This window comes from Gouania willdenowi, chromosome 10 (genome assembly GCF_900634775.1).
Source record: "Gouania willdenowi chromosome 10, fGouWil2.1, whole genome shotgun sequence".
NCBI classification, from domain to species: domain Eukaryota; kingdom Metazoa; phylum Chordata; class Actinopteri; order Blenniiformes; family Gobiesocidae; genus Gouania; species Gouania willdenowi.
The window spans coordinates 8,043,518-8,167,406 of NC_041053.1; the positions used below are offsets into that span (position 1 = coordinate 8,043,518).

Here is a 123,889-nt window from a genome sequence, read left to right on the forward strand (position 1 = left end):
GTGTCTAGGGGTGGGAACCTCTGGGTACCTCACGATACGATACGCAATACAAAGCTCACGATAATGATTATCTCACGATATGACGATACTGTGATTATCGATATATTGGTCAGAAATCAACACCAGTACAGTATATAGTATAGTGCAATATTCCAGTAAACAATATATTGGTTCCTTCAACAGTGACAAAATTTCTGTGAAGACGTACCTGCACATTTTAATGAATAATTGCGGAAAAATAACGCGATATATGTGCCGAGACAACTTTTTAGAGCATCTCCATAAATAAACGTCTGGACGTTTTTTTGGTCTGTATTGAATAAAGTTGGGACGATATATTGTGTGCCAATTTATCATAATGTTAAAACGTCCAAAGATTCACCGTCGATTGTACGAATAAATGTGCGATATTATAAAATCATTGTGTGCCAATTTATCATAATGTTAAAACGTCCAAAGATTCACCGTCGATTGTACGAATAAATGTGCGATATTATAAAATCATTGTGGTGCGTGATTGTCCATTTTCTTTCCCAAATATTGTGTGGTATTGTTATTGTGAGCCCATTATCAGCTAACGTATCGTATCATGAAGTCTGTCTGCCGTCCCACACCTAGTATTGAGCAGTTATTTTATACAGTAACATTTTAGCACTTCTCTTTATTTATCCAGGAAAGTGTCATTGAGATTAAGAATTTCTTTTTTGAGTGAGTCCTGGAAGCAATTAGGTTTAAGGGACTTGCTCAAATCTCCCACAGTGGAGTCGAACTGGCAACCTTCCAGTTACTAAGGGATGTTGCTAAACGACTATTTTCCATTGATGTGGAAATACCAGCCTGTCATTGCCCGATCTTGTTAGATCTCTGAAGCTAAGCAGGTCTGGACCTGGTTAGTAGTTGGATGGGAGACCACTGAGAATTCCAGGTGTCACAGTGGGGGACAGTCACTCCAGTGGTATCTGTCATTGTGTCCTTGGGCAAGGCACTTCACCCACATTGCCTAGTATGAATGTGGTGTGTTGTTGGTGGTTGAAGGGGCCGATGGCACTTTGAGTGTCTATGATAAAGCAGTATATAAAATCCAATGCATTATTATTATCAGTATTATTATTGTTGTTGTTGTTATCATGATGTTTCCTTATCAACTAGTCTATTACAGAGTTTTTCCAATTCACTTTAAGGACAGAATAATCTACAAGGTCTTTGGAAATGTTATAGGCCTGACACTTCACGGTGTGTCACTGACCTGTTGTCCACCTTTGTTGGCTTTGTGTGTTGATGCAGATTATTCTGACTGTCAGTACCAAAAACATGAGTAAAAGCTCCTTTGGACAATGGGAGGACTGTGGTTGCATCCAAATAGTCCCTCCTATCTCCTTCCCTATCCACTTTTCCTTAACTTAGTTGATGACATTTATGGTGTTAGGAGACTTCCTAAAGGAGTTAGGGAAAGGCAATCACATTGTTTTGAGAATCAGATGCACCACTAGGTAACGTAATAATCCGACAGCGGTGTGGTGAAAAAACTATACATTTCTGGAAATGGACTACTAAAACCACATTTATAACACTTTCCCAGGTGCCTCTAAATGCTGATATAATCTTAAATATGACATGGTTTTAATGTAAATCAAAGGAAAAGAGGCTTCGAAGAACAAAAGTGAAACTAAAAGAATGTCACAATGAGAGTCGTTGCTCACACTCGGCTTCCACTCAGAAATCAACATTTATCCAAAATAAGTATGATGATGTATGAAACTATAACCTTGATGCAAGATATAGGCCTACATGACATTGTAGGCATACAAATATACAACCACACAAAGCATACCTAGATGAATGAAATATGTTTAATAAAACATAATGTGGCTAAAAATGTCTGATTTCTTTTTCTTCAACGAGTCTTATGTTTTCAGCTATTGTGAGTTACCATGAACGCTCAGATGAGCGGGTCCCTTTAAATGTTGTCGCCGCAAGGAATTGTGGGGCAGCATTATCTGGTCTCCTTTGGTAAAGGATGCATCAGTGTTTCTTAGGCTAAAGGGGGTTATAAAGGAAGCATTGAGCCTCCTTTCCTAATCATGGCCTCCACTTAAACAATTCCGGGGGTAATGGAACAGTGGATAGGAAAGGAATTAGGAGGGACTATTTGGATGAACCTGTGTCTTTATCTGGATTCAACAGTTCTCCTTTCTCAGATTGACAGTCTCCTCTGTTTGCAGGGATGGGGTTTTGCTGCCTGAGCTACTGAGATCAGGAGTTACGTGCTCGCTGTCCCCTCCTCCGTGTAGCGCTGTCCGTAAGAGTAGGGTGCTTCTCTTTCTCTGTTTCTTTTTCCAGCATGTCCCTCGTCACCGCTCTCCCTTTGCTTCGTCTCAAAGAAGCACTGTCATGCCGTTACACACACAAAAACCAAACTACTTCCTCTGCAACCAAACGTCATGCGTTGCCACAGTATTTTTCATTGGTTGATTGTATTTCCACTTAGAGATCATGATTGCGCAACGTGTGAAAAAATGTAAATGCACTTATAATGCGTCTTGTTTTTTGATTTTTAACTGCGGTTGGCGTGGTCCTTTGCAGCTAGTCAACAAGTAACAGTCAAATGCACTTTCATGTTATGATTACTGACTTTATTTATTTATATATTTGCCTAAATATCCATTTGTGATCATTAATGGCTGTATATTTTTTTGTGCATGTGTAAGTGAACCAACTTGTAGAATTTGGTAAAAATTTGTAAAAAAAAAAAAGAATTTTTTTATCTTAAGTATTAGATATTCTCAAAGTGATGCAAATTAGTCACCAGTCACACACAGTCTGAGTGTTCTGATTGTAAAGTATTGCTGAGGCTTTATAGTTGTTACTGTGAGCTCTTGGTACTTATCCCGACAGCCTTCACCTGCACACTCAAGCTAACAATGTGTCATCTGCACATTGGATAATATAAGGCTGTTCTTCACCTTCTCTCCCTCTTTCTGTAAACTGTGATTGGGTACTGATTAGGTAAGTTCCCAAAGGAATAGTAGTTAAATCAGCAACACAATTTTACACAGATTTACATTTTTGTGTTTTAAAACTGCTCCACCAACAGATCTTCTGCCTCTATGTTTGAGAATATTTGAAAAAGAACAAGAGAATTATCTATCCACTATTTACAGCATCACATACAGTACATGTGTGCATACTGCATAGATGTCTTTAGTACTTTGTTTTTCTTTATGCATCTTCCTCCTGGAAGTGCTAATACAAATGAATATACATCTATATTCAGGAAGTATTGCCCTTAAAAAAAGGTAGACATTATATCTATCCATGCCCAGTGTAATGCATGTGTACTACTGTATATCTCTGCAGACAAAAACTGTCCTAACTGTCTCAGAAGACACAAGACTTATTTCCAACTAAAATGTTTAAGCTTCACCGACTGAACTGATATAACTTGTTAAAGTACATTGCTTAGTACAAATTAAAGAGCAACTAACCCCCATGCTTTCTGCTGACCTGCCATTAGGGGGCAAATTTAAAAAATACCTTGATTATGGGCATTACTACTGTAGCACGAAAGCCTGGTATATGCTTCAGCATCAGGGCGTACGCCGTCAACGTGACCCAGAGGTTGGCCAACTGTAGTTCTGCTTGAGTGAACACATCGCTATGCGAATGACTGCCATGCCGGTAGGGGGTTGTGGCTGTGTGTTAAATTGTTTATCTTCCGGTTACAGAAAACAATGTTTTGTGTTTTTTAAGCATCTTAAAATGTAATTTATTTCTGGACGACTAGTCAGGATTTTTGGGAGGCGCACATCAGGTTACGAGGAGGGGGTTCTACGTCTATGTAATACAATTTGATCCGTAACCATATATCAGGCTTAAGACGCTATGCTGCTCACAAACATTCCCTGCTCGACTCCCGCCATGAGCCTCAGAACACCACGGCCTCACACCACACATAAAGACACAGCAGCAGCAAGAAGTACATGCACGTTTGTGCACACGCAAAGACAGACAGGGATACACACACTGAGTCTGTACATACACACATGGCTTGATGAACCCTCTGATTAGACCAGAATCTGCTCTTTATAGAAGCACAGAGTCACAAACATCACTGCTGCAGCGGGCTGCTTCACACGTAACGTTAGACTTCCTCATTATGGCCATCAGTCAAAGCTTACTGAGGGCTGTGATTGGAGGAAATCCTCCTCCCTCCACTCAGCTTTTATAGGAGGGGTGGGGCCAACAGTGAAATTTGATGACACAGGGAAATCCAAAGAATCCGTTTCAGCAAACAGCAAAATTAAATTGTAATAGTCGGCGTTCAACCCTTAGTTGCCAGTAACTGACATTTTACAACTAAATATGCAAAATTTAAATACTTTTACTAAACTGTTGGGCTATAATCAATCAACAGCACTACTTAATACCCAAATACATATGTACTCATCAGAAAAAAGTGGGTTTGGGGTTTAGTTACTTTTTAACTAATGTGAGGAACTTGTGCGTATATCTGTATGCTATCTGTATAATCTAATACTTTAATAATTATTTAATGAGTTATGTAAATTTTTGTGTACTCGTATTCCTCCCCCCTGCAGACAACACCCCACTGCGCTCCAGCCTGGTGGCAGAGGCAAACCTGGTGGAGCTGTTCAGGGAGGAACCGGAGGAGGTCTTGGGCCTTCGCATCGTAGGAGGCAAAGATACACCACTGGGCAACATAGTCATCCAGGAGATAGTACGGGAATCGCTGGCAGCCCGTGACGGCAGACTGGCCCCTGGGGACCACATCTTAGAGGTAAAATAGCTTCACTAAACACTACCTGTAATATGTCATGTTTCCTGTGCCTAATCAGCACAGGCTCTCATTGTCATCATTGTGGAATTGCGTGACACCGTTTCCCTCACTGTCTCTTTGCACAAACATCAATCCCATTATAGTGTAAACACAGCACTTTTCAGCTGGGAACAGGAAGAAGATATTCAGGAAAAACACGTTTGAGCTCGATGGTAATAAGGCGGGGTTAATATTACCAGGTACAAACACAACATACCTGTAGGAACACTTTTACATGCTGACTGTCAGTCACTCTGTGATAACCAGTTGTTTGAAACCTCAATGTGTAAACTGACGTCATTTTTGCGGACTTCCGGTGTAGCGCAGAAACTCCCAGACTGTATGACCTCCCCCGTATAAAACACACAATAATCATATAGAAGAGGTAATATTTTGGCATGAAAGTGGGAAATAATAAAACGACCAAAGGAAAATCACAACAAATCCTAAGAAATGACAAAATATCAACAGAAAATGACAATACAGATAACTGCGTGTGGAACCATCCAAGCTCACATTATTGCCAAAATACCTACAAATGAATTCATACGTTTGCGGTACGGTGAGTGCTCAATGCAAGTGTAGCACAGTACATCCAATGAAAATCTATGCCTTTTGTATAGGATGTCATTGGCCACGGTTACATGATTTTTTTTTTCATTTGGAATTAGTTATTATGAGTTTAATTATTTGGAATTAGAGTGTTCTGCTTCGTGTTTACATGGAAATAGTAATTCCAAATTGAGGTTCACATGGAAAACGGGTTTATTCTGCTTTATTCAATTCCTCTTTAGGTCTGGAGGTTGGGAAGGGTTCTGTTTGGACAGGGGGAGAATGTGACGTATCACGTCTATTGGGAAAAACACACAACAAACCTTTTCTTTTCGGCAACAACATAGAAGACCACATGAGAAGTGTTTTCACTTTTATTTTTTTTATAGTTTTGAAGCAGCAGCTTTACAATAACACACGGTTTCACTTTTGTTCGTGGAGCAGAAGAGAGAGAGAGCAGCGGAGAAGGCAGATAGAAGTCAGTACTTTGGTCAATCAAAGCCAGTAGTTAATGCAACAGCTGTTCTACCTCCACTATACAGGACGATTAGTGAAAAGAACTTTATGATGATCCATGCGTCATTAGTGAAGCTCTGTTGCCTCATGCCCTGATGAAGCCTGTTCTGTTTGCCGATGTACATGTGTGTGAAGTAAGTCTGTGTCCGTGTTTGTATCCAAGTGTGCAACAATTATTATGATGGTACTGATTTAAAAAGGAAAAAACAACAGCAAATCCCCCTATGTTGCTGAAAACGGAGCATAGGGGGCGCCATTGCTACGTAGGGGAGAAAAATTACAACGTTGGGGCCCCTCCGCTCAACAGCACTGGCGAGGACCCTGCATAGTGTATATGCAAATTATATGAAAAGTATGTTGTAGTGTTTATATGACAGACATTTTGCAGAACATTGTAGTTGACCTGTGTGGGGTGTTAGACCCTGTACCTGCTTATACATTCACAGTGAATTGGCTGATTTCATAATGGTATTGAACTAAACAATAAAATTATGTGAGAGTGTAAAATGATTTGAGTTTTTTTGGTCTGCTTTTCTATATTAAACATAACATTTATAAAAGGATTCCACTGAAGAAATTAGTCACATTTTATCTTCTGAATTACAGGTTATTTTAATGGAAATTGGTGTATTAACATTATTCTGGACACTTGATATTTACATTTACCTACAAATCTTGTTCTGTATGAAGAGATTCAATTTACATATATACATTCATCTAGGGCTGGGCGACATATGCAGATTCAAGATATATCAAGTTTTTTTTTGGCGATATAGAAAAATACAATATTGCCTGTATCAATATATTTTTAGTTTATAGCTTATTTTGTATTAAAATACTCATTTTAGGAGTTACTGCTTTTGTTACTTCTCAGAACAACATGAAAACACAGTTAGATGGATTTCTGAGTGCGTTCTAACCCAGACATAACTCTAAACAATCCACACTACAGATCTCACTCACACGTGCTGTCCCTTAGAGGAGAAAAAGCCAAAAGTGTTGCATATTGTGCAGCTGTTTAATAAATGAGCCTGTGTGGCATTTTGCATCAGCAACTTTAACCTAGAATTTAATTTCTTTTAAGACTTTATTGAGGAAAAAAAACAAGTTTTATATCGTACCGTATATCACCATTTAGAGAAAAAATATTGAGATATGAGTTTTGTTTGTTATTGCCCAGCCCACTAAATCCGTCGCATGCTTCAGATGTTTTTTTATTATGCTGAAAATTCATTAGCACCGTTAACATTTCTTAGTAAAAAGGAAGTGCTTGCTTGTTCACCTGTTGATCATGGCTGTCTAACCTGTGGTGTTGTTTCCAGGTGAATGACATCAGTTTGGCGTCCGTTCCTCATGCCCGTGCCATCGCCGTTCTACAGCAGCCAGCGCTGCTCAGGCTCACAGTAATGCAGGAGAAAGGCTTCAAAATAAGAGACCAACGTGCCGACCCTCACCCCTCCACCTCCTCCACTCCCCAGCACCCCACTCACGGAACCCATGGCAACGCCGATAACAACCCTGGTACGGTCCTGCAGGTGACACTGATGAAGAGTCAACGCTCCGAGCCGCTCGGCATCAAACTAATCCGCAAGTCAGAAGAGAGCGGTGTTTTTATCCTAGACCTGTTGTCCGGTGGTTTGGCAGCCCGAGATGGAAAACTTAGAAACAACGACAAAGTGCTCGCTATCAATGGGCATGACCTGCGGCACGGGACGCCAGAGAGCGCTGCACAGATCATACAGGTACGCTTTTAGGGCCCGTACTACTACAGACCAATCACAATCACAGATAAACTGGAGAGCAATTTATGTCACAATTGATGAATAATTCTTTAAACATATAAAGAAAAGAAAATCAATAATTCAAATTAAAAACAACACTGTTGCTGCAGAATAAGCAGCAGGGAATGAATGCAGAAATTGATGAGGTTAATTAAATTAGTGAGATTATATATTGATGCTCTGATGAGTTTCACTTTCACTTTTACCTTGTTTGTGGCTCTGATGGTGCATTTATACAGCTCAGCCTACATCATAAGGTGGAATATATTTGTATTTTATATTAACCTACAGGACTGAGGCTCTCTGCATCACCACAGAATACATTAATTATTTAATTAATTTATGAGTCTGGTTTTATCAACTGACTAATGTAGGTCAGTCCATCAGACAAAAATCTATATGTTTCCTATAGGATGTCATTGGTAAATAAAGGATAAATATTATCTCCTGTCAGCGTCACATCAGATCCACACAGTGACATGTTCACATAATGATCCTCCTTTAATTGGGCAGGTCATTTTCTAAGAGAACTGATTGGTCAGGAGGCGGGGCTTTAAATGGTAAATGGACTTTTATATAGCGCTTTATCACCACACTGAAGCAGTCTCAAAGCGCTTTACATATCAGCTCATTCACCCATTCACTCACACATTCATACACCAGTGGGACAGGACTGCCATGCAAGGCGCTAGTCGACCACTGGGAGCAACTTAGGGTTCAGTGTCTTGCCCAAGGACACTTCGACACATAGTCAGGTACTGGGATCGAACCCCCAACCTCTCGATCAGAAGACGACCCACTACCACCTGAGCCACGGTCGCCGCTTTAGTACTCGCTCAGATCCTAGACAGAACAAAACCAGTTCCTGATCAGGTTAGTCATTCAGCCTAAGTTACCATGGTGGTTTAGCTTTGTAAGACTTTAGCCAGCTTTGTAGGAGAGCACACTGATTAAATCTCGGAAGTTAGTGCGATGAGAGGAAATCTAGCTTTGTAGTACAGGCCCCAAATGTTAGGATTTTATCTGAATGTGTTTTGTCAAAAATGCACCTATAAAAAAATATTAAGACTTTTGCATCAGAGATTTGCTGATTCCAAAATACATGAGTCAGTGATGGTTTAGTGACAGATTTTTGACATCTTCAAGACTTTGTTTTTAGTGTGTGTGTGTTGTTTTTTTTTCAGGGCAGTGAGGTGCGTGTGAACTTTGTGGTGATGAGGCCTACGGAGGCCCAGGAGGACAGAGGAAGCAGCAAAGAGGGTCAACACAGTCGAGGAAGCAGGAGGCTTCCAGAGCCGCAGTACTTCAGGCGCCGCACCACCTACATGAAGGTAAACAAACATCTGTCCACATTCAGTACAGGCCTTTGCAGCTGTTATCCTTTTACACCATGAGCATCAGTATTGGTCAGTGTGATTCTGTTTACACAGTGTAATTGTGCTGCTGTACCACACAGACACACAGACCCCCCCCCCCTCCAGTGAGGGTGAGAAGCTCTGAGAGCAGACACCTGCATCAGGGGCAAAGATGAAAGCCGGCCTCCCTCTGTCCTGATCAAAAGGCCAGGGTGCTGCGTGCTCTTCCATTGCAGGGACAAGGACTTGTTGTTGTTTGGTTATTTCTTTGGGAGGTAGAGGATCAAAGCTGGTGACAGTTAGCTTTCTCCTGCAGAGTTGAGCCTTTACGTCATGCTGGGGGGGAGGGTCTTCCTGCTGTGGAGAGGAAGAATCCCAACATCCCCCGAGACTCTGATAGTTTATAGACTCTACAGAGCAACAAGGAGGCTGTGGAAGTCGTCATTGTCCACACATCTTCATTGTCCACTACGAGAGTCTGAGTGTTGATCCTCACACTCCACAGCTCCATCTGACGTTTCACATTTGTTTCTACCAATAGTTTAGTGAAAAGCAAGAGGAAACGCTTCAGCTCAGAGTGTCTGACTGAGAAAAACATGAACCACAACTTTAGGGCAGGGAGATATGGACCAAAACCCATATCTCTATATTTTTCTCAAAATGGTGATATACAATATAATTCTCGATCATTTTAATGCAAATAAAGTCTCACCAGATTGACAATTCATTATTAAATTTGTTGATGCGTAATGCCACACAGTGCTTTAGGATTGAAAATTAAATTAAAAAAAAACATGTGCATGTATCCCAAACATGGGTAACTAGTGGCCCCAAAAGTACATAAATAAAATGACAGCAAAAAATACACAGAATTACTACAAAAACACAAATTAACAGAGAAATACACAAAAGAATGACAGAAATATTTAATAGAGCAACAATAATACACACAAAAAAAAACATTAAAACATGCAAATAAACAAAAGAACAACACAAAGAGAAGAGAAAAAATGCACAGTTGGGCAACAAAAAAATCCAAGAACATACATACATACATAACAAAAAATACACAAAACGACTCAGAACGAAATCCAAAATTACAACAAAAAAAAACCTAACAGAAGAAGAAAAAAAATACACAATGGAACTGGAACATTTATTAACAAACAGCTGCACAATATGCACTTTTTCTCCTATAAGGGACAGCATGTGTGAGTGAGTTCTGTAGTGTGGCTTGTTTAGGGGAAGGTCTAGGTTAGGACACACTCAGAAATTCATTTAACTGAGCTTTTAATGTTGTTCTGAGAAGTAGCGAAAGCAGCGACTCCTAAAACGAGTATTTTAATACAAAAGAAGTTATAAAATAAGAATGTATTGATATAGGCAATTTTCTATTTTGCCAAAATAAAAAAAAACTTGATTTACAGTCCCCTCCAAAAGTATTGGACCACCAAGGTTGTTGTCTTTGTTTTTGTTGTGTACTGAAGACATTTGGGTTTCAGATCAAAACATGAATATGAGACAAAAGTACAGAATTCCAGCTTTTATTTTATGGTATTTACAGCGAGATGTGTTTAACATCTCACGACAGAGCACCTTTTGTTTGAACCCAAATACTTTTCAAGTGGTAATGATGTTGGTTATCGTTATCATAATTGATTTGTAATTGAACATGAATAATTGAAGACGTTGTAATTGTAATTGACCCCAACCCTGGATTCTGATTATTGCTTTACATGTCTTTGTGCACACAGGATCCTCCTGGTGGCTTTTCCAGTCAGGAGAAAACTGTAAGCCTGAAGAAGGAGCCTCGACTCTCTCTGGGAATCACTATTGCTGGAGGAAGGGACTGTCGCAGCCGCCTGCCTGTTTACATCACCAGCGTACAGCCGGTGGGCGTCCTGCACCGGGACGGCACCATCAAAAAAGGTGCACAAAAAAATTTGAATTCTAATGATTCCAGACAAAATCTAGATGTTTTTGTTCAAATGAAACTTTGATGGATGGACAACAGACGGGCTTTTGTGTGCACATAGAACGAGTGAAGAGATGAATAGAATACATTTAAACCATGATAGAAAGCAAGGTTTTACTTGGACTTCTAACCATCTGCAGCCTGGCTTCATTTCTATGGACATGTGCGTTCTGTTTTGCGCTCTGTTCTCAGGGGACATCCTGCTCAGTATCAATGGTGTTGATCTGACTCAGCTGACCTACAGCGAGGCTGTGTCGGTGCTAAAGGCTCAGACAGCTCAGTCCCAGGTGTTCCTGCGAGTCATTCAAACCATCTCTGAGGAGTCTGAGGACGACATTGATGCTACAAATAAGGATGAGCTGGACTCCATGGATGAACTACGAGACGAGGCGTTCAACTGGACGCCACTCTGGACTCGCTGGCTGGGATTGCCCAGGTACATAGTCCTGTGTGAGCACCAGGGTTGAGGTCAATTACAATTACATCTTCACTTATCCATGTTTAATTACAACTCAGTTATGGTTACGGTGAACGGCATTTTTTCCAAATACAATTAAAATTACAAATATTATTTTTCCCCTGAAATTCAAATACAGTTCAATTTAATTAACCATAATGACTGAACCTGAAATAAATAACCCCATAAAACGTTTTTCTCATGATATTCCATATTTTTTCATTTTTTTGCCTTACCTCTGAAATTTTTCAAATTTTTCATGCCTCACTGGATTTTCACCCCAGTTTAAGTGTGCTCATGATATTTACCTAGTTTTAATGTTCTTGACTTATCTCGGAAAAAATTCCAGAATTTTTCAATTTTTATGTCTTACTATAACTAAAAAAATAAAAATCAAATCAAAATTCTTTCCTTTTCGTGCCAGTTTTTAAATAGAAAGTCAGTTATCTGAACTCAATCACAAATTAACTATGATTACAACAGCAACATATTTTTTCAAATACAATTCCGTCGTAATTATAATTAATCATCAATTACGCGATTACAATTATAACTGACCCCAACCCCGGTGAGCACCAAACTGTTCCTTCACGGTGTTATTTTTTAAGTGCTCATTGAAGAACTGGTGCTTTCAGCCACATGCACTGGTGCCGGGACATCGTCCTGCAGAAGACAAACAGCGAGAGCTGGGGCTTCAGCATCGTGGGGGGGTACGAGGAGAGCCGTGGCCAGCAGCCGTTCTTCATCAAAACCATTGTTCCTGGAACACCTGCTCACTTCGATGGTCGCCTCAAGTGAGTTCCACAACCAACATCTGCATCCAGCTGTAGCGTCAGTCAGCCTCTGAGGTATAATGGCCCGTGTGTGTCCCCAGGTGTGGTGATGAGATCGTTGCAGTTAACGGGGCCACAACTGTGGGCATGAACAACTCGTCTCTGATCCCCATGTTGAAGCTGCAGAAGAACAAAGTCACGCTGACTGTCGTGTCGTGGCCCGGGAGTCTCGTATAGCTCCCATATCATCTTAGTTGGATCTCCCTTTTTCAGTTCTCTCACACACTTTGCACTTTGAGCAGCATTCTCCACTGAGTCACTGATCCATAACCTGTTCTTTCTGTCTCATTGTTTCACTGTGTGTGTGTGTGTGTGTGTGTGTGTGTGTGTGTGTGTGTGTGTGTGTGTGTGTGTGTGTGTGTGTGTGTGTGTGTGTGTGTGTGTGTGTGTGTGTGTGTGTGTGTGTGTGTGTGTGTGTGTGTGTGTGTGTGTGTGTGTGGCACCACTGTAGTCAAAGCAGGTAGTCATTGTGTACCTGTGCAGTGCACTCACTGTGTATGGCAATCACTCAAGTATTTAAAGAGAAACCAGAGAGGTGGTTCTTTTTGAATCATTTCGTAGTCCTCTTATTAATATGTATTTACCGCTTCAATATTGTATCATTTCATTGCTTCATTGTACATAAACACAATAGATCAGGTATTATTAATGGCTGCTCACTGTAGATTGACGCTAAAGATGAAAAATCCTATTTGTTGCTGATACACAATGAATACGCTACTGTATCTGTGAGACGCTTTGGCATTGAAGGTGCACAATGCAACATTAAAGCAGGACAAATGAACAGGTGATGTCACAGTGTGGGTAAAATAGGACCTGTTTGAATCAGACCAGTTGAACTGCCAAGTTCTGAGCTTGTGATGTAACAGCCCCAGTAAAGATGACCAGACAAGTACCAATTAGAAGTGCTGTTACTTCATTTATGAAGCATCTCATCGTTAAGTGTTTGCTGTTATTTAGCAAAGAGCTAAAGGGCTTTTATTGTTGTTTAATTTAGACTTAAATACATGAATGTGAAGATGATTTGTGACCCAAATGTTTCCCATTTCCTGCTTCAACAATACTCTAGGTTCAGAGAATGTGTGTCTGTCTCCAGGACCTGCTAAACCTTATAGTTTTTGCTTTTAGCAAAGCAATTAAAAGCATTGTCTTGTAGCGTGATTGCATTTATTCTGAAATGTCGTGCGTGTAGATAGTGAAGGATTGACATGAATGTGTACATTGCCAGTCTACAATCACGTTTCCTTTAATCGCTTTCTCTGATTGTTAATAGAAATTGTTCAGCTAAGTGTCTGACACATTCCCAGTGGCCTTGTCTGCATTAAATGATATGACTATGGCTGTGATGTGTGTGTGTGTGTAAACCTGATTGCCTGCATCTTCAATAAAATCCCATGAAATCTTTGTATAACCTTCCAGTATGTTGTGATATGTTTGTATAATAAACCCTCACTCAATATTAATAGTGCTAAACAAACCCCCAAATTAAAAATGTAACAGCAGCTGGTCAGACATGAAAACCTTGTCATTTAACAATGCTTTACAAAGGCGTGCAGGTTATGTGAAACCATATTAATAGTGTGAACAGTCTTAGTCAGTGTGACCTCTTGTGGACACAATGAATGTAACATGTACAGTATATACATAGCACTGCTGTGCACCATCAAATTATTTGAGAACCCAGAACATTTCATCTGATTACATCGGCCTAATCTATGACGTCATAGTACACACATGCACTCAAATGTGTAAATCAGTATAAAAATGGAAAAAGTAACACAATTTAGACTCTGACCCTGAACAACAAGCACTAATGTGAGCGACGCTATAGTTGCTCTGCTCCAAGTCTCCAATCAGAGGATAAAGGTTGTAGGAGCTGCATAATATACATCAGAGTTCACTTAAAAACATGAACCCACACTAGATTATCAGTGTGGCACAACCCCAGCTCTGCTCACATAGGTTTTGATGTTCATTTATTTTAGAATGATCATGGTTAGGATGCACACTTGTGTAGCCATTATCTTTCTAAAGATGCTAACATTTGCAAATAAAAAGAAAACTTTTCTGGTTTGAGGAAACCACATTTTGAAACTCAAGAAATGTTCATATTTTAAATGAACTAAATTAGTTCATCTAAAATATGAACATTTAAGGGTGCATGTCAAACTCCAGGCCTGAGGGCCAAACCCGACCCTTTAGAGCATTTATATTCATCCCGCACGTTACCAACTAAGTCAGTTGTAGATATCTCAGCCAGACCAAATACATTAATTCAATTAAATTCCACAACATTTGACAGGGCTCAGTTTTTTCCACGCTTACGTCAGAAGATGGCAAAATGTTGAAAAAACTAAGTTTTTCCAAAATCCTACAATTTTCCTCAACGGACATTTCCTTCAATAAATATTTATCAAAAATGAGGAAAATTTTAGTTCAAGTTCGAAAGAAATTATATCTGTTATTTATTACTTGGATATTGTCACTATCTTAAGTACTTAATAATTAGTGGAAGTGCAAACTAAGGCACAATGATGATGCAAATTGAAATTTTTTTAATGAAATAATTAAAATCCACTTGAGAATGTCCATATTTGTCTGCTAAACTAAAATTAGTCTGACAGCCCTGCTTTAGGGTGTTTTCATAAAATACATGTTTTTAAGGGTTAATGTGCTTTAAATGTCTTACTTCAAATAAAACTCCCTCCCCGTCAGACATTTTCCTTTTTTTTTTTTACCAAGGACAGACTGGCTGTAAAAACAATCAAACAAAGGGCCATAAAAAGGCCAGCCCTCGGTGGTAAGAACACAATCGTTACTGTGCTAACTATGGTGCGTAGCATTAAGAAAGAGCAGCAGGTTATTGTAACAAGCACTCAGTTTTACAAATGTGTTGACTAATTGTAGGCCGTCTTGTTAAAGTTAACAATTCAACACCTTGTTAAACATGACACAGCGGAGGGTCACTGGTAATCAGTTTTCACTGGGATGACAAGCCATTTGTCATGTGTGACATTGCATTTCAGGGAAAAAAAAAAGCCATAGCTTAGTCAAAATCATCAGTTTAATTCTCCCTCTCTGAGGGGATTTGGGTCTTCATGTGGGACATTTACAAGAATTGTAACAGGGTAAATACTGGGAGTATTGAAAGTCTCTGTGGTACAGGAGAGCTTGACCTGTACTTCTCTGTGGTTCTCAAACTACTCCAGAGGCACTCGAATACGATGCCACAAAACGGTGAGCAGAGACACTGAAACAAAGAGACCATCTGTTCAAGTCATCAGGACCATCAGATACGTGGGCTTCCTAATACATCAGGAATATACTAGATCTCCAAACACAGCATGGTGGAATGGATTACACAAAATAATAAAATAAAAACAGCAATGAGGAAATATAATCTGAGGGAAAATGAGGAAGTGCTGAGTTCAAATTATAATTCGTCTACAGCTTTAAAAGATAAGTTGCTGAGCGTCATCCTCATTGGCAACAGACCCACAGTCACGCTGCTGTCGCTGCATGGATATTCAGGAAGTGTCCCGTATTACGCCGTTTCAGGGCTCAAGTGCAATTTTCAGTTCTAACTCTGGCATCAGGTACATTTTGACAATATGGCTTACAATGTCATCAGATCCATACAAACTACAAAGGTACATAAACATCTTTCATTAGTAAAAAACTATGCTTCCAGCAATAAGTTGGCAAAAAACAACTAAGTAAATCTATGTAAACAATGGTATAGGACTGTACAGCTCATTCTGACACCTTATTTACACGTCAAGTTCTTCTATCAGCATGTTTCTCAGGGGAAAGAGGAAATAAGTGAAGGAACACGGGGTGAGGACGCAGAACAAACAGCAATGAACAAAGTTGCTGAATTACCCAAAAGCCTTCCTCCTCCTCCTCCTCATCTCCAACATGACATTTTGTCTTTGAAAAACATACATACATAAGGCAAGGACAGCAAGAGAGGGGGGAGGAGTTACTGACACAGCGAACTGCATACAGGTTGGTTGTTCTTTGGGGAAAATGCACTTTGAGGGTTTTTCCAACGTGTAACGATACAAAAACATAGGCGTAACAAACGGAGGACACCACTAGTTCTGTTTGGGAGAAATGTGCAAAATCTGCTCTAAAGCAAAGTGACAGTGTTCAAAGTCTAACGTCAAAGGTACTGGGACACGTACAGGTGCTGCAGAACCTTCTTCCAACATACTGTGTTATTATATACAAGGCACTAAAGATCAGACTCAAGGGCCACACGTCCAGTCTGCTCACGTGCTCCTCAGTCGGGCCGGAAAATAGGATATTTACGTAAGAATTCTATAAGAATCACCTGCAGAGACAGAATAAACAAGATCAGTGTCCACCAGGGCTGGGGTCAATTACATTCATGTTCAATTACAACTCAATTATGAGTACAGTGACAGGACTTTTTACCAATTACAATTAAATTGTGATTATTATTTCACCCCCTGAAAGTCAATTACAATTACATTCTCAATTACTAAAGTTCAATTAATGACATTTACTCAGCCTTTAATAGATAAACGTAACTTTCCTCTTGTGTTAGCTTTCTGTTAGCATCTCTAATGATAACAAGTCAGTTTTTCTTAAATCAGCTGTAAAATACACAAAAAAATCTAATTAGTTTCATATCTATTGGTTACTTTGTTAGGCTTCCTAATCAATGAAAAATATTGGTATTAATATTTTTGGTGTGGACGTCTGAGCCTTTTTTCTGTCAGTATAATCCTAGATACCCCAATTATGCAATTATAATGTCCACGCACTGGGGAAACTAACTGTATAAAACCTTTATGTCTTCTTAGTCTAATTTCAAGATGCAAAGGTAGAAACTGATAATGTAAAAGTTGTGGTTTTGCTTCCTGGAGAAGGTACTGGTAGACATCACTGCACCGCTACCAGCAAACTCATTATTTTGCATTTCACATTAAAGCAAGCGCCTCAATATACCCAACCTGGAGAAAAAAACAGGTAATGTCATGCTTAAAATCATTTAACTGCGGTTTGACAATTGTCTTTAAACATAAACCTAAGAAGGTTTTAGTGACTTCATTCAAAACCTGACTAAATATGAACACTAGAAAAGTCAAGTGGGGAAAACCAATGTACAGTAGTGTTTATGTGATTAATGGAGTTGATGTTATAACTACTAAAAATGTGTTTAGACACTTTAGATACATGTAAAGAAAAACATGTTATATCCAGTGCACAAAACTCTTATTTTCTGTTTAGCTTTATTCCAAAACCTTTAAAATACCACAAGTACCAGAACAACAGGATTCATTTAGAACAGGGCTGTCCAATTTGCGATTGGTTTTGGCCCGTTGCCCATATTTTAAAATGTTTTTTGGGGTTTTTTTTGGGCCATGTTTTGCTCTCTATAGTACTCTACATAGTACTCTATATACTCTCTATTTTAAACTTAATGTGTGTAATACAGTACAGTGATTTATGAGAAATAAATCTAAAGCTAGAGCGTAGAGTATCTTTATTGATCCAGCAGTGGGTAAATCTAAAGCTAATGTCAAACTACATTATTTTTCTTGACTTTTAAAGTATTAAAATATAGTGTTTTGATTGTATAGACAGGGTATGTTGTGTCCCAATTTATTGAACTTATATTACACTAAATGTCTTTGAAGACATTCAGATGTTTGATCATTTTATGCCAAGAAACACAATAAAGAAAAGTGTTAGTTAGTGTAGTTTAGTTTAGTTTTGGCCCTTCCATGAAAATAATTGGGCACCCCAGATTTAAAGTAATAAGTTACAAATTGAGACCATATAGTGTTTTGGTCATGTTGTAAGGAAAATATTGTGAATGATGTGTTTTTAAGTGTGTTTTTTAAGTCAAAGGAAGACACTGCATAGTCTAATAACCAGCTAGTTAGGATCAGGTAATGAGCAGACGTTAAAATGAGAGCCAAACTTACGTATTCCATCATGTTACTGCTTTCACATTTTCTTTTGCTGAGTTTCCAGTGCAGCCCCAGCTGTGGAGAAACACCCGACACAATAAGTGAACCTCTTCCTCTCCGCCCCTCAAACACACAATGAAACGCGCACACAAATGCTAATCTGTGTGTGTGTGTGTGTGTGTGTGTGTGTGTGTGTGTGTGTGTGTGTGTGTGTGTGTGTGTGTGTACAGGACTGTCTGGACTGTCTAGGGTCAAACTATGGCCAGACACCCTGAAGTGTTTCCTTTATGCGTGTGCAGAGCGACTAGCAGTAATTTGTTGCTGTGAGACAAAACAAAAATAAAGCAGCTCCTTTTTTTTCTGCTGACCTCATGTTAATCTGGGACCATGTGCACCAGCTCTGACTTGCATTGTTTTTTAAGTGTTACCCATCATGTCAGACTAGACTTTGACACAGATACATACATACACACTGGTGTGGCTTTTACCTTGTGATACAATCGATTATTCTCCCACTCTAACAACTTCTGGATGGAGCGTCTCGTCTATGGAAAAAAAACACATGAACAATACTTGAAACTAGGGCTGGACGATATGGACCAAAACTCATTTCTCAATATTTTTTCTCAAAATGACGATGTACGACATAAATCTAGATCAATTTAGTGAAAGCAGAAACTCCTAAAACAAGTATTTTAATACAAAATAAGCCATATATATATATTGTATTTTTTTATATCACCAAAATGGAAACCGTAAATCTCGATATATCGCCCAGCTCAAATTAAAACAGTGGAATATACTGAGGTTATTTAACAGGCATCAGTGCTGGATTTATGGACTGAACTCCCAATTAAGCAGCTTGTAATCTCCACGTTCTTGCCAGTAACCCTGAATGGTAACACCACCTTTAAGCTGTTATTATCCTTCACACTCAGGCAGTTTTGGGGTCAATTACATTATTCAGTTACACAATTACAATTTCAACTATCCATGTTCAATTGCAACTCAATAACGATTACAGTGACCAGCATTTTTGCCAATTACAATTAAATTACATATGTATTTTGTATTTTCAGAAAGTCAATTACAATTACATTCGCAATTTCTAAAGTTCAATAACAATTAGTCACAATTACTGAGAATGAAATAAATAACCTAATAAAACTTAACCTTCCTCTTTGTGTTAGCATCTCTTATGATAACAGGTCCTACATCAGCTGTAAAATACATTAAAAACAAAAATCTATCATCTGATTTATTTCCCATCTATTGGTTACCTTGTTAGGCTTCCTAATCAATGAAAATATAGGTTTTAATATTTTTGTTTTGGGTTCCTAAACATTTTTTGTGTCGGTATACCCCACGATTTCAATTTCTTAATTGGTAAAATGTGGGAAAGCTTGATGTGATATTGCATTCAATTATAATTATATTCATAATTAGAGTTTTTTATAGAATTTTCACGGCAATTACGATTACAGTCAATTATCTAAACTCATTACAATTTAATTACAATTATGACAGCAATAGATTTTTAAAATTACAATTACAAAAAGAAGCCATAGTCATCAACATCCCCCACCAGATTGGTTGTCATTATAACTCACAACCTTTTCCTAAATGTCCTAAATCTAAGAACTATACTATAGATAAGAAAATATTATCAGATCAGAATATAAAATTAATATCTTAAATGGTTTGTAAGAAAAGCTGTCCCCTTTGAAGTTACCTCGAACAGAGTAAAAAAACGGATTAAGGGCAATAAAAAAATAATTGCGTGCTTCTTATTTTCAAACTCCATCAAGGAATTGAGACCCTGAAGCCACACACCAAATTTGGTTATCATATCTTAAACAAAAACCCCTTTAACTGAATGGACAGATGCATGGAGTTCAAACCTATATCCCCCTTCCGCTTTGTGGCGAGGGATAATTACAATTACGCCATATTTGTAATTAATTATCAGTTGCACAATTACAATTATAATTGACGCCAACAGTGCAGTCAGATGAGTGTAGCTGAATTGCTCCGACAGTCCCTGAGTAATGACAGACTTACTCTCTTGTTGAGGCAGATAACAGGCCAGAGGCTGCAGCCCACGGTGCAGCAGCAGCACAGGCAGCCGCACAGCAACCACTTCACATTCACAGGCAGGTTCTTCTTCAGACATGCGTTCACCCTGCTGATGCTGGTTTTAAACTCCTCTGGCGCTACCTACAAAATGGAAGGTACAAAAAAATACAGGGGAAAAAAGCCAACTTCTGTCCTTGGAATATAATGAGAAATGATGTTTGGAAGTGAGCACAAAATATTTCAGAGATTATTTGGTGGTTGTGACTTGAAAAGAATCCTAATTGCTCCAAAGAAACATGAACGTAAAGATCAAAGCGCCTCAGAGAACCAACAGGTAGATGTTTGCAGATGTCCTAGGATGAGCCTGCTGAATACTATGCCTCCCAACTTGGTAACCCAGTTTCAGACTGTTCAAGGCAAGGGGGGGGACTCAGAGGAGAGATAAGCTCAGCGCCTGTGGCAGCGTCGACCAAACAACTTGAATGGATGCTCATTCCTCGGCGAGTCTGTACACCATAAAACAGGGGTCGTAATCTTTTATGACAGGATGCAAAAGTCCCTTTGCAAACAGCCAAAGACCTCAGAATAAAGCCCAGCAGGGCCTGATCTGCACCCTTCAATCATCATAATTGTGACCTCATCCATCACATGTCACTGTGGGTCACAATACTAGAGGTACTTTTATTGCCCCACACTTCCCTCGGCCTGCTCTTACCCCTGCAGCCTTTTTGTGTTTCTGCGTCCGACCCAGGAAGCTTTCTTTTCTTGTCTACGGCCGAGTCTCATTTCATTATTTCGTCACCTGGAGCTGGATCATCCACAACACTGGGGTCCCACTCCCCACCACCCCAGCCCATAGACGGCTTATTCATTTACAGAGCTGGGCAGCAGCACATTCAGGCTCTTTTCTCTGCTGTGTGCTGTCTTACTTATAATGCATCTCCATCAGATCCAAAGCGCCCAGGGAACATTGAATGGGCTGGTTTAGGGAAGTTGGGGCCGTTAAAGCCAAAAAGGACAAAGGAATCACTGCCGCTTTAATAGCTTAATTCTTCCCACTTGGATTTGAACAGAGAGCAGCATATAAGACTGAAGTGCGAGACCACTGGAAAGTAACTGTACCTTTCCCGTGAGAACAGATGGAAATTCTGTGTCGAATCGATTGCTCAGCCCAAACCTAAAAAAAAAATAATGAAGTTTGGTTAAAAAATGAAATACAGAAAACATGATACAGAAGGTCTTAATGCAACTATCTGGAGAGTAAATGCATGTTTTAGTGGATCTACTGGGGAAAGAAAGGCCATTGAAACTGACAGACCTGCATCATTTCTGTTCATCTCTGGATCATGATCTTAATAGAGCTGCAAATAACCATTTTTTTGTAGTCGACTGATTAATCAATTTTCTTTCGATTAGTTGACTATTATTTTCCTATTTTGAAGCACATATTTTGGACTGCTTTTTTAGCGCACCTGCTTAAATCCTTCCACCAGTGAACGGTCCCAGTTGTAGTGTGACAGGAATTAAAACAACAAATATTAGACTTTACACCATCAGGATTTTTGGGCTGATCACCGATCATATGAATTCAGGTTGGTTTTTTAGGTAACGACGGAATTCCTTCGGTACTACCTGATACAGATTTATGGAAAATCAAATGGTAGGGAGTGGAAGAGTTGAACTATTTCCATAACATTTGTTGTTTGTGTGTTCGTGTGTGTGTACGTGTGTGTGGCCCTGCGAATTAATGCCCTAATCACTCGACCAGTGTGCGGAGTGAGAGAGCGTGTGTGACCACAGGTCCATTATAAGCTGTATGCTGTTTTTAGTAATTGGCAAAATAAATGTCCATATCATACTCAATGACTGATGTGAAGCAACTACAAGATATTTGGAGATGAAGCTGCAGAGGCAGACCACAATGGAACTATGTCAAGCCTCCATCAGCATTAGCATTAGCATTAGGAACAAAGATATATTTTTACTGACTATGCCATCGCAAAACCTGCTGTTGCTTATAGTTCATATTCACAGGTGCACAGCGGGGGTGGCGCGCACACACATACGCTTCTGTGTCCACCATCACTCTGAAACAGACAGAAGTCTGAGTATGAAAGTGAAAGTAAACGGGAGGCCTCGCTCTGCTTTAGGACTCATGCACGTACACGGTGCTCAGCTTTTAGCCGTTTGCTCTTAGGTTTTCACCTTTGTGAGTGAAAAAAAGCCGTGTCACGTACTCTTCGGTGTAAATGAGAGGATAAAAAAATGCAATGGCAGCATCTACAGAAAGTTTCATCACAACAATGACGTCATTGATCGGATCGGTGAATTAAGACGTTACAGCCGATCACACTAATTGCATAAAATGCAAAATATCGGCAGATCCGATATAGCTGATTAGATCAGTATAAAGCTTAACAAATATATTTCTGTAGTTATTGTTAAAATATCATTGAAATCATTAATAAAATAAATATCACAAACTTATGTTTTGAGCCTTGAACAAAGTAGTAGTAGTAAACAGAGTGTAAATTAGACTGCACGATAATGGCCAAAATGATAATCCCAATCATTTTGATCAATATTGTAACCACGATTATAATAATTATTTATCATGTTAGAGGGGGAAAAAAATCTGTTTTTATAACACTACTTTTAAACAAACAATATGTGTACAGGTCACAGTGCAAAATAAAGCTTTAAATAAGAATTATACTGTATAATGTTCCCAAGAATTTAAAATGTACCAAAAGCTGACAAAATTAACTACACTATTACAGTGCAGAGGCCATATCAAATTGTAAATATACGATCAGGTTAATTTAATCATGGCAACCAAAATCGTGATCACTATTAAAATTTGAGTAATTGTGTAGCCCTAGTGTAATTAAGTAAATTTTAAAAGCTGGAGCGAACCTGCAGGTTGTGGAGGTAATGAGGTTTAAACCAATCACAGTATTCCTTTTACTAAAATCAAGTCCGTAAAATAAAATAATAAATACAATACATCACACCCGCTCCAGAGAACACATCACCCCCATCCTCCAACAGCTCCCCATTCAATACAAGCTCCTCTTTCTTTCTCACCTACATGTCCCTCCATAACTTAACCCTGCCATACCTCACCGAGATCCTGCAACAACCCCTTTTTTGTTTTATTCCCCATGCAAAGCGTCTTTGAGTGTCCAAATTTCAATTACACTATACAGTTTTTAAGGTACTGTGAGGTGTTACTTAAAGATGATCTCCAGAGCTTATGAGAAACGTCTTGATGTCCCGCCCCTGCCAATATACCAGGAGCCACGCCTCTACTTTTCTGCACACGCATCGCGAAACATAACAAGGTCACATCGGGTTGCATTGATATAGGTTTATGGGTCATCGTTATTCTTTTGGCGATAGATATTTCTGAGGTAAGAGCCAAAATCATTGTTACCTGTTTGCTGTTGTGATGAGCCGCCTTGTTTCCGTGCACAGTTCCGTATTCACTTTGACAGTATCCGCTGCAGAAAGTCAACACCTATTGGCTGGGCGATCACGACACTTTTTTACATTTGTATAGGGGTCTATAGGACGAAGGCGGGACTTATATACATTAATGTATATGAATGGCCACCGGCAGTAGACCATAGTAAAAGACTCGTTAGGTAATTTTTCACATTTTAAAAGAATGACAGATTTCTCAGAAACTCCGGATGTCAGCTTTAAAGAGATAAATCAAGCAGCTGACTGATGTTGAAGTGATGATCAATAATCAGCAATAATTGAAAATCAAATCGATAACTGTTAATAATCGAGAATCGTTTTGTAATTAAATTAAATCGGGAAAATGGACCGATTACCAACCCCTACCGGCCAATCGACCACTATCGGCCAATGGTAAAAGTTGCGGATACTGTGTCCAAAGTAGGGCTAGGCAATATATCACGATTCAAGATACTGTATATCATTTTGGCGATATAGAAAATGAAAATATCGCCTATATCGTGATATAGCTATAACTTTTTAATTTGTCTTTATACAAATGACATCATACCCGTTTCCTGCCTTATTTTTTACTTTTTTTTCTGATTTATATTTCTTTGTTTTAATCACTGTTTTTGCTATTGTTGTTGTTTTAACTTGTAAAGTGTCTGAGTGTTTTGAAAAGCGCTTTTAAATAAAATGTATTATTACCATTATATACAAGTATTTAATATTATTCATGGAGTACAGTCAGTGTTAACTTTTCAGAGATAAATATTTTATAGCTTCTTTTGTATTAAAATACATGTTTTAGGAGTTGCTGCTTTCTCAGAACAGCATGAAAAGCTCAGATTGATTTCTGAGTGCGTCACTCCTAACCCAGACCTTACCCTAACTACGGAACTCACTCCCACGTGCTGTCCCTTAGAGGAAAACAGGCCAATATTGTGTGGCTGTTTGCTAATAAATGTGTCGTGGGAAATTTAACTCAGAATTGCCTTTCTAGTAAGACTGAGTTAAAGATATGGAGATTTATATCATATATAACCATTTAACAAAAATATTGAGATATGTGTTTTGGTTCATATCGCCTAGCCCTGGTCCGAAGTGAAAAAGTTGTATCAGTAGACCTCTAATTCAGTCACCTGTTTTACGCTGTAATGTAAATGTGTGATATTGTCCTAATGGCATACACAATACATGGTGGACGCGCTTCTAGGAACATCAAGAGGTCCCGCGTTTTGAAGCTTTTTAAGATTTCAAGCCTTTGGGGCGCCTCCAACGCAGCGGACGCTAGAGTTGGGATTGTTGAACTTTTACGGCATATTGCGGCATGTCGACCAATCAGGAGCCTTACCCAACCGTGACAAATTCCGAATAATGAAGAAAAAAAAAAAACACTAACCGGAGACAGATAGACAGACGCTCTTCTGCTGGTATAGAGCACCTATAGTTGGTGTCCTGGTAGGAGAAACGGCGCTGAGGCACGAATAAAGCCAAGCCACTCTCTCGCGAGAATGTAGAGCTGATGAACGGGAGTCGGATGCGGCGTGTTCAGCAAGGAACTCTAAACTTTATTCTGCATTCACCACACTTCTCTATAGCGCTCTAACATCACAGTGCACACACAGAGTCACACCAAAATACATCCGACCGGAAACACCACCTTCTCAACACAATAATTAATATTCCCCACCACTTCACAGTCACTGGGTGAATTATGAACGTAACTGATCGCCACAATATCATCCATTGTATGAACACCACTGGCAACAGAGAAGCCCCTCCCCTTTTTTTTGGTTTTCCAGGATTGATCTTTGCACCACACTTGTGGTTCCCTTATACTTACTGATTTACACAACACTTCCATTACTTTATATTCTTCTTTAGTTATTGTTAATCCTTATCATGTAATAAATATTATTATTGATTTCACTATGTTTTTTTGGGTCATTTCTTATCTCTGTCCTCCATGTGTATACCTCCACAGTAGTCTGTAGAGGGATTTACACGAGCAACATTTCTTGATGTATATATGTAAAGGGTAATGTATCTATGTTTTAGTGTGTGTGTGTATTCATTGCACCTATCTGAAGTCCAATGAGTAAATAAGTAGGTCATCCAAAACTATTGACCGGTAGTGTAATATAATTATCCATAAGTGCAGGGTTATAACGACATTTCTGACCTTCATAACAAACTAAACCATTAGAAAAAAGGTAGAAAATTGAGCAAGTTATTGTTATATAAAAAGCACATGCACCACTACTATAATATATTATGGGTGAGCAAGCTGACCGGGACAAGATGGCCGCCAGTGCGGACGTGCGACCCCATTGGTCGACAGCACGGACGAGAACCATGAGTACAGTTTTGACAGTTTTGTTGGTATTCTTCATTTCTTAAGTTCTGAATATGTCACACTCAAACTTGTTCTCTTTATTTTTTATACTTCACCTTAAAATTACTTAATTACTTTTATTTGTTAACAATTAGATTTTTGGTCTTGCAACTTTACATGAATTTTCAAAATATAAAGTTTAGGAAAACTGCAGGCCATTTAGAGATGATCAAAGCACAAAGATGACCATGTGGTTAACAGAATAACAGGTATTAAAATAGTTCAATTGAACATTCAGCAAGCATCTGTGACATGTAGGAATCTAAAGTACAGCCTAAATTAAGACAGTGATTCTCAACTGGTGGGTCGCGGACAGCTTGTAAAAAAAAAAAAAAAAAAAACAATATATAATGTAAATATATAATATACAATTTATATTTTTCAAAAAAAATAAATCTAAATTTATATTATGACTAAATGATAAATTGCAATTGCACTCTGCACCAACAGGTGCAGCGGTCCTGCACTGGCTGTCACCCTGTCCCACGCCGCCTCGGGTACCCTGCATTTTCCTTTATCTTAACATAAGCCTAGCGTATAAGAAAGAACAATTTATGTATAATGGCCATGGCTACGGGTACGTTAAATGTAACCGTAGACTGCCACACTATGGATACGCTGCGCCCCTCATTGGTCAGTTTAGGTCATGTGACAAGTTCACCACGTGACTTAAAAGTTCCATCATTTGTATTTTAGGTCTAATTTATTTTTGGCTAATCCGCTAACCCATTTATTTTAGCCCCAACCCTTCCCCCAACTCTATCCCTAACCCTAAAATGTTTATTTTTGTCAGAAATGTATTTTTAAAGGTGGAATTTGCCATGTTAAATATGTTAAAATGAAAAAAAAAATTCGGCTTCGAAGAGATTCTGGACCACTATCCGGCGTCTCAGGAGGGGGAAGCAGTGCACCGTCAACACTATGTATGGTGCGGATGGTGCGCTGCTGACCTCGACTCGAGACGTTGTGGATCGGTGGGGGGAATACTTCGAAGACCTCCTCAATCCCACCGACACGCCTTCCAATCAGGAAGCAGGGCCCAGGGACCCGAGAGTGGGATCTCCTATCTCTGGGGCTGAAGTTGCCGAGGTGGTTAAAAAGCTCCTCGGTGGCAGGGCTCCGGGGGTGGATGAGATCCGCCCAGAGTTCCTCAAGGCCCTGGATGTTGTGGGGCTGTCATGGCTGACACGACTCTGCAACATCGCGTGGACATCGGGGGCAGTGCCTCTGGATTGGCAGACCGGGGTGGTGGTCCCCCTTTTTAAGAAGGGGAACCGGAGGGTGTGTTCCAATTATAGAGGGATCACACTCCTCAGCCTCCCCGGTAAGGTCTATTCAGGGGTACTGGAGAGGAGGGTCCACCGGATAGTTGAACCTCGGATTCAGGAGGAGCAATGTGGTTTTCGTCCTGGCCGTGGAACTGTGGACCAGCTCTATACCCTCAGCAGGGTCCTTGAGGGGTCATGGGAATTTGCCCAACCAGTCCACATGTGTTTTGTGGACCTGGAAAAGGCATTTGACCGTGTCCCTCGGGGATTCCTGTGGGGGGTCCTCCGGGAATATGGGGTATCGAAACTCCTGATAGGAGCTGTTCGTTCCCTGTATGACCGGAGTCTGGTCCGCATTGCCGGCAGTAAGTCAATATCGTTTCCGGTGAGGGTTGGACTCCGCCAGGGCTGCCCTTTGTCACCGATTCTGTTCATAACTTTTATGGACAGAATTTCTAGGCGCAGTCAGGGCGTTGAGGGGGTCCGGTTCGGGGGCCTCAGTATTGCATCACTGCTTTTTGCAGATGATGTAGTCCTGCTGGCTCCAACATACCGTGAACTTCAACTCTCACTGGATCGGTTCGCAGCCGAGTGTGAAGCGGCCGGAATGAGAATCAGCACCTCCAAATCCGAGTCCATGGTTCTCGACCGGAAAAAGGTGGAGTGCCTTCTCCGGGTTGGAGATGAGGTTCTGCCCCAGGTGGAGGAGTTCAAGTACCTCGGGGTCTTGTTCACGAGTGAGGGAAGGATGGAGCGACGATCGACAGGCGGATTGGTGCGGCGTCTGCAGTGATGCAGAGTCTGCACCAGTCCGTCATTGTGAAAAGGGAGCTGAGCCAAAAAGCAAAGCTCTCGATTTACAGGTCGGTCTACGTTCCAACCCTCACCTATGGTCATGAACTTTGGGTCATGACCGAAAGAACAAGATCACGGGTACAAGCGGCCGAAATGAGTTTCCTCCGTAGGGTGGCTGGGCTCTCCCTTAGAGATAGGGTGAGAAGCTCAGTCATTCGGGAGGGGCTCAAAGTAGAGTCGCTGCTCCTCCGCATCGAGAAGAGCCAGATGAGGTGGCTCGGGCACCTAATTAGGATGCCCCCTGAACGCCTAGTGAGGCGTTCAGGGCACGTCCCTCCGGAAGGAGGCCCCGGGGAAGACCCAGGACACACTGGAGAGACTATGTCACTCGGCTGGCCTGGGAACGTCTCGGGGTCCCCCCGGAAGAGCTGGAGGAAGTGGCCGGGGAGAGGGAAGTCTGGGCCTCTCTGCTGGGGATGCTGCCCCCGCGACCCGGAAACGGCTAAGCGGGAGAAGATGGATGAATGGATGGATGGATGGAAAAAAAAAAGTCAAATATGGGATTACAACCCACGTTAGCGGTGAGTGTGGCGTCTGAGACCACTCGTCTTGACTATCCTGGCATGGTAGTGACACAGGCACTTTGCGCTTATGTAGAAAAATTCTGGAAATGTATCTATAGTTCCGGGGGCTATGGCTACGTTTAGCATACCTCCAGACACTTTAATGTATAATGCATCTGATATTGTTTATAAGACCACATTACATTGATTTATTTATTATGTTTGTTGAAAAATACATGAGAAGAGAAACTTGAAAAAATGATTGCAAATTAAATTGCCATCGCAATATCAAGGGAAAAAAAATTCGAAATTAGATTATTTTCCAAAATCGTTTTTAACAGATATTTTTATAAAAACTAAATTTGGTTGGTGGATAACGCCAGATAGATGTGAGTATGAAGGTGTGATTCCAAATAAATGCATATCTAACCAAGAATGTATTTTATCTATGCTAGCAAACACAAACACCAATGACTTTAGTGGTTGGCATGGAGACGGGTACCCTTTAGATTGGGGTGTCCAAACGCGGTCCTGGAGGGCCGGTAGTCCACCATGATCTTAATGTGTCCCTGCTCCAAAAGTCCACAACTCCTGAAGAAAGTGTGTTAACGAGCCGCTAGCAGTTGAACGGGGACACGTTAAAACCTGGTGGACCACCGGCCCACCTGGACCGTGTTTGAACACCACTGCTTTAGAAAAACAGTAAAAGTGAGAGCGTGCAGCTCATCTACTGTTGTGATGTGCGTTAGCTCACGGGCTAGCAGCAGCAGCTACACACACATACAGATAGCGACAGACAGCGGCTACAGACACGGCTCTGCTTACACTGTGATGTGTCCGGCCCCTCGCAGGATAACGGGCTCCGGACAGTGTCTGGGCAAGTGCTCGTCGCTCACTACGTGCTCATCCTCTTCGTCTTCTAACTCATAAATGGTATCAAAGTCCGCCATGTTGGGGAGTAAGACGCTCATGACGCTTGCTTCCGGTGGGTGCGCGCTCTTTTTTTTTTTTTTTTTTTTTGAAGCGCGCTCACGTAGCTTGGCTCGTGTCAACGTAGAAGATTTGCAATAAAAACGAGCAAAAGAAGGATGAACTACATTATTTCCTTTCCGTAATAGATAGGGATGAAATTATTTATGACGAATAGACTTTCAATAAATATGTGTTCCAACTCCTTGTCCATGTTGTGTTATGTAATTATATATATTTTAATCTATTTTTGTTTTTGTCTTGTATTCATTATACACCGTTTAGTCCTTTGTTTTTAATTTTACTATGTCACATTTATATTTGTTTATGATGATGTGATCAGTTTATTTACAGTTTGGCTTTGTCTCCACCCTCTTTGTTGTTACTATTGAGTTCAATTTCTTTATTATGTGCATATGTATTTCATGGGCACAAATTATGGAGATAGATTTGTGTGTTTAATATTCAATGGAAAAAAAAACTTTTCAATCAAAAGAAAAAGCACGTCAATCAAAAAAAAAAAAAAGTTCTCAAATGCAGGGATTTTGGTCTCAATTTTTTTTTTTTTTTAATTTTAACACTTTTTTCTTGGATTGAAAATATTTATTTTTGATGGAAGTGATTTTTCTTTTGATTGAAAAGTTATTTTGAATAAATAATAAAAACACAAACCTATATATCTCTATATAACAAATGCACACATTTGTCCCAAAAGTCCTAAGTTTTCCACATTCATGTCATGCACGTCTAATGTCGGTATAAACATGTTGGTTATATTTTATCTATTATCCATGTTTTTGCATAAAAATGTTTTTACTAAAACTAAAGAGTAGAAGGCCTAACCACGTGGTCGACTTGGTAATTTTACCGTAAACTTCAGAAGGATAGTGGTGTGATAAAAGTTTAAATATCGGTATTCAGGTCAAAAATAAATAAAGGTATCACATCATGAATAATTTCACACACCCTTAAAAATGCAAATGTTCATCACTCTAATAACCGGCTGCTCACGTTAATGAATATTTGGAATTAAATTTTTCTCATCAGCCTTAATGTGTTTTATTAAACGAGCATTACTCCTTTTGTGGTTTTTGTCTCTCGTTTGTTTTTTGTGACATATAGGAGATCAAGTGTTTTCACTATAATAATTTCATTTGAATAGCCATGGGTTGTAATAATAAGCAGTCTGTGAGGGCCACAGGTCGCCATGAGGACGACTTCTCTTCCTAAAATAGTTTAACCTCAGGCCAATAAATGTGTCACTCCAGTTAATCACATGTATATTTCATTGTAAACAAGCCATCGTGTCTTTGCGACTGAAAATGCCTGATCTGACCGTGTTCACTGCTCGGTTTTTGTGTTTTTAATCAATGCGAATTTTGTAACGACTGTCTTTAAAATGACATTTTAGATAATATGCAACTATCAACGACTCAAGTCACTTAATTTAAGTGGTTGTGTACTAACCCACGGTTTCCATAATAATGTATTTCTTTCGTAGTCAAATGACAGGATTTTTTTTTCCTTTTCTTTCTTTTTTCTAAACATTTGTTTCATTTTTCAATGAAAAATATGTGAAAATGGTCAAAACTAGATTAGACTACAAAAACGTCACAACATTTTAAATACAAATTTATAACTTTAAAAATATATTAATTAATTTCAACCATTTGCAAAAATCGTATATTGTGACACAAACTCGATACTGTTTTAATCATATATATCTTACGTTTTGCATTTTTTGTTGTTGTTATTGTTGTTGTTTTTTGCAATTACTGCCGAAAAGAAAAGGAAAGACCTAAATGAGGGGAAAATATCAGAATTACAGAAAGAGCATTTTATTTACATAATAAAAGTTGTCATCAAACGACCACACTATACCCGTATAATGATCAGCTCATAATAAAAATAAGTTGCGCTGCAAACACCGTGTGAGACTGAGCTGTACAGTCTGTTTAAAGCCTCACCGGCACATCCCTGAATCCTTTTACGCACAAACACTCTTGCATCACATACAAAACAAAAGCGATAATTATATCTTATAACTCACAAACTGTTATAAGATTTTAAATTTTAAACACATAGATTTTTTTATTTTTGTAAACCCATTGTAATTATAACTATTCTATTAGGAAAAAAAACAAAACAACTATATTTCAAGAGCCTCCAGTGGTTTGTGCTGCCATAAAGAAGCATGCTGACTGTGCGTCAGGACGCGATCCTGTCCACAGGAGTGAGCAGCCATGGTCTCTACTGAGTCACTGTCACTTGTTGTATATTCCCGATAGATGGCAAGGTGCTCATTCCCTGAGGAGGGTACAGAGAGCCGTGGATGTCTGTGGGGCTGAGGGAGCCCGGCGGCACCGGCAGCGGACTCACGGAGCCCGGGTCGCTGTGCACCGAGCCGCTGCTTCCGTCAGACTGACCCATTTTCTTCTTTATCATCTTCCTCTCCTTTGCTCTGCGGTTCTGAAACCAGATCTTCACCTGCAGGGCAGAGAGAGAGATTTCACCATATTTATATACACATGTTCTTTTTTATTGTTTATTTTATCTTAATTGCACTATTGTTCGGGTGTTTTTTTGGGGTTCTCTGTGTTGTTTTCTGTTGTCTTTTTTTTTTTTTTTTTTTAAATTGCACTTTGAGCTGTCATGTCAGTAAATTTCCCCACTGCGGGATCAATAAAGATACTCTACACTTGAAATTACTTTTACAATATAATAAATTAAAACTGACGCCATATTGCCTTGCATATGTCTTTTTATTTCTCCTGCATAATATGACAGAGCAATAAATGCATTTAAGAATATACACATGCTTTCACAGGATTATGGGAATGGTGATTTGTTCTCATGATATTATTAAATCTGATATAATCAGATATTCGCTATATTTTTCTATTCATCCAATAAAATACAAAGCAATAACAAAATGTAAGGTAAATTGAGGTATTTGCGTAACAGTTTATTTAAATCAGATATTTAAAAATAGTCTGAATAGTTTTATAGGCCCTGTAGCCTAAACGACTTTGTCTTGAAAATATATTTACAAGAAAATACTAAATAAAACTTTCACAGGTTTCAATATAAACCAGGTCTGATAGGCTGTGCATGGTCAATTCCTGCAAAAACATTATTTTATAGTATAGTTGTATTCAAATAATTTTATACGGTGAAAACACCGTCGATATAAACAAACGGATGCTTTTACGTCCATATCTTAGGTGTCTTTCACAGATTGGTCACATTGAAAGTGTGGAGAAAGACGCTCACCTGTCTTTCCGACAGACCCAGGTTGACAGCCAGCTCAGATTTCCTCCTGATTGTGATATATCTATTGAAATGAAACTCCTTCTCCAGCTCCAGCCGCTGGTGATCTGTATACACTACCCTGTATTTCTCCTTTGTTCGTGTTTTCCCTGCGGATGAAAGAGAAAAACAAAACTAATGCATAAGACGTTTCTAACTTAAAAAAAAAAAAAAAAAAAAAAAAATGTATCCATGCCGCTCCTGGTTTTTACAGACACTAAAAGGTTTCCACAGACATATGTCTGCATACCGGCCTGCGCTATCAACACTGATCTAGGTTTTTGTCTGCGGTTTTCGCAGATAACAGACTGTTTTTGATCTTTTTCTTGATGACAGCTACAGGTCACTAATACAGTAAGATCATCCATTGATCAGCCAAATGAAAAGACAAACACCTCACTGTTTATTTGGTGTATAATGTGTAAAAGAGAAAAAGAAAAACCCATATTAAATTATATTATTTAAGATTCTGCGCTACAACTATACGTTAAAGGCCTATTTTAGTAAACTACTGTAAATCCTACAAACTCACTCTTTCCCACAGTGTAACTCTCAGAGAGCATGCATGGAGAGAAGAAGGCGCATATCAAAGTGAAGAGGTATTGAAAGGAAAGGAGACACTATGACGGATAACCATCAAAACCGGGAAGCATGGAACAGAAAAGTTGAGTTTCCTTCTCCAAAAACGGCGGCATTACCATCACAAGTAGCCAGGAACCGTTTCCCAGCATAAATAAATCACTGACTGACCTGCTGACCCTCAGTCCACCAAAGGATATTTGCAAAATATGCTGTCTTTGTTTTTCTATTACAGTAAATAAGACATTTTAAACAATCCATCTTTTAGTAAAACGTCCCTTACATGTTCTAATTTCTTCATGCGTTTAAACGTTAAAACAAAGACATTAACAAATTTTGATAAAATTAATTCTAAAGAATGTCAGCAGCGATGTGTGCGTAAAAACCTCCTGAATGCGTAAACGTGCAGCTCTGATTAGCGCATCTTTATTCATCCAGCGATGATAATGCATCACGTGTGAACTCACCTGTAGAAGAAGACTGTGCGGTTTTACTCATCCACTGATATGAATTGCGTCTTTCTCTTTCAGGAGAAAGCTGTCCAACTGTGACGTTGTCGGGCGGAGGTTGTAACACCGCCGATCCAGGAGGATGCATGTGACTGTAATCAGACGAACAGTACGGAACCGAACCTGGGGAGTTGTTCATGGGTGTGGAGATAGTATTAGGAGGTCCGAGGCTGTAGGCACCCCACTCCTCCCGTGGTGCGCCATATGAAGGCCCCCAACTCCCCGTAGACTGTGAGTGCGTATCCATGTTTGGCACATGATGGTATCCTGTAAACTCGGGGTACTGCGGTGTAGAAACAAAGTTCTGTGGAGGTAGGTTGAGGCTTGATCTTCTTACTGGCCCTTGGTGATACATGCTACTCTCTTTATCCAATAAGTATCCCACATACATGATTTGTTTAAAAAAAAAAAAAAAAAAAAAAGTTTCTAAAAAGTGGGTTGGTGTGGTCTTAATCTAAGGCGACATTGTTTCCCTGCAACTGTTAAAAGCAATCCCTTCGTGTTTGTAGTCCAAATGAGTCCCCGATTTGCTGTGCGGGATCCCGTCCGTGCAGTCTCACATCATGTGGATCTGTTGACAAGAGAATGAAAGTATACGAAGGCCTTCCTGACGTCATATGACTGCTCCGCTCCTGTAGATTTGCATCCAAATGTTAGTGGCCTTTGCGTCCGGCCCAGCTGTCGCCCTGTCCCATCCCTGTCCCCTGCTAGTGCTGCGTCATCGCCTGACGAACGACCTATCCAGGTCCCGCCTCATGAATAAATGACTACAGCAGCCTATCAGCTGCACATGCGTTAAACGGAAGCCTGGGCTCGGTGGCGAAGGCCTGTGCGTAAAGGGACAGATGATCAATGTTGTTTTGAAGCCTTTGTAACATGTTGAACTCATATAATAACGACATAAATAACATATATTATTTTATTAATGTATGGTTTCACACAGCTACTGTATGGCTTTCATAAATGCTAAACTTTCAACAAGTGCATAATGAGTGTATATTCATGAGGGTCAGTGTGGGAATGAAGCGCTTCTCAGCCACGCTTCACGCTATTTTTTCCACGTAGCCTATTTGTTGAGTAATTCACTTGCAAACGAGGTGCGAAGTATGAGAGTGGCCCTTACTTGAAGCGAGCCGGGCCTTTCGAATTCCATGTTCACACCTCCAGGTCGCACTTCACAGTTAATTCCGGTTACAAGGAAATCTCAACAACCCCCTGTGAGACAAACAGCAGCCCGTGACGCCTTTGTCAGAGCCTGAGATTATAGCAAAGTTTTCATTTTTGTCGCCTTAAATGAGACGTCATCACCAAATTTAGAAGATGCTGCTTAAAACAAATTTAAAAATAAATAAATAAATACATGTTGTATATGTACAGCAATAAGGTTTAAATTATTTTAATCACTAGGTCCTTGAAGCATTTGGTTTTTAATATGCCAGTGATGTAAGCAAAGGTCTACCCAATAAAATAGTGAGGACATTTTAGGCTCTTTTCATTTAGCATATGATCAAATACTACAAAATAAATATGGACTCTTGTTTTTGCTGTCTAAGAAAAGGAAGAATTAATTTCTTTGATTCTGTCTAAGAGCAAAACCATCCTGACACCCGTGGTGCCAGTGACTATTCTGCTATAAAGTTTGCATGTCCTCCTCGAGTATTATGAAAACCTCTTCCAACTAAAACGTTTTTTTTTTTTTTTTTTTTTTTTCAAGGTTTATTATAAATTGGCGATTGGAGTGACAAACTGAAGTCCCATTCATAGTGTATTCCGCATGTATAGCTTAAATGTGTAGTGTTTCTCAAATGAGGTACGCGTCCCCCTTGGGGTACGCGATGGCACTACAGGGGGTAAAAAGAGAGAGACAGAGAGAGAGAGAGAGAGAGAGAGAGAGAGAGAGATTTCATTTAATCTTTACGTGTGTACATGGTTCTCACACTTGCTTTGGCAATGTAAACCTATTTTCTCATGCCAATAAAGCTGTTTTGAATTGAATTGAATTGAATTGAATTGATTTGAGAGAGAGTAAAATTAACAAATTAAAGTGTAAGTCTTGGTTCCACCCCAGGCGTAAGATGACCAAATTTGATAAAAAAAAAAACTACGGAAATAAATCTATTCAGGAGCCACTAAATCAGTTTATTTCAACCTTGGGGTTGAAATAACACACAATCGTAAAGAACTAAAATGCAGAAAAATTCTAAGCTCACACATGATCAAAAAATGTCTTTGGGTCACCAGAAATTCTTGATATCAAAATGGGGTCACAATCCAAAAACGGTTGGGAATCACTGCACTAAATCCTCTTTCTTTCTGCTTATTTACAAAATGAGATTCTTTAAAATGTGTGTTATCGCTTGTTCATTCCATAATTATTCTCTATAGATGTTTTTTTTAAAAATTCTAAGCATAATGCTGTAGTCGGACATAGGGGATACTTGGATTGAGATGTAAGAGAATGAGTCAAAAAAGTTTGAGAAACACTGGCTTAGACGATCAAAGTATTTTAATTCTACAGGATAAAGCAAACGTAACATTAATGCATGGATGCACCAAGCGGATTCCTCACTTCACTTTGTAGATGCAAAGCAAAGAGCTTTTGATGTCCTCTAGCGGGTGAGAACAGAACTACATCTTTTGCTTGATTGACTGAGTGGGATTGGCTCACGTCTCTTTGAAATCAACATGAAAGTGTTCCTCAAGAGGTCAGCCTTCACCTACAAATCACTAACAAGCAATATCCACAAACCAAATGCCAAAGAGTCAGTTCAACCAGGGATTGTGATGATTTTAATCGATTCATTCTCGGGTTATCAATTAAGCGCTGAAGTTTTCTCTAATACATCCTGGGCAGAACAGAGTATTCATGCTATCCAGGGTATCCATACGCAAATGTGAAAGTATTAGTATAAGACTACAAGAACTCACAATACTGTAATTGAGTTTCTTTTGACTATATTTCTAAATCAGTAATTTTACTTGTACTTAAGTATGTTTTACAAGAAGTAAGGTAATTTGTTACATTTGGTTGACAACCACCATAAAACTACACAGAAGAAGAAGAAGTTACATTTCTACACCGAACCGTTACTGAGGAAATTATTATTTATTATATTATTATTTATTTGATAAATTATTATTATTATTATTATTATTATTATTATTATTATTATTATTATTATTATTATTATTTTAATGATCAACAGACATTGTGAAACAACAATCAAATGCATCACATCACAGCCAACCAATCACATTAAACGTTATGTTATTTTCTCAGTTTTAGAGTCCATAAATGGACTTAGAGCCTGATAATTTTTTAAATATTGAATTTAATTCATTGATGTTATGTCTCTATTTTTTATAAAAGCAAGGAATCTCTGTGTTGCTGCTTGGTTCAAGGTTGTGCAAAGTCAGATTTGTGACAGCTCCCTATAGCTATAAGAAAAAAAATTAAATAATGAATTGTTATTTCTTACAGAGGTTATTATTGATAAATGACATTGACACCAAATCAAATCATGATATAATAATATGTCAACCTAAAAATAAATCGTATTGTGCAATAACTATCATCACCCATACATTTTCCTTGCATCTGTTGTTAACCTTACATTTTAAATCTCTGGTAAGATAACTAAACCAACAAAAAGACTATTCTGGAAGACCAGAGTAGTTGAGCTCACGGCTCAACTAGTCTGGGACACTTGGAATGTCTATCTTTCTATCCTATTCTGTCTGCCCTTCTGTTCACTAACCCCAACCATTTGGAGATGTCTTCCTATAAAATAGAGGAAGTTTTTTTTCCCCACTGTCACTAAATGTTTGTTCATGTGGATCTTGTTGGGTTCTTTCATTCTTATAATGGACTATATTTTTTTTGTTAAGCGCTTTGAGATTACTTTGTTGTAATTTGCGCTATAAATGAAGTTGAATTTAAATGAATTGAACGTTGGTCCTACATCTGCAGTGATGATGTCATCAGTCGTACCTAAACAGTGATGATGTAACACCTTCAAACACAACCTTATTTGGCCATCCATGACAAAGCTACTTAACCTCCCACTTTTCTATAGCAATACATCCTTCCTATGGGCATTGCACTAGTTTTATTCAAAAAAAAAAAAGAAATGAACATTTTGACAAACCTATTTTTTATACAGATGCCCTTGTTGAAAAAGAAATGAAGTTCCTATTGTGCAAGATTTGGTCTCTTCATTATTAAGTTTATATGAGATGTTTACTGTATGCAAGGGATCTGTGGCAAGATTGATTACCAATAATAAATGTGAGTACTGAGCTACTTTTTCCTTGTACTTGAGTATTTTATGTAGGACTTACGTGTACTTGTGCTTTAGTTAAATGTCAATGAAGTAACAGTACTCCTACTTGAGTAGGATATATTAGTCCATATATTTTACACGTAACAAGACACACTCTGAAGCTCACAGCATGACCAACAATACCCATATCAGTCATGTGAATGTTGACATTACTACCACCAGTCTGCACTGCTACAACACCTTACTGTTAATAGGACCCTCCATTGTTTTTACAAGTTTGGCCTAAAATTTTCCAAATGTGCTAATTAAAATATCTGTGCTTTTTGATTTTTTTTTCTTATGCATAATACTATATTGTCTTTTAAAGATGAGCCTTATAGTTTAAAAGTCTTAAAAGCATTACAGGTTGATGGCATCACATGGGGGAACTGTGTTAAAATGGGGCCAAAACGTGCAGATTGTTGTATAATCTCTTAGGAAATAATTCAGGTTGGTTTTAGTAGATTTGTGTCAGTAATCATTCTCCTGTTACTCCTCGGATAAGATCTCAAGCATCTTTGTTACTTTGGTCTATTTTCTCAGAAGAATAATTTGTTTAGAGCCAGATAGTGACTGCAACATTTCACCCATCAGATCCAAGTCCGTTGGTCGCAGGCATCAAAACCAGTCAGTGGTCCAGATGCAGCAGCCTTGCTGAGTCCCTGCTCAGACAGCTGCGACTAGCAGGGAGGCTACATGTAGCTTCACGGGGAACCTCCATGTAGTTTCAGGGCATGCAGACCGCCCCACGGAACTGGCTACGGCTCAATGCCTGCCTCCTGGAGACATATGAAGCTGGGCTGCTTCATATGTCAGCTTCATGTAGCTTCACAGCAAAGCTACATGTAGCATCCCCATGGGTGCTTTAAGAGTAACTAAACCCCAAACCCACTTTTTTCTGTATATGTATTTGGATATTAAGTAGTGGTGTTTATTAATCCTAGTCCCCCTCTTCACATTTTATTGGCTGAAACAGATTCTTTGGATTACTTTGCATCATCAACTTTCACTGTTGGCCCCGCCCATCCTATAAAAGCTGGGAGGAGGGTTTCCTCCAATCACAGCCCTCAGTGAGCATTGATTGGTAGCTGTGATGTTTGTGACTGTTCTTCTATAAAGAGCAGATTCTGTACTAATCAGAGTGTTCATCAAGCTATGTGTGTATTTACAGACACATCTATGCTATGTGTATTCCCGTCTGTCTCTGTGTGTGCGCGGACGTCTTATCGCTATGTGCGTGAGGTGGTGGGAGAGCAGGACTGTTTGCCCCTGAGTGGTATCTGTAAGGCGGTGTGTGAGCTTCACGTCGTGATTGTGTGTGCCTGTGGTTGTAGTGACAAATCTCAGTTTATTGTTATGTGTGTGTACAGACACACAAACTAGGAGAAGAGATCACATTACTCCTGTATTAGCCTCTCTGCATTGGCTTCCCATAAAATATAGAATAGAATTCAAGATTCTTCTTCTCACTTATAAAGCCCTAAATGGACAGGCACCAGCCTATCTCAAGGAGCTTGTAGCCATACAATCCCCTCAGAACACTACGCTCTCAAAATGCTGGCCTACTCGTTGTTCCATTTGTCTCTAAAAGTAGTATAGGAGGAAGAGCTTTCAGTTATCAGGCCCCACTTCTCTGGAACCATCTACCAACCACGGTTCGGGGGGCAGACACCCTCTCTACCTTTAAGGTTAGGCTCAAAACATTCCTCTTTGGTAAAGCTTTTAGTTAGGAACCAGCTCATAGCTCATAATTAAGATGCAATAGGCATAGACTGCCGGTGGGGGGGGGGTCTGGCATGCTCGGTTGGAGAGAGGTTGGAGAGGGCGTTAAGAGAGAGGTCATTTAGGCTAGAGAGGGACCGGAGAGGGTCCCATTCCTCTCTCAAACACTCCCTCTATGTCTGCTTCTTCCCTTGTGTGTTTGCTCCTGTACTTCTTCTGGCTTTTGTCTTGCAGGTCCGTGGGATCCTCAGTGTGGAGTTACAGAGTCTCAACAACTCTGTCTCCACCCTTTCCTCTGCACACACCCAACACAGCATAACGTGGATGGCTGTTCATCATAGGAATGGGATCCACACAAGGTTCCTGCTGCTTAACAGAAGGTTTTCCTTGCCGCCATGATTAATTCATGTTGGGCGTGGGATACATATGTATGTGCATATACGTATATATGCATATGTGTGTATCCATAAAAAGTCCATCCTTAAGACTGCTCTACTGTAAAGTGTCTTGAGATACCATTGGTTATGATTTGGCGCTATACAAATAAAAGATTGATTGATTGATTGACACATCATTGTGTGCATTACCGTCACTCTCTGTGCACAGCGCTGACCAGCTATCTGAGTGGGCGTTTTGCTGGATTTTCTTCTATCCTCAGGGTTTGTGGGTCTTCAACTAGATTTACTCGCTAACTTCAACCATCAGAACAAGCATTGGATTGTTCACCCACTAAATAGGGAACGTGAGCTGGGCTTAGACCGTCATGAGACAGGTTAGTTTTATGATAAAAAAAAAAAAAAAACTAAAGAAATAAATCTATTCAGGAGTCACTGAATCATTTTTCAGCCTTGGGGTTGGAACTGCATGCAGGGTCGCCTGGAGTCTCAATGGGGTCACAAAATTAAAATAGAGTTTTGAAATTTTGTAATTCTTCTTTTGTTTTAGATTAAAACAGCACATAATCTTAAACAGCTGTATGTCCATACTTTCACTTTGTGAATCTAGTTTAACTAGAATGCTGTAAAAATATATATTTAAGCTCACACATGATCAAAAACTAATTCTAGAAAAAAATGTGTATTACTTGTTCAACCTTTGATTATGCTCTATAGTTGTTTTTAAATAGTTTTCGAAGCAAAATGTTGCTGTCAGACAAATGGTACTAGTGCCAAAAAAGTTTGAGAAGCACTGTTTCAGAGCAACCAAAAGCAGAACAAGTTGGCATTTTTAACAAAAAAGCTACTAAATGATCTAAAAAGCAGGCTGAATTTTTCACTCCAATAGCAAACAATGGGATTTTTACAGGCAGTGGGGCCATGTGACATCATCAATCATGTGATTTCAAGATGGCGGAACATGCTCTTAGACCGTAAAGTAGTCTCATTTTTAAAAGGAAATAAAATATATGACCCCCTGCTTAAAAAAGTAGAAGTGGACCTGGAAAGGTTGAAGTCCTTACTCTATCCCTAATTGGGCGAATAAGCAGCATAAAAATAAAAGCCCTACCCAATTTTCTCTATCTATTTCAAGCACTCCCAACACCAATACCGAAAGCCTTCTTTAAAAAATTGGACAGCCAGATTTCTAGATTTTCTGTGGAATGGGAAGCCTCCAAGAGTCAAGCTTAAAGCTCTCTGTCGTCCCACTGATCAGGGAGGGCTTAGCCTACCTTATTTTTAGTTGCACAATCCAAAGCTATCTGGTCTTGGGTCAAAAACTCTGAACACCCTCCAGCATGGAAACAAATTGAACAATCCCATGCTACTGAAGTGATGTCAGTTATTCCAATTATTCCCTTTTACCATAGTCTGAAAACTGTGACAAACCCAATAATAAATCATACGGCTAATATAGGGCATGATACCAGAATAAGTTTCAAAGTGTCTGGAAAATCTATATAGCTACCTGAGATGTAATTACAAGGACTGGTATAACAAAGGTATAAGTATGTTTGGACATCTATTTGAGCTAAATCATCTGAAGCCATTTTAACAACTAAAATCCTCCTATGACCTTCCTTCAAATAATTTTTTTTTTTAAGTTTCTGCAAGTCAGGGACTATATCAGAGTGCAGCAGGGAGGGAAACTTGTTCCTCTGTAAGATTTTCATATAGACATTATGATATAAGAAAAACATTACCCTATAGGTTTTCTGTCCTTTCCCTATAAGAGGCTCATGTCCCTGATGGAAAATAAAGTTCTCAGTGGTGCAAGGGTTAAATGGGAAATGGACATGGTAAAGGATTTGGAGGACATTGTTTGGAATTTGATTTGTGGTAGCTCTCAATCATTCTCTTACGACAGTCGACACAAACTATTACAGTTCAACCTTATACACAGAGTTAATTATACACCTGAACGCCTCTATAAGAGAAGTAGTAGCTACCCAGAACACTGCCCGAAGTGTAAAACTGAATCAGGATCTCTTATGCATATGTTTTGGACATGTAAGTGCCTGGAGCATTATTGGCTATCTGTTCTGGACATCATTACAAGAGTAGTGGGGATCCCAACCAACCTGAGATTGATATTGCTGGGAGAATGCTCAGTTTTGCCATCTGACCTGAGGGGCCATACTCGCTTTCTCGGACCCTTATAGCAGCTAACAAAGGCATAACCATTTGATGACAGGAATCCCTGTGGCTAAAAAAGCTGTCATCATACTTACCTCCTGAAAAGATTATGTTTAACCTCATGAGGAAGACGTCTCTTTTAGACAGATGCTGCAGAGACCGCTAATATTACTATTACTATGTTGTTATGAGCAGAGGAAGGGAGGGTGGGGGATCATGGTTAATGTGGTTTGCATTGTTCGTTTTGTAGTGACTGTTCTCTATGTCTGTTTGAAAAACAAATGAAAACTCAATAAACACAGTGATTAAAAAGAAAAAAGGCAATAAGATAAATACGTGGCACAATAGTGCGTTTGTTCGACATATATCTTCTAATAAGTACATTTCAAAGGTTTTAGGCCAGATTTGTAAAAACAGCCATACAAACAAAGCCACAAACACATTAAGGTGAATGGTCTTCCTTCAGGCAGTTCATTTTCTTAAGCAACTTCTACTCAGTACATTTAGGAGCTTACTGTTTTTGCATGTAGACCTTTAATAATTTACCATATGACAGCCTCCTCTTTTGAACCTCTTTGGGAGTCATAATTGCTCTTAATTTAAAAAAAAATATTTCTCACTGTCTGTATTCATGCTGAAAATAATAATAAATTCCACTAGGTGGTGCAGCTGGCACAGTTATTTTTGATCCAGCCTTTTCTTGTGCATGTTTAGGAAAGTTCATATACAGGAAGGAATACAAATAGACATAACAAGCAAAAAAAAAAAAAAACAACTTTTCAGCATTGTGATATTATATTACTGCTCCTCAGGGATGGGTTAAATGCAGAGGACAAATTCCATTAATGTAGTAACATTACATGGCCAATTAAAGGCGAAAGCCCCGATTTAATTTTTTTGTTTTTAATGAAGAAATGTGTAGGTGTGTTAAGATGTTTGCTCACCTAGTCAGAGATTAAATTCAATGTCAGACAGGTGTTTTTCTCTTATGTTTTAAAGTTCTCCATGCACATTTGCTATTGCACATTAAAGTTTTTGTGGGTAAAACATTACTCTTATGTTGATGAAAGGTTCATTATTTTCTGGACCAGGCCTTAGTAACTTATCCTTTAAATAATAACTGATGTATATGTCTTGAGTAGAAGTTCAGTATTAAGTGTTACTTGTGCCTTTTTTAGTTGAGCTCTTTTAATTGCTCTTGTGAAAATATTTATATTTAAGGATCTCTCTGATACACATCAGCATCCACAGTTACATGATTAGTAGCAAAGTTCTGGCAAAAGTAAATGAATGAAAAAAAATCCTTTGATTTATTTAAATTGGCATTTAAGTGACAAAACTAGGGCCAGGGTTAGATATACCTATGATCTTTTAGCTGAGATTTCAAGTTTCATGACAATAATAAAGTGAACTCTTCACCGTTAGACACTAGGTGGAAAACAATTGAAATAACTTCACACATAACTTATGAAAGTCGAATCTCGGTACATTTGGTGCTATTTTTAGAAAGGATTGCTCACATGGTTCCCCCATCCACCTTTTGCAACACATGTTTTGCATCATTACACCACATGGTCAAGTTATGTTTAACTATTTTGGTTAATCTGTCCAGGATATGACAATGATTGATGTTGGCAAGAAGCCAAACTGATGTTGATGTTAACCAGCAGCAAACACACAGCAGTGAAGATACTATCAGAGGTTCATTAACACCAAGCGCTCTTCTACCTGTTTCCCTGACCACATTTGCTGTAGTTGTCCAATCATCAGGAAGTGCCTCCTGACCACCAATATCCTGTCTCAACTCTGGCTACAATCTACCACTACTTTGTAGTCGCTTATTTCTTTTAGAATACCTTGTCTATACAAGATGTAGTCCACCTGTGTGCTCCTACCTCCCCTCTTATAGGTCAGCCTGTGCTCCTAACTCCTCTGGAAGAAAGTGTTCACGACAGCCATTTTCATCCTTTTTGCAAAGTCTACCACCATTTGTCCTTCTGCATTTCTATCCTGGACCACCTCCTCATCACCTCTGTTACCTGTACCAACATGTCCATTAAAATCTTCACTAATCCCGATTCTCTCATCTCTGGGGATACTCAGTGTAACTTCATCTAACTCATGCCAGAATTTTTCCTCCTCTTCTAGTTCACATCGAGCATCACTCCTTCAATTTCGAGCTTCAAACTCATCACTCTGTCTGACACTCGTTTAACCTCCAGAACATTCCAAACAAACTTCTCCTTCAAGATCAGAATCAAAAAAGTTTTATTGCCAAGTAGAGTATTTCACAATGCAAGGAATGTGATTTGATGGATGCTGCACAAAAAACAAAACCAAACCAGAAACAGTATAATAATAAATATAAAGGATGAATATATACATATATACATGTAGTACAGGTAATATTATCTGTTGACACATTGTTTTATGGTGGTAGAGATGGCGGGGTGGGGGACGAGGGCCGTTTTAATGAGGCTGGTGGCAGATGGGAAGTAACTGTTTTTATGTTGAGAGGTTCTGGTCCTGATGGACCAAAGTCTCCTTCCAAAAGGAAGAGTTTGTGTCCAGGGTGGGAGAGGTCAGCCACAATCTTACCTGCACGCCTCAGAGTCCTAGAAGGGGGGGTAGATTGCAGCCAATGACCTTCTCTGCAAAGTGCGTTGCACTTTGACCTTTCCTTGGCCGTAGCCGCAGCGTGCCAGAAGGTGATGGAGGAGCAGAGAATGGACTGGATGATGGAGCTGTAGAAGTTCACCATCATCTTTGTTGGTAGACTGAACTTCTTTAGCTGCTGCAGGAAGTACATCCTCTGCTGAGCTTTTTTGATGAGGGAGCTGATGTTCAGCACCCACTTGACGTCCTTAAGATCACTTTAACTCCAGCTGTTTTCCAACACATGCCATGATAAAACAGCATGAACCCTGTTGCTGCGAAGCTCCTAGTCTTGCTACGCTTTCATCTGGTCCCCTGGACGTGCAGGATATCCACCTTCCTCCTCTGCATCATCTCAACAAACTCTCAAGTTTTTCCTGTCATTGTGCTAACATTTGAAGACCCTACTTTTAGTTCTAGACTATCGCCTTTCCTCTTCTCTTTCTGCTTATGAACACATCTTCCCTCTTTCCTTCATCGACCAATTTAGTCTAATTTCAACCTGTACCCTTTAGGTCAACAGCACCGATGCGGACGTTGTTAACCTGGGCCTTGTTAAAGGAACATAGGGCAAGATTTGAGATAAATACTCATAGGTGACGCAATGTTCAAAACCAAAAAGAACGAGCCCACACACATATCTCCCTATTGCCTTGAACAGACTGTGTGATGCATTTTTTACTGCTATTCCAGGTCGAATTTCCCGCGTAATTCTGCAGACTCGATGGCTTGGAGAGGCGTTCACTCTGCTGGAAATAAAGAAGTAGAAGAGGGCTTGGAGAAGACAAGCATGGTAGACCAAACTACGCTTAGGAAGCGCTCACTGCTACTGGCAGGAATGCCAAGAATGCTGAGCGCAAGGCCAGTACATGATCAAACCAGACTACCAGTTATATTTCTGTTTGAACCCGGCCCGACCCGTCGTGTTCCATCGAGCTTTGGTCGGGTATCCATCCTCTACTTTCAGTAAACAGTCACGTGAATGGCGAGTAAATAAATAAATAAAGTCAGCGTCACAACATCAGCTGAAGAGTTAATACACGCTCTAGGCTGATGACTGCAGTTACACTAACAGCCGTCGTGTCACTATGGAGTCTTATTTCAGGATCCTGCCCTATGCTCCTTTAAGTCATTTAAGTGATTTGCATTTTTAGTTTGGCAAATTTTGACAAATGGCCTTCTTGATACAACCCTCAGCATTAATCCAGGCTTGTGCCCTCCCTCAAGGCTGCATTCATGTTACATACTTACCTACTGATAACTTAATGTTAACCATTTCATTTGGTTATTTTAATCAAAATCTTAGTTTGCCATGTGGCAACTAAATAAGATGCCCTAATTGCTCTACATAAAAAGTGATCTTTGAAAGCTAATGAACAATACAATATATGAAAAACAACTCAAAGACATAGGATGTTTATGATTCATTTTCCCATCACTGGGGCTTCAATTTGTTACCTCGGTACAAATGTTCCTTTTTTCTTTTTCAGTGATCCTGAGCTCTTCATTAGCTGCCCCTCACTCTGTTTGTTAAAGGTGATATAACCTTACATGTTATTGGGCATCCGGCTCATTGTTCTTCTTTTAGATGAGAGGCGGGGAAGCCTCTCACCCACCATTCAATCTCCTGGGCAGGGGTCTGGGAATGACATTATGTGGGTGTTTGTTTGGGGCGAGGTCAAAGTTTTTTCCCCTTTTTTGCTTTGTAAGCGTGACTAATCACTTGACAGAATTTGAAGCTGACTTCCAAATGTTTTACTGGCATAGTTTCAGAGGCTCCCACATTTAATCATGGATTATTTATATGTGTTTTTGCAGGAAGAGGCTGCTCAAGGTGATCAGATGCAGGTTTCATGAGTTCAAACATAATAAAGGAAAAACAACATGGACTAACACAAACTGACTGACAGCACATGTGACCTTTTGCTTTCTCTGGACTCCAATGCATTTATTTTCCATAGCTGATTTGCAAATTAAACCATCACAGTGATCATATGTTGTGCAGATGGAATCCCGAGTATTTCGTAAATGTCAGTGTAATTAAAAACAGACTGTACTTTGGTCATTTGGGACCTTACAGCTAAACAATTTGCATTTTGTTCCAGCTTGACTCATATCCTAGTTTGGACTGGTTTCATGACAAAAATACATTTCCAAAGTCATGGTTTAGTCCTCTAAGTGTTTGTAAAGTTCATATCTACTTTTTTTCTTGGTAAATCTGTTTTGCAGAAGGTTGTATTCTAATAATTCATTAAATTTCAGTATTTTTAATTGTATAAATAAAGGGTTAGTGGGGTCTCTGTATCCACTTCCACTGACGACTGTGATCACTCTTTTCTGTAAAAGAAAAATTAGATTAATGTAGGTTTTGCAGGCACATCCCCACACTTCAATACAATAGGTCAGATATGGAACAGTCAGTGAGTTATACAACAGAAACAATGCACTTTTATTTAGAGAATCTTTGACTTTATGCATCACAGCTACTATTTGAGATATCTTTACTTTGACATTATCAAGATGTAATATCCATGTCAAGTGTTCGTCCATTATAACACCTAGGAACTTAAACTCATGTGCCCTTTTAATCTCTGAACCATTAATAAATAATGACGCTTCAACTTATTTCTTTTTACTAGAAAAAAAATCATAAATTTGATTTTACTGCTATTTAAGGACAATCTATTGGCATTAAACAATTCATAATTTTCTGGAATTCATTCTCTACAATTTGTAGAACTTCTTTTATATTTTTTCCTGAATAAAAAAAGGTGGTGTCATCTGCAAATAGTATGCACTTTAATAACTGAGACACAGACACTATATTATTTACAAAAAGAAGAAAGAGTATAGGTCCTAGGACCGATACTTGGGGTACCCTGCAAGCTACAGTATATTACAATTTTTGGAGTTTGTGTTATTCATTTCAACGAAGTGATTTCTATCTTTTAAATAGCTGGCAACCCACTAGTGTGTCACACCTCTGATACAATATTTACCTGCATATAATTTATGCAGTAATATTTTGTGGTTCAGCGTATCAAACGCTTTTTAAAGGTCTACAAAGATGCTTACTAAGTAGTGTTTTTTGTCTATTGCATTGGAAATTTCTTCAACCAGTTCCATATTTGCTGTAGTAGTTGAGTAGAACGAAACTCATATCACAAATAACTTCTCCAGAATTTTAGAGAACTGTGTATGTAATTATACGGGTCTATAATGAGACAATTCATGTTTATTTCCTTTTTTAAATAGTGGAATTATTTTGGCTATTTTCATGCAGTCTGGAATTATCCCTGAAGTAAATGACAAATTACAGATATATACGTAAAAGGCTCAATAATTACATCTATGATCTGCTTTATCAATGTCATACTCATATCAGTATAATCATTTAATTTTGTATTTACACATTTCTGGACAATTGTCAATGTTTCATTCGCTTGTACACTTTCAACAAAATTATTATTATTTTATTAAATAAAAATTAGTGTCATTTGATTGATTCAAAACTGTAGCCTCTTTTCTTGTTTATCTGGAAATACTAGTATGTACAGTACTGTATTAGAAATTACTATTTGTTTGCTTACAAGTGAAGTGTTGCATTGAAGGGTTTAGTTATAATTGTAATAAATCAGTGTGAAAGATCATGCATCAGCATGGGGCTGTAGTGGTGAGCATTTCTGCTTTGGATGGAAACTTGGAGGCCAGTGACAAATTTAACATGAATGTATTGAAACCCAACTCAACTGATGTGAGCCTCTTTCCTACAATCACCAGATACAGAATTATATACAATAGCAGAAGACTTAATGAAGTCAGATTTACAAATGTAAGGTCATTACCAAACAAACCAATTATAGGGACAATAATTAGTAATATTAGTAACCTAACCACTGAGTCAGTATCCTACTTGTGCTGGTCCCAAGTCCGGTTGTGTCGGTGTCAGGAAGGGCATCCAACATAAAACTAATGCCAAACTAATAATGCATATTGGTGCAGGTAACAGATGATTAGTGATGGGCAGGTTTGGTATTTAGGATAGGACCGCAAAACTACAGATAGTGGTAGACTATGCAAAAAGGATGGAAATGCTAGGGTTGAAAAATACATGAGTCATGACACATGAAAAACCATTTGAATGTGAAAGTTGGAGACAATATGAGGGAGTGTTTTGCTCCACAAATAAAGAATGAATGAATGCCGAGTAGGGCTGTGTCTCTTTTTTTCATTATATTCTACTCATTATTTTAGTCATCCTGCACTTATTTGCCTTTCATCTTTGCCTACAGTCAAGTAAAAAACTACAGATGGAAACTGTTTTGGTCTGGTCAATTAGAACTGAACTCCCATTGTTCACTTCTATCTATTCCCAAATCTTAGGTGCAACTGCAAATTTCATTATTGGATGAGGTGCACATTAGACATTTCAGTCATTCATGCAAATGTAATTTAAAAAATACATGATGAAGTCATAAAATCTCAAAATGGCCAGTTATGAGGGTGACAATAACTTTAATGACTCTACAGACATTGATGCCAGTAAAGGTATTTCTGAGCCACTAACACACATTTGGAATTTTTCAATGTAAGCACTTTCTAAAGTTCTGCCACCACACAGTACATAACTGGGAATAAAAATCTTTTTACAAAACACAAATGTCTTTCGTGACTGACACAACAACAACAACAACAACAACAACAACAACAACAACAAATCATGAGAAACTTTATACAATCCTGGAGATTCATTCTTTGTAGAAACCCAGCCAGGTGACAGCTGTTTGGATATTGTCTGTGGTGCTGATGATTGTAATATTAATATGAAATCTACGACATCAAGCATCAGAACATGTGCATTCTTCATGCACAGGTAACTGTGGAGTTTTGGGCAATATGTAGGGTGGAAAGATCAAGAGACGGAACAATATATGATAGAGAGCTCACGATAACCACACTTTGTTTTGACTTTTACTCTGGGAAAACTCACATACTTATTCTGGTTATGACCTATGACCTTTTCAACTCAAGTGAATATGAAATATAAAATAAACAATAACATATACGTATAAGACTGATCTTTCCCATTTTATGTGCAAAACGTCCCACTCAGCAAATAAAAACTAAAGCAACATTCTTCAAGACAGAGCATAGCAGAGCTGCTGCCTGTGTGTGTGTGTGTGTGTGTGTGTGTGTGTGTGTGTGTGTGTGTGTGTGTGTGTGTGTGTGTGTGTGTGTGTGGGTGTGTGTGTGTGTGTGTGTGTGTGTGTGTGTGTGTGTGTGTGCGTGCGCACTGGGTGGACCTACAGTATGGTCTCCGTTAGCAGAGTTCAGCGGTAAACAGGTATTCTATGAGAAAAAACATTCTATATATATAAATTCATTATATTTTGTTTAATTTGTTTTGATAATCTGTTTTTATTTATTCTGAAGGTGTTTCTGCTTATGCTTAAATGAAAGCTGAGATTTCTTTAGTATTTTATTTTGAGACTCAGACAGATTTTGGTGTGCTGCACTGCAAAAGCCACACACTCAGATTTATGTACACAAGCTCAGACCAGACATGAGATATGATCGTAGCGTACGCTAAGTCAAAAATGTCAAAAATTCATAAATACTGAAGCTTGGTCGAACGCACGTCGTATGCTCAGATCTGATTGTACGAACGGTTGATAAAGGAAGGCCAGTGTCTCCTCGAAAAGCTTCTCACTACCAGGTCTGCATGGAAAAACACTGTGTGACATAAAGGTCATACATAAAAAAGCTGCATTGAAGTACACCCTCACCCCCTTTTTCCTTCCCTTATTTGTTTGTATTTCCACTTTCTGAAAATAGTCCTCAGTTATTGTTGACTTAATCTTGGCACACACCTTCTCGTAAACCCTAGAGTGACCAGCAGTGAGTGTCCAGTGCTAGGTTGTACTTATGGACACACCTAGTACACAGTTCCCATTGGAACACGATGTTACCGGTGTTTGGCGCCAGGACGATTAAGAGTTACTTCCTTTCCCGCACAGTTACATTGTGCTGATGTGCAGACAGGCTGCCGACAGCTTGTCCTGAGTAGGAAGAAAGTCTTTCGCAATCCATGGAGCCGAATAGAGGATGAGTAAGTTATTAACAAGTCTTTATTAATATCTGAGGAATCCTGATGGAACAATGAGGATGCTTTTGATTTTGTGGATCAAAGACATGCAGTGAGGATGCAGGAGGCACATTTTTCTAACAGTTTTCATAATTAAAAAAAGGACATTTCCTCATGCCTTATTGTTGTGCTTGAACCTTCACCTTTCCAGCAGAAGATCACAGTCTTACCGTAAACATGTAGCAACCAAAGAGTGACCATTTCCTTCCCAGGAGGAAGAGTGAGGAGGTGAAAACACATGGAAGGATTAATCACTCCATTCATACAGTGAAAAGACTGAGTAATAAATGGATGAACATTTATTAGGGTTACATGACATTAGGGTTACTGGGGAGGAATTCGCAACCCATGTAACCCTTTGGTTATTGTCAGGTCACTGCACTATGGCACTGAAAGATGCATGTTTAGAGTAAAAAAAGGGTGAAATACTTTAAATTACAGATTGAGAGTGATTAACTATGGTAACACTTTTAAATTAGGATATTAACAATTAAATAGCTGCTTATTAGCATGCAAATTAGTAACATATTGACTCTTAATTAGTCATTATTAAGAACTTATTCATGCTTTATTCTGCATGACCTTATTATACAACCAGTAAAGCCATTAACTGAGAGTTTTCCCTCAATAACCTTAGAATAAGGAAGTTATTGTATATGAATTACGATCTCAATATGATATAACTAAATGAATGAATAAAAGACTGACTGGCTGAATGAATGAATGAATGAATGAATGAATGAATGAATGAATGAATGAATGAATGGAAGCTCTGTGGTCAGCTTTAAAGGGTACCTGTCGTGGAAATCTATGTAACAAAAAATGTGTTCAATGTATTACCAATAAACACAATATGTGCACCTTTTAAAAAAACACACACATTAAAATTACTTTTTATAACGATTCTATACCTTGGGGCATAAACTATGGAGAGCCGCCATTTTGGTCAGGATATGATGCACTTTCGTTGATTCATGTTAGCTGTTGCTAAGCAACAGTGTTCTGTTGGTCTATAGACTTTGAACAAACCCCACAGAAACATTTATTTTTATCTTTAAGCCATAAAACAACACTAAGTCAGAGTTAGCCTGACGTTGGCTCCATAATATGGAATGGGAAATCGTAGCCCCTATGGTAAAATAAATGCCTCCATATTACCTCAGATCCTATTTTGCGCATGCGGGTCACTTCAAGGGACGCATTCAGATCACACTCTAAACTGATAGACGTCGCAATTAATGTGTAATATGAACAAGCACACAAAAAACTCTGTTTCTCCAAAAAAATCCAAAGTATGCATTAATACCTGCTGTCTGAAGATAACCATTAAGGATGTGGAGATTAATCGATAAAATCTAGATACAAACATGTGTGACGTGAGTGCATAGATTCATTTAGTGATGCATCATTCACTGCGTTCCTGCATCGGTAAAATCCATGGTTGCATCGATTTTTTCATCCAGCCATCCATTTTCTGATCTGCTTGTTTCTGTCACTGTCTGTTTTATCACACTGTGTTTGATCACACTGTGATAAAACAGGTTCCAAATGTGAGGAACCCATTCCTGTTCCTTAATGTTGAATCTGGTTCCAAATCCCAACCCTACTTTTTTTTTTAAATTTGCTGCTTATAAGGCACACAATTAATCCTCTACCTCTGGTACCATACTGAATTACAGCTTCTTGTTTTCTTTTTAAATGGAATAATTTATTTTGGATCGGGACCAGGGGTGTATCGTATCGCCGGTAGTGTATCGAGGCGCTTATCGAATCGTTGTCAGTGATGGAGATTCACATGCTTAATAGCCATAGATGTGCATGCTGCATTAACGTATTTGCATTTTCTCAACTCAATATCTTGCAACCCACAGCTCATTCGCCCACACTGCATATTCATCAGAAACAAACACGCTAAATGGATTGTCCGTGTTAAATTGTGTGCTTGATAGATGCAATCGTGATTGAGTGGGGTTAGAAGATTATTTCCAACGTAGTGACACTTGAGCACAATTTTCAGCCTCAGGCTTTGAACACATCAGCTCCTATGTGAGTACCTCTATTCCTGTGTAACTGTCAGCCGAGTAAACACAGTAAACGACTTCTTCCAACAGATTGATTTTCAGCACTATCTCCAAACTGAATGCTGTTATTTAATCAGTACGCCTGCCTGATTAGTCATTGCTTGTCTTGACATTATATACTGTGACAAATCCTCTATTTGGCCTCCATCAGACACTTTCTGCACCCTTCACACATTGACTGGACAAGGAGCAAGTTCCCAGACACTGACTGAGTTAATAGCTGAAGTTAGTGATCTAAGAGCTGAACACAATCAGGAGTCAACTGAAGGAAATGTTCCACCATTCTGAATGATACATCATTGTTTAATTTGTGATTTGATAACCAAATACAATTACGTCTTAATTAGTTCATATTAACAAAGATGACAAAGAATGCCGATAAGACTAGGAAGAGTAAAATACTAAGCGAATTGTTCACTATTTACCCTGTGGGAGAACTCCTGTTATAGAGATGATGACTGATGTTAGAGCAAAGCAGCTTAATTAACACCTGACGCTTAACTGTGGATGGAATTCCAACACTAGCCAGAAGCATGATCTCAGTGCAAATGATGGGAGGATGTGTGGGAGTTAAAAACAAGCACACACATAAAATCCTAGTAGTGGGATTGGAATGTTCTTACTTACTGCAGCTTTAATCTTGGCTTCGCTTCTATCTATCATAACACTCATTATCTTATCATAATCTCCTCCCAGTATATTTTGACCTTCTAAATTTCCTAGCATGTTATATATTTCATGAAAAAAATCTGGTTCCATTTTATTGGAAACATGTTACACAACATTGTCCCAGTCCCTTGACTTCAATACAAATAATTTGCCTGTCTTTATCTTTCTGTTGTCTTACCATAACAAAGCATACATTCCTATTGAGAATCACCACTCCATTTTTCTTGCTAGAGTAGGTTATATGGTGAGGTCTGATTCCAGATACATTTTGAATAATCACAACCCAAAGTGTGTCACAAATAAGTCAGCCCAATGACAATTTGCCCACTGTGCCAGATTTCCAGTCCAGCCCTTAACTAAACCTGCAAGGTCACAACACATATCTGCTCATCCTCAAACTTCATAAACAGTTTTTGTACTGTGAGTAAGCTTGCAGAAAGAAACAGTTGGACGGGCTTGAACCCAATATCTAATTGACACCTGTATGTGATAAAACTCCAGTTGTTGAGCTTTCATTCCGTAAGAAAAAAAGGGTTGAGAGACAGGTAATGCATAAATATATAGAACTTTATTCACTTACTTCATATACTCTGTTAACAGTGTTTCAAACGCTTTCAATAACTCATTATGTTACACAATAAAGGTATGAGCTGCTACAGTTTGTGTTAGTTATGGCTATTTTTAATTGAATATAATAAGCAATTAATGTGAGCACATGATAGAATGTTTGAACTTTGCAGAGATAAAGACAAGTAAAAGGAAAGAAATTGATGGTGTTAGGGCTGACAAGTAAAAAAAAAATAAAATACAACCAATATAAAAGGTAAATTCTCAACTACAAATAGTTAAATAAAAACAAAAATAAATTCAGAAGTTTTTGTAACATGTGAGCATAAACACTGTTTCATAATATAGCTTAAAAATACAAAAAAATAAAAATAAAAACAAAACATACTTGATATAAAGCATCAGTGCATCATCACTCCCTTTCCACACACACACATACACACAAAAGAAAACACGTCTACAATCAAAGCTTCGTTTTAATTTTAAAGATGACTTAGATACAATGTGGTGTAATACTGTTTCTTTAGTGGTCATTAAATATGAGCTAGCTGCGTTCATAAGACTGTATGTATACACGTGCGTGTGTGTGTTCTTCCTGTTCTTTCAAAGAAAAGAAGGTGAAACACCCAGAGTATCTGAAGCCTGCACTGCAAGCTTTAACAATTTATGGTGTGAGTGTGTGTGTGTGCGTGCCTGTGTGTGTATGTGTGCATGTGTGTGTGTGTCTATATCAGATTGCCTTTGTGATACAAAAAGTGAACTTAATATGGATGTTTTATGAGGCATGGTGATGTGAAGATGACTGAGCAGGAAAACTCTTTGGTTATTTATGGTCTTCAGAACTGATATCACTAGATATCACTAGTGTTCTCAAACCAGATAAATACACTGGATTTGGTTTGTGCTTTTTATATTTAGATTTTTTTAATAAACAATTCATAAGAAGCCTTGTTCTAAATTCATATTGTTAACTAATTCACAATACTTCATTTTTTTTGGCCAAGCAAAAAGACCATATAATTTGTTCAGTATCCAATTAAGACAGGTAAAATTTGCAGATACAGTAACACACTATTCCAATGATAAGAGGAGAGTTGTGTTTTAAACCTGGAGATGACTCAAACAATCAATCACTAAGGGCCTGTACTACTAAGATAGATTTCCTTTTATTTTCTTATTTTATCGATGTGTGCTGTCCTACAGAGTTGGCTAACTCACCATGGTAACTTAGGCTGAAAAACTAACCTGGTTGGGACCAAGCTTTGTTCTGGCTAGGATCTGAGCGACTATTAAAGGCCCGCCTCCTGACCAATCAGTTCTCTTAGAAAACAACCTATCCAATAAAAGGAGGATCATTGTGTGAACGCATCACTGTGTGGATCTGATGTGACTCTGACAGGAGACAGAATATTTAGACATCAATGCAATACTTGAATTTACCCAATGACATCCTATAGGAAACATATTATTGTTGTGAGTTTTAATTATTCATACTTGTATAGAATTATTCCTCAATTGTGATGTAAGTTGCTCTACACAGTTTATCCCTGATTGTGATTGGTCTGACGCTGCAATCTCTACCTCTGTCACAAGAACGTTCACATAGCCAGGCTGAAATCACCTGGGTTAAGTTCGCAAGTTGTAATCGAGATTCGTAGGACAGCTTCTGTCTGACGAAGAATGTTTGGTTAGGTGAAGCCCACTAACGGAGATAAATCCAGGATATACATGTAGTTATCTAGCTTCGTAGTACAGGCCCTAAAAGGATGCTAAAACATGATCCATGTGTTTTCCCATAAATCCTTTTCCACCTTTACATTTTCTAATGGCAATACAATATATATATATATATTAGAAAGGATACTGAATTGAATTTGAACGGTCACAGCAATTGTCTGCCATGTATTTCTCTGCACTTCTTTAGTTTGTGGACGATCAAAGGTTCAGGCTTTAGTTCACAGTAGATCAAAGAAATACCTGAGCCTGTCTTCGGCTGTTTGGCACATCACAAAAACAGAGGAAAACACCAGCAGCTTGGGCCAGTTGATGACAGGAGAAGAACAAACAACTGTCATCACGTTTTTCTGTTGTTTAGGACATGAAATGTTCACAAGTTACAGATGATTCGATTCACAAACTTGAAACTCGTGTCCAACAAATGTTGACACAAAGCAGTCCACATATGAAAGTCAAACCAGAGCTAAACAAAAGGACTTGTGGATTTGAGTGTCAGCTACACTGGAGGAGTGGAGTAGCGCACCACATAGTTGTAGTCAGGCGGTGGGCTGTGACACTCCAGGCCAACGTCCAGGACAGAGTCGTCCAGACTTAAGTCCAGTGGCGGCAGTGAGGAGTATCGCTCCTTCTCCCCATCAGTCAGAACAGACTCCTTACTCTTACTCTTCATCCTGCAGACAAACACACATTGCATTTTATAAACAACAGCAGCCGAGGGAAAAAAGTTTGTGAAATGAAAAAAGCTGTGGGATACATCGAACTACAACAAGAAGCACGAAGGTCATGACGTAACACAGCCATGGCCCAGGTCTCTCTCTGCGAAGTTGACAAGCAACAAAATACAAATACATTGTTACTGTACTTACTGTAAATAGTTTTTTTCTGGTATCTACCTGTACTTTACTGGAGTGTTCATTTTTTTTTGGTGACTTTTTACCTTTATGCCATACTTTTTAAAAAATATATCTGTACTTTCTACTCCTTACATTTAAAAAAATGAGCTTGTTACTTTTAAGACTTTCGAAGATGACAATGTCAAAACATGCAAAATTTTGGTAGTTTGAGCTTTTTTCTGTTAGGCAGTTCCCTTAGTTTTGTGATTAACATTTTCAAGTTTCTTTATTTTTAAATGTTAAACTCAAAGCTTGAGCATTTGCATTTTTTTTTTTTTAAATTTAAACATTTTTATTTACAAATGTAATCTATAATTAGTGCTAAATTATCCATGTGTTCATAAAGGGTAACATATTTAATTTATTTCCTTGTCTTATTATTGAAGGGACATTTGTTTTACTTTTTAATTTTTTACAAATACATTTAGTAGCATGTGCGGTTTTACGTTTACTCAAGTAAGAAAGCAACTTCAGTACTTTTACTTTTATTCAAGTATCGAAACTTTTACTTGAGTACTGAAGACTTTTGCCACCTCTGGCGAAGTGATTGAATGTTCTCTTATAGTGTGGATAGTTGTTTTGTTTAAGGGAACATTGGTTTCCTGGTATGATAATTGTAATCACATAATTGATCATTTATTACTATTATGGCATAATTATAACTGTAATTTTAAAAATGTGTTGCTGTCATAAGTGTAATTAAAATGTAATTGAGTTTAGATAATTGACTTTGTAATTGCAATAACAATTCTATTAACAATTATCAATTTAAAGCAAAACTGGGAAACCATGTTACAGTTTATGTACAGTTCTACAAATTATATAATTAACTAATAACCATTATTAAAATATGTTGCATATCAAGCTTTTCCACATTTAAACATTAAAAAAAAAATTAAATCGAGGGGTAAGCTGACACAAAAAATGCACTTAGAGTTTCATATTTTCTGTGATCAATGTCATGGGTCCGTAGATGTGCACTTATCCTAAATAGGTGTCATCCCATAAACCTGAGGCGTATTTAATCAAAGTGTGCCAAAAAGAAAAAGTAAATAAGGTAATATGTGTTAAAGATTGTGCTTTCATACATTCATACATTTCATATATTTTGTATCTAGGGAAAAGCTCAACCAGGGGCAGTAGAATTAGCACTAGCAATACACTGTGTATGCATCGCATCAGTTGCATCTTTTGCTGTAACTATGTCTGACTGTATTGTCCCTGTCAAATAAAAACATTAATAAATAAAATAAACCAGGTTTAAAGCCTGGTTTAGCCAAGCTGTCTCTGATCTTGCTGGATTTTTCTATTTAGTCAAACTCTAGGTACATCTAAAAAAATGTGAATATCATGAAAAAGATAATATTCATTGTCACTCATTTCAGAACGTGAAATCCATACATAGACTCATGATGATTCTAATTTTATGGGACATTGAATCATCAACATTTCAAGAAAAAAAGGCTTGAAATATTTCATTCTATGTATCATGAGTCTACGCTCTGTGCGCTACTGATCCGCTAAATGTGATTTTTTATTGTGATTTCCTCCCCCACGCACATTCATTGGCTCTATAACTATAGAAGTAGATTCATAATTATGTACAATAGACAAATGAAACTCTGTCCAACCATCAGAGAGGTTCTGCTGATCATACTACACCTTTTATTTTGACAAAAATATGTTTTCCTATTTTTAAGAATTGTTTTATTATTAATAATAAAACCGTGGCTCAGGTGGTAGAGGGTCGTCTTCTGATCAGGGGTTTGATCCCAGTACCTGACTATGTGTCGAAGTGTCCTTGGGCAAGACACTGAACTCTAAGTTGCTCCCAGTGGTCGAGTAGCGCCTTGCATGGCAGTCCTGTCCCACTGGTGTGTGAATGTGAGAGTGATTGGATGAATGAGCTGATATGTAAAGCGTTTTGTGCTTCAGTGTGGGTATAAAGCGCTATATAAATCAAGTCCATTTACCATTTACCAATAAAAAAAATCAATAACTTCACTAATCAACTAAGCCATGTAAGATCTCTGATTTAGTATTTATATCGCCATTGTATTTAATTTATGTCTATATCTAAAAAGAGATTCCAAACACCTTTAATCACAATGATCTACAGTATATCATGGGCGGCGATGGCGTACTGGTTAAGGAAGCAGTCTTGTGTTCTAATCCAACCAGGGTCATCACAGTGGGACGCTGAGCAAGTCCTCTAACCATAACTGCTCATGTTGTGTGTCAATTTAGATAAAAGCGTCTGCTAAATGAAAATGTAAAGTAATCATGATTTGAGCCAAAAAGTAGATTGCAAACCTGTTTTTAGTGATTCAATGGTTATTGATTGTCAAAAAAAGTGAAGTAAAAGATGCTGTGCTTTTATTTTGAAAGTGAGTTCATTCAAGCTGATATCCGGAGTTTCTGAGAAACGTCTCGATGTCCCGCCCTAAACAGCCTCACTTCCACCCACTGCCTCTCCCAATCTAGGTCTATGGGTGAGGTAAGAGACAAAATCATATTTACCTGTTTGCTGTTGTGACGCGCGGCCTTGTTTACGTGCACAGTTCGATTGACAGCCTATTGGCTGGGCGATCACGGCGCTCGTTTCTATTTGTATAGGGTTCTATAGGCCGAAGGCGGGACTTATATACCTTAATGTATATGAATGACCACCTACAATAGACCATAGTAAAAGACTAGTTAGGTGTTTTTTCTCATTTCAAAAGAATGGTACATAAACAGATTTTTCAGAAACTCCAGATATCAGCTTTAAGGCAGCAGAGAACACTTAATTCTGTTTTATAACTATAGGTGGCAGTAATGTAATATTACCTGTTTGTTTTTCAATCCTAACCAACTAATAAACTACTCTCATTGAATTTGAATGAATTATTGTTTTAACAATTGACTTTGGCTTCACGGACAGAAAAATCTGTGATATAATTTGACAGAAATCCACAGATGGTGTTTTATTGGTCTTTGTCTGTGTTCCATAGCGTCGTAACAGTGAACTACAGACAAAGAACCAAGCACACTAATACCCAAGCTTTCAGAGTTTGGCTCATGTTCGAACACTCCACTGCACACGTGTCCTGATGGAAGTCTGACCCTAAATTTATCAACAATAACTGTGTCGGGGTCTTTTCTTGCTCTGCTCGTTCTAATTTTGTATTTTCAAAATAGCCCATGGTCACACAAAGGGTATATCAATTTTGTTTAAATTTGATGGTTTTCTTTCCTGTGAGTGTTTCTTTTATCTAATAATGGGGCTGTTTTGACTGAACCTTTCTCCACATTCATGTATGATGTCATCAATCACCCAAAACTTTTTCTGCTTCATTTGATGCACAGAATATGAGTAATTACTCCTTATTGTCTTCAACGTTGCTAGGGGTTCCTACGGCTTTTGTCTGCGGTCTGAGAGGTCAATGCCCAGCAGGGGGAAGTGACGCCACCGCACTGGAATGCATAAACCACCTGGTAAACTGGGCATCAGAATGTTCAAATGGTGCCAGTGCCAGGAAAAGGGAGGACATTGGATTTACCTGTGTGAATCATGTGAATGCAAAGAGGTTTAAGAAACTAACATCACGACATCTCTTGTTCTTTTTGGCCTGTTTTGAGACAAAGGCTTAAAGATAGCAGTGGTTGAAGAGATAAAATACAGATTGCTTTTTGGATGCCTCTTCCTCATGAAATCTAGAAAACTGTTATTTTTAATTCACTAAAAGCTGTTTTTTTATATTTAAATTTTTTTTAAATATTTAGAATCTTTATTTGCCAGTTAAGTATTTGTTCTACAATATTTCACTGTGCATTAAGAAAAAAAGTATCAAGGGTTACAAATATGAAGGGAGAAGGAGAATAATGTGAAAGGGTTTAAAGTGCAGTGATTAAGTCCAGGGGTTTGGCCCTTCAAATTAACCCTGGCAGTGAGCTGCAATAAACTTCACATCTAAACCCTTCTGCACCTTTAGAGACCCTCATAATAAAAAGATTAACAGAAATCTCCCACATGTTTCTTTTCCTCAGAGTAGACCAACACCAACAGTTACCAATGTTATCATACACTTAAACACGTCTTTTTATAAACCACTTCTCAAAAACATGAAATGTTGGATTTCAGAGAATAATGAAGTGAAAAACTTAGTTTGTAGCAAACGGACATGACTCACATGTTAACTGAGTGTTTGAGGTTTCTCGTTCTCTGGGAAAACAAAGAGTTTTCAGTGCGTTTTCTAAAAAAAGCCAAACCTCTTTTGGCCTTTTTGTTCTGCATTGTGGTGTTTGTCACCTTCAAGCTATCTCACTCCCATTCCTCCTTTGTGCTGCTCGCACTGACATACTTTCATCACACAAAAGAGGAAAACTAGCCGCCTACTTCTTTCTTTAACACCAAAAGAAGCACAGTTTGTGCGTGTGTGCGTCCCTGCATGTGAGTTGTATGACAGTTACAGCCTGGACATTCCTGCACAGCAGGGAGGTTCCCAGACTAGTACTGGGTGTGTTTGGCATTTGCAGGATAAGAGCTGAGTGTTGCTGTGTACATACGCCAGCGCCATGATGCTCAGAGGTCGGCCTGCCAACGTTTCCAAGTGAATCAGTGTCTTCATATTGTCCGACGAGAGGCCGATACCACTGTCTGACTGTCCCTGTAAAGGAAAAATCACATTTTAACAAAAGCTATCCCCCTATTTGTAGTTCCTTATTTGAATAAATATACTTGATGTGCAGACAATACATAAGTGAGAAGACATACAGAAAATATGGTTGATTTACAAACTTACCAAGTTTACTAAAGAAGAATTAAAAAACACCAAGCCTTGAAATGTTGACTTGATAACTGACTGTATATTCATAAAAGCCAAATAAATATATTTTTATATTAGAAATATTTCAGTACAGTCTCCTAGATAATAACACCATTTGAGTCCTTGTTCAGTTTCTTCAAGAAATACCATTGGATATTATCTCAAGTCTAAAAACTCACCCCATGCTTTTCATTGGTCCCGTTCTCCATGGTAACCTCATCGAAAGTTTTAACACTCGCAGGGCGAAACTTGATGTTCCTAAAACACAAAAATATCTTTGAAGTTCAGACTTTCAGACACCATAAGATGTTGGTGGTACTGCACAGTGAAGACGCTGGAGGCTAAAGGTAAAGTTCAGGACAAACGCAGGAACTTAATCACTTAAACCAACACTGTTCAGAGTATGTGACTTGGTCATTTGAAAACACACCTTGTTTGCTTTGCATTTCAACACTTGGTTAAACGACAGCTTTGACCTCAATGGTGACTGTTATTAATGCTTTTCAACACCTTTTCATCAGCCACAATTGGTGGATGCGTAAAACCTCAAGAGTTCAACAAATATTATTCTAAGTGGATGTAAATCATGATGCTGCCTGGTAGGTTTTAAGGAAAATTCCTCACTGAAGCCACAATTCTGAGAAATTTGGGGCGACTATGGAGCTGCTGTTTGTAGATCCTTATCTCGTGCTAATCGGGCCATTAATTGTCCTCAGGTCAAACAAAAAAGTATTTCTATTTGAGTTCAGTCTATGTGTTACTGGAGCAATAATAGTTTTGGCACTTTGGACACAAAAAAGTAATGTAAAAACTATAGGTATTTCCTTTGAGAAACAAAGTGCACAGAGTACCTACAGCAGCCTGAAGATTGCTTTACATGTGTAAGATGTGGTGATTTATTTCCTCTGATTCTTCATATTACAGTCCATCAAAGCTCTAGTTCTCCTAGTTCTGTGTGAGTTTACTTCGGTGGGATGTGAAAAAAAACATCCTTTATGTCATCGTCCAATTGGAAAACACATCAACACCTGGTTTAGGCATGACTTATAGGTCTTGAGCATCACCTTGCTGAAACCTACGCCAGGAAACATTTGCATTATTATTCGTCAATTCAAGTACAAAAGCAAAATTTGAGATTGACAACATTTAATCAGGCTGTAAGTATGTACGACTCTAACTCTGCCACCAGGGTTGGGGTCAATTCTAATTGTAATTGCATAATTGATAATTAATTACAATCATGGCATAATTATAATTGTAATTGTAATTCTTAAAGTCTGTTGCTGTCGTAATTGTAATAAAATTGTAATTGGGTTTAAGTAATTGATTTTATAATTATAATTACCATGAAAATTCCAAAAAAATTGCCAATTATAATCTAACGCAAAACTGGGGAACCATGTTACATTTCTACACATATGTAGTTAACAATTATTAAAATATTTTTCATATCAAACTTTCCTAGATTTTACCATTTAAAAAAAAAAAAATGAAATCGAGGGGTATACTGACACAAAGAAAGCTCGGACCCCCACACCAAAAATATTAAAACCTATATTTTCATTGATTAGGAAGCCTAACAAGGTAACCAATAGATAGGAAATAAATTAGATGATAGATATTTGTTTTTAGTGTATTTTACTGCAGATTTAAGACCATTATCATAAGAGATGCTAACAGAAAGCTAACACAAGAGGAAGGTCAACTTTTGAGAAATTGAGAATGTATTTGTAATTGACTTTCTGAGGATATGAATAATTGTAATTTAATTGTAAATGGAAAAAAAACGCTGGTCACTGTAATCAGAATTGAATTGCATTTGAACATGGGTAGTTAAAAACGTATTTATAACTGAACGTATTTATAACTGAACCCCTACCCTGGCTGTAACTGTTATTGGCTGAACATGATCAGTTCATAGTAGATCTAAGTATCCTTAGTTATTGATGCATTGTTTTATTGAAGCTAAGAGTGTTTCTGTAATATGCTGTTTCACACTTGAACATGTAAGTGTTAATATAAAAAAGTAAGTGTTATTTCAGAGAGATACTTAAATCTTGTTGCATGGGTGTGTTTGGCATAAGGGAGTAAAACCAATGTGATCTGAGATTACAGATTGATAGTTTTTGGCCATTGATGTGAGTAGTTAAATGTTCTTTGCAGAACAACAGAATAAACAATAATACGTTTCTCCATATTTAGTGTCTAACCCAACAGAATAAATGTAATACCAACATTTGTCCAGCATTCTGCTTAGTCTATACCAGCAACAGAACAATGAACTTCATTCTCACCAGTTGCTCTCCGAGCTGTGATAGGACACAGGCCGTGTGGGTGCCTCCTCTGTTGGCCATGTGGAGGTCTGCTCTCCAACCTTCCCCAGTAAGGCTGTGTTGATGGGTATATAGTGCTTCCCCTCCTAAATTAGTAAAAAAAAAGGAGATTTATGACCAATGTTTGGTGTGCTTTGCAAATATACACATCCACAGGTCCCAGTGAGAAGCAAAAGAAACCCAGGTCCTGCCTAATAAATCCATAACTGTGATCATGACCTCAGAGACCATAGCAGCAGAGTTTCTGTCGAGTAACCCCTTCTCTGCTCTGTCAAATCTGAACTAAATTCTCAGGAATATAGCTTTCACATAGTCTGTAACAAGCTGTAGTTGTCATATCACGTGTGGTTCTGTTGTTTATATGTGGTGTTTCCATCTAGGTATTCTGAAACAGTCAAATATAAAACAAATAAATGACTAAGTAGTCAAGTAGTAATAATAATGGCATTTTTCAAATACTTGCAAACAGGTTGCCTTGGCGAGAATCCATTGCTCACCATCAAGTAGGAGACTGATGGTGAGCAAGAAGCAGAAAATGCTCTTTGGGTCACTCCCTGGTATAATTCTGATGTGTCTTTTAAAACAGGCATCGTAAAAACTGGAAAGGAGGTGGCTTTCAACAAACCTGGTAGAACTTCATATAGTCTGGAGAAAAAGTTTGTTAGCTTATAAAGAAGCTCTTCGCTAAGCTAGACCTTCTTATTACTCAACTTTAATAGATGAAAACTAGGATAATCCTTGGTTTCTATTCAACACTGTAGCCAGACTCACCAAAAGCCACAGCTATGTTGAACCCTCTATTCCTGTCAACCTGAGCAGTGATGACTTCATCAACTTCCTTACTGAAAACATTCTAACAATTACAAACAAAGCTAATGTCCCCCCTGCAGGAGTGCTCAATAATTTCTTAAACAAAACGGGTCCTGACATAACTTTTTTCTGTTCCCACTTCCTGATTGCTGCGATGCTGTTGGTAAAGTCCTTAATTGCAAAACGTTTGCCGGGCATGATAGTTTTCAGTGTTGTAGGAACTAAAAACATGTGGCTCAGTGTAAATCAATTTGCAGAGGGTTGTTGTAACCTTTTAATAACGAAACTCTGCACATGGGCGAGTGAAATGTTGACAAGCTCCATTGTTATCTTTCTCTTCTGTTCAACTGGAACTATGTCAATACACGCTTGTCCTATGAAGGATACAGTGCCACCAGGGCAGGAGTTTGGTTATCTCAGACAACACGACAGATCTTTTATTGACTTGTGAGCATAGCTTGATAGCTATGAGCATGTAAACACGGACTGAAACATCATTCATTTGATATGTCTCTCAGTGGATTCAGCTGCTTAGTTCTAGGTTCACAAGTACCATTAAAACATTCACAATTATCTCAGCTATACATTTTAGTCTCCTGTTCAGACACAAGTCTTTCTTTCAGCGTGCAAGTTTAATTTCTTTTCAGACTAAAATGTCAGTGTTGTGTGCAGTTTGCGCTGCCTGCTCAGAATGACACTCACCTTCAAGAGCTTTTAGAAATGGATACAAAACTATAAGAGACAAATCCAATATTAACAACTAATACATTCTGAGATCCAGACAGTATATTTTTACAGTGTCTAAATTGTTAACAATTGTTGTTATTGTTGCCATGAACATAATGAGCAGCTTTTAATGTTTCTCACTGATCTATGAATCTACAAAGCGATCTCTTTTTTTTATTAATAGATCAATCATCTATTAGTAATACCTATGGGATTTAATGTGTTTTTAAGCACAGCACCTCCAAAGAGCCTTATCAAAGACCTTCAAGTGTTATTTCACTTTTCAGTTACACTCGGGTGGATTCACTAAAGGTTTAGGGGTATTAAAATGTGTGCAAACAAACTGCACATTTTTTGTGCATCCATTTAGCGTGTTTCCCTCTGATGAATATGTAAAGTAGGCAGATCTCATAAGGGGCACAAAAAATGGGAGAAGGAAATGCAAATAAAGTAATGTAATGGGCGCAATGCAATTCATTAAACCTGGACTTGATTGCGCCCCCTGTTTTTCCCTCATAAATCTAGCACGCACCACAACCAGGTGGAAACTGTCAAAGCTTTTTGCACAGTGATGGCAGCAGTGATATTTGTGAGGAGACGGCGCAGGCGGGAGGAAAGACGACCCAGGGATTGCATTTTCATACCTCCAGTTAATAGTTTTGGAATGAATGAATTCACAATTTTAAGAATGTATCGTTTATCAACCCATGCCATTTTGGAGCTATTGGATGAAGCAGCAGCAGAAACATTATGGAATGCTGAAAAGCAGGTTCCATTGTTTGGACGGCACTGGTGGAGCACTGCTCTACAGCCCCCAAAAAAGTAGCCCAGATCATTGTGGTCTGCTGCATGCTGCACAACATCGCTAAACAACACGGGTTGGAGCATGATGTCATAGTAGTGGAGGAGGTTGATCAGCAGGTGCCGTATATGGGGCAACAAAGTCCTCTTTAATTGTCAATTTTTCAACATGTGCTGGACATACAGAAAAATCGAAAAAACATTTCCCTCTGAGCCACAGGGTAAACTAACCGTAGAAAGATTTTAAACTATATACAGATTATAAAGGATAAAAATAAAAGGACAGATTTTCTAAAATGTTCAGATACTGTGCAAAGATGTGCATTTCAAAAAAGCAGCAGCAACAACAAATGTCATTAGTGCCATTGGCTCTGTTGTTGGCCCTACCTGTTGCACGCTGGCCTGAAGCAGGTCGCCCAGTCTTTCCACCAGTTCTGTGAAGGTCGGCCGCTCTTGTGGTTCACCTTGCCAACAGTCCAGCATGGTTTGATATCTGCAAGCACACATATGACCACATATAAACACATGCTTCCAGCTGCTTCAGCACACCAAGCAGAAATCTTTCAAACCAAAGACAAGTGCAATAAACAGTGTTTTTGGTTAGGGTTCTGTAAAATGTAGCGCCTTCAACAAAAAAAAAAGAGAGAAAGATTTCAGAACTGGTGGTCCTTTGTCTTATCTACAATAAATAAACTTTGCACTCACGAGTCACATCTGTTTCACCTCTGAATCGGGTGTCATGTCATCCACTGGGACGAGATCTGACGGGCATGGTCCTAAAAAGAACCTCACCGAGGGCTCTGACATGCTGTCAACACCTTTGCATGTGTGGAATGAACAACTCAGATCACTGGTGGAGGTTTTTATTGTAGTGATTTAGGAAAAGATTAATTTGGAAGTTGCTGGTGGGAAAAATCTTATGCAAAAATCATCACTTTCCCTGCAGCTTTGTTCTTTTAATGGAATCTCTGGTTCTGAAGCTGTTCACTGCTGCTTACATGTGTCTGTTGTGTTTGGTAAAGAATACAGAGCCACTGGGATTCTCACCTTAGCTAATAGGAAGCATAATCATCCAGATGGTAGCCTTCTTAACAGTAGCAGGATGTGGAGATCCTTATCATCAAAGCGGAAGTAGATGCATTGTGTGATTGCACAATTTAAATTGCATTTCCTGCTCAGATATAAGAACAAATACCTTGGTCCCACAGGTTTTAGGTCTTAAAGGAGTACAGCGGTTTTGATGGTGAACAATTTGCCTGGACTTAGCACTATGTCAGGTTGGACAAAATTTGTTGAATGGGAAACAAGCCTCCAATATATTGTCCTGCCACTTTTTTTTAATGCATCCACTAAATTCCTTAGCATTGCATCAGGACCAGGACATTACAATTAAAAACAGCAGTCTATACTCTTGATAAATTTGGATGATTTGAAATTTTATTTATTTATTTTTAAATTTTGAATACATTATTCATTCCAGGGGGAAATTTGGGTTTTTACACTCTGTTATTTTAGGGACAAATTGGGCACAGATTAAATAGCCTTGCCTATAACCTCATGTGCTTTGAATCATTCTAGTATTCCAAGTTCAGGGTAAGGGTCGTGGAGTCATTCCGTTGCCTGATGCGCTCCTGTAAACCACGGCAGGGCTCTGGAGGGGATCAAGAGAGTTCACCCCACATACTCGGAGAGCATCACAGCTAAACTGATACCAGCAGTTATATCGGCTTTAAAGTAGCAGCAGGCCATAAAGTCCATAAGAATGCATGATATGTATCTGGCAGGTTGATTCTTCACATAGAACTTAAATGGAAAAACACTGGATTCTTGGCACTGATGAGATGGTCTTTATCGTCAGATCTGAGTGAAATTTACAGTCTGGATTAGATTTCGTGTTGACTTGGCAGAGGCCATGAAACACTGTTTCAATGCACATTGTCATTAACAAGGCAAGGCAAATTTATGCAATATAAAACATTCAACAGCTCAAAAAGCAATAAGAACATTAAAATCAGCAGTAAAATTTTTTTTAAATCAGCAGTATTTTAGACGAGTGGTTCCCAAACAGGGGTACGTGTACCCCTGGGGGTATAGGAGCACATTGCAGGGGTACTCGGAAAGATTTAACAATTATAATATTTATTATATTATTATTATTATTTTTCATATAATAAGGAAATGTTCTTAAGGCTTTTTCTTTTATTTTCTTTTTTTTTTTTTTTTTTACAAATGCACCACAAACTAACAGTAAAATTGCTCAATAAATTACTATATGTTCTTGTAATTCACTGAAACAGGATTATTTTATGCTGTAGAGGCCAGTTTTATCACACTTCTGACATTAGGAGACAATAATTAGCTATGTTTCACAAAGAAGACAGTATTTTCTTATGATTTAAGTAATCACATAAACGTAGTAAATTAAATTCCACTCATTGTTTTTAATTTGTAGATTAAGCCTTAGGAAACCAATGTTTGAGACACATTTAATTCAGAATTAAAATTTAAATAAACCAGCCACCTAATTCAGATTTAAGTTTAAGTCAGAATTAAGTGTTCACAAGGTCAGTTTAAAGAGGAACTTTTATTCTGAATTAAAGAGGATTTAAAGCTCTCATGTAAACGTGATCTGTTCCACAAATGAAAACACATTTGAAATTATGGAGAGGGAACATATGATATGAAGAGGGGTACTCATGATTTGACAAAAATGCAAAGGGGGTACACGGGACAAAATAGGTTGGGAACCGCTGTTTTAGACCAAACAGACCAAATATGCTTTCAAAATAAATGTTTCAATACCTGAGTTGTTTCAAATTAAAATGTGACTTAAAGCAGGCTGACACACCGAATATAAAGGATCAGTTAACTGGGTCTGCGATACACTCCTAGTTAGATGTTGTTCTCTGACAACATCCTTGCTGTCTAAAATACGAGCTGACCAGCAACTAATGTGGGATTACAGTGGATTAACAGTGACTCATCACAGGCATAACTACAATAAAAGCCTACTCATCTGGCTGCTCTTTCATTACAGTGTGCAGGGGAGGTGGGGGTGCAACTATGATATGAAAAAATAAATATTAAATAATGTATTTATCTATTATTACTGGCAGTGTTTTACACTATCGGTAACTGTCTTACCACCACATGCATTCCTACATGCTATTGCTGCTTGAAAGGATGCTCGTAAAAGTCATCTTACATTTCTGAGGAGGAATATTCTGGTGCTCTCATCCTGGTTCCTTCTTTCAGTCTGCAGCAGAACTCTTCATCTATTTGGACACCCGGGTATGGGGACGCACCTGAGAGACAAGTCATCATATTTAATGTTTGTTAAGCAGAAAAATATATCTCAGGTTGTAAAAGGAATTTCTGGACCATGGCCCAGCATAGTCTTGGATACAGTTGTTAATAAAACAATTCATATATATGAAAATCACATGTAGATCTCATGTCTTATTTTTTTGGACAACATCCACATTCTTTCACAATTTCAGTCCGGCTTTTGCAAAAAAAAAAAATCCCAACTCAGACTAAAACTCTTGGTCGACGACCTTTTATTGTGACAAGAAAATAAATTAAAGAAGAACTGACAACAACAAAAATTAATAAAATATCTGTTAATTGTCAACTGGCGAGTAAAAACGTGAAGTAAAAGATGACTGGATGACATAAAATCTATAAAAAACCAATAAGAATGGTTACAATTTCATCTACAAAAAAAGAGTGATTATTTGAATTGAAATAATAATTTGAATCAAAAGATTCAGAAGAATTTATTATTCTTTAATACCTGAATATGTAACATGAACATAATTGAAGAACTGTATAATTAACATCCTTGCTTGTAATGTATGTTAAAGTGATTAACTCCATCCATGATGGTGTTTAGACATTGTTAGCCTACAATATATTTTTTTACTTGTTCTACAATTTTTAGGCCAGTGCAACAAAACTCTCAGTCTCCCATTACAATAGTTGTAATCTAATTTGAGATTAGCTTTATTTTTGCAGGTTGTAAGTCATATACAACTTCTAAAGAATGCATTGCACTTTTTCCTAACAGGCTTTAAACATTTTATATATAATAAACAAGTGTAATTGTAGCTGCCGTCAGAGATTCTCTCATGAAATGTAATTCAGAGTTTTCATATTCAGTAAAAGGATAATAATAGATTTCATATTTACATGTTAATATTTCAGATAGATATTCAATAAATAAATGAGTAATAATTCAGCTAATTTATGTGGATGTAATTCATTTATTTGGTTAAAGTTACAGAGAGACACAAGGGGAGAACTTATTTTTTGTTCCGCTTTATTGCGTTGCTGGGGGTAATAAGTGGCTGTAGCACTCCAGAGCAGCACAAGGTGACGGAGAGCCTAAAGGATATTTAAGAAGACTTCAGCTTCATTCCCTTGGAGTTAATGAGTCAATGAGTTCTGATGGTATGGAATTAGACATGTAAAAGACGTGTTAATAAATGGCTGTTTAATACCAAAGAACAAAGTTGAGCCTTATTGAACTCGGAGGGAGTAACAGTAATATAAAATATTCTTAGTTTAAATGAGACTTAACACATAGTTAAATATATGGTGACAATGGAGTTTTTACTACATCACAAAAACAATTAAGCCAAATATATTACAGTAACAAAACTGTCTTAAACTGACTTAAATAAATCTGATTTCCTATGCCCAGTGGCTGGATTTTATCTTTGCTGGTTGTCACCAAAATATATTTCCAAATGTTTGTATGTGTGTGCCCGGCCTATTACGCATGACTGCTTTGAATACATGGGACCGTACTGAGCTAGCTTAGCTCAAAAAATCGGGCGAAAATATGACGCGACACCAACACTTCATGACTCAAGCACAAACATGGAAAATATAAGTTCTTCATTTTGTGTTTCTTTTACTGCATAAACCTAATTTGCGTTATAAGCTGCTAGCCCGGTAAAATGTCAGTGTAAAGTTAGCACGGAAGCTAACACTGCTCAGTAATTGCTGCTATTAGCACGCAAGAGCAAATAATATCAGAAGACAGTCAATATAAGATGTGTAATATAATACGCAGGCTTGTGAACACTCCTGTCCCAGAGTTAGGCGTGGAGTGGGCGTGGCCAGACACAGCTCATTTGGCTGCATACCTGGACGTACACTCAGAGACAGCCTGTTCTGATGGAAACTCATGGGAGTGACTTTTTGGAGCACTGAAATTCAGGAATACGGATGTGTTGCAATGCACTTCAAATATAATTTGGTTGGGCATCTGAGAATAATGTAAAATGGTATGAAAAGCAGTATAATATGGCACCTTTAAGGCTGATTTAAACCAAATACTCCTACTTATGCACGCTTAAATGCAAGTTATTACTACTTTATTACATTCTTCTTCTGTGACGGCACTAATAGGTTGAACCAGGGGTCGCGTTAACTAAAAAAAATGGTGACAGAATATTTTGATGGCCATATGTCATTTTGACGGACTGCAATTCACACCACTGACTAACTGGTGGAAGGTGAGAATATTAATTAGCTATGCTGTGAGATTTCCTCTCGCAGAAACCAGTGCTTGTGGGATCAGGAAACTCCTCATTTAGAAATCTGTTCTCTGTGACCAGGCTAACACCATACAGATGTGTACGAGTTTGAAAAGGAAAACGCGCTGTGAACATATCAGGACTGAAAAAGGGGGGAGGGCAAGTGATAAAAGTCTCAAGTGACAGTGTGCTTTGTCTTTGAACAGACTGAACATTTTGACACACTTTGCATTCCAACTCCGAGGATGACAACACAGTGGCGCCGATTCAAAAACAGCGCATGCAGTATACCAATACATCAAGCTTCAGGTGCTTCCCATGATGACATTTGCACATACAACATTTGATGCTGAGTTTTTTTACTGAAAGGTGTCATGGTTTTACAAACAATGGCCACGTTTATATGGGAGCTTTAATTCCTCTTTAATTCAGAATAAAAGTTAATACCTTAAACTGACCTTGTAAACACTAATTTTCTAATGCAAATTAAATTCCGAATTAAACTTAAATTCGAAGTAGGTGGCTGGTTTATTCAGATCTTAATTCCGAATTAAATAATTCCTCTATCTTGTAAACACTTAACGCCGCTTTAAGTTAATTCTGGTGACGACATAGTCCAGGATGGCTGTCCGGACTTGAGCCAAGACTATTTATTTAATAAGAGCCTTAAAAGACACGGATACAATGAAAAGAGAGGATGAACGGAAGCATAAACATGCAGACATTTACACGGACACAGACTTTTTATACGCACACCGACTGGGCAAATAGAACGGGCTTTATCGGTGCTGAGGGGCATGATCATTATGAAGTTCATTTTTCACTAAAAGTCCTTTATTGTGGAGGTAGAACAGCTGTTGCATTAACCGCCGGCTTTGATTGATCTTCTATGTTGTAGCCAAAAAGAAAACGTGATACGTCACGTTCGCCCCCTGTCCAATCAGAACCCTTCCCAACCCCCAAACCTTGAACCATTGAATAAAGCCGAATAAACTGGTTGTCCTTGTAAACCTCAATTCGGAATTACTATTTCCATGTAAACACGAAGTAGAACACTTGAATTCTGAATAATTTAATTTGAGTTTCTCCCACGCATCAGGAAATTGAATACTTTTGAACTATTCAAATAATTCATCTTTTGTACCCACTTCATACAGTACAGGTCGTATCATTCTATATATGGCAGTGTATATCCAAGCTCACACCAGTCAATTACAGGGCTAACGCACAGACAATCACTTCTATTATCAATGGATTCCACAGACTTCTATTGCACCCCTCAACAGGGTGGCTTGGGATCACAAGTGATGGTCAGTCCCGCACACATAAAGCGCTCAGGGTAATTTATAGACACCAGATGACCTGGCACACATGACCTTAGGATTGTGGGAGTAAACACCACAACCTGCCTAAAAGCACTGGTGCTAACTTCTTTAACAATGGGCTGTATGACTATGAATCTAATTACAAGTGATTTTTGATACTTACCCAGAGAGAAGATCTCCCACATCAGAACGCCAAAAGACCAAATATCACTCTGAGTCGTGTAGATTTTGTCAAAAATTGCCTCTGGTGCCATCCACTTCAGCGGCAGTCTAGCCTGTGCACAGATGTATTTTTCTCTTTCACTGTCTAGTCTCGTATGACACAAGATTCTCGAGCCGATTAAGGAGAAAGCTGGCAGATTTACTGTACACTTTCATGCTGTTTTTGATTGCTCTTTTATAACCCATTTCCACAAAAACATCATAAACTACATTTTTGAGAAAACTTGTCTACATACTTAATAATAAGTTGCAGTTTTGTCTGCTTTCCATCAATAAAAAGGTACACATTTGTCCAGAAAATACACATGGTAGCACTGGATGTAAAAATCAAACACAATGACGGGAACAATCCCTGTGTGTACTGCACTTACATCTCCTTTGCGCACATAATCGGGATCTTTGTAGACGTCTCTGGCTAGTCCGAAATCACAGATCTTTACAACGTTGTTTTCAGAGAGTAGAATGTTTCGTGCTGCTAAATCACGATGAATGCACTGTTTTAAAAGAAATGAGATAGATATATGTGACACTCAGAGACTTTCCGATTTAAGATTCAAGTTCATCAAGATGATGAAGTGATACTACAAAAGTTGTTTTAAAAAAAATCCTATACAATTTAATGACTATGAATGACTCCTTTATTTGATCAAATGTCAGAATTTAACCGTTCTTCTAATGTCTTGCTGTAACATCGTGAAGAGTAATGGTTCTTTGAGGTTTTCCCTTTAGGTAATGTGCAGATTTGTTTAAAACTTTTTGAAAACACTGATTGATATAAGAGTAATATACATCTAAAATATATCAGTATATTGCAGCATCATATACTTTCTGATTTGTTTGAAGGTAAAAAAAATCCTTTGATCTGCTTAAACACTTGCAAGAAATCAATCAATCAATCAATCAATCTTTTATTTGTATAGCGCCAAATCATAACCAATGGTATCTCAAGACACTTTACAGTAGAGCAGTTTTAAGGACGGACTCTTCATTTTATGGATACACACATATGCATATATACGTATATACACATACATATGTATCCCACACCCAACATGAATTCATCATGGCGGCAAGGAAAACCTTCTGTTAAGCAGCAGGAACCTTGTGTGGATCCCATTCCTATGATGAACAGCCATCCACGTTATGCAGAAGAAAGTGCAAATGTTTGAAAACTATTAATGTAATGATGTTTCACGCCTTTAACAGGACCTTTTCCTTTACAACCAGTGCCTCTGCTTAGACACTCTGCTTATATAAGCACAGATAATTCTCCACTTTCTTATAAAACCTATTACATAAATAATAAATCAATAATACAAAATATTGAGTGCAAACACATACCTTGCGTGAGGCCAGGAACTCCATCCCTTTTGCGACTTGGAAACTGTAGCAGATTAAATCTTCCAGTGTCAGGACACGCTTATATAAGTCCTCTGATTCTGTGAAAGATAAACAGAAACTTTTCCTGTTAAGAAACATTTTTCACTCCGGTTTTTACATTGAGAACAATAACCAAATGTTTTTATAGCAGTCAGTGTGATTAGCCCCTAATGACGGAGGTGGCGAAAGTACTAGTCTTCAGTACTCAAGTAAAAGTATAGATACTTCAATAAAAAAAACTCTGGAAAAGTAAAAGTATTGAAGTTGCTCCCTTACTTGAGTAAAAGTAAAAAGTACATGCTACTAAATGTAATTATGTAAAGAAGTAAAAAGTAAAACAAATGTCCCTTCAATAAAAAAACAGGGTTTTTAAACCAGCAAATTCCATATCTTGTATTTTTTTTTTAAGAACTTGTATAAAACTGGTACATGGAAATAAATGAAATATGTTGCCTTTGAACACCTGTAGAATTTAGCACTTATTATAAATACAATTTGTAAATAAAATGTGTCAAGGAAAAAAAATGCAAATGCTCAATTAAACCTAAGGGAACTGCCTGACAGAAAAAAGCTAAAATTACCAACATTTTTCATTTAGTCTCAAGAGAATCATGTTCTCCAGGTTTCTGGGATGGAGACGTTGCCTTTTTGGTCTGAAAATGAGCACTAGCTTCTCCTCCATGTTAGCACGTTGACGAGCACTAGCTTCTCCTCCATGTTAGCACGTTGACGAGCACTAGCTTCTCCTCCATGTTAGCACGTTGACGAGCACTAGCTTCTCCTCCATGTTAGCACGTTGACGAGCACTAGCTTATCCTCCATGTTAGCACGTTGACGAGCACTAGCTTCTCCTCCATGTTAGCACGATGACTAGCACTAGCTTCTCCTCCATGTTAGCACGTTGACGAGCACTAGTTTCTCCTCCATGTTAGCACGTTGACGAGCACTAGCTTCTCCTCCATGTTAGCACGTTGACGAGCACTAGCTTCTCCTCCATGTTAGCACGTTGACTAGCACTAGCTTCTCCTCCATGTTAGCACGATGACTAGCACTAGCTTCTCCTCCATGTTAGCACGATGACTAGCACTAGCTTCTCCTCCATGTTAGCATAATGACTAGCACTAGCTTCTCCTCCATGTTAGCATAATGACTAGCACTAGCTTCTCCTCCATGTTAGCATGATGACTAGCACTAGCTTCTCTTCCAGCTTTGCGGTTGTTGGTTTTCATCTTTTGACGTTGTGGTGTCATCTTTGAAGGTCTTAAAAGTGACAAGCTCATCTTTAAAATGTATGGAGTAGAAAGTACATATATTTGTTTTTAAAAAGTAAGGGGTAAAAGTAAAAAGTCACCAAAAAAATTAAAACTCAAGTAAAGTACAGATACAAAAAAAACTACTTGTCACTTCTGCCTAATCAGGACATGATTAATTTGAGGAAAATGCAATTGTAAAGGCTTTGAACACACGGTAGATTGATAATGTATCTTATCACGGACTACTATCCTCCCCCCACGCATTCTCTCCTCTTCCACAGAGGAGTAAGTAAAAACAAACTATTTTTTAGATATCAGGTGAAGCGTGTGCTTAGGTCGGTTTCTCAGAGGAACTCACAAGGCGTCTTTCCACTGACCCACCTGAATAAACAGCTAATCAAAATCAAAATAACACATCAGAAACAACGTTGCTAAAGGGGAGTGATGAAGCCAGAGAGCAAAATAAGACCGGGAGGACAGGAAACAAACAGACACCTCCCCACACTCAGTGGGGTGACAGTGGGGGGGGGATCAGATTGAAGCCAGAAAACAATTGGAGGGGAGGAGGGGAGGAGGGGAGGAGGCAGAGGTAAGGATGGGGGATGGAGGGGGGGGCACAGGAAGACAGCAGGAGGAACAAACAGGGCGTTTGGAAGGGCCGTGGGGGAGGAAGAGAAGCAAGACCTGTTTGGCCTTTGCCTTCATCCTCTTCCTCCGAGTCGCAGTAGCTCTTATCTTCTATGAAACCAGAACTGGCTGAGCTTCCGGTGCTGGCCACACTCTCCAGGCGGCGCTTCATGAGTTCACTTAACTCACAGCTTGACCCCGACGACAACACCGTACCATCCGGGTTCTGAGCAGGAAACACAATCTGTCAATGAAGTGTACTCAAAAGAAAAATAGAGCATTTACAGCATTTTAAAGCTTACAGCCTCAGTGATCACTCAGTAGTAAGGAAGTTCTCTGGAAAACTGATTCATGCAGATATGGACATACCTTATAGACAATAAAGTCATCTCTTTTGCTTCTTAAATAGTTGGACAAGTTCCCATATTTGCAGAACTCCACAATCATCATCAACGGTCCTGCAAAAAATGAAACTGTTCCCATGAATATCACTACAGCATGGGATTGTGAACAGTGAAGAAAGACACTCCCGTAAATGTGCATGTGTGTGTTAAACCCTCACCTCCAGGTTTTGTGCAGGCTCCGAGCAGGTTCACCACATTTAGGTGATGCCCAATGTGGATCAGGATCTTTAACTCTGACATAAGCGCTTTTCTCTCATTTGATGTAGCTCCACCTTTAACACAGGCATGACTTTAATAGAACCACATTTTCTCGTAAAATCCCTAAAATGTAGTGGTTTGGTCATATGACTGCAGACATATCACAAACTTATTGTGAACGCTAAGCATATCTATAAAAACTGGACAGCTCAGCATTAGTGTTGGGAAAACAAAGAGAAGCCATTTTTAAAAGGAGGAGAACAGAAATATTTGAGATAGAGATGGAGTATCAGACACTGAAGAATAGTTTCATGTTGCAGCTGTAGTTCAAATGGTGACAGATAACACGATTATATGTTGAACTGGTGCACCTGCAAAATCACAAGTGTATAAAACTATCTATACCAGTGGTTTTTAACCGGGGTTAAAGTCAGTCTCAGGAGATCAGCAGCAGAGTTGGAGTCAACTATATTTTTCAGTTACAATCAAGTTTTCAATTACCCATGTTCAATTACAATTAAATTACAATTACAGTTACCAGCATTTTTTCCCAATTATAATTAAATTACGATTATTTTTTAATCCTCAGGAAGTCAATTACAATTACTGAGCCTGAAATAAATAACCTAATAAAAATTAATGTTCCTCTTGCGTTAGCTTTCTGTAGGCATCGCCTATGATAACGGGTCCTAAATTAGCTGTAAAATATACTAAAAACAAATATCTATCATCTTGATTACCTTGTTAGGCTTCCTAATCAATGAAAGTATAGGTTTTAATATTTTTGGTGTGGATGTCTGAGCCTTTTTTGTGTCAATATAATTACATTTTTTTAATGGTAAAATATGGGGAAGTTTGAAATGAAACATATTTGAATAATTGTTAACTATATATGTGTAAAACTGTACATAGAACTGTAACATGGTTCCCCAGTTTTGCGTTAAATTACTGTATAATTGACATTTTTTCTGGCATTTTCATTGCAATTCCAATTCCAAAGTCAATTATCTGAACTCAATTACAATTTAATTACGATTACGATGGCAACAGATTTTTGAAATTCAATTTACAGTTAAAATTATGCCATAATTGTTATTGATTATCAATTACAAGATTACAATTATAATAAACCCCAACCCTGATCAGCAGAGACAGGCCCAGAGAAACTAATCAAGAGGACTGAGACAATCCCCTGTGAGCCGGTCTGATCTTTGGGTTCAGTGCTGGGATTATCACAGATACTGCTACCTCTGTCAATGGGTCATCTCTGCCTCCACTGGTAGCTCTTTATCTTGGTTATTATAGTTGGAACTACTCACACCCCATACCCACCTGAACCCCTGCACCCTAGCCTTGAGTTCCTAAGCAAATTCACTTTCAAAAAATAAAGAATTTGAATTAAAATTAACTTTATCTTAAAAACAATAGTTAATTATCAGAAAGCTAGATGAGCCGTTATTCTATGAATTACATTTTAAAAAGGTCATATCTATACAAAGAGAGAACTGTGTGATGATTTTGATACTTTGAACACATATTTCCAGATTTTATTGAATTAAAATTCAAGATTTACGAATGGTTTTGATTTGGCTTCAACCAAACACACGTTTATGAGTTCAAAGTAAAAACAGACAGAAAGTATTAAGATGAAACAGTACATGCTGAAAATAACAGCTGATTTCTATTAAATGTGACCCAACAATTGCTAGATAGTTGGTATCACTCACACTGTATGTAATTTCTAAAATATTATTAATGATAAGAGAGCGTGCAACACATCCTCACATTTACACAGCCGTCTTTAGCCAGAAATCAAAGCAAACCGTGAATTCTTGGAAATCATAAATTATGAGAGAAATATATTATATTGATTTGAAAATGATTCAAAATATAAGAAAACCTTTAAATAAACACAATGTTGTATTATCATACCTTAACTTTTTAACTACAGAGTTTGAACAGTGTAATCCAGGCTGACAAACAGACGGGATGAGAGTTATTTTCTTAATCTCTGGTACTTTATGAAAATCAGACATTGATTACACATTGGCTGCTAAAGGTTTAGCCTTAGCTCCCTAACATTTCCAGAATAGAGGTGGGCAAACATGTTGGGGGATGATATCCTTTTGCATGTGCATTTACAGTTTGTAATCCCCCTTAACCCCGGTTTTAACCATAACCCTAACTCCTAATTCTATCTCTAACCCCAACCCTTCCTTGTATAATTTTCCATACGCATTATTAAATATCTATGTAATCACACTATAAGATGAGAATTAGAAGAAGAAAAAAAGAAACTGCTGGTTTACATGAAAACTGTCCATAGAAAAACTGAGGCCACGATGTAAACCACTGTTGTATCCCAGCCTTTCTTAAAATTGAAACTGTAATTTCTAGTATGTGACAATATAACATGTTGTAAGCTGCATTAGAGTACCATAATAATCAATAAATAGACATATATAACATCTCTTCGACCAGGGTTGGGGTCAATTATTAACATTTTCAATTACAATTACCATATTACCGAAACAAAATAGTCAGATAAGTCAAACTTTATTCAACTCATTAACAATAATTCTCAACATTGTTCAGGGTTAACACATAAAATATAGAACATTACACTCACTTTTTTGAGTTCAGTATGTTGAAGCACAGTACTGGTACAAATCACTCCACGAGGCGTCTGGCTATGGTAGCCCTGAAGCGCCAAAAATCTATCAAGTGGTGCAGCTTCATAGTTTACCAAAGTTGTACTAAAACATTGCGCACCTGATCATAAGGGGCAGTGTAGATTTTTGAGAAAATGAAAGGATTTTAAGTGTGCCTTATAGTCCGAAAAATACGGTAAATGTTTTAACTACGTTAACTACGCATGTGCAATTAATACTCAATTATGATTACAGTGACCAGCATTTAAAATTAGAATAATTTTTCCCCCTGAAATTCAATTACAATTATGTTCTCAATTAACAAAGTTCAAATTTAATTAATCACATTTTCTGAGCCTGAAATAAATAACCCCATAAAACATTTTTATGCCTTGTGATAGCCTTATCGCAGAAAAAAAAAAAAAAAAAGTTTTTATTTTTTTATCTTGCCTCTGAAATGTTGGTGTTTTTGCACATTTTTTATGCCCTACTGGATTTTGACCCCAATTTAAGTGTACTCGTCATCATATTTAACTAGTTTTTAAGTTCTTTTGATAGCTGTATCTCAATTTTTTTTAATTGTTTCCATTTTTACACCTTATGATAGCCTTATCTAAAAAAAAGTCCTACATTTTTCTGTTTTTATGCGATAGCCTTATCTATGCCTTGATCCCAACCCTGCCCGCGACACTGAAATAGGACAAAGTAAGCCTGAAAATGGATAGATGGATGGATATATAACTTTCAGTGGTTAAGCGTTCCACCTCGTACCTTTCAGCATTTTGACCGCCACCGTCTTGCAGGTTGAAAGCTTATCAATGCCAAAGGCAGAAGCTTCCACTACTTTTCCAAACGCGCCATGTCCTAGAGTTTTACCTGTTAAAAGAAGATGTGAGGTCACGACAGCTCTGTGTCCCTGGATCATGCAAATAATGCTCTCTCACTCAGATGTACTTCAGGCTGTACAATAGTGGTTAAACACTGCAGGATGTGTCAGTGCGAATGCAACCTTAAACATTCTAATATTTGAAATTCCTGAAGAAAATGTAAGTGCAGATGCAGGTGCTGGCCCACGTCTCACTGCATTAGCTTAGTATTAGCATTAGTTAGAATTAGCATGAATATGAGCTAGTATTAGCCTTAGCTAGCATTAACATCAGCATTAGCTAGCATTGGCATTAACATTAGCATTAGGATTGGTTAGCATTAACATTAGCATTAGGATTGGTTAGCATTCACTAGCATTAGCATTGCCTAGAAATAACATTAACCTAGCATTAGCATTAGCCTAGCATTAATATTAACCTAGTGTTAGCATTAGTCTATTAGTCAAACGTTAGCATCAACCTAGCATTGGCGTTATCCCAGCATGAGCTGAAAATTAGGAATAAGGTTGAAATGGGATGAAAAGGTTGAAAAAGTTGAAATAGGTTGAAATAGGTTGAAAACGTTGAAAAAAGTAAAAGAAAAAAGTTAAAAAGGTTGAAATGGTTGGAAATAGTTTAAACGGTTTAAGAAGGTTTAAATGGGTTGAAAAAATTGGGAAAAAAAGGTTGAAATGGGTTGAAGGAATTAGCTGAACATGTTAAAGGTTGAATGGTCAAAATTTATTTTCCATTAGAAATGAAATAGAAAGTAAAATTAAATAAGTAAAAAAGTTTAAAAGTTACAAATTATAAAAGCGATAGCATAAATCTCTATCTCTATTTGTCAAATTCAGACAAACGGTTAGGTTCTGCATCCTCACTGATAATCTCACTAGTGGCTGCTCGTGCAGGTCACTGATAAGTAATGACCCAGCATGCACAGAGGGGTGACTCCCAGTCCAAGCATCTTTAAGAATATTCCTCCTATAAGGACCACTTGAACTTATAACCTTGGTTTAAAAAATCCTCTACATTATACATAGTGTCACACACTGAAGATCAAATAATTATTCTAACATTCACACTGTCCAAAGTTCTCTATTTGTGAATAATGAGGTGTTACATGTTCACCTAGTCGCAGACGATCACGGGGAAACTCCCACTTGCCGTCATACTGGAGAAGGTCATTCTGCTCATCCAGAGGATACTCGTCAGGATCGATGATAATGGAGGGGCCCATCTTATAGTGCGCTGGCTGCTAAAGAAGTCAGAAGATCAACAGACATAAGACAATATTAAAAATACAGTTTATGTTGCGCTCTCAAAAGCAATTTAATGTTATTTTCCTTTTATGTATTATTCAATTTAAGGATTGTTTGTGTTGTGAGAAGTCATGTTTGTAAAGTGCAGTGGAAATGGTGACACAAAGGAAAGATAATAATAATTATTCTTTAAATAATAATTATAATAATAAGTCCAATTTATACAGCACTTTTCAAAAAACTCAAAGACAATTTACAAAGAGTGAGAAAATGTAGGTGAGATGTTAGTGGGGGTTAAATGTCTGTTTTTAACAGTGGTTTGAAAGACTGTGGTGACTCAGTGGCACGGGTGTTTGGTGGAAGTGAATTCCAGAGGGTGGGGGCGGAAAATGACGAAGGCCCTGGCCCCAAAGACACGGTGCTTGGATTTGGCGATGGGAGTGAGGAGGTTCGAGTCAGAGGATGGGAGGGTGGGGCGGTGGTGTGTTTCCTGTTTGGTTAAAAGCAAGCGGAAAACCTTGGAGATCTGTATTTAGCATGTGCTACATTTTCTAGATTTAAAGCGACATATCATGCTAAATCCACTTTTTTAGCCCTTAAATGCATTTTGTTGTATATTTAGAGTGTTTAGAAGTACAGAAAAGTTCAAATAAGTCTCTTCAGGTGCTCCGTAGATATCTTTATATTCTGTTTTGCTCATATTTTTCAATCTGTTTCGATTTTTCTATTCTCTATTACATTTTTTGAACTATTACATCACAGTATTTGCAGCGGAACTGCCAAATTAGGACATCAACTCTAGGCCCAACACTTTGAGCAAACCATTTTTATTTCTCGCTTTTATTCCGTAGTCCAAGCTCAAGGATGCCGAAGTTACGAGAGGATAAGTCAAAATGTTTGGTTGTTGGATGTAGTAACCCACACGCTTCATTACACCGTCTCCCAGCATCAGAACCTTTTCAAAGTGCCTGGTTGAGTTTTATTTTTTATATAAATGTACCCACATCTGTGGGTAAGGTCATTTTTGTGTGCGCGCAGCACTTCAAGGATGACTGCTTCTGCAACCTCCACCAGTATAAAGAAGGATTTGCCAAAAGACTTTGTCTGATTGAGGGTTCAATTCCTTCTATCTTTGGAGACGACAAACAGAGCACTTCGGTAAGCTGTAAATAACGCTAAAAAGTGTGATGATAAGACGTCCCTGTCCCTGTCATTGTTTTGTTAGCATTAGCAGTTGCACCGTCTTCATATGTTAGCGCTGTGTGCTCGTTTTAGATCCTTGATGATATGGCCTACGTGATTTAATTTAAGTCTAAAGTTTTCATTAGTCATTTCATTTTGCCGTTTTTGTCTCCGAAAAGACTGTATTAAAATGCATTTCGTGACGTTAGCTTGGCGCTAGCGTTAGCTCGGTGCTTGTGTTAGCTCACTTGTTAGGGTTTTGCAGGTTCATCATCTTCATTTTCATCTCGCTCCGCCGGGTCAGACTCTGGCTCAAACATGTAAGGCTGGATGAACAAGTCTTCTGTTGTTGATATTATGTAAATAACCTCTGAATAAAAAGTTTATGAGCCGCTACATAGCCGTATCTCTTCTATCAAACTACAAAAATGGCCGAGCAGGGTGGAGTTGAACCTAGTGTCACCTGAAGAGTGGGCGGGGTATGAAGTGTCTCATTTGCATTTAAAGAGACCGCACCAAAACGAGTTGCTCTCAGAAGCACATCAGAAAAGGGGTAGAAAAGGGGTGGAGCTATAATAATGAGGAATTCAGACCCAAGCATTGCAGTTCTGCTTTATATAGACCACAACTGTATGATTTATATGTAAAAAGGAAGGATTCAAAACCATGATATGTCCCCTTTAATCCTTTTTTCCAGAAGGATAAATTGATTGACGTATTGAGCCAGCAGAGCAGATGAGAACTTTAAGATGCTCTTGTTGTCCATTTTGGCCGACTGACAATACATCTGACACTACTATTAAATATGAACAGCTTTAATTTAATTGGCAATTAATATTTGTAATGTTTTTTTGCCATCTAGAATGCAACTACTCTATGGGCCAGATCCTGAAAAGAATTGTGCAAATGAGAGAATAAATGACATTGTGCAATCTGCAGAGCGTGGATATGGTAATGAAGGAATACTTAATATTCCTGTGCAAATTTGCCACCCTCGTACATAAATAAGCCTCAGAGCAAATAGCAGCTTATCCACAAACACCAGCGCTATTTGTCACTTGCAGTTAGAGCAGCGCAGTTACCGCCACTGAGACCCGTGTATCAAATCCACGCAATTTCACCCTCTGGCACTCTCTCCCTCACCTGAATGCAGTGCTTTAAGAGGGTCAGTATTCCACAGTACGCAGTAATGGCAATATTACATTTCAAATTTGATCCCACTGCCAAAGCTTTACACCGAATTTGTCACTGGTTACACAGATATCTTATGGGAATCTCTGAAAAAGTAAATATTGCAAGGACTCACCTTTCGTAGTTTGCGAATGAAGAGGATGAGCATGAGCCAGAGGAACATGGCAGCCACCCCAGTGCACACCAAAATTAAGACCTCAACGTTGGGCTTACCTTCTTCTCCTGAAGAAAACAAAAACAATAAAAACATTATTGTTCATCCTCAGCCCAATTCACAGTGTACTTTTAATGGCAACAGAAATTGGTACATTTTACTCTTATTGTCTGATATTTCTTCGAGATTTATCAAAACACAGATGCTGTGCTCATCTCTTTTCTCTTTTGGAAAATAAATATCAGACTCTTCCTGCAATCCTTTATCAGTATACAGTTTTTGTAAGCACTCTTGTCAACACAGAGGGATGAAATATAGACAGTTATTTACTAAACAGCCACAGCAAAATTGGTTTGATACTGAAAGATTTGTGCCTAACTTAAAGTCAAACTAAAAAGTCAGATGGGCCAAAATGTGACTACGTGTCACATCTGAAAGCAGAAGTGCACACGGGACCTCACACCATTTTGCTCCTGTAGGTCTCCTGTCCCTTGTTAGTTGTAGCAGTCAATCTCCTTGACTCATTAGTGGACCTCTTAACACTTCACAGAGGTTAAATCCTTGAGGTAAGGGCTCTCAGCTAGAGCAGTGATCATAAAAGCCGAGCAGGAATTTGCTTGGCATTCCTTGCAGTCACAAATTTTCTATTAGGGAAGGGATTTCCCTGACCCCAGCTATTAGTAGTGATGACAAGAAAACACAAGGTCAAAGGGGCCCCCAGCATGTTTTGACTGGGTCAGCAAAAGGGTTGAGAATCCACAGCATAAACTGTAGATTAACGACTCTGATATCTGTGAAGTGAATGCACCATCTTGAAATTGTTTTTGATTTTCCAACTTACCGAGCACAGTCACCACAGCACTTGTTTTGGCAACGCCTTCAGCGTTGCTGGCTACACACTCGTACAGCCCCTCGTCGTCTTTCTTCACTCTTTCAATGGTCAGCGCACCGTCCTCTCGCAGCGTGATACCTGAAACATAAAGAATTTTTAGCTGGCATTAGTAAAAGTTAAGAAAATCTTGTAATATTTACCCCTTGCAGTCAAGAACAAATGATACAAAGTTTCTAAAACAATTAAAAACACACATGGGGCCAATTTAAAAACTTCATTTAGGCTACAAAACCTGATTTTACACTGTGGAAATCCCTATAAATGGAGTATTGTGCACATGGGTTTATGCTTGTTAAGCTGTAGAGTTTCCTTCAAGTCAAAGACATAGCCCTACTGAGAATATACATATGAGAAAACATAAACTTTGGTCTATTTTTAATTGGTTGTCTGTCAAATTTAACATAACTTTGGCCAGATATGGGGCTTACTGAGTTGTGAGAGCATGTACAAAGTCTCATTCAGGGTTTCTAAATTGGCAGTAGGGGTTTATGGTGTATACACAGCATAGTAATTAAAAAACAGAGCTTTAATGTCTACCTGGACTGTCGTCAATTGGAACACCATTCTTGTACCACATGATAAACGGCTGAGGAATTCCCCATGCATAACAAGCCAGTATCAGCGTACTGCTGCTGTTTATGTCTTGATTTGTCAGATTCTGAGTTAACCAAGGTCGTTTTCTCACTGCATAAAAACAAAAAAATACAAGAAAAGTGAGATATGACTTATATAAATAATCAATTAATCAAGCCTTTATAGTCAGTATGACAAAATTTGACACACTCATAAAACCAAAAAATGTATTGGGTCTGAGCAGCTAAATAATAACATACATCCTGATCGTAAAAAGATGTATTAACTCACCGTCTACATGAAGGGTAGCGGGCTTCAGCTCAACCTTTTTGTGGAGCCTGAACGCTTGGCATTTGTAACCCTCTGTGCTGTTTTGGGATACATTTTGCAAATGAAGAGAAATTGAAATGGAGTAGTTGCTGAGTTGGAGAGTGGACGCATTGAAAGTGATCGTCTGATTCCTGGAATCCAACCACTGCAGATCCACGTATAGGAAACGGGTTGCCCGGCACGTCAGAGTGATGTCATCGCCTTCAATGGCGGCCCTCGGCTCAACGGTAATTTCCTCAAGGTGATCTAATTCAGCATGAATGCAAAAATGTGATGTATTGGCAAAATGAGTTCAAACAATGTTCCTCCTTCTGAATAAAATTAAAGTTTACGTGCACATGTCTGGCTGACACAACTCCAATTTAAACAACAGTTATATACCCAAAAGTGCTTGTCAGAGGCCCAGAAATTTCCTGTTTCGTCACTGCTAATTGGAAGCACGTTGCCGATAAACAGCATCGCTGATGGTGCTTTTGTGCTCACCCAATCAGAACGAGTCTGTGGATGTTTCCCCTGAGGGAAGCGAGTGTGCTTGTTTATTCAGTTTGCTGGAAAGCATTCTCTGTTCCATAAGAGAGGACAGCTGTTATCACAGCTCTACCTTCTTTTTAGCAACATTCCATCATCCTTCGTCTTTCTCACCTCTATAAGAGAGTGGGATTCTCCATGGGAATTATCTCACTGTGGGAGAATGAGTTCAATTTTACGAGTTCCACAGCTCCCTGTTCCCTTTATTAAAAGAAGTTCTCATTTTGTTCTGTGAACTTCCACAGTGGTACCTGATCCATGTTGCTGTTACATAAACCCCATGATACATACGCTTTTTGGAAACCTTTGGATCTGCTCGGATCTTTATAGAAAATCTAAATTCTCAGTGAAAGAGGAATGTCCTGCTGGCACTGGAGCAGGAATGTACTTTTTTGAAGCAATTCTTAAATACGTGCCATTACTGTCCTCCATATGGCTTCGGACATGTTTACCTCTATCCTGTCCCAAAGCCAGTCAGCTACACTGGAAGATGGTTTTAATTAATGCCCCCTCTGGTCTCTTTATTGCTCAATACAATCTATGCATTTTATTCGTGTTCTTGCAGTTCATTAGAGCATGCACAACACACATAGATAACCTACAATAGCACTGAGAGGAACGTGCATGCACTTTTAACTCAGCTGTTACAAATTAAAGGCAGATTTTTCTGGTGACCCACTTACCATCAACAAAGAAAGGCCTCGCCATTGTACTTTTTCCATTCTTATTGCGAGCCACACAGGAGTAGTTTCCTGATACCAGAGCCTCTCCAATCATCAGCGTACTTACAGTCTGATTAGGATCAATATAGAAAATTATTCATCATAGCAATAATAAAACATAAGAAAAGTTGCAAATAAAATGCAAAATGTTACTGATCATATTTGCTCTCTTCACTTAACATCAGGGTCAATTACATTTTTCAGTTACAATTACAGTGACCAGAATTTACAATTAAATTACAATTATTTTTTTTTTATCCTCAGAACGTTGTCAATTACTAAAGTTCAACTACAATTTATCACAATTCCTGAACCTGAAATAAATAACCTAATAAAAGTGAACATTCCTCTTGTGTTAGCATCTTTTATGATAAATCAGATGTAAAATACACTTAAAACAAATATCTGAATGAAGGGAATTGTAATCTTGTAATTGATTTGAAGATTCAAGGCCTAACTAGTTGCAATAGTTTGTATTTTCTGTGTCTTGTGCCAGTTGAGTCAACACTGCTGGTGTTGGTTTTATTAGTGAGAGATCTGCTCAAAGCCTGGTGTGCCTCTGACTCGACAGTACTTGACATTAATGAAAGGATAAATCTGATGTTTTAGGGTCTACTGAGTCTCATTTAGGCTTGTGCCGCAGCTCTGTGTTGATTTCCTGAATAGCACTTCTGGTGCCATACTCAATTTTAACTCGACTGCGACATATTTGATGGCTGAGAAGCACAAACTAATATTTTTAGCTTGGATAAAAGCCAGATGGCACGTGGCTCTGTTTAGTGTCCACAGGAGTATGTGTTTTTGAGGGAAATCAGAAACATTTAGGAGTATGAATGTTTTGAGTGTACTGTGTGTGTAAACTGTACAGACTTCCTAAACTGCAAACAAGCATTGCCAATTATCAAAAATTTAGCTGTCAAAAACTGGCATTGATCTCTATACAAGTTCCAGGCAATGAAAGGGTGATAATTGTATCAAATTGTCTAATCATGTTGACATGACATTTGTCGAAACAATATCCAACTGGCCTTATGATGTTATGTTACAGCTGATAGTCACAGCAATGTAACCTGAGATTAAAGCCAGCCATTGAAGTAGTGGTGAAGAGGTAGCCTTCAGCCCGTGACCTCGGTGCTGTGTCCTATTTCTATATATTCCTAATGTTATGACCCAGCATCGGGGCCATGTGAGGAGCCACTCTGAGGCCCAGCACTGAATATGTTCTCCTTCACGGGCCAAAGCAAGTTATTTATGTGACAGAGAGGAATGTACCTCTAACAAGTCCACCCTCCTCTAACTGCTTATTATAATTGGTTCTTAGTCTTCACCCTCATAAAACACCAGCTGTTCATGAGTACTCACACACTCTAGAAATGATACTTTCAAAAAAAAAAAAGAAGGTCAAATCTTAAGTGGTTTGGTGTCCTTTCCCCTAACAACTTAGTTCAAATATAGGCCATTACAGGTAGAAACATAGATGTTTAAACATGAAAACAAACTGTTACCCAAGTCTGACACAGTCTGCAATAATGGTTTTCTTTGACCTAATCCTTCAGACAGATAAAGCCAGATTATGTTCTAGGATGAAGACTTTCAGGAAGTTTCTAGGGCATTCACAGTTTATCAATGGTGCTTTGTTTTCTTTGATATAATACATCTTTGATGTTTTCTAGGAAAAAGACAGCAAGATGTTTGCTCAGATTTGCAGCCAAATACAATTTCCGGAAAACAAATATATTTGATGAATTAAATGTTCAAGCATGAATTATGTTGCTCTCATTAACCAGTGGACAAAAACAACAGATTCACTGTTATGCTGCATTAACAGGGTTAAGAATAATAGATTGAGTATGACGTAAAAGCCTCTCTGAATCTCAACAGCACCAAAGTATATCTGATTAAAAAATACCAATCTTTAGCAACACCAAAATTGAAGCCCACTTGATTTACTTATTACCTTTTTCCTTATGAATGAGTTGTAAAATGAAAGGTACAATTGAATCCACCAGTGAGAAGTTGACAAATGTTTGTCATTATACTGTATGTTCACCATTTAAAGAGTGCAGCCTCAAATAACGAGAACGCTCTCATAGAGCTTTGCTCCTATTACAGGAGTCTTTTTCAGGAAACCAAAGTAGTTTTTCAAAGGTTTTTCAAAATAGGATGACCATTCTTCAGATGTTGCACATTATATGTGTCACAATTAATTTTTGTTTAACTTAAGAAATAAATTAAGTTATTTTATGTGCAGTAATGACTAACACTCAATAGAGCATAAATCACTCAGCAGAGTACTGCTGTTGCTTTACTGTGCTCATTTAAAAAATGCAAGAACCAGCTTTTACTGATTTATAAATAAGACATACATTTTTCATAGTTTACAGTCAACATCATGCCTAAAAATTACTTTACCTTGTTTTTTCCTTGAAACAGTTCCGGCTTGGTGTTTATGCTCTTAATCCAGTTGTGGGGAATGATTCCCTGGTCCTCGTTGGTGACCCTGATTGGTTCAGTGAAAGCTGAACAACTGTAAAACAAAGAAAATGCAAATAATAGTACAATGCAGGCCCTTGCAATCAGAAGGGGCTTTTGATGTTATTGAATTGTAAGTGCAATGCTGTAAAGTCAAATTTGTCAAATCTTTTATGATGGATGAAAATGGCTCTAGATTCAGTAAAGATTTTTGACTGGGTCACTTGGAATGAAACAACCCAGTTGCATAGACAGAAGGCGCGCCCCAACATATGTCCATATTTATTTAACAAAAGTCAAAAACAACAAAGTACAAAACAAAAAAAAAAAATCTAAACCAGACTCAAACAGCAACAGATCTCACAACAAGGATCCAGGGAAATGAAGTCAATGCACCAACAAAATCCATGTATCATTCGTTCATTCGTTTTTCATTATGTGACAAAAACATAAAAAACGGGGAAAAAAAACACTCATTATTTGATATTTGGAAAACGCTTTGTTTTACAAATTCAGGATCTTTTGCTTCGGTACAGAAAACGAAAAACGGAAAACGAACACCTTTATTCGTTTTCTCCATTACCGATTAGCCAAAGTGCGATGATCCACCTTTGATTGGACAGCTTGTTTTCTAAGAGAACTGATTGGTCAGGAGGCGGGGTTTTAGTAAATCCTAGCCAGAACTAAACCTGGCCCCAAACAGGTTAGGTGTTCAGCCTAAGTTACCATGGTGATTTAGCCACATAAGACGTTAGCTAGCTTCGTAAGAGAGCACACACCGATTAAATCCCGGAAGTTAACGCAATAAGAAAAAATCTGTAGCATCGTAGTAAAGGCCCACACTGACAAGAACAGGTGTGAAGACATAAGCAGAAAATCTGAAAGCACAAACATGAAATACTGAACATACTAAACATTCAAGTTCCAAGATATCACAAATAATAAATCATTACCCAGTGCCACCTTCAAGAAAAATGACTACAACTTATTAAACCAAGACTAGTTGAACCCAAACGAAACCATGAACCTAAAGAAGAAACCAGATGAGGTTTGAGCCAAGGACAGAACAACATCTAAGACAGAAACAAACTCAATGTGCTTCAAAACCAATCTGCGTACTCAAATAGAAAAACTAACATAACAGTTCCACTACATACATAAAAAAATAAACCAGAAATTCCCCCCGCAGGTCTGGACTTTGACAAAGAGTAAGAAGATGAAAAAAAAGGCTTGATTTTACCACCACCCCCAAAGCTTTGACTGCCTGTGGTGAACAATCAAACTGATGAGATGAGGAAACGGTAGCAGCGACAGGAAGGGCTATGCAGTGCGTCACCTTGCACAGGAACCCCCCCTTACTGGTTCTGGTCAGAGGAGATAAGGTTGATCCAAAGACCTTAGTGGTCAGCAAGGGAGAGCTGATAACTTCTGAACCGGCCGATAAAGACATCTCAATAATTCTGCCTCCTACACAATCAGCTTTATTCAACATCCAGAATAGCAGGCTGGCCTCAACTCTAAAACCCTGGCTAACTCTATACTCCCCCTCCCCTTCAGCCTTCCAAAGATTTACAGTGACAGGTAGTTTGCAGGGTCAGTGCTGTACTCAAAAAACATTTTGCACAATTGGTCACCTGCTGCTCCTCTGTCGCATTAGCAGTCTCAGTGTCAGCACTTATTACGTTTGAGTTGCTTTGACCTCACTAACACTCTACTCTTAATTCATCATAAACCTGGCAAGTATACATTTTTATATTATCTACAATGTAAGAACAATAAGACATTGGTGGACTTACATTACTTATAATGTCACATAAATACTTTGCTTCAGTAAATAGTGTTGTTCTTGTAAATGGAGGGTAATGGTCTATTGTCTTCCAAACCATCTGTCACTGATAAGCAGGATCTTTAAAATCTCAGTGTCGCACTTAAAATAGAATTGTTACTACATGAGAACTCCCAATATTACAACAAATTTATCTTTCTACAATGTAACTCCATAAATCTGGGTTCATGTTTGTCAGATCCAAAAGCAGAACTCAGTCAGTACTTAAGATTCAGCTTTGAAATGTTCAACAATTTTTGCAAAATTTAAAAATATATTCACGCCTAAAATAATTTAGGCCCGGAATATCTCATCAGAGATTTCAAAAGCAGTGTTTGGAAATGAGCAAAATCTAAACGGCGCAATAAAAACTGGTAATGGAAACACCGCAATTTCGAAAAAGCACTCAAATATTGCTAAAAAGTTTGGACGCTTTCATGAAAAGGTATGTCATAAGGTTCGATATTGAAATGTGTTGCAAAAGAATAATGGGAACACTTTTTCTGCAAATACACGTCACAGGACCTGACATACCTGGTCACATGACCACTGCTCTCCAAGAAATCATGGCGCGGTAAGTGTGGACAGAAGAGGAGACCGGAGACCATTTCTAAGCATTATACTTTAAAATTATTACTGCCACATTAGACGTGAAACTACAAAGGAATACGGAGAGTTATGAGGAGGTTTGGAGGGCCCAAAACAACGTTCAATGGAAACACGTTTTATTTTGCAAAAATCTGTAATGGAAACCCAGCTATAAAGTGTACCTGGAGCGCGCCGCCACGTAATTGTTACCAGTGAAACCCTACATTTCCCACAATCATTTGCACTTCTTTGTATTCCTCGTATTCCTTGTTTTTCTGGGATGTGTTTCATCTGCCAGTCTCCCCTCAAAGTTCCATCTCTCCTGCTCTGTTTCCCCACGTGGGTGAAATGCCGGTCCGTGTTACATTTATGCCGGTCAATGTGAAAAATACATGATGAGTAGTGTTTCGTGTGACACCAGGTACTCAGAGCCGAGTCCACGGGGTCATAAAATAGGATCTTTGTGCTCACTGGCCTTGCGGACGTCCATGGAGTCCGCTCCACCTATGTCTGGGCCTTTAGTGAGACAGACAGACACAGGATCAGATAGTAAGGGTGCGTTCACACTGATTAATCGTTGAGCATTTTCACTACACTAGGATTGATTCATTTTCCAGATAGTCCACCTCGTTTGGGCGGTGTGAACATTCTAAAGCAGGTCAGGCTGAAATGATGAGCAGAAACGTACAGCCTACTTAGTTGTTTTTAGTGTACTTTGTAACAAAAATTCAGCACACACGAGCCAGGAATGGTTACTACATTGTTCCTAATGTCTTCGAGTGGAAGCTGGAATTTTTAGAAGCAATGCAGTGTTTACTGTAGACAGACACTTCCTGAGAAGCAAAAGTAGGTACACTCATTAGAAGTCAAACTGACAAAAACCACATGATCCTCAGGACAACTTTTTGTGCTTTTTTGAAAAAAATTGTCCTGTCTTGTATTGTTGTTTTTAACCAGAATTTGGTTTCTTCCAATTGGCAGGCGCTATATTCTACCAACATGTGCATGCTGGGAAAATATGTGTGAAAGGGTGGCAACTCACGTTTTAAGTGTGGGGTCTACATGACACGGTTGCCAGAGCCAAGTGATAGTTGGTAAAGGAAACCCGTATGCCGTACAGGTCAGCTGGTGTTGTTTCCCAGATGTGTAAGGCTGAACGTCCATGGTTGCCCACTCTGCCTCTGATATAGTAGGCTTTACTGTGTGAGAAAAATCACATATAAACATGTCAGTAATTATTTAAGTGCACACACATGAGAAGTATTTAGAAAACAGAAATAAAAAAAGACTAATCAAGTTTTTACTATCCTGATCCACTGAGCAGAGGTATCTCCTTATGTCTTTAAAATACAGTAAAGTACGGTACAGTAAAGATGGATAGCTGATGACTGATGAAGAAGCTTGAAGAATCTGAATGACTGATGAAGAGCCACAGGTCACAAGTAAGATGCAAACATTGGCTGACAATAAAGCATCTACTGTAACTCCTGTTATCAACAGCACATCTAACAATTATTATTTGTTAAAAAATGTTTTTTTTTTTAAAGGCAGGAATCTGTATTTGCTGTGTTTAAATTGTGTTTCTATTTTTTTGTCATTCAAATATTTTTTTCTAATTCTAAAAGATTTTTCAAGTGTTCAATGTTTCATCTTTTTGGCACACCACTGTAACTACAACAAAAGGTTTAGAGAGTTTAGTTTAGCTTCTTTCCCAGTGGTGGTTTTAAAGACGTGGACACACACTTCTCTAAGTCTCTATTTCATATGCAACATGGATAGCACCTAGTTTTAACATTTGTTAGTGTTCTCTGCAAAATCATTATCAGTGTAATCCTCATGCAGAAATTGTGTGCAATTTCTGGATGAGTTGCAGTGTATACACACACGGGGAGGACGCAAATAAAAGTTGGGGTCTGGAGCGGCAGGAGTCTGCGTGCAGAATAGAGTGTGGACCATATACACACTGAGCCAAGCCCCTTGAAAAGAGCCCCAATAATCAACAACAGCTGCCCCAGCTACGTCAATGCAACCCTGGAATCAACAAGCCCCCAAATTCCTTTCATACTCTAGCCGCTACCTGCCGTCCAGCCTGAACTGAACTGAAGGCAGCTCGCATTGCTCAAATGCTGCTCAGTTACCAGCTATGGTGAGGCTTTCATTTCTCTGAATCAGCATTCATTACCTGGTCTGTATTAAAGCCTCACCATTAACCAAAAGTGTGTAGCTCAGATTCCTGTACAAGCCCTTTAGTCTGCTGCCCACATATATGGTGAAGACACCGGCGTGTTTCTGCTGCACATCTGCGATGGCCAAGTTAAAACCCGACATCTTGTAACAAGTGGAATTCTTCAAGATAGGGACTCCATCTTTATACCTGGAAATCGAAAACAAATGGAGTATTAATATTTTTGTGAAGTATCGCTCTAATAAATAGAGATTTGTGCTTTCTATGTATTTTGTGAAGGAGGAGCTAAAAAAATGTGTTATTATAAAGCATTACAAACCAAGCAATCATGTCTGGAGTTGGCAGTGCATTTACTTTGGGCTCAAAGACAATATTCTTTCGACCTTCATTGACAGTCACCATACTTGTCCGATCTGGACGGTAGGAGATATTAAGGAATGGATGCTCTGCAAGATAGGAGGAAGAACAATGACTCTAACTTTTAATGAAATTTCTATATAGAAAACGCTTTTTTTTTGGTAAATTGAAGAAATTTAAAGCCAACTCACCAAAAACAAGAACTCTTGCTGAAGCATTCTTGTATTTGGTAGGATCAAGCTCTGCTTTGCATCTGTACATTCCTTTAGCCTCCATACCAATGTTTGGCAATATCAAAGTTTCACTCATTACAAGAACCTGTGCAATCTTCAATTTGGGTTTGGCTGTGTAAAATCGATTTTCCTAAAAACAACAGAAGTATGAAAAACCGTCTGCCACAGTGGAGTCAGCAACCTATTCTGAATTTACCTTCTTTGTTGGAAAATCCCAGGTGAAGTTGAGTCTTCCATTATAAGTGGTCTCACCACTGCAGTTTAAAATGAGAGTGTCTCCAACCAACACTCTAACACGCACTGGTGTAATCTTCACATTATTAAGGACCAGAGCTGTAAATGTTAAATAAATCCATAGTTGTAGAAATTTGTGATTAGTTCGAGCCAGAAGAGCTTCTGCCTCTTTCAGTGAACAAATCAACTCACTTTGCCTTTGAGGGATGTAAATTGACGTAAACTCAACACCGTTGACAATGGTGTTGCAGGTGAGCATTGAGTACGATGTATAGGGACCATAGGGGAGCTTGAAACCCACCAATGGATCCCATACCGTCTTGTTTAGAACTTCCTCAGACAAATTCGGGATCTGCCAAAAAAAAAAAAATGCAGAAATGTTAACAGACCTAATTATAAAGATTAATAATGACTAATGTGCACGAACAGCAGATAAAATTATGAAACTTGTCATTCTAGCTTTATCAGCTCTAGTTTTATGCACTTTAATCACTGCAGTTATTCATGCAAATGCAGTTTTAGAAGTGTTTGTTTACACATTGAGATGCTGTTGTTTGTTCTCACGTCGGGGGGTTTAAAGCAGACTAAATGCAGGAAGACAATCTTCCAGAAGGACAATGTAGCAATTCACCAATCAGAAATGTATGGTGAAGCAGCCTAAGGGAAGCCTGGAGTTTGCCAAAAAGCACCTTAAAAACTCTAAGACCTAATACCACAAGAAACAAAAGGTTGAACAGGAAACAAAGACCCACTGGTATGAATGGGTATGAACTGTGCATGGATGGACGTAGGCGTGAATTGGCAGCCATGTTTCTGTCAGTATGTCCTAGGGCAGCTGCAGCTACATTGTAGATTACCAATAATTTTTAATAATAATAATTTTTGTAACGTACTTTGAGTTCTGATGAAAAAAGCACTCTATAAATCCAAGCCATTATTATCATTAACTCTTTGGCATTAATGTGGGGCATCATATTTGGAGGAAACTAGGCAGTCTGCCAATAACGGTTGCAAATTTCTATTACAACACATCATAAGGTAAACTAACTTGTGTCACGTTGGTCCAATCTTACCTACAATAAAGTATGGGGTGTCAGCATCCTGCTGTGGGGATGTTGTTCAGCAGTGGGAACTGAGCAGTGATGAGTGAGGATAGAGGGACCAATGAATGCAGGAATGCACGGAGATCCTCGATGAAAACCTGATTTGTAAGTTTCTTATTTTAATATTTGCAAATATTTTTTTGAAATTTGTTTATAGAATTTCGAAGAAAGAATAAATATATTTAATTTTGGAAAAGGGTTGCAAAGTAAAAAGTGTAACATTAAATGTTAAAAACAATTGATTGAAATATTTACACATTCAGACCTCATGCTGGGTTATCTTTGTGTTTCCTATTTTGTACTTTTTATATTACTGGATTTCCTCATGTTTGCGAAAAGGAAAGACTAATTTTAGTCTGAAGGTTTATTCTGAGAAAAGCATCTTGAGCACCTTCCTGTTCCTAAAGGAAGCAGACAGAATGACTCCCAAAGTCGGCCCACTGACAAGCCACTGTCCCCATTGACCCCAGAGTAATATAACACACTAAGAGGAGGATTCACTGAAGGTTTAGGGGTATTAAAATGTGTGCAAACGTCATTTCATGTGCTAATAGGCCATACATACCCCATGGAATCAGAAGTGCGCGGCTGCTGCACGTAGCAATGCGTCCCCGATCCATTTAGAGTGTTTCCCTCTAATGAATATGTATAGTAGGCGGAGCTCACAAAGGGACAGATTAATGCAGGAGAAGCAATGGAATTCATCAAATCTGGACTTCATTGCTGCCTCTGTTTTTCTGTAAAAATTTTGCACAGCCCACAACCAGGTGGTAACTGTCAAAGCTTTTTGCGCAATGATGACAGCAATGAAATTTGTGAGGAGACGGGGCAGGGGAGAGGAAAGACGACTGAGGGATTGCATTTTCAGACCTCTAGTTAATATTTGGAATGAATGAATTCACAATTTTAAGATGGTGTTAAAACCTTTTCTGTTTTGTCTCTCCACCGTGGCAGGGGGACACAGCGGAGATCTGCACTTTCCATGGCTGGAGGCTGTTTCTCCACCAGGATCACTCTCGTACGCTTGTTAAAGATGGTACCGCGTAGTAAGAACAGGTAGTTTTGTTATTGTTGTATAGCTGCACTTTATTATATGACTGTACTATAAACATAAGCTCGCTACCTGTCCCGGTCGCTGTGTCGGACTCTACCCATAGGCACGCACACACATCTCTCCTCCGTGGCTCACTCAGCCACATGCATGCACCCACTCCATCACTTATATCCACGCACATTTCCCCAATGTGGGATGAATAAAGAATCTATCTATCTATCTATCTATCTATCTATCTATCTATCTATCTATCTATCTATCTATCTATCTATCCATCCATCCATCCATCTACCAAATTTTAATGCTCTCGGTCTCGTCTCGGACTCTGAAGCATTTTGACTTGGTCTTGTCTCGGACTCGGACTGCCTGGACTCGGGATTTTCCGTCAAGACCGTTCGAGACCAGCAATAATTCCCGCTATTTTTAAATATTTTTATAATGTGATAATAACACGGAGAATAACGGGATAAAACAATCTTTTATTAATTCTTTAATCCACCCCGTATAATGACTGCAACCTTCCCTAATGTGACTGACTGACGTGTGTGTGGCTACGGTGTCAGTTTGGACCGCGGAGCAGAAGGAAGATATGAACTAATCACCGGTAAAAATCCCAGTAAAACTCCAGAAAACAATCACCAGTAAAAAATATCATCTCCCTGGTAAAGACAGTAGCTCTAACAACAGGTAAAATGATGAACTAGTGATATTACAGCCTGTGAATGCAGTTCGAGGGACGCACTTACTCCGCCTCTGGGTCCTAGTGCCAGCCGGCTGGTGATCCGTTTACTGAGGTCCGTGTGTGTTTAATAAGTTTGTGTGTCCCTGTGTGTGTCAGCATGTTTATGCCTCTGTCCATCCACTCTTTTCATTATATCCATGTCTTTTAAGGCTTTTATTACATAGTGTCGGCTGTAGTCCGGTCCGCCGCCATCTTGAATTATGTTGTCACCAGCGCGTCATCACCACAAGTTGCACAATCCAGAATGACTCAAATAACTGTAAAGAGGTCTTATATTAGTCTATTATCTTTTTAAAGTGGTGTTTTTTGTGGCTTTAGACTCCAATTACATTTATGTATATAATATGTTCCTCACAATATAAACAGGTTCACAATATAACTATTTTTTATAGTTTCTGTTTCCACTGTATCCAGAATAATAATAATAATTCTCAATAATTATTTAGTTTCACATATACCTGTAGCTCTATGTTTTTTACACTGCTGACAACTTGTTGGTAGTTTTATTTCAGAACGTTTCACTTTTACAGTTACAGCTGGAAACCTTTGTTAATTGAATATCCTAGTTATATTACAGCAACCAAATTAAACTATATCAACTAAGTGAATTATTAAAAATGGCCTGTGTAAAGGCTTTTTCAAACTAAAAAAGTATCTTGTAAAATCTGTGACCTGTTGACCTGCACAACTGAAAGAATCAGAATCGAGAATCATTATTTCTTGGCAGAAATACTTTTAAACACTTGCTGTACATTCAGCTGACATAAAAATCTTGTTTTCAAATATGAAGAATAATTGTGAATTTATCAGTAGCAGTAGTAGTTTTAATATTTTAGTACATTTTTTTGCAGGCACCTTTTTTGTCCATAAAATGTATTTAAAAGAAACTAAAATTAAAGAGAGAATGTTATTTAACTGTTGAACCTTGTCATAATTTAATTTATTTATATATTTTTTTAAATTGAAAAAAAAAATGTTTATGTTCTTGACTCGGTCTCGGCTCCCGAAAGTCTTGGTCTTGTCTTGGTCTCGGTGCATTCTGGTTTCGGGCAAGTCTTGGTCTCGGATAGAGTGGTCTTGAACACAACACTACTATCTATCTATCTATCTATCTATCTATCTATCTATCTATCTATCTATCTATCTATCTATCTATCTATCTATCTATCTATCTATCTATGTCTTTGCTGTAATTCATCCATTTTTTTAATTTGCTTCCTCTACAAAAACCTCCACATCTGCTGCTTCAAATGTATGTTTTTGCTTCCGCACACTCAGCTCTCCTTCACGCTCCATGTTCAACATAACACGTACAAAATGCTCATTTAAATAGATTGCTGCAATCTAAGTGAATTCCTCGCAGCAGGTGAAGAAAGTGCATCACCAAAGGATTTAGGGAAGCAACTGGTTTACCACCCTTTATTTTAGATATTAGTGAATCCGCCCCTAAGAGTGTGAGAACCACTGACTTTTACCCAAAGAAAACAAGTAAGGATGCCCTGCTGCTGTAGGAGAAACACGAGTTTGTTTCTGCTTACACATGTTACCGTCTGCGTAACTTTTCTTTTTAACAGTACAACAAAGAGGGACATGCAAGGAGAGTGAAATGTCTGTGTTCAAGTGAGGCCTTACCCCTGTTAGTGATACAGAAGCATCAGGAAAAGATGTCCGGCAAGGAACTATAAGGCTGGTCTCGTGCCTATAAATGCCCAACATATACGGCTTAGGATAACGGGGCTCCACGAATGGTTGACCTGGATCTTGGTAGAAAAAGGAAAACTAAGATTAGACATAAGATGTGTCTAAATTCATTTTTTCTAAATTCTGTTTAATTTACTACACAGTAATGTACTTACACAAATTGTAAAGGACAGATAAAACCAACTTGGAAAAAGTTGGAGGAATGAAGACAGTAATTAATACTAGAAAATAAATCATAATCACGAATGACACATGACTCATATTAAATAAACCTAAAGTAAAGCTATAGAGCTGATCTTGAACACTGGGAACAACAGGAGAAACAAAGAGTCTAACACCAACATGTCAATACCAATTTTTTTTCAAAATGAGCTGTTTCATGGTCTTTATTTAATTACTAAACTATCTGCATCTCAATTGTGCAGTCATTTTAAAAGGCTCCTTGTAAAACCCAATGAAAGAAAACTAGCTGAAACCAGGACCCACAGGCAGGGCTTCCAATGAAATCCCACTCCACCTTTCACCTCAAGAACAAATCACCATACCACAGAAAGCATTTCCCCTCTCTGTTTCTGAAAATGAAACCTTTTTGCACTTTAAACCAATTGTTATCTCTTCACTATCTTTTTTTGACTTTCCAAGGGTCATTACCTTCATTTCTTGATGAATGTTCACACTGTTTTCCTCTATTTTTGGTCAAGAGTATTTTTTCTAGCTTTTTTTTCCCTTCAGGAAATATCAGATTGCTGATTATGTCCATTAGATGCCATTTTTGTAGCCTTAGAGAAAGATAAAACTTCTTAAATGGCGTCAGTCGATTGCAATCATCCTGTGAAAACCATTTATTTTTTAATTGCAAGTTTTCTGCAACTCAAGCAAAGAAAACTGTGGGTTGAACAAAGATATGCAAACATTCAGTTCACATTCAAGAGTATAGATTTCTAAAGGCCAGTCATAGGGTTTTGTATAAGAAAATAGGAAACATTTATTTCTGAATTTCTCTGTTTTTGTCATCATTAGATTTATGTAATGCATGATTTGCAGGTCTCACCGGTGACGTAGATATAGGTCGTGGTGATATGGTCTGAACCAGCTTTGGAGTATTCACAGGAGTACCTGCCTGTGTCATTGGCACTCAAACCTGTGACCGTCAGCTTGCTGCAGTGTGAGTGGTGTGAGCGATGTTGGGAATCGCATTGTTCCACCTTCACCCCCACTGATGAATTCTGTCTGTGGGCATCAGCAAGCGTCCAATGCAGGGGGCCATGACCTCTAACAGGAGACAATGAGTTATATAATGATTTAGCTTTAGGTTGAATGATTAGGTCAAAAAGGTGTAAAACTATCTAATGACTAAGGCAGAGTAAAACTGTATATCTATGATGTATTCTAAGAAAAGGTGTCACAGCTGGCAATGATGTAATAGGCTAATTAGTTGCAGATGGCAGCAGCTGAATTTACCCATGGGACATGTTGACTTGAAGTTCATTTCAAGTTTATTTTGAGGTAATCTTGACTTGTACAAAAACTTGAATGTTCACATGGGAACTTTTCTTTTGAATGATCTGCACACTGAACACATTCTTTGCACACAGCATCCATTACGAAGCCCTCATTAAAGAGATCCCAGAGGATTGTCAAACAGGTCTTACATACCGCTGCCTTTGCTCTCAGAATTTTGGGTCAAGCCCTCTTATCAAGCGACAGAGTTACAGAATAAACTGGGCCTCTAAGCATATGGCCTTGTAAGGAATTAGGGTTAGGGTATGATGGATGTGAACAATTCTTGCAAGTTTCTAAAAGGATGCAATACCACAAATTCTTTACTGATGTGTCTGCTTTGGTCCCACTGTCCCTTCAGTAAAATGCTGCAGGCTGATTAATGTCAACCACCATCACCAGTTATCATCCCTGCTTTCTGCTGACCGCAAGTGTCCAGTCACTAAGAAATGCCATATTTATTGTCCCTCTGGCCTTATTGTCTTTTAACAATTCACAAGTCTAAAATACACAAATGCTATTACAGAGGGAGATACTAAAACCCAGAAATATTTCGGAGACATAGGCTACCGGAGACAGACTAGATTCTGCCCCGTACTCCATGCATAGGCTGTAATATCACCAAGTTTATTATTGTACCAGTTATTAAAGGTACTATCTTTACCAGGGGGCAACTATTTATTCCTGGTTATTGTTTTCTGTAGTTTAATAGGGCTTTATTTTCCGGTGAGTAGTTTCTACTGCATATTTGCAAGCTTATAAATACTATTTTGTATCATGTCATGAACATATATGTAGGCTAAATCTGAATGAGGTAACCTTTTCAATAATAATAATAATTAGAAAATAAATAAAAATACTACTGGTTTACATGCGTTTCCAAGCTGTAGGAACTAGTCGTTGGTAAATAAAGCCCAATAAATGTCTGGAAAACAATAACCAGAAATAAATATTGCTCCCTGGTAAAAGTAGTAGCTCTAACAACTGGTACAATGATAAACGTGGTGATATTACAGCCTGTACATGCAGTACAAGGCAGAATTTACTGTCTCCGGTATGTCTCTTGAAATGTTTCCGGATGTTTCCGGGTTTTAGTATCTCCCTATTGCGCAGATCAACAGTGCCGGATTGATTTGCAGGGGCTAACTGGGAGGATCAGTTGAAATAAAGCATCCAACAAAAAATGTTTGGTTATGGATGATTACTTGAATGAATTTATACTCGTTTTGATTGGATAATTGAGACAAACACACAAAGTGGGATGATGATATAATAGCTGGGTACAGTATAACATTCTGTCAACCTTATTTTTACATTTTGATAGTGACATTAACAATAGTGAATAAGTGAGAAATGGACTTGAGCGTTGTTCTTGAGTGGTTTAAGGATTTGGTAGATATGTGTGAACCATTGTCCCCAGTAAAATTTAAGATTGATGTGTCTTAGGCACTGAGGTCAGACGATATGCTATGCTTTACAAACCTGCAAATTAAGCTTATGACGTCCTCCTTCTGAAGAATAAGTGGACTGTCGGAGGGTAGGATTCTGGGCGAGTGCTCTCTCTCCAGGTGTGCTGTTGGACACACACAAAGTACCATGAAAGCCTGCATGTTTACAGCATCTCATTAATGGTGTGCATCCGTCAATATCCTATTACAACTGATGAAATGCAAAGCTGTAAATCCCCATGAATCACTTCAGTGTTGGTGCGTGTGCATTCACTTATGCAAGAGACTGTTTGCTGAGTTCATGGGGTTATCACTTTTTTAAATATCCTTGCTCTAAATATTCTTCTGGATATCTGGTATTTACAGTACTTTCCAGATCATCTCTCTCCTTTTGACATTGTCTATCAACTCACCAAGTTTCATTTAAATTCGTTCAGAACTTTTTGAGATATTGTGCTAACAAACATCCACATTAACAGACAGACAGATGTTGGCGGAGGTAACTATGTAAAAAATAAAGAAAAACATCCTTTATTTCTTCTAAATAAAACCACAGAACTGCTTGTGACTGCTTTCATGAAACAAGCCTACTTTCTAAAGCAATCGTCTGTGGGGAAACCTTTATTGATGCACATTTTCTGTGTAAAACATCTGCATTGCACAAAATTGACAGGTGGATGCACACAAGCTGATTTGATGCACTTGCACAAGTTTAAAGCCTCAATTGCACACCTGCATTCATAAATGCAAACACATGCATGTACTGAGAAAAAGACCCAGTTGCATGCAATTGCCAAATATTTACCAATATTTAAAACAGCTGCTAAAAATAAGCTTCGTTGGCAGTGGAAATATCTACTTCCTGACAAAGTAATATAACATCATTGTTTTATTGTTCATGGTGGGCCCATGTGGTCATGCCATACGCTTTGGTTTATGCATTAGTTGATCCAAATTAGGATCTCTGCTCTTGAATAACAATCATATAGTGAATTTTGCTGGATTTATGTTGGAGCTGTCTCCTTTAACTATTTCAGAAAGTTCTAATTGGCATTTCTATTGTGTCACATCTGAGAACTGATACAAAAGATACAAGCTGGAAATGAGTAAGACAAACACAGTTTGACTTGCTAGTATGAGTTTGGCCATTTTAACCTCGAAATGCCCACGCGGGATGCAAATCTCTCAAGTCTTGCAAATTCAGTAATGCACTACAGATGGATGAATCAGTAGGGCCCCCCAGCAGCTCATTGTTGAAAGAAAAAGTGAAGAGAAAACATTTCAAGATGGTCTCTGTTCAACCTTAAAGCTCCCACCTGCCCAAGTGCCTTCCCAGAGCTGACCTCAGCAAGCATCCCAACAGCCTGAACCCCTGCCACAGCTGTGTGCTGCTTTCCTCCAAGATACTGCCTAAAAATCCCAAAAATTGTGCTTATTGTGTTGGTTCAAAGAGCCTCCAAGCTGGTTCTTATTAAGGGCCATTAAAAAGAGGACAGGCATGGAATAGAGAGAGGTAGTGAGAGATGGAGTGAGAAAGCGAGGCTGACCTCTGGTTCAATTTTTCCACTCAATTTTGGATGGCGTTTCAGAGCAGGCTGCCAACTGAAAGGTAGCAAAGATAAGATTCATTCTTTACTGCATTTGGCTGCAAAGTGTTGCTTGACCACAGCTTGAAAAGTACTTTTTTTTTTTTTTACCAACAACTGTGACTAATTTATGGAAGCCTAATTCCACCACTAAAAAAAGCCAGAATTATGAGAAACAAAGTCATAATTAGGAGTTTGTAAAGTCATAATTATGAGATAGAAGTCATAATTATGAGATACTTAGGGTGTACTCACACTGGCAACCAGGGCCGTTCCTAACCAGCTCTGTGCATGTGTGAAACCATGGGGGGCCATTGTCTGGCCTGCGTAGGTGTGAACTGCACCGCAAGGGGGTTAACGGCCCGATGATCCTGCTAGAAGAGGTGGTCCAAACAGCGTGCTAGACTGGCACGGTTGGCCGCGCATGCGCACGCACAACTCGACTCGACCCGCGTGCAAAATGTGATGACGTTGGTACCGCGCGACGCTTTATGGCACATAAACATCCGCATTCCGCAATGATAGCGGTGTCAGAAGTGCTCGTTAGCCGATGAAAAGTTCCGAGTTGGCGTTACCTGATATACATTGGAACAACACCACAGAGAACTCATGGAGGAAGAGGACAACATGACCGTCAGGACTTCTCTTTGTTCAGCCGACAGCGGGACAGTAACGGAGTGTAGCAGCTCATCATCAGGTCCGGGTATTTCCGAGGGTATAAATATACATATAAACACATATTACTGGTATATTAACTCATATAAACCAGAAAATATGGAAATGGGACATTTTACTGCTGCAAATGTGTAACATATTACTGGTATTTTGTGGACAGGACACATGTGGTTGGCTATTATATAACCCAGAAAAAAATGGAAATTGGACATTGTACTGCTGCTAATGTATAAATAATATAAATATATATATATGGTGTTTCAGTGTTCTGGAACACATACTCACAAACTCTGTAGAATGAAAACAAACACAGTGTCTTGGGGAGCAAAATGTTGTGTTGTGGTGCTCATGTTTTCAGGTTCATAATCCACCCAATAACTGAGGAGTTCCGGGGGGGAACTTATTGTATTGAGAAGGGTGTTTCCACGGGGAAGTGTTTTGGTCTTAAACATTCTCACCCCTGTGTGTTAGTGTGGTGAATAAGAGCTGTTCTCATGGAAAATAAATATTGGAGTTCTATGCTGAACACTCCACCTCCGACTCCTTTTCTTCGGCTCCACACTGGTGACCCCGACGTTCCAGGTCCTGAAGAAGTTTCCAGGACCGTAGCGAACGTGAATAACAACGATAGTTTCGTGAGATTACCGGAGTTCTGGGAGTGCAACGCTAGAGCGTGGTTCACCCACGTGGAAGCTTACTTTGCCTGCCGTGGCATCGTGGAGGATGAAAGGAGATACTACCATGTGGTGGCGGCGCTCGGAAGCTCCACAACCTCCAGGTTGGTGGATTTCATCTCTAATCCTCCCGTCCAAGACAAGTACGTGACGTTCAAAGCCCATCTCATTAAGACTTTTGAACTGTCCCTCAAAGAGAGAGCACGTCAGTTGTTCGCCATCCAAGGCCTGGGGGACAGCACACCGTCACAATTAATGGAAAGGATGTTAAATCTGCTTGCAGGGGAGCAACCCAATTTTCTTTTTATAGAAATGTTCCTACACCACATGCCTCCTCGTGTTCAGACTGCCTTAGCCAATACCAGCATTACAGAGCCACGTGCACTGGCCACAGAGGCTGACCGTTTTTTTCTGGCCACGCAGCAGCCTTTCCCTGACACACTGGCCCCGGCATTCAGCCTGTCCACCCCCAACAGAGCTACACGGACAGCTAATGCCGCAGCGGAGCCCGATCGCCGTGGGATTTCGGGGCTGTGCATCTACCATGCAAAGTTCGGAGACAAAGCCAAGAAGTGGCGCCCCCCATGCAGCTTCAGGCCGGGGGGAAACAAAAGGGGTGGCGCTCAGTAATGGCCCTGAACGTCAGCAGCTCCAGCAGGCTACTCTTCATCAAAGACATTGTCTCCGGTCGCAAGTTCCTCTGCAACACCGGCGCCCAGAGGATCATCGTTCCTGCATTGAGGACAGAGATCTTGGCGGGGGGGTCGTGGGCCGCTGTTGGCATCCGCTAATGGTAGCCCCATCCGCTCTTACGGCACGCGGCGCGTCGAGCTGTGTTTCGGAGGACAGAGGTTCAAGTGGTGTTTCGTAGCTGCTGATGTTGCTTTTCCCCTCTTGGGGGCAGACTTCCTCTGCGCCCACGGTCTCCTGGTGGATGTAAAGAACAAGCGGTTAATCGACGCATTAACTTTCTCCTCTCTCCCATGCTCCCGAGGTGTTGCTGCCTATGACGGGTGTTCAGCCTCCTTGTCAGAGGAGGATGTACATCTCCGCCTACTCGCCGAGTTCCCAGAGTTAACATCGCCCACATTCTCGGCGCCTGCAGTCAGACATGGGGTGGAGCACCATGTCGTTACCGAAGGCCCACCGACTTACGCCAGGGCACGGCGTCTCAATCCGGTCAAACTCGCAGCGGCGAAGGCTGAATTTGCTCACATGGAGCAGCTGGGCATCATCCGCCGCTCTGACAGCTCGTGGGCGGCCCCTCTGCTCATCGTCCCTAAACCCAATGGCGGTTGGCGCCCATGTGGGGACTACTGCCGCCTCAATGACAAGACTGTGCCCGACCGCTACCCGGTCCCTCACATACAGGATTTTTCGGCACACCTGTCTGGCAAGCGGGTTTTCTCTAAGGTGGACCTAGTTCGTGGATATCATCAGGTTCCGGTGCACCCAGCGGACATTCCCAAGATGGCGGTCATCACCCCCTTCGGGTTGTTCGAGTACCTGCGCATGCCGTTCGGGCTTAAGAACGCTGCTCAATCCTTCCAACGGTTGATGGACTCAGTTCTCCGGGACATGCCATGGATTTTCGTGTACTTGGATGACATTCTGATTGCCAGCGCCTCTGAGGTTGAACATCTCACCCACCTGCGGGCCCTCTTCATGAGGCTCAGCGAGCACGGGCTGATCGTCAATCCGGCGAAGTGTGTTTTCGGTCGCTCTGCCGTGGACTTTCTTGGGCACCGCGTCACAGAGGATGGGGCGGTCCCCCTCGCGTCGAAAGTGGAGGCGGTTGTAGCTTTTCCACATCCGCAGTCCGCACGGTCACTTAGAGAGTTCCTCGGTATGGTGACCTTTTACCACCGCTTCATACCGCGGGCTGCCCACATCATGCGACCGTTGTATGAGGCTCTTAAGGGTAAATCCCCTGGTCAGGCAATCGACTGGACTGAGGAAAAGGATCTAGCGTTCAGAGACGTCAAGACGGCACTAACACAGGCGACGCTGTTGGCTCACCCGTCCCCGTCGGCCCCAATCGCCATCACTACGGACGCGTCGGACTACGCAGTCGGCACCGTTCACGAGCAGTGGGTGGGGGGCGCCTGGCAACCGCTTGCCTTTTTTAGCAGACAACTGACTGCCATGGAACGCAAGTACAGAGCGTTTGACAGGGAGCTCCTCGCGCTTTGGCTCGCGGTACGGCACTTCCGTTTTTTGCTTGAGGGTCGGGAGTTTACAGCGTTTGTGGATCACAAACCCCTGACATTCGCTATGTCCAAGGTGGCGGAGCCGTGGTCCGCACGCCAGCAGCGGCAGCTGGTGTACATCTCAGAGTTTACCACTGACGTACGTCACGTTGCCGGCAAGTCGAACGTGGTAGCAGACTGCCTCTCCAGGGTCATGCTAGGGACGGTTCAGTTGGGGCTCGATTATGTCCACATGGCAAAAGACCAGATCTCTGACTCCAGTGTGTTGGCCCTTAAAGACTCAGGCTCCGGGCTACACCTGGCGGAGGTACCCTTCGGCGACGCGGTGCTCCTGTGTGACACGTCCACCGGCAGGCCGCGGCCAGTTGTTCCCATCGATTGGAGGCGTTCGGTGTAGGAGGCGGTCCACAACCTCTCGCATCCGGGCAGAAAAGCGTCTGTGCGTTTGGTGGCCGCTAAGTTTGTTTGGCAGGGTCTTAAAAAAGATGTGAGGTCCTGGGCGGACGCGTGCGTAGCTTGCCAGCGGGCTAAAGTGCACTGGCACACGAAGGCTCCTTTAGTGCATTTCTCGGTCCCGGAGCGGCAGTTCGATCATGTTAAAATAGATTTGGTGGGTCCCCTGCCCTCGTCACATGGTTTCACCTACCTACTCACGATGGTGGACAGGACTACCCGCTGGCCTGAGGCTGTCCCACTGGCGGCAACGTCAGCAGTTGATGTAGCCCGTGCGTTTATCGGGACGTGGGTAGCTCGGTTTGGCACCCCGGCTGACATTTCCTCTGACCGCGGTTCGCAGTTCACTTCCGAGCTATGGAATGCTGTGGCGGAGAGTTTGGGGGTCAAGCTCCATCGTACCACCGCGTATCACCCCCAGGCCAGCGGCCTCTGCAAAAGATTTCATCGCTCCGTGAAAGCTGCTCTCCGGGCCTCCTTCACGGACTGTGGGTGGGTTGATAGGCTTCCGTGGGTCATGCTGGGCCTCAGAACCGCGCACAAGGAAGATCTCCAGTCCTCGTCAGCTGAGTTGGTGTACGGGCAGCCATTGCGGGTTCCGGGGGATTTCTTGCCTAGCGCTACCGCTCCCTGGTCGGCGTCGGTCCAACGTGCCTCTCTGCAGGGTATTGCTAAGACTTTTGCCCCGGTGCCTACTTCTCAGCACTGCACGCCTGTGTCTAGGGTCCCGGCGGAGCTGCGTTCGGCAAGTCATGTGTTCATTCTACATGACGCGCATCGTGCTCCGTTTCAGCCCCCGTACGACGGCCCCTTCCGGGTCCTGGATCACGGGGTTAAGCATTTGGTGGTGGATATAGGTGGCAGGGCAGAGCGTGTTTCGGTGGACCGCGTTAAGCCTGCTCACCTGGACTTAAGACTCCCGGTGGAGTTGGCGCAGCCCCCGCGGCGGGGACGCCCTCCCGCGGTGTCTCGTTTGTCTGATCGCCCTGCAGTGTTCCCTGACGCGCCCCCCCGCAGCCCTGTGGCTGCTGAGTTGGACTCGCCAGCGTCACTTCCCCTTTCCTTCGGTGCGCGGAGTCGTAGAGCCCGGCTCGTTGTGCCTCCTCGACACAGTGATTTTGTGTATGGGTGAATTCTGGGGGGGCTCATGTGGTGCTCATATTTTCAGGTTCATAATCCACCCAATAACTGAGGAGTTCCGGGGGGGAACTTATTGTATTGAGAAGGGTGTTTCCACGGGGAAGTGCTTTGGTGTTACACATTCTCACCCCTGTGTGTTAGTGTGGTGAATAAGAGCTGTTCTCATGGAAAATAAAGATTGGAGTTCTATGCTGAACACTCCACCTCCGACTCCCTTTCTTCGGCTCCACAGTGTATTAATTTATTCATCTAAATGTAACCAAAAACAGAACATCACAAATACAAGCCCAAATAAATGAAATGTCTGAAAGAAAGGGTAATAATTTTCCAAACAAAAATCAATAAGCCAGAAATAAAGTGCAACCTTTTGCAAAATGTAACATGAACCTTAAAAACAAAACATTTAAACATTGGAAGTACAAGGATGGGAATATTATGACAGCAGAACCTGGAACAAGACTGCAAAATGTTGCAACTATTTATTTATATTTAATCTTATTTTAGTTTTCTTCTTAGGTCATGTCTTGTTAGTGCACATGTGGCAATACCAATTTTCAGTATGTGGAGTTCCTGTTAGTCCTGCACAACTATAATGAATTGCTCAGAAATCTACATGTGTCCTGTTCTCAAAATACCAGTAATATGTTACACATTACACAGCCGTAAAATGTCCCATTTCTATATTTTTTGGTTTATATGCGTTAATATACCAGTAATGTGTTTATATGCATGTTTATACCCTCAAAATTACCATGGAATTTTGGGTTATACTCGGACCCCTCATCATCACGTCTCTGCAGAAGAAGACCCTCCGCTGCACCTCAGCACTTTAACAACTCACTAATTTCATAATTTAAATAAACTATTTCTACCTTTGTTTTTCTGTTTGCATGTCGTTTGCTTTGTATTTAATAAAATGGTTTCTCCAACAGTTGGTTAAATCTACACATTTATACTGTATATAATGCACATGCAGAATGATGTGTAACAATAATCAGTAAAATTAGCTGTAAACACATTTTGTAGAACTAAATATAAGGTTATGCTGTGAACAGAAAGAAAGGAAGACAAGCCAGATAATTCTAAACTTTAGAATATAATACAATCATAACTTTTAATCATAAATATGACTATACTCAAAACAACAAACTTTGATATCTTTGTCACACAATATCTAAGCTTCCAGTGAATAATTTACAAAAAAAAAAGTTCACTGATGGTGACATTGAGATCTCAATGTCACCATCAGTGAACTTTTTTTTGTTTTTGTAAATTATTCACTGGAAGCTTCTCTGGTGGCGTGTGCAGTGGTTGTTGTTATTATTATTATTGTATGAAGCCAACATTACTGCAGCTCTGCACATCATTGTTGTCCTGTTAAAATATTTTTATACAAAGACCTAAAAACAATCTGAAATTAGTGCTGACTCAAGTAAATCACCTTTGTTATGCATTATAACAATCTGTTCCTTAAGTCTCTAAATTATTGAAACAATTAAAAACATCAACTAAAAAATAAAATTACAGAAAATTAAATAATCATTTAATATATATTAAAAATAAATAAGTGCATCCCATGTTGACTCTGAGCTTTATTCTGTCTGTTGTCTGTAGAAGTGATGGGTCTAAGACCAGATGATGGAAACTAGGATCAGCTCATGGTTTTAATGTCCAGGGAGGGGCGTGTCCACTCTGCATGGACTTAAAGAAGAAGAAATAAAAGAAGAGTTAGATATTGTCATGTTCATCAAAAGGAAAACTGAAAGTGATGGAGATAAATATGATCAGATGGACACACACACACACACACAGTTTAAACAAACACACAAATACTCTGTCCTAAATTGTCTCACACATTAAAAGCATCTATTTACACTTATATTAATGTACACAAAAACTAACTCCACAAAATCACAACGACATTTATTGATCCAGAAATTAAACTGATCTTACCTTTATAGGCTCAGTTTCCTCCTTTGTTTTCAAATCCATTTGAACCTCCATTCATGGTGGTTTTTATCGTCAGAGAGTCTTTCATTTTTAATAAATCCACCGTTATTTGGTCCGTTTTAATCTTTCTTTCTCACTCACTTGGTTCTCTCTGTTCCTTGTGTCGATTTCGTCAAAACAAAGCAGCATCTTTAATGTTTCCGTTGCGTGTGAGTAAAATTACCGCAATGTACCGACACTGGCTGTAAAGAGCAACTTATTATCTTTCATAAACTGGTGGAATTTCTCCGATAGAGTAAATATGAGCAGAGTTACGGTCATTTAAATTAACGTGATGCGTTCAGGGGCCCTGGGAAACCCAGTCCGTGAAAAGAGCACGTGTCTGGGTAAATCTTGGTTTATAGTTACCCTACGCAACAGAAAATATGAAATGAACAGAATGTACTGTCAACAACAAACCCAGAGTCGCTTAATGGTGACGTAACGCCATACGTGTGTCATAAATTAACGTGATGATGTGTTTCTCTGTGGGAACCGAGTTGAGCTGGTGATCACGTCCGTTCTACCGTGTCAGAAAACGGACAGGGAGGGGGGGATTCCTGCTGTGAGCTTGGAACGGCCCCAGGTGCCAGTGTGAGTCCACCCTTAAACACATTTACATCAGCTTGTTCATGTGGTGAGCTGACACTGAGAGATGGCTGATAAGACTATCGAAGACTACTTTAGACGGGGCTTTACAAATGATAAAATACTTTGTTTGCTTGCAAATTCACATAGATACTGTATATGCTGAGTAAATGCAACCTTGATAAGATACTAAGCAAAAAGAGGCTCGGGCGTCAAAAGGATAAAACTGATGTGGCTGAAGTAGCATGGTTTATTGAACAACATATGGAGATTTCTGGTCAGTGCCATGGGTACTCATAATTATGACTTTGTTTCTCATAATTATGACTTTCTTTCTCATAATTATGACTTTCTAACTCATAATTATGACTTTGTTTCTCATAATTATGACTTTCTAACTCATAATTATGACTTTCCTTGGTGATTTTTTATTTTTTTTAGTGGCGGAAACGGGCTTCCATAATAATTACTAACCACCTATAATTTTTACGAGCCAAAATATCAACCAGGAGTAGGCCTACATGAATATATTTACTTATCAAGGTGTGGTTGACAAAATGATTTTATGAGACAGTTCATACACTACTAATATAATGACATTTAGTTTTTTGAATTTGCCTTTTTTCTTATATTTTATACGATGCACTGATGGACTTTTTATAACAATGCACTTTTATTTGGATAAACTTTCATACTGATTCACTTTTTATTCAGACAGCCTTTTTCCATACCTTATGTTGTTTTTATAACTGTGTTTGTTTGGCTTGAATCTTTGAAGTGTACTTACATGCTGTTGGGAGGGGCATGTGCAGTTGTGTTGTACTTTGTGCAATGACAATAAAAAGATTGTATTCTATTTTATTCTATTCTAATGTTTTTTTTTTTCTTGAACTGTAGATATATATTTTTTTTACATTCTAAATGTCAGGAAAACATTACTAAATGGATTATATTATTCAGCATTTTTGCTCTATTATCAAACACTTTCTACTGTAATAGGATAACTTTCCTTGTCAGTTTATAATATTGTTTAAATGAGGCCTTATGGGAGACGGGAACCTTTAAATAAACTTTTACCAGTATTTTTCTTCACATTTGAAGCCGAAATGTCAGGTAAATGATAATAAACACGATAACATTTTTAGTTGTGCACACAAGAAAGAGTGAAGGTGATACACTGTATGTATAAACTCATGAAAAAAATAAGCAGTGTGTGTGTGATCTTTAATTTTTCTTTGATTGACCACAACTCATAATACTTTTATATTTTGAATGACATTAATTGATGGGAATATCTAAACAAACGCGTAACGCCTCAATATATATCATAATATCAAATAATTAACAGGAGCTAAACCCACCTTCCTCATTCCTAATCAGCAGTTACAGATTTGGCTATTCCACATGCATACATCTGAAGTATTCCCTCACATGAACCCCCTCTGAAAAACTCTCTCATGGCCCGGTGGCCTCCGATGCTGTTGGGGTACTTTCGGGGGCCAAGCGGCTCCACGGCCTGGCTGGGCTGGTTTGGTGTGAGTCTCCCGGGTCAGGCGGTGCGGGATGTGCTCTCGCATGCCTGCTGGTGCGGTGGGGGATGGTCCGCTGGCAGGGTTCTTGGGTAGGGTGTGGGATGGTGCTGGCGGGGGTCTCGGGGCGGGGTGGCGGATGAATGTGTTGGGTCCTCAGCCCTGGTGGCTCACTCGTCCTTGCTCGGGGGATAGGTGGGGGCTGCCGTGTGGCTTGAGGTCAGCGGGGTATCTGGGAAGCGTCTTGGCCCAATGTCTTGAATCTTTTTGGTTCCTGTTGGGTGCTGCGTGCTTGGTTGATCTGTCGGGTTTGGGTAAACTCCAAGTATTACAACAAAAGCGGCTTTTGTAGAGACATCAATGGATAAACTTAACTATAAACACCTTGATCCCAACGAATAGTTCTACAACAGGTGTAAACACCCACCCTTTACCTCTGTTCACGGTCACCTTCATTATTCTGTATATCAGTAGACTGGTTCAGTAGATTACACCCCACAGCACAATATGGTCAATATCAAAAGTTATTTCAATACAACTGAAATAGTTGAAGCTGCAGTTTGTAGAATCCACTCTTTGTTTTATTTTGAATCCAAAACTGAAACTTAGACTCCCTTACTCGCGTCTTTTGCGAACTACCGTGAGCAGCGGCTGCTGCTGTCAGCTTCTCCCCGCCAGAGAGCTCACACAGTTGGCTGTGATCCCAGCTGCTGCTCAGGGCAGACCGACAACATCACTCCACATCCAGACTGTAAAATTAATTCACCTTGGATAAGCTTCTCTTATGTTTACATGTGATTTTTCCCATCTGTTCTCACTTTTCCTCTGACACCAGTACATGCGGTGAACCCTCCGCAGTCACAGGGATCCGCAAAGACACAAAGCGGTCCGTTCCTGACGAACATGTTTGTGCCTTCATTCTGTGGCTTCTCCACATCAGTCTGCCTTTTTCCTCTTGATTTGCTGTGTAACTGTTGTGCCTAACGCCGCGATGGAGATTTCTGCTGGATCGTCCATCATTGCACTTGGTACCTGAACTTGCCTGACTTCAGTTGAGCAGCCAATAATAATGTCCAAAACAGCTTATGGAGCACACTTGTTTGCAGAAAGTAACTGATTGGCTGACATCCAGCGTCACGCACCTGGATTTCTAAATGTCATTTACAGGGCCAGGAGAAGGGCAGAGATTCACTGTCCACTGAGAACACTTTGGATGACAATATGCTCAAAGATGATCATGAATATTTGACCAAATGATGCCAAAAAAAAAACTTATATACTGCAGCTTTAAGTGCCAATCCTACCTTTTAGGGTCCCACCCTAACTCCCTCTCCCTTGTTCTCCCCCCACTAGGGTGTAGTGTAACGCTGCTCCTTTTTTATATATACTGTATTTCTGTCTAATAAAGTTTAAAGCTTACCCTTCCTTAGGAAAGGCTGGTGATGGTCACAACTAAGCGATACAATAAATGTATATTTTTTACAAGAAAAAAATGTGCATAGCTGTCACAGATTTTACAACACATAGTGTTTATCTTTAAAAGCATTTTTTTTCTTAGTTGTGTATTAGTCTTTAGAGATTTGGAGGGAAAATGCCTGCGATACCTCTTTAAAAAACAAAATAAAGGAACATCTGGCCATGATGGGTGGCCATTGTAGGTTACATAAAGCTCAGAAAAGCCAACAAACAATCTCTTTGACTGAGGCTTGTTAATAGTAAACCCTTTGGATTGTTGCTCCATATTGGATGAAAAAGCTCCTTGAAAATGAAATTTCATGCAGGATTTAAAAAAAATATATTGCTGGCTCAGCATAGATATACTGAATCTGTGAAGGGACCAATACTGGTATAATCCTAAAACAACAGTAATAAGTGCAATTTGAAGTTGAATGTAAACATGAATCCCTCTGCTTTATTGGTAAAATCGTTCAATCCAAGTTAGTCTATGGATGTGTTTTCTTTGATCTGCCTGCATGGATCTAGACACTTTATTCTTCCTTTTTACAGGCACACATGAAATGAAACAAAACAGTTTAGACACAACAACAACAGGTGAAAACTCTGTTGATTGTTTGAGCAGAAATAGGCACCAATATGGACAAAAGTAAAAAAAATCGTGCAGGAAATAAAATGTTTCAGTAATGATTAAAAACATGACCACCACCATTGATCATTACGTGGCATATGTATTCAGGAAGTTAGGTTCAGAGTACAAGGCTGTAAAAGTGTGCATACCTGAATAAATAGTCTGGTAACAGCTTTCTGAGGTGCTTACTTTAACATGTTTGAAGATAGCTTATATAATCAATAAGCAAACTAATAACACTTATCCATGTCACCAGCTGTGCTATTTTTACAGCCCATTCACCAGAGCCAACCCATTACACACCTAAACACAAACAGAGATGCACTAACCAGCAAGGCTGTGCCAGACAGTGCATAAGTTACCGTATGGATAAAGAGCGACCGTGGCTCAGTAGTAGAGTGGGTTGTCCAAACACCAAAGGGTTGGGGGTTCAAATTCCGCACTATCCAACTCATTGTAGTTGTGTCCTTGGGAAAGGCACTTTACCCACATCGCCTTGTATGAATGGGTGTGAATTGTGCATGAATGTTGGTGGTAGTCAGAGGGGCCGTAGGCGTGAAATGGCAGCCACCCTTCTGCCAGTATGCCCCAGGGCAGCTGTGGGTACATTGTAACTTACCACCGCTGATGTGAGTGACTAGTGAGAATGAATAATGGTTTCTGTATGTGTCAGGGTTGGAGTCAGTTACAGTGACCATGCAGCATTTTTTCCAATTACAAATATTTAGATCCTCAGAAAGTCAATTTAGTAAAGTTTGATTACAATTAATCACTGAGCTTGAAATAAATAACCTAATAAAAAGTAACCATCTCTAAATCACCTGTAACATATACTAAAAACAAATATCTATCATCTAATTTCTTTCCTATCTATTGGTTACACTGCTTCTTAATTAATGAAAATATAGGTTTTTGTATTTTTGGCGTGGGCATCTGAGCTTTTTCTGCGTCAGTATACCCCTAGATTTATATTTTTTAATAGTAAAATGTGGGGAAGCTTGATATAAAACATATTTATTTTATTAATTGTTAACTTCAAACTGTATATGTAGAACTGTACATAGAACTGTAACATGGTTCCCCAGTTTTACATTAAATTATAATTGACAATTTTTATAGCGTTTTCATGGAAGTTACAATTGCAAAGTTTCAATTATCTAAAGTCAATTGCAATTTAATTAAGATTATAATGGCAACAGCTTTTTAAAATTACAATTACAATTAAAAGTTTGGCATAAATGTAATTAATAATCAATTACGCCATTACAATTATAATTGACCCCAACCCTGGTACGTGCTTTGAGTCTCCTTGAAAAAAGTGTTATATAAATTTAAGCCATGATTATTATTATTATTATTATTATTATTATTATTATTATTAAAGATTGAATGCAAGCACAAGAAACTCAAGGAAGAAAGCTTGGCTCAGGTAGTGTGTGACAATTCCCTGACCTTTACTAACCAGAACAATTCCAGGCTGCCTCTTGTCCCTACATCCGCTTCCTTTGTTTGTCGTTCCCACGCTTCGTATATGGACAGTGAAGGAAACCTACTTCAAAACATTGCAGACAAAAGCTTCTCAGTATGAAGCAGAATAGTATTTCCTTTGTTTAGATAGGTACGGTAGGTTGCTTATTTAAGAATATAGGGGAGCTGTGCTGTGTCTTAACTGTACAATCAACTTGGCACAAAGTGGAGGAACATCCATGACCTAAAACTTTTTCATACAATGAAACATTGTAACAGATTGTCGTGTCAAGAGAAACATGCACTGTCCTCTCAAAATGTTGAATCCTGCTCACTCACACAACAATTGCTGGATTAAACTTAAAAGAGAATGCTACTAGTCTGCAGATATTCAAAACACATTATAAGAGAAGTGTTTTGGAGAAATATGCAAATAACATTAGACCATAGCTCTTTTTTTAACTGTAGGTAACCCTGTAATACTTGGAATTAATACAAATTTGAGCTGGGCAATATATCGTGATTCATCAGTTCATATGTCGCGATATATCAAGTTTTCTATTTTGATAGTATAGAAAATTATGATATCACCTTTTTTGAGATACTGTATATCTTTTTAATTTGTTTTACTTGTTTTGATTCGTACAAATCACATCATACAAGTATGTAATATTATTAATAGAGTCAAACAGTGTTGTTCTTTACAATGTTTCCATATTTCTGAGATACATATTTTATAGCTTATTTTATATGAAAATACTCGTTTGAAGAGTCACTGCTTTTGTTACTTCTCAGAACAGCATGAAAAACAAGCCACACTACAGAACTCCCTTAGAGGAGAAAAAGGCAAAAAGTGGTACATATTGTGCAGCTGTTTGTTAATAAATGTGTGGCATTTCATATCAACAAATTTAACCCTGAATTGTTTTTCTGGTAAGACTTTATTGAGTTAAAAATATCGGGATTTATATTGTATATCATCATTTTAAGAAAAAAAATATTGAGAGATGAGTTTTGGTCCATATAGTCCAGCTCTAAAAATGCTATATCATAAACATCAATATAATGTATGTATCAATGTGTGTAGTTTGTGATCATTCTGTGCGATGTCAAAATATAGTGAAATGCTTTTCTCTTCTTGATGTTTGTAATAATAATTGAATATGGGATAGGCGTCTATAAGTTTCTTGATTCAGCCTACTCCTTTTGAGCTTTCATTACAATCTAATGATGTATCTTATGTTTTGTAAAAAAAATATGAATGTTAATTAATCAACTAAAATAAAATAAAATAAATACACCATCAAAACTGTCATTTACCAAATACACAACATACATTACACTACATTTGGTGCTTGTTTTTCTGTAAATTAACTGATTTGACTCAGTGAGTGAAAGGATCATTGATGAATGATGACTGTGGACACGGCCGCCCCTAGTGGATATAAAGAGTATTGAACATTATGGAGCTTTACGTTTTGGTTGTGATGTTTGGTCAAAGCTTTTTGATCCTTCGATGTCGGCGAATGGCATTCCATAAAACCCTGCAATGAATTAAAAGTAGGCCAAAATGACTTGGCAGAAGCCAAAAACGAAAGTTTAGCACGATAAAATACCTTACAGTGACTTTATGCAGGAGTAAATGGTTACACAAAGTAAAAAATCATCAGTTATTAATTAAGCAGAACGAACAGACAAACTGCTTTCCTGTTCAGCTTCGTGTAGGACATTAAATAGACAAAAACTTACCCTTCGTGACTGAGGAATAAAGGAAGATGACTGTGAGCAGTTTGAAGCAGTCGGAGGACGGCATCCTGACCACTTTACATCCAGAGAGTTCCACAAAATAGTCCCTGGAAAATGTGTTCAATTCCACCTTGGAAAACGTTTCTTAAAGCAAGTGAAATAATAAGTATTTTCTTTCCTTTCTTCTTTTTTTAGTTTGTTAAAGCGTGTGTGGTGTAGATCCAGAAAAGTTCAGGTGTACAGGGAAGAAGCTGAAACACTTCTCCGACCCATGACGCGTTCAGGCTCTGCTGCGCTGATGTTCAGTCCCACACTCGGTGCACATACGCGGGGAGACGGTGCACCCCTGGATCCTCCAGGCAGGTGCAGCGTCAAATGTCAAGTTTACAAAACGTTAAAAAAATAAAACAGTGGGTGATTAAGCACTGATCCCGTTAGTGGTAAGTCAAACAAAGATTACAGTAAGACTGTATTTAGACCTTTTCTTCCCCTGCACAACGCTTGAGTGGTGCACGCGCGACAGACACAGGGGAAGGACGCAGACACAACGTCACTAGTCTGGTGGTGTTGAGGGGGGGGGGGGGGGCGGGGGGGGTTCCTGTGTTCTATTGGGAGGAAGTGTCCCAACATTTGAAATATTTCCCTGCTGAGATCTTTAAAGCATGTTGCATTGCTCTACTTTAATCACTTTAGTAGACTTCAACCCTGATCAAGCTAATGTTCAGAGGTGATAAGAACGGATTACATTTACTCACATTACTTTAATTGAGTTTCTTTTATAAGTATTTGTACTTGTTTTTTGTTGTTGTTGTTTTAGTATATTTCTATCTAGATAAAATGTATATTGCATTAAATGAATATCATATGAAGCAGTCAAATACACCTCACACTAATTTTATTTGTACTTAAGTACGTTTTTTTAAAAAGAAATACATTATTTTGTTACATTTCCACACCCAACCGTTACTGAGTAATTTTTTTTTTTTTTTTAATAATCAATTGACATTGTAGTAAGAGTTTATCATTGTCAAAAAAGGTAACTTAAACAAGTGTTTCAGAGTTTCTTTGGCTCAAGTACCATTTCTCTTATTTCTGAATCTAAGTACCCCCTTTATCCGACTACTACTTTTTGCTTGCAAAACTATTTAAAAACATATATAGAGCATAATGATGGAATGAAGGAGTGATAACACACATTTTAAAGAATCTCATATTGTAAATAAGTGGAAAGAAACAGTATTTAGTGCAGTGGTTACCAACCTATTTTGGATCATGACCCCATTTTGACCCCATTTTCAAGAATTTCTGGCGACCCCAAAGACATTTTTCTTCATGAATTAGTTTTTTGATCAGGTTGGAGCTCAGAATTTTTATTATTATTATTATTATTATTATTATTATTGTTTTTTTGTTTTTTTTGTTCTGTATTTTAGTTGAAATAGATTTATGTTTCACAAAGTGAATGTATAAGAATACAAGTTTTAATGATAGTGTGTTGTTTGCATTTAAAAAAAAAAAAAAAAAAGGATGATAATTACAAAATTTTAAAAAATATTTTGGTTTTGAGAAAATTCAAGCAACCCCATTTAAACTCCAGGCGATGCCACACTGCCACAGTGTTTCTCACATTGTGTACCACAATACTGTACTGATTCCAGATCAGCGGTTTATGTAGGCACATATTCAACATAATCCATATATTCTTCTTAGTCTTTCTGATCAATGCCCAGCCACTTTTTATGGTTCAGGTTGGGGTTTCTACCTATTATGTTGTTATCCACATTTGGCATGGCAATGTTTGAGAGTTCATACATTTAGCTATACTTAGAGCCTGATGTTTTTATTTATTTATTTTGAATTAAATTAAATTGGTGTATTTTATGTATTTTATGTAAAAAAAAAAAAAAAGAATTGTACATTTTGACAAACCTTTTATTTTATACAGATGCCTTTGTGGAAAATAAATTAAGTTCCAATTTTGCAAGATTTAATCTCTTCCTTTTTAAGTTTACACATAAGATGTTGTATGCAAAGGAACCGTGGCAAGATTTACTACCAATAATAAACGTGGGGGATGAAAGTAACTAGTAACTTTTACTTTGAGTACTATTTAACTGAGCTACTTTTTACTTGTACTTGAGTAAGAAACTACATCATATGATGTGTTTCATAGTTTTACACAGATAGGGGCAATACGTCAACATCACAGAGATTCCACAGCATTTGGAATCAATTATTTTTGTTTTGCATAGGGTTGGTCGTTCGATTCTCAATCAACTGGTTTTCTGTTGTGTTTCTGTTTTTTTCTGCTCTGTTGTTTTTTGTTTATATTGGGTTGTTAGTTAGTTTTAGTGTCTTCATAGTCTGTGTTCTGTGGGTTTTAGGCTCCTCTCTGGGTTTCTAGCCAGGCACTGTTCTTTCTTGGTTGGGTAAAAATCCATACAACATAAAGTTGGTATGTAAATTGGTATGTATACCAATTTTTCTTGTTATAATAATCCCCCTCATTCCACTGCCAATGATCACAAATATGCATTGACAGACCAAAATGAAACATCATTTAATTAAAAAAAAAGTCAGGTTGAATGAACAATATTGCTTCCATAATACTGTCTCTGTTTCTCAATGAGGTCCTTGTCAAATGTCAACTGTTCTCTGAATGCATTTTATATTTTTATCTAATCTTTAAATCTAACTAAATCACCTGTTTTTTTAAAACTGGTCTTTGTGTGCAACACTGTCTTTGATCTAATCACCCCACTGTGCATGAGGGCAAAGGGACCATCAGTTATCTTGTTCGAATGCAACACAATAAAGTTCAGTCAGTGTGACACAAGTCTGAATCAATAAACACAAATTATGCTCAACCTATTTTAACTCCAGAACCAGGATATACTTGTTTTTATATGATATAAATAATCGTCTTTTGTTTAGCAGTATGTGGATATGATGCAGACAGGGTTTTTTTTTTTGTACTTTTTTTCAAACAATAAGATTGTTACTTTGGAGAGAGATAGCAGAAATTGTAAATAGAAAAATCCTGCCCTCACCTTTCAGTGCAGCAAATATACATATATTTATATCTAATTTTAGTGCATGCTGTATTTAAGAGCTGCAGGCAATAAAACCATTAACTTCACTGGAACCTAAAAACATTTTTAACACTACACTGGCAATAATTTGTTTTTGTACACTGCACAAATTAAATAATACTTCTTATTCTTGCATTGCATATTGTTACATTTATGCTATTTTGAATGTATTGACATGATCACCCCCCATGATAAATATTGTCACTAAACTGTAGTTTGATATTTCATAGAGGTTTTAACCCCCAGCTACATATAACAGTTACAATTTTTCTCTTTACTTACACACACAAATGAGTTATTGATATCAGTAATCCACATCCTATTTTGATAATCCACAACCCCTTTTTACGCACATAGTTACTTACAATCAGTGAGAACATCTATTACCACTGTCCAAACAAGTTCATCTAAATTTGATCACTTTTCTTATCAACAAAATTGCAATTAGAGCATCAGTTTAGCTGTCAACATTTACACTCTTGTTTCCCCATGAAATCCAATACTGAGTCTGGTGCTGATGAGAAGATTGAAAAACAAACAAAAAAATGTAAATACAGTTTTATACTACCTCAAGCTTATACATTATGTGCACATTTAATATGCTTCTGTTTTTTTTTTTTTTTTTTTTTTTTAATTAATTTATTTATTTTTATCTTGTGATAGGTTACTCTGACTTCAGCATATTGATAGATCTGATTGGATCGTTTAAAAAAAGTTCTAAAACTAAAAAAATCTTACTCCTACAAATTAATAGTTTGAAAAAATACACATTATTCTGTAACAAAACTCTATATTATTTATTGTGGCTATTTTCTAGTATTCAGATATTACTCACAATACATTTATAACAGTTTAGAAAGCCCTGGCAGGCACAAGGAG

The 123,889-nt window shown here is 38.7% G+C and overlaps 4 protein-coding genes across 6 annotated transcripts in view; 1 reads left to right on the plus strand and 3 right to left on the minus strand.

Annotated features, from left to right (window-relative positions):
- lnx2b (ligand of numb-protein X 2b) overlaps positions 1-13,717 on the plus strand; it is a 35,086-nt gene extending 21,369 nt beyond the window's left edge. The window contains exons 4-10 of the mRNA XM_028459849.1: positions 4,599-4,798; positions 7,228-7,647; positions 8,871-9,017; positions 10,796-10,970; positions 11,209-11,452; positions 12,109-12,267; positions 12,348-13,717. Of these exons, the coding sequence (XP_028315650.1) occupies positions 4,599-4,798; positions 7,228-7,647; positions 8,871-9,017; positions 10,796-10,970; positions 11,209-11,452; positions 12,109-12,267; positions 12,348-12,483 (1,481 nt within the window). The 3' untranslated portion in view covers positions 12,484-13,717. The remainder of the gene's footprint in view (positions 1-4,598; positions 4,799-7,227; positions 7,648-8,870; positions 9,018-10,795; positions 10,971-11,208; positions 11,453-12,108; positions 12,268-12,347) is intronic.
- Positions 13,718-15,352: 1,635 nt separating this feature from the next.
- On the minus strand, positions 15,353-29,801 carry chic1 (cysteine-rich hydrophobic domain 1). Its single transcript, XM_028459986.1, has 6 exons — positions 29,645-29,801; positions 21,450-21,504; positions 20,313-20,468; positions 18,740-18,796; positions 18,267-18,326; positions 15,353-16,642 (listed from the first exon to the last, which is right to left on the minus strand). The coding sequence occupies exons 1-6, from the start codon at positions 29,788-29,790 to the stop codon at positions 16,592-16,594; spliced, it is 525 nt and encodes a 174-aa protein (XP_028315787.1). The 5' UTR covers positions 29,791-29,801; the 3' UTR covers positions 15,353-16,591.
- Positions 29,802-32,026: 2,225 nt separating this feature from the next.
- cdx4 (caudal type homeobox 4) lies at positions 32,027-34,576 on the minus strand. Its single transcript, XM_028460211.1, has 3 exons — positions 34,144-34,576; positions 33,062-33,207; positions 32,027-32,275 (listed from the first exon to the last, which is right to left on the minus strand). Exons 1-3 carry the CDS (start codon positions 34,574-34,576, stop codon positions 32,039-32,041), a joined length of 816 nt encoding a protein of 271 aa, XP_028316012.1. The 3' UTR covers positions 32,027-32,038.
- A 21,640-nt stretch (positions 34,577-56,216) lies between these two features.
- On the minus strand, positions 56,217-120,433 carry kdrl (kinase insert domain receptor like). 3 transcript variants are annotated; one of them, XM_028459455.1, is made up of 31 exons: positions 119,922-120,433; positions 119,648-119,716; positions 103,810-103,900; positions 101,879-102,099; positions 100,759-100,886; positions 96,420-96,579; positions 96,190-96,326; positions 95,952-96,123; positions 95,723-95,849; positions 95,423-95,592; positions 94,261-94,417; positions 90,746-90,860; positions 88,295-88,403; positions 87,045-87,329; positions 86,718-86,864; positions 86,130-86,258; positions 85,250-85,356; positions 82,631-82,754; positions 81,405-81,509; positions 77,943-78,056; positions 77,750-77,838; positions 77,438-77,606; positions 75,462-75,559; positions 74,492-74,614; positions 74,062-74,173; positions 70,233-70,332; positions 67,415-67,520; positions 64,652-64,776; positions 62,537-62,615; positions 62,098-62,198; positions 56,217-57,327 (listed from the first exon to the last, which is right to left on the minus strand). In XM_028459455.1, the coding sequence occupies exons 1-31, from the start codon at positions 119,983-119,985 to the stop codon at positions 57,153-57,155; spliced, it is 4,008 nt and encodes a 1,335-aa protein (XP_028315256.1). In that variant the 5' UTR covers positions 119,986-120,433; the 3' UTR covers positions 56,217-57,152. The 3 variants fall into 3 exon arrangements, with proteins under 3 accessions (XP_028315256.1, XP_028315255.1, XP_028315257.1); XM_028459454.1 differs by having other exon boundaries at positions 82,631-82,757; XM_028459456.1 differs by lacking the exon at positions 119,648-119,716 and having other exon boundaries at positions 82,631-82,757.
- Between the last annotated feature and the right edge of the window lie 3,456 nt (positions 120,434-123,889).

What these genes read in the sequence shown, in the direction of transcription:
- chic1 (XM_028459986.1), bottom strand. Translation starts at nt 29,790, where the DNA reads ATGAGCGTCTTACTCCCCAACATGGCGGACTTTGATACCATTTATGAG. An exon ending in CATCTGTTCTCACGGGAAAG is followed by an intron (nt 20,469 to 21,449) that starts GTACAGTTACTT and finishes TCCATTTTGTAG; the next exon opens with GTAGCGCCAGAGGAGTTTAA. An exon ending in ATAATCGATTGTATCACAAG is followed by an intron (nt 18,327 to 18,739) that starts GTAAAAGCCACA and finishes GTTTCTCCACAG; the next exon opens with CTGGGGCTGCACTGGAAACT.
- cdx4 (XM_028460211.1), bottom strand. Translation starts at nt 34,576, where the DNA reads ATGTATGTGGGATACTTATTGGATAAAGAGAGTAGCATGTATCACCAA. An exon ending in CGCACAGTCTTCTTCTACAG is followed by an intron (nt 33,208 to 34,143) that starts GTGAGTTCACAC and finishes TTTCATCCGCAG; the next exon opens with GGAAAACACGAACAAAGGAG. An exon ending in TGGGTCTGTCGGAAAGACAG is followed by an intron (nt 32,276 to 33,061) that starts GTGAGCGTCTTT and finishes TCTGCCCTGCAG; the next exon opens with GTGAAGATCTGGTTTCAGAA.
- kdrl (XM_028459454.1), bottom strand. Translation starts at nt 119,985, where the DNA reads ATGCCGTCCTCCGACTGCTTCAAACTGCTCACAGTCATCTTCCTTTAT. An exon ending in TGTTTCAAGGAAAAAACAAG is followed by an intron (nt 88,404 to 90,745) that starts GTAAAGTAATTT and finishes GATCCTAATCAG; the next exon opens with ACTGTAAGTACGCTGATGAT. An exon ending in CACAGCTCGGAGAGCAACTG is followed by an intron (nt 62,616 to 64,651) that starts GTGAGAATGAAG and finishes TTTGTGTTTTAG; the next exon opens with GAACATCAAGTTTCGCCCTG.